General features: G+C 44.1%; 4 protein-coding genes across 6 annotated transcripts; 3 read left to right on the top strand and 1 right to left on the bottom strand.

Annotated features, from left to right (window-relative positions):
• Window positions 1–13,379: 13,379 nt before the first annotated feature.
• Window positions 13,380–52,989, bottom strand: LOC129862567 (thyrotropin-releasing hormone receptor-like). Of its 2 annotated transcripts, none has more exons than XM_055934346.1 (4): window positions 52,794–52,989; window positions 38,986–39,689; window positions 34,571–34,994; window positions 13,380–18,380 (listed from the first exon to the last, which is right to left on the bottom strand). In XM_055934346.1, exons 2-4 carry the CDS (start codon window positions 39,369–39,371, stop codon window positions 17,655–17,657), a joined length of 1,536 nt encoding a protein of 511 aa, XP_055790321.1. In that variant the 5' UTR covers window positions 39,372–39,689; window positions 52,794–52,989; the 3' UTR covers window positions 13,380–17,654. The 2 variants fall into 2 exon arrangements, with proteins under 2 accessions (XP_055790321.1, XP_055790322.1); XM_055934347.1 differs by having other exon boundaries at window positions 52,807–52,989.
• Window positions 52,990–62,549: 9,560 nt separating this feature from the next.
• On the top strand, window positions 62,550–98,299 carry LOC129862566 (zinc finger CCCH domain-containing protein 18-like). Of its 2 annotated transcripts, none has more exons than XM_055934344.1 (19): window positions 62,550–62,721; window positions 71,081–71,991; window positions 72,985–73,069; window positions 73,566–73,717; window positions 73,819–73,914; window positions 74,166–74,323; window positions 74,439–74,468; window positions 74,758–74,875; window positions 75,087–75,373; window positions 83,535–83,723; window positions 83,889–84,014; window positions 84,197–84,292; window positions 84,630–85,682; window positions 93,782–93,892; window positions 95,147–95,346; window positions 95,475–95,704; window positions 96,118–96,214; window positions 96,442–96,541; window positions 97,264–98,299. In XM_055934344.1, the coding sequence occupies exons 2-19, from the start codon at window positions 71,095–71,097 to the stop codon at window positions 97,463–97,465; spliced, it is 4,227 nt and encodes a 1,408-aa protein (XP_055790319.1). In that variant the 5' UTR covers window positions 62,550–62,721; window positions 71,081–71,094; the 3' UTR covers window positions 97,466–98,299. The 2 variants fall into 2 exon arrangements, with proteins under 2 accessions (XP_055790319.1, XP_055790318.1); XM_055934343.1 differs by having other exon boundaries at window positions 96,115–96,214.
• Window positions 98,300–103,181: 4,882 nt separating this feature from the next.
• Window positions 103,182–104,058, top strand: LOC129861785 (interleukin-17C-like). Its single transcript, XM_055932936.1, has 3 exons — window positions 103,182–103,208; window positions 103,356–103,609; window positions 103,809–104,058. Exons 1-3 carry the CDS (start codon window positions 103,182–103,184, stop codon window positions 104,056–104,058), a joined length of 531 nt encoding a protein of 176 aa, XP_055788911.1.
• Window positions 104,059–105,130: 1,072 nt separating this feature from the next.
• Window positions 105,131–142,467, top strand: tango6 (transport and golgi organization 6 homolog (Drosophila)). The gene is made up of 18 exons (XM_055934342.1): window positions 105,131–105,300; window positions 105,560–106,218; window positions 106,399–106,515; window positions 107,496–107,652; window positions 107,828–107,934; window positions 108,052–108,214; window positions 109,842–109,909; window positions 110,001–110,113; window positions 110,317–110,493; window positions 110,746–110,872; window positions 111,033–111,227; window positions 111,909–112,049; window positions 112,190–112,840; window positions 113,526–113,583; window positions 113,854–114,003; window positions 116,237–116,388; window positions 118,539–118,652; window positions 141,771–142,467. The coding sequence occupies exons 1-18, from the start codon at window positions 105,249–105,251 to the stop codon at window positions 141,945–141,947; spliced, it is 3,378 nt and encodes a 1,125-aa protein (XP_055790317.1). The 5' UTR covers window positions 105,131–105,248; the 3' UTR covers window positions 141,948–142,467.
• The last annotated feature ends 1,712 nt before the right edge of the window (window positions 142,468–144,179 follow it).

The following is a 144,179-nucleotide window of genomic DNA, read 5'->3' as shown; positions in this document are numbered from 1 at the left end:
TCGATAATGTCTGTTATTTATGTCCAATTAGCTACTTTGGTTCGCGCCTTCGGTAAACAATTCCAAAGTCAGAAAGCGCCTCCACTATAACGTGACGAAATGTCCAAAAGTTCCGTAACAGTCAGTAGAAATATGTACTGAATCAATCTTTAGAATGTTGTTAACATACATCTTGAATAACGTTCCAACCGAAGAATTAGATTGACTTCAGAAGAGCGATGGAACGGACTTCCTACTCATGTGAAGGCGCATGGTGAATGCGTGATCAGCTCGTGGAAGTGATTACTCATTCCTGTCTCCTTCGGCCCCCTTCACATTAGAGTCATCAGACAAAGTTCTGTTGAATGTTGACATCTAGTGGAAGCCGTAGGATGTGAAAACTCATCTATATCTCGCTGCAATTTCAATTGAGAGCTTGGTTGAAAATCTGACACCTCAGAAACAATTCAAACAGGAAGTGGAACTTCTCAGGTTTTTGCCTGCCATATGAGTTCTGTTATACTCACAGACATAATTCAAACAGTTTTAGAAACTTCAGAGTGTCTTCTATCCAATATGTATAATAATATGCATATATTAGCAACTGGGACTAAGGAGCAGGCCGTTTAATATGGGCACCTCTGTGCACCTTTCATCCAAGCTACTCAATACTGCCCCTGCAGCCATAAGAAGTTAAAGGCACATTTGTGCCTATTGTTAAAGGCACAGCGCAGTCCAAATCGTGATTTCCAGCGTTTTGTATAGGCTGGAACAATACTGTGAAATTGTGAAAATGATGATAATGCCATTTTAGTGTATGAGCTTTTTTATTGGGCACAGGGGAGGGTACTGTTTTCTTCCCCCTGGTTTACATTTGCACTTTTATAAGTTTTACTATATAATTTCTTCCATCCTGTCCACATTTCCTAATCTGCTTGTATGCTTCTCCCCTATTTCAAGGCATACGGGTACTACCCTTCTGCACTACGCCTTTCCACACACTAACTTTTACTCTATCACATGTCAATATAGTCAACCATATAGAAATTTGCATCCTGTAGCACAAACTCCAAAAAGTTCTGTCACACTGTAAAGTCCATGGAGAATAAGAGCACCTCATCCCAGCTGCCCACTGCACTGACGCTAGGAAACACTGTCACCACCGATAAATCCACGATAATTGAGAATTTCAATAAGCATTTTTCTACCGCTGGCCATGCTTTCCACATGGCTATCCCTACCCCGGTCAACAGCCCTGCACCCCCCACAGCAATTTGCCCAAGCCTACCCCATTTCTCCTTCACCCAAATCCGGATAGCTGATGTTCTGAAAGAGCTGCAAAATCTGGACCCCTGCAAATCAGCCGGGCTAGACAATCTGGACCCCCTCTTCCTAAAATTATCCACCGAAATTGTTGCAACCCCTATTACTAGCCGATTCAAACTCTCTTTCGTATCGTCTGAGATCCCCAAAGATTGGAAAGCTGCCGCAGTCAGACTATCCTACCGATCCTCGACCTCGGCGATGTCATTTACAAATTAGCCTCCAACACTCTACTCAGCAAACTGGATGCAGTCTATCACAGTGCCATCCGTTTTTTCACCAAAGCCCCATATACTACCCACCACTGCGACCTGTATTCTTTCGTTGGCTGGTCCTCGGCTTCATATTCGTCGCCAAACCCACTGGCTCCAGGTCATCTATAAGTCTATGATAGGTAAAGCCCCACCTTATCTCAGCTCACTGGTCACCATAGCAACACCCACCCGTAGCACGCGCTCCAGCAGGTATATTTCACTGGTCACCTCCAAAGCCAATTCTTCCTTTGGCTGCCTTTCCTTCCAGTTCTCTGCTGCCTATGACTGGAACGAACTGCAAAAATCACTGAAGCTGGAGACTCATATCTCCCTCACTAACTGTAAGCACCAGCTGTCAGAGCAGCTCACAGGTCACTGCACCTGTACATAGCCCATCCAACAACCTCATCCCCATACATTTATTTATTTTGCTCCTTTGCACCCCAGTATCTCTACTTGCACATTCATCTTCTGCACATCTATCACTCCAGTGTTTAATTGCTATATTGTAATTATTTCGCCACTATGGCCTATTTATTGCCTTACCTCCCTTATCCTTCCTCATTTGCACACACTGTATATAGACTTTTTATATTGTATTATTGACTGTATGTTTGTTTATTCCTTGTGTAACGCTGTGTTGTTGTTTGTGTCGCACTGCTTTGCTTTATCTTGGCCAGGTCGCAGTTGTAAATGAGAATTTGTTCTCAACTAGCCTACCTGGTTAAATAAAGGTGAAATAAATAAAAATATATAGTCTGTCTAGCTGTCCTGCCCTATATCCACCATTCATAGTTATAATACTGGTAGGTGGATCGTTTGTCCAGATCTGCAATAGGCTAGCTAGCAATCATACCATAGATAAAAGCATTGAAAGCTGCATACATTTTCTATATGAATCCACAAGGCCAGGTGCATCATTGCGCATGAAAGAACAGTGAAGACATCAGACATGCAGCTCAAAAAGTTCCCCTATTTATCCTGTTTAGGGACAATACAATGATCCTACCTAAACTAGCCTACAACACCACAATGCAATTAGTAATTCCATTATTGTTTAGAAATGAGTACAACATGATACTCTAGGCTGCATTGAAATTGTGATTTGAACAACGGCGCAAAAGCCCTGTGATTTGAATGTTTCATTCCATTTGGATCAGTTGTGGCTCTACTCTCGACAGTTTATAAGGTTTAGAAAGGCACAGTAGCAGGCCAACCTGGCTGTATTTTTACTTCTGATACTGACATGCACTGTCTGTTGCGGATCATCATTCTCCCAAGTAGTCCTATAATACTGTGGCAACAAACGCTCCTGGCAGGCTCAGTTATTCAGGATAGCTTAATGTGTCTCCAATCCGAGTGGCTATTTCTCGCTTACTGTCCCTAGAATTTAACACTTCAATATAGCCTAAATATTTATAATTTAACTTTTAAAATGTACAGTATTACCCTTTATATGTGGCATAAACACAACCAAATATTTATTTAATAACCATCATATTCAAGTAAACTTGGATTCACGCAATGATATGTTGTGTGGTCCTCCCACACGCAGTTTATTGGGCTACAGATTAAATAAATTATGATGAACTTCACATGGTGGTGAAAGTGCACGGTGATGAGCTTGATGTGCCTTTCAATACATTTCGAGGGTCTCATTCTGGTGACATGATGATCTCCCACTTTTATCCATAATAATCTTATCATGTAGAATATACCCGCACTGTATCTGTGAGAAGGCCTAGAGTGCAAATGCAATGGAAAATCATTTAACTTGTATTTTTATTTTGTACATGGGAATTTAACAACAAAAGTACTTTTTATGTGCACTACGTATTTACGCACAGACTTTTATCCTCAACGAGTCAATTTGATGGAAACACAATGCTCATATTGTTTTTATGCAGATTTTAGAATATTCACATGAAAATCTGTCATGAAAATAGAAAATTGGATGTAAACCTAGATATTGTCACCCGAAAGACTGGCAAGTGCACTAGTCTAGTATCACTTTGATTATGCCTGCACATCATGATTCACCATTAGCCCCAAACATCTAAAGAATAAGCTACAGACCAGACAAAACAAGCCTGTAAGAATTGTACTTAAACTCCACCTTCATACTAATCTGGAGGTCCAGCATTTTAAAACCTGTTGGGGATGGGGGCGCTGTTTAGACTATTTATGCTAATTGGGTAATTTTTGAAACGGCTTCCCACAAAATCCTTGATCGTACAATATGCATATTATTATTATTATTGGATAGAAAACAGTCTATAGTTTCTATAGGAGTTGAAATTTTGTCTCTAAGTGGAACAGAGCCCATTCTACAGCAATTTCCCTGACATGGAGTCAGATTTGAGAAATGTTGGCCACTGTTCTGAAGTCAGTTAAAAGGGCACTGTCATTGCTATGACTATACGGACACTTCTTACGTCTTCCCCTGGATGCCTTTACGTGATGACGATTCCAATGGGGTCGATTGCGCGTTCACAGGCACTACAAATGAAAAAACCCTGAGGCTAGTCATTCTTTTGGAGCTGCGTCATGCGCCTAGAGGACACCGGCCCGCACCTGTTCCAAGCGTTAGTTTAGCCTGTTATATTTCTCCGGTCATCTTTTCACTCGTTATAGGAGTTAAAAACATCATAAGGTAGTTAATTTAAAGCGTTTTATAGCAATTTATATCCGTTTAGTGCGATTTTGGGACATTTATTTTTGAAACGATGTGAAAAGTTGGGCACGCTTTTCAGTTCATCCCGAACGCAGTTGGCATTTCCACATGGCAAGAGGACAGCTTTCCACCAAAAGACGCTTACTCCCAAGAAAGGATCCTTTGCCCAAGATACTGATGGAAGAACAGCTCAAGGTAGGACATTTTTATTATGATAAATCGTGTTTCTGTCGAAACATTTTAGTGGCTTAGGACGCCATGTTTTTTGACGTAGCTTCGCTTGGCGCAAACTGTATTGAAAAGTAAGGATAAATTAAAAAATGTAATTCCGCAATTGTATTAAGAATTAAATTGTCTATCAATCCCTGTCCACCCTATATTTTTTAGTCACGTTTATGAGTATTTATGTATAAGAGTAGATCACTGTCTAAGTGGCGCAAGGACATATTCTGACCAGCTGAGTTACATTTCACATTGTCTAACCATGATTTTGGTGGCTAAATATAAACATTTTCGATCAAACTCTATATGCATTGTGTAATATGATGTTACAGGAGTGTCATCTGAAGAATTCTGAGAAGGTTAGTGAAAAAATTAATATATTTTTGGCGATGTTGACGTTATCGCTCACTTTGGCTAGAATCAATGCTGGGCTGCTATGTGCTATGTGCTATGCTAATATAACGATTTATTGTGTTTTCGATGTAAGACACTTAGAAAATCTGAAATATTGTCTGTATTCACAGGATCTGTGTCTTTCGATTCGTGTATGCTGTGTATTTTTACGAAATGTTTGATGATTAGTAAGTAGGTAAACACGTTGCTCAATGTAGTTTTTCTATTCCATTTGTGACGGTGGGTGCAATTGTAACCTATGCCATCTACCTGAAATATGCACTTTTTTCTAACAAAACCTATCCCATACCATAAATATGTTATCAGACTGTCATCTGATGAGTTTTTTTGTTGGTTAGGGGCTATAAATATCTTAGTTTAGCTGAATTGGTGATGGCTACTGGTGTTGGTGGACAAATAAAAGATGGTGGATTATGCTAATGTGTTTTTAGGTAATAGATGTACATCTTTACATATTGTGTCTTCCCTGTAAAACATTTTAAAAATCGGACATGTTGACTGGATTCACAAGATCTGTGTCTTTCATTAGCTGTATTGGACTTTAATGTGTGAAAGTTAAATATTTAAAAAAAGTTTTTTTTTTGAATTTCGCAGCACTGGTTTTTCAGTGGGGGGGGGGGGGGGTGCCGCTAGCGCCACGCTGATCCTAGACAGGTTCATTTTAAGCAGCTAGCCTGGCTATCTGTTGAAAAAAAGAGTAGTATTAATTAAACTTGGTCTGGTCCATATAATTATCACAGACTCAGCCCCCAGGAACCTATCCAACAATGTTTCATTTGTTAGAGATGTCCACCAGCATAATACCAGAGCCCTAGACTCTAATATTTGTGACCCGTTTCAGGAAACTAAGCGTTTGTCATGGGTCACTACTTCACAGGAGTGCCGTTTGAATGTAAACTTTTTTTTTTAAATCTAAATGCGTTTTTTTTGTTGCATAAATGCCTTTTCGAGCATGGGAACTTTCATGCGCCTTAATAACAAACTTGTATGCCATCTGTAAATACAAATAAAATTGTTAAAATATGAGCCTAGATGGTTAAGCCACAGAAAAAGGAAGCAACCTTCCCGCTAGCCATGATTGGCTGAGATAATGAGTGGGCTGGACATACCGAAAGATGAGTTTGAATTGGTCTACCATATAGCACACTTCTGTCTATTTGAACTGGTCACCATGTCTACGTAATCCTGTCTAACACAGCTTTTATTTTTTATGTATTGCGTAGTATAACTGCATAAGCCTAATGTCAAATTAAAGTATACTATTAGCTAGCTAACGTTAGCTGGCTGGCTCGCTAGCTAACCTTACGTGTATGCTCTCCACTTTCTGGAGGACCGAGTTTTAAAATCAGTGGAATTTGAGTATGATAGCTAAGGAGATTACATTTTCAAACTAAGAGCAACCATGGCATCCGACAGGAGATGCATCCATCCATGATGTATACGGGTAAGATAGTCTAGCTAGCTCCATTTTCAGATATTACACGTTTCTAATTTTGACAGAAAGTGGTTTCATTTCAAGTTAAAGTGTACTGTTAGCTAGCTAACGTTAGCTGTCTGCTAGCTAGTTATAGTCGGTTTGCTAGCTAGTTATAGTCTAATGTTAGCTAGCTAACATTGAACCTGGTTGGTTAGTTACCTGCAGATTCCTGCAGGGTAGTAATGTCATGAGTTGGGATTATGGTTCATTATTTAGCTAGCTAGATACATGTCTTATTAACAAAACACTCCACTATGCAAGAATCCATTTCAATAGAATGTCACTGCAACAACTGTTGATAGAGGTACTAGCTGGTAAATTCACTTTGGCTATCTACTCCAATTTCAGACCACGGGTAAGATAGTCTAGCTAGTTACATTTTCAGATATTACACATTTCTAATTTTGACATAAAGTCTTTTCATTTCAAGTTAAAGTGTACTGTTGTCTAGTAAGCTAATGTTAGCTTGCTACATTTTCAGATATTACACATTTCTAATTTTGACATAAGGTCTTTTCATTTCAAGTTCAAGTGTACTGTTGGCTAGTAAGCTAACGTTAGCTGGCTGGCTCGCTAGCTAACGTTACATGTATGATATTATTATTCGTATCTGAGAGACATTTGCTTGACAAGTTATAGCCTAATGTTAGCTAGCTAACATTGAAACTTGTTGGTTTTGCTACCTGCAGATTCATGCAGGGTAGTAATGTCATGAAATAGGATTATGGTTCATTGTTTACCTAGCTAGCTAGCTACGTGTTTTAACAAAAGACTCTCATCTGAGTGTGCCAGAGCGCAGAATAACTGATGAATTTATGAACGCTCAACACCCATTGAATATGGCTGGTGTCAGTAAACGTCGGCAAAAAAGCTCATTAAATTGTTGCCAGCAGCACAGTTACAGTCACCAACGCTCTGGATAACATGAAAACAGCCTAACCAGCTTTGCCAGGGAGAGTGGGTGGTCAGAGTGGGGTGTTCTCTCATTTGTGTCTGGAAGTAGCTAGCAAGCTAGCCAATGTTAGCCAGTTAGCTTGGGTGCTTGACTGCCATTGTGAAGTTGGAACGTTTGGATCAACCCTACTCATCAGCCAAAGCGTCCAGTGAGTGCTCTGAACGCTCCGAGAGTGAAACACTCTGAATTTATGAACGGACAATCTGACAGCACAGTTGCAGTCACCAACGCTCTGGATAACATAACAGCCTAACCAGCTCTTCTAGGGCGAGTAATGTTCAGTAAGCTGTTCTCTCATTTGTGTCTGGAAGTAGCTAGCAAGTTAGCTTGGGTGCTTGACTACTGTTGTTGGTAGAGAACGCTCAGATCAACCCTTAAAGATGGGTGGGGCTAAAGCTTAAGAGCGTGTTTTCAAGCTATTTTCAAAACTCCAAACCTACAACCTAATTTTGACCAAAACTAACCGGAGAGATTACTGCTTCCAAGGTTTTATTTTTCCAAGCTATACGGAGGGTGCTCTAGCCAACAAACAGCAGAGACCTGAGGACACCATTTCAACCTGAAACTGAGCCAGATACAAATTCAATTAGATCTAAGGTGTGAAGTAAAAGGCCTTTACTAGAAATCTGCCTCCAGAAATAAAAGCTTCTCCCAAGTGGGTGTGACACCTACACCCCTTGCCTGCTGCACTGCTGCATGGATTCCACCTGGTGACCTGTTCACTGTCTGCCCTGGCCTGTCCTCCTGTTTGGTACAGGTACCTCCACCACACTCACCCCTCTCTCCCGAGCTTTCGCTCGCCTCCAGCACACACACACTGTTGGGGCGAGTGACTCAACTTACAATGGCTAGCACGAAGTCGTTATATATATTTTTTTCTTGTGCATTTTGCTATTTTGCTATTTGCCTCATGTCCTGCATACTTTGTTGACTACAAACGTTCTTTACCCAACCGTGGGACAGACTATGTTTGTTCCCACACTTGGGACTCTGACTCTCTACACAGACTTTTGGCCTCCCATCCTATTCTATCCACCTCTCGCCGGCTTTGTATTCATGTTTTCTGATGATATTGCTGTACAATATGATCTTGTTGCTATCTGATGCACATGCACTTTCCCATTGCTTGGAAGGCAGCCATAGATCGTCCTTTATTTAAAGGGGGAGATCAAGCTGATCCTAACTGTTATGGGCCTATTTCTATTTTGCCCTGTTTATAAAAAAGTGTTGGAAAAACTTGTCAATAAGCAACTGACTGGTTTTCTTGATGTCTATAGTATTCTCTCGGGTATGCAATCTGGTTTCCGCTCAGGTTATGGATGTGTCACTGCAACCTTAAAGGTCCTCAATGATGTCACCATTGCCCTTGATTCTAAGCAATATTGTGCTGCTATTTTTATTGACTTGGCCAAAGCTTTTGATAAGGTAGACCATTCCATTCTTGTGGCACGGCTAAGGAGTATTGGTTTCTCTGAGTGGTCTTTGGTCTGGTTTACTAACTACCTCTCTCAAGAAGTGCAGTATATAAAGTCAGAAAATCTGCTGTCTCAGCCACTGCCTGTCACCAAGGGAGTACCCCAAGGCTCGATCCTAGGCGCCACGCTCTTCTCAATTTACATCCCAACATAGCTCAGGCAGTAGGAAGCTCTCCTATCCATTTATATGCAGATGATACAGCTCGCCCATCCCCGGATAATGTGCTAAATGCCCTACAACAAAGCTTTCTTAGTGTCCAACAAGCTTTCTCTACCCTTAACCTTGTTTTATGAGGATGGTGGTGTTAAAAAATGTTGACCTATTTGTTAATCTGGGTTATCTTTCTATATCCTATTTTAATATTTGGTTAAGTCTTTCCCTACCCTTAACCTTGTTCTGAACACCTCCAAAACAAAGGTCATGTGGTTTGGTAAGAAGAGTGCCCCTCCTCTCACAGGTGTCATTTCTACCTCTGAAGGTTTAGAGCTTGATGTAGTCACCTCATACAAGTACTTGGGAGTATGGCTAGATGGTGCACTGTCCTTCTCTCAGCACATATCAAAGCTGCAGGCTAAAGTTAAATCTAGACTTCGTTTCCTCTATCGAAATCGCTCGTCTTTCGCCCCAGCTGCCAAACTAACCCTGATTCAGATGACCATCCTACCCATGCTAGATTACGGATACATAATTTATAGATTGGCAGGTAAGGGTGCTCTCAAGCGGCTAGACATTCTTTACCATTCGGCCATCAGATTTGCCACCAATGCTCCTTATAGGACACATCACTGCACTCTATACTCTGTAAACTGGTCGTCTCTGTATACCCGTCGCAAGACCCACTGGTTGATGCTTATTTTTTAAAACCCTCTTAGGCCTCACTCCCCCATGTCTGAGATATCTACTGCAGCCCTCATCCTCCACATACAACACCCATTCTGTCAGTCACATTCTGTTAAAGGTCCCCAAAACACACACATCCCTGGGTCGCTCCTCTTTTCAGTTCGCTGCAGCTATCGACTGGAACGAGCTGCAAAAAACACTCAAACTGGACAGTTTTATCTCAATCTCATCATTCAAAGACTCAATCATGGACACTCTTACTGACAGTTGTGGCTGCTTTGTGTGATGTACTGTTGTCTCTAACTTCTTGACCTTTGTGCTGTTGACTGTGCCAAATGATGTTTGTACCATATTTTGTGCTGCAACCATGTTGTGTTGCTACCATGTTGTTATGTTGTGTTGCTACCATGCTGTGTTGTTGTCTTAGGTCTCTCTTTATGTAGTGTTGTGTTGTCTCTGTCGTGATGTGATTTTATCCCAGGCCCCCGTCCCCACAGGAGACATTTTGCTTTTTGGTAGGCCGTCATTGTAAATAGGAATTAACTGACTTGCCTAGTTAAACAAAGGTTAAATAAATAAAAATAAAATATACCAGCAATGTTGAGTGGAACAAACTTCCACATAAACTCAAAGCCATACCAACCATAATCATTGTTTTAAAGAATATCAGAAGCTGGCTAATTTGTGAACAGTATAACCTTTTTTTTGTCTGTATCTCTGTAATGTGTATGTATCTATGTAATTGTATATGTATTTATGTATAAAATAGGGACCACAATGGATTTAGGCAGGGCTTTCTGGAGCTGGAGGCAGGGCTTTCTTCTATAGAGCTCAATTTTTATGGAATGGTCTGCCTACCCATGTGAGAGACGCAGACTCGGTCTCAACCTTTAAGTCTTTACTGAAGACTCATCTCTTCAGTAGGTCATATGATTGAGTGCAGTCTGGCCCAGGAGTGTGAAGTTGAACGGAAAGGCTCTGGAGCAACGAACCGCCCTTGCTGTCTCTGCCTGGCCGGTTCCCCTCTCTCCACTGGGATTCTCTGCCTCTAACCCTATTACAGGGGCTGAGTCACTGGCTTTGTCGTGCTCTTCCATGCTGTCCCTAGGAGGGGTGCGTCACTTGAGTGGGTTGAGTCACTGACGTGCTCTTCCTGGCTGGGTTGGCGCTCCCCCTTGGGTTGTGCCGTGGCGGAGATCTTTGTGGGCTATGCTCGGCCTTGTCTCAGGATGGCACGTTGGTGGTTGAAGATATCCCTCTAGTGGTGTGGGGGCTGTGCTTTGGCAAAGTAGGTGGGGTTATATCCTGCCTGTTTGGCCCTGTCTGGGGGTATCATCGGATGGGGCCACAGTGTCTCCTGACCCCTACTGTCTCAGCCTCCAGTATTTTTGCTGCAGTAGTTTATGTGTTGGGGGGCTAGGGTCAGTCTGTTATATCTGGAGTATTTCTCCAGTGTCCTGTGTGAATTTAAGTATACTCTCTCTAATTCTCTTTCTTTCTTTCTTTCTTTCTTTATTTCTCTCTCTCTCTCGGGGGACCTGAGCCCTAGGACCATGCCTCAGGACTACCTGGCATGATGACTCCTTGCTGTTCCCAGTCCACCTGGCCGTGCTGCTGCTCCAGTTTCAACTGTTCTGCCTGCGGCTATGGAACCCTGACCTGTTCACTGGACGTACTACCTGTCCCAGACCTGCTGTTTTCAACTCTCTAGAGACAGCAGGAGCGGTAGAGATACTCTCAATGATCGGCTATGAAAAGCCAACTGACATTTACTCCTGAGGTGCTGACCTGTTGCACCCTCGACAACTACTGTGATTATTATTATAAGACCATGCTGGTCATTTATGAATATTTGAACATCTTGGCCATGTTCTGTTATAATCTCCACCCGGCACAGCCAGAAGAGGACTTGCCACCCCTCATAGCCTGGTTCCTCTCTAGGTTTCATCCTAGGTTTTGGCCTTTATAGGGAGTTTTGCCTAGCCACCGTGCTTCTACACCTGCATTGCTTGCTGTTTGGGGTTTTAGGCTGGGTTTCTGTACAGCACTTTGAGATATCAGCTGATGTAAGAAGGGCTATATAAATACATTTGATTTGATTTGATGATTAAGTCCCCGACTTTATTGTGCAATCCCTGTGTGTATTTTTTTAACTGGCAAATACAATCTATAAAATATTCCAAACTGTGCAGCAGCAATTTGATTAATGGAAAAAGACATATGTTACAAAACACCAAAAAGTTGATTGACATTCGGAGATTGTCAAGCCAAGCCTTCAATACTGGGTAGACCTACAAGGTAGGGAGGGATGTATTTTCTGTTTGTCGAGATTAACATAGTCTATTTATTGTGGTGTTGAAAACACAAACCATGATATTGAAGAGAAAATGGCGCTGACAGAGGGCTGCCGTGCTTCTAGCTCTTAGGAAACTTGAATTCACAAGCATTTCGCTACACCCACAATAACATCTGCTAAACATGTGTATGTGACCGTGTTGAAGCCCAAAAGTCGGTATGCTTTGTTAAATTGGTTGTGTGGTGCATTGGCACAGAAACCTTTTGGTGGAAAATATGTTGCACAGATTTTAAATATACTGAACAAAAATATAAATGCAACATTCAACACTTTCAAAGTTACAGTTCATATAAGGAACTCAGTCAATTAAAATAAATAAATGAGGCCCAAATCTATGGACTTCACATTACTGGGAATATATATATATGCATCTATTGGTGATATTTCTTTTTTTTTAAAGGTAGGGGCGTGGATTAGAAAACCAGTCAAAATCTAAACACGCTGTCGTACACGTCGATCCAGAGCATCCCAAACATGCTCAATGGGGGACATGTCTGATAAGTATACAGGCCATGGAAGAACTGGGACATTTTCAGCTTCCAGGAATTGTGAACAGTTCCTTGCGACATGGGGCCGTGTATTATCATGCAGAAACATGAGGTAATGACAGCGGATAAATGGCACGACAATGGGCCATAGGATCTTGTCACGGTATCACTGTGTCTTCAAATTGCCATCCATAAAATGCAATTGTGTTCGTTGTCTGTACCCTAACCCCGCCGCCAACCACTCTGTTCACAACGTTGACATCAGCAAACTGCTCGCCCACACGACACCATACATTGTGTTGTGTGACAAAACGGAACATTTTAGAGGGGCATTTTATTGTCCCCAGCACAAGGTGCACCTGTGTAATTATCATGCTGTTTAATCAGCTTCTTGATATGCCACACCAAACATATAAACCAAAAAAAAAATGTGTATACAACATTTTAGAGAAATAAGCTTTTTGTGTGTATGGCACATTTTTGGGATCTTTTATTTCAGCTCATGAAACATGGGACCAACACGTTAGATGTTGTGCTTATATTTTTGTCCACTATAATTATAACTATGGCATCAAAATGTTGAAAATCTGATTTCCCCCTAGCTGATAATTGTCTGCAGCCAGCTCTGATCGTGGTGCAGGCCTAATGAAACAGGCAGGGAGAGTGAGCACATCCGTGGTGGTTGGCAAACTCTACCCTCCAGGTTGTAGCCCTGCGTGGCATCGACTTTGCCACAACAGTTAGATTGGACCAGCCCCCCCCAAAAAATCATTTTGACCTGTCCCTAAGAAGCTATTTTTGTTTATTTTGAATTGAAAATAATCACAGTAAGGTACTTAATGTCACCCAGAAAATATTTGATATTGAGATTTTAAAAAACAAATGCATTGGGCCTTTGAGTAAAACAGGTGATAAATCATCTGAAAACATGACTGGAATGCAAGTTTAATTTCAGAACCAGAGCATTGCAAAAGGTACTGGGTTGTACTTTCCAGAATATTTTTCCTTCAAGATGCTTATGGTGAAACAAAGGCATTAAGGAATAATGATATAGCTGACAAACAAAATTCATTTATTACATTTTGGCAAAATTGTAAACACAACACTATACTTACTGCACATGCATATACTGTACACCACACACCAGTACATATCTTATTTATCATTACAATCATGAGTTTAGCATTTCTTTATAGCACTTTCAAATCAAATACAATTCTAAGCTTGAGTTTACAGCGCACCGATGATGCAATATCAAAGTGGCAAGCTTTCTAGCTCCCAATAATAGTAACAAAATCAAATCAGCCCAAAATATACAGCTTTTTAGAGTACAAATAATGCTACAAAATCATATCATCAAATCAATAAACTGAGTAAGCAGTTAGATAAAGAGTGTTTCGTTAAAGCACACACTTGTTTCTTTGGCAGTTATGTTGGAGAATGTTATAATTAGCCATAACAAAGAGAATGATGTTTTACTTTTCAAATCCATGATCAACATTAATTATGTTTTAACAGTTTTTTGGAAAAATGACACAAGTATTCTTGATTTATCTCAATGATGTAGGGAGAATGGATACATGCTTTTCTTTCAAGCTAGAATCCTTAGTTGCTACATACATTTTTGACTTGTTGAAGAATATAATTTATAAATGCCTCATGAACTTAGTTCAACTGTCGTACCCCATCAGAACAAAGTATACCCTTGTTTTACTCCCATGTTTGTAAATAACGTACATGTAAACAAACACGGTATTGATATCAAACTCTACATTTGATATCATGGATGGTCAGTCCTTGCTTCCATAGCTCTGTCTATGTATTTGAGTGTTACCTTTCTCCAGCCCCATCCCTTAACTTTTTAGCAAAACAGGGGAAGGGATAGCACTTAATTTATTATTTGCCTTTCTTTCTTTCTTTTCTTTTTTTGGGGGGGTATATATCCTTTAATATTGCAGATATATTGTAGGTTCTATCAATTTAATTGTTTGTATCATTTCTAATCCCCTCATAAAAAAACATCTCTATACCTTTTCCCCTCTAACCCTACCATCCCTACCCTGATTGGATTAAACTAGCAAACAACAATACTTATACTACTACTTACAGCTATTTTCGCTCACATCTACACTACCTGTAGTTAAATAGTTATACATATATCGCTAATTTCCTCTTTCTTCAAGTGCTAGGTCTTCACCCACAGTGGCTAATCCAGCATTCATTCTGCCCTTAACTACAACCCTCCGATGTCCACAGGGATAACGCTTAGTTATTGTTTCAATTAAGGATTTTAGCTTTAAGGCTTATTTGTCCCCCTAAAAATGAATAGCACATTGTTAGAGCTTTGAAATTAATCACGTGTGTTCCCACATCACCTCCACACAAGTGGTACCTTGAACTGCATTCAACTCCCTCCATTATACTCATTAATTTTGTTTTTTTGTTTTCAGGAGATCCAGGGTTATACAGATGCAGTATCTTAATTTGACCCTGCTTCTCACAGCAGGCAAATAATCCTGCAGCAACAGGAAATGTGAATTATTATGAAGATTATAATAAATTGACATTTTTGTCGGGGTTGATACATTTTTCATTAGGAAAAATCAAGTCTGACATTTTTAAAGTGGAAATTACAAATATTAGAAGCCTTTGTAAACCTTGAATACACTTCACTAAACAGAGTGATACAATTAAGATAGCAGATCTGTACATGCAGACCATTAGGCTTACTTTTACTCTTACAGGTGTTCATATTTGCGTAGTAAAACGTAATAGTCTGATGACCACTGGGATTGGAGAAACACATGTAAGATCACCCGGGACACCTGTGTCTGTCTGACATTAACGTATGATTACATATATTTTTCAGGGTTGAAATCAGCAATGTAACATGTAGCCAGCCAGGGTTTATGAACTGATACACAAAACAATGTTGGAGTTTTTATTTTATTTTTATAATTAAAATTATTATTTAAAATTCTTACAACCAATAGAATGTTATGTTTATGGGGGATACAACCATCCCTACTCTGTAGATTTTGCTGCGAAGAGACAGAATCGTTCGATCACTTGTTTTGGTACTGTCCATATGTAGCTTTTTGTTGGTCGCAGGTTCAGGAATGGCTGAAAAATCACAACATTTACTTGAAGCTATCTTTGCAAATAGCACTGCTGGGTGGTCAGTCAATCAATAATATAATAGTACTTTTAGTAATGCTGGATGGTTTTTAGAGATAGATGGGAGACGTTGATGGTAGCTGAAGGGTAAAAACTGTTTTTATAACTAATGTAAAAGGTACCATGTACCGTGTCCCGTGTCCATAAAATGTTTATAGTATGTATAAGCTGGAAGTAGAAGCCTAAGTATTGTTGTCCATAAGTTTACTCCAATTAGGGGAGGGGAGGTAGGGTTAGGGGAAAATAATAAAGGAAAATATATAAAAAAAATAAGAAATAAATATTTGGGGGATTGGAAATAATGCAAACAACTACATTGATAGAAGCCACAAAATATCTGAAATATTAAAGCTGATCTACCACCTAAAATCATTTACAAACATTCAAATAAAACACCTAGCATGTATTCAGTATTTTACTCCAATTTCCTAAATGTACATTATATTACATTTCTGCTCCTGTTCCCAATCTAGTACAGGAACCGTCTCACAACAGTGACTACAACCATATAGGTCATGTATCTCCATCCTGCGCAACTGCACTACAGGGAGCGATCAGAGTTGGCTGGACTGTCTATAGTAAATACAGACACTCAGGCATTGAGGGAGCCACAGTCAGCCACCTGTAGACATCTGGCAGGAAAAATACAATGGCACAGATCATCCATAACTCTCTGGCACTATAACTATCCGTAGTAAAAAGCTGCAAAGCTTACTCATATTGACAGAGCTTACTCATATCTCGATTGCTACTAGCTAGAAATTATTGAAACTAAAGTGGGATTCTCATTACAGTATTAGTTAATTGCACACATTCCCCTTTTATTCAGGATCTGTAATGTTAAGGAGCAATTTGAAAGAGACTCAGCCTGGGCTGGGACCATGACTCATCATGAGGTGTGGATGTGTAGAAGATGATCCACTCTTTCAATAATGCAACGACTTGAACTAATTTTCGCTGCGTGGTGAACCACTTTGAATCAAAGGCCAGCATCCTAAAATCCCCACTTCTCCAAACATTGTTAATGGATAATTTTATCCGTTAATCCAGATATTAACACAAACGTTAAACATCTATGGGCATTTGTATACTCTGGTTGTTTTTGTTGAATACCATTCAGCCACAAATTAATGGATCACTAACTCCGGTTACCCCACCCATTCCAACTTTCTCACGTGGCCCAGAACATTCAAATTAATCTCTTGGCAAAGTGGAGGTAAAATGATAGCAAAATATCCTATGCTCTGAGCTGGGGCTTTTGTGCAGAACAAATGGTGCTGCTGTACAGTGTTGTCCCTGAGTCAAGGGGTAGAACTTTTTAGCTTTATATTTTTTTTTATATCAAACTTAGAAATGTGTTGTTTTCACATATGTAGACACTGGTATTGTGCTTGGAATAATGAAAATTAGGTTGAAAAGTGGTGAAATTGCCCTTTAAAGGCAGTCAGTGCGCTCTCTCTGAACATCATGTTATTCCTCTTTCCCTCTGAGTGTAACAACCTAATGAGAAGCGTACCTAATGAAATGCACTAACAAGAGCAGAGTAGCCCTGCAGTGATCCTTGGGAGTGACCCATAACACTCTGCAGAGGAGTTTGGTGTTGATTATGGTTTTTACAATCAGCCAAAAACCCAGAATCCTAAATTATAATACTGTTAATTGCCTGAATCTTTTCATTCTGCAATAGGTGATAGTGCTTATTCAATGGTAATGATATGGATAACTTTTCCATTCTAATGCATCCTGCAATACCATAAAGCAGGGTTTTTAAAACTTTTTCAGCTCGAAACCCAAGTCAGAAATTGACCGTCCTCATGTTACTCAAATCATCCTTCACCAACTCAAATTAAAAGAAGAATTACTGTATATACGTAGATGTATAATGCCCAGGACCCACTTTGAGTCCCAACCCATAGTTTAAGAAACCTTGCCCTAAAGGGCTTGATATGTTACCAAAATTTGTTTGGATTGGCGAACGAAGAATACTCACTTCCTCATGTTAAAACAAGCTTGTTTTATCTACAGCACTGTGTGATTAATTCCTGCCTCATTCATCTCAGGTTGCCCAGGTGTGGCTTTGATCTCAGTTTGCCCAGATGTGGAGTTGGTCTCAGATTGCCCAGGTGTGGAGTTAGTCTCAGATTGCCCAGGTGTGGAGTTGGTCTCAGATTGCCCAGGTGTGGAGTTGGTCTCAGATTGCCCAGGTGTGGAGTTGGTCTCAGATTGCCCAGGTGTGGAGTTGGTCTCAGATTGCCCAGGTGTGGAGTTGGTCTCAGATTGCCCAGGTGTGTTGATCTCAACAAAGCTTGTGTCTTTCCTCTCTTCCTTCAGGTGATCCAGATCCTTCCTCTCTTGGGCTGAGGAGGTGTCTTTGCTCTGCCACTCTGTCACTGTGTCAGTGCAGGTCACTCTCCTTGCCCCCTGTTTGGTCTCGTTGCTAGTCTGTTGGGAGGTGCGTGGGTCCCTGGCCATGCTGTACCCGGTTTGGTTCATGGAGAGTGTACAGTGGGCCTCCTGCCTCTGGCACTGGGAGAGCCCGCGGAATGCTGAACGGAACTTCTGAGACATCAGGTTGTACACTACAGGGTTGATGGCACTGTTGGCATACATACAAATCCGACAGAACAGTACAAACCAGGCGTCCAGGTAAGGTGTGTCAACGAAGGAGTTAATAAGGACCAAGGTCCGGTAGGGCATCCACAGTAAGGCGAACAGGATCACCACCACTGACAGCATCTTAGTGACCTGAGGGAGAGACAGGAGAGGTGAGACCAGGGAAGACGTGTTGCAGTATTATTAACACAATTTGGTGTTTATCTGTGTGAGGCTTGGTTTAAGCAAACATACACACTTTGGCCACTCTCAGCCAGAGTGGATTGGGTCTACGAGGCCCCAGAGTGACTTAGGGAGAACAGGCCCCCATCTGAGAGCTAGGCATATCCTCAAAGAAATCAGAGAGAGAGTACTGTAGGATCACTCAGCCCCTGGCTTTGTGACCATGGTGACAGCACACAGGCAGACATTCCAGAACCCCGGTGAGACAGATGGAAAGAACCACCGTAACCACCACTCATTAGCCTTATCACTCCCAAACAATGGCACAGGCTTTCTTTTATCCCCTGCTCACCTTTCTGTCTGTATGAATTTTAAACATAACTGTGTTGTTGAAGCATGGCCACCTTTTTTTAGTCTTCCTACGTTTGATCATGGCAACACAAAAGAGGCAGGTTGACATTTATTGGGATGAGTCTTGTCCTTGAGTCAGAACTGAGCAATTTCCGCTAGATGGGCCAGCTCCAAAGTAAAAATGGGCTATTATTGTAAAAATGTATGGAAATAAAACTGAGCTTTTTGGTCTTAATTTAAGGTTAGGGTTATGCATTTGGGTTAGCAGTGTGGTTAAGGTTAGGTTTAAAATCAGATTTTATGACTTTGCTGCTGTGCCAGCTAGTGACCACACTGCAGAGCTGCCTCCAGAACAAAAACGCTAACCTGCACAAAAAAGGGGCAGTTGATAAACCTATCATACACAACCTATTTAAGCTTAATGCTATTCGAGATAAGGTACGCTTGTTAAACAGCAATCCTGGTTGAAATAAAGAAATTCATGATACAACAAAGTGTTTAATTGAGGGGAGAGAAGCATGGAGGTGGAAGCTTTAATTTTCCAACGGTGAGATAATGACACTTAATGCATCACCAGTAGAGGGATTATCAACATGAAGCCACAAACAAAACAGACAGCTTCAGGTTTGCATTAGGTTGAATACAGAACTCCAGTTTACCTTTGGATACACTATAATGATAATCACTGGTCTAGCTAATAGTGCAGAAAGAGTCACCCTTTGCAGCATCCTTTCTTATTAGGTACATTGGGAGATTGTCGACAAAAATCATATACTTATACTAAGGCCTTGATTAAATCAGATCGAGCGTTAACCTGAGTTAGCCAACAACCGCATGTTTTGGCGCTCTTGGAGGTGTATGAGCTAACAAATCAGTGAGCGGCTGCTGGTGTGTCAAAAACCACTCCCTTCCTATTATCCCTACCACGTTAGAAGTTCAAAAGGGCAATAGAAAGTGTAGGCTCTATTAAGTATAGAAATAATGACAGACTTATGCATGTGTTAGTGTTAATTTCGATGGGGGTATTTATAGCCTATCAGTCTAATCGAGGTGTAGACAATATAACGTGTAATGCGGTTGCATGAACTTACGGGATGGGATTTGAAGGATATAAAGTTGGGTGTAGTTTTGTTGCATCCAATGGCAATGTCCGTCATTTGTGGATTTGACAGCTCTATGTCATGGTTCCACTGTCCACAGAGGGCAGCAGAGACTGTCCTAGAGACATTAATGACACTCAGGTGTGTCCTATTTACTCATTATGATTTCCCTGTTAAAACAAGTGTTTTTTCTGTTATCCTTTGCTGAAGCTTGAATTGTGTGGTATGTGCATTTGTCTCCTGAGTGATTTTGAGACTTAGTGTTTGTTGTTTTCCCAGTGTTACTGTGATCCTTCCGTTACCATTTCTAAGTAAAGTACTATGTTATCCTTAACCATTGATTCGTCAGCTGGTCTCTTCACCTCATCATGTCACAGCAAGCCTACAGCACCTGGCGTTCCCAAGCAGTCTCCCAACCAAGTACTAACCAGGCACAACCCTGCTTAGCTTCCAAAATCACACCAGACAGGGCTTATGGCCATACCAGCCTGAATATGCCAGATCTCGGTATATTCATGCAATTCCAGTCTTATTACATGACTGAAGACATTAGCAGAATAAAAAAAATGTATACCACCATTATTCTGAGCTAATAGTCGGCGGTTCAATTAATAGACCTACTCTATTTAATGACAATAATATAATAATTAAGATAAAATCACCAATGTCTCTAGTAAAGGAATTTTGTAGCCTATGTTTATTTTCTCGTTTTGACGCTGTCGCTGTTTGCAAATAATTACATCTGAGACATCGTATGATCCTAAGCATTGTAACCTACCTTCAAAACTTACCCTTACACCCCAGACAGAGCCCCGACAGGGGGTGGTTCTACTAAGCTGACATATGGAATTGTTTTAAGATGGTCATACCATGGATCATTTAGAATTTTAGGACACCTGTAGGTATCAATAAAAAATATATATACAGTTGAAGTCGGAAGTTTACATACACTTGGGTTGGAGTCATTAAAACTTGTTTTCAACCACTCCACAAATTTCTTGTTAACAAACTATAGTTTTGCCAAGTCGGTTAGGACATCTACTTTGTGCATGACACAAGCAATTTTTCCAACAATTATTTACAGACAGATTATTTCACTTATAATTCACTGTATCACAATTCCAGTGGGTCAGAAGTTTACATACACTAAGTTGACTGTGCCTTTAAACAGCTTGGAAAATTCCAGAAAATTATGTCATGGCTTTAGAAGCTTCTGATAGGCTAATTGACATCATTTGAGTCAATTGGAGGTGTACCTGTGGATGTATTTCAAGGCCTACCTTCAAACTCAGTGCCTCTTTGCTTGACATCATGTGAAAATCAAAATAAATCAGCCAAAAAAATGTGTAGACCTCCACAAGTCTGGTTCATCCTTGGGAGAAATTTCCAAACGCCTGAAGGTACCACGTTCATCTGTACAAACAATAGTACCCAAGTAGAAACACCATGGGAGCCTTCATACCGCTCAGGAAGGAGACACGTTCTGTCTCCTTGAGATGAATGTACTTTGGTGCGAAAAGTGCAAATCAATCCCAGAATAACAGCACAGGACCTTGTGAAGATGCTGGGGGAAACAGGTACAAAAGTATCTATATCCACAGTAAAACTCCAATATTGACATAACCTGAAAGGCAGCTCAGCAAGGAAGAAGCCACTGCTCCAAAACCGCCATAAAAATGCTAGACTACGGTTTGCAACTGCACATGGGGACAAAGATCGTACTTTTTGGAGAAATGTCCTCTGGTCTGATGAAACAAAAATATAACTGTTTGGTGCTTTGCTGCAGGAGGGACTGGTGCACTTCACAAAATAGATGGCAGCATAAGGAAGGGAAATTATGTGGATATATTGAAGCAACATCTCAAGGCATCAGTTAGGAAGTTAAAGCTTGGTCGCAAATGGGTCTTCCAAATGGACAATGACCCCAAGCATACTTCCAAAGTTGTGGCAAAATGGCTTAAGGACAACAAAGCCAAGGTATTGGAGTGGCCATCACAAAGCCCTGACCTCAATCCCATAGAAAATTTGTGGACAGAACTGAAAAAGCGTGTGCGAGCAAGGAGGCCTACAAACCTGACTCAGTTACACCAGCTCTGTCAGGAGAAATGGGCCAAAATTCACACAATTTATTGTGGGAAGCTTGTGGAAGGCTACCCGAAACGTTTGACCCAAGTTAAACAATGTAAAGGCAATGCTACCAAATACTAATTGAGTGAATGTAAACTTCTGACTCACTGGGAATAAATCATTCTCTCTACTATTATTCTGACATTTCACATTCTTGCAATAAAGTGGTGATCCTAACTGACCTAAGACAGGGAATTTTTACTTGGATTAAATGTCAGGAATTGTGAAAAACTGAGTTTAAATGTATTTGGCTAAGGTGTATGTAAACTTCTGACTTCAACTGTATATTGGATGAAACTTTGAATTAAGACTTAATGCTATTAGCCCTGTAACAGTCCTGACCTGTTTTATGTTGTTTTTATGTGTTTATGGTCAGGGCGTTAGTTTTGGGTGGGCAGTCTATGTTATCTGTTTCTATGTTGGTTTTGGGTTACCTGGTATGGCTCTTGATTAGAGGCAGGTGGTTTGCATTTTCCTCTAATTAAGAGTCATATTTAGGTAGGGTATTCTCACTGTTTGTATGTGGGTGATTGTCTCCTGTGATGTCTTCGTTGTGTTCGATGTTATTCACTCTCGGGGCTGTTTGGCTGTTCGTACGTTTCGATGTAACGTTCCTGTTCGTGAGTTTACGTTTGTCGATGTAAGTTTATGTTCAGGTTCCGTTCGTTACGTTTTGTTATTTTGTAAGTTTTGAAAGTGGTTTGTTTTGTTTAGTGGCCGTCGTATTTGTAATAAAGATGGCTTATTTCCCTGACTCCGCATTTTGGTCTGAAGATCCTTCTCTCCTCACCTCATCTGAGGATGAGGAAAGCGACAGCCTTAACAGAATCACCCACCAACAAACAGAGACCAAGCGGTATGGGAATGCTCGACGGAGCAACAAGAACTTCTGGACTTGGGAGGAGATCTTGGACGGTAGAGGACCTTGGGCTCAACCAGGGGAATATCGCCGTCCAAAGGAGGAATTGGAAGCAGCGAAGGCTGAGCGGCGCTGGTATGAGGAGGCAGCGCGACGACGCGGTTGGGAGCCCGTGAGTCAGACCAAAAAAATTCTTGGGGGGGGGGCACACGAGGAGTGTGGCAAAGCCGGGTAAGATACCCGAGCAAACTCCCCGTGCTTACCGTGGAGGTAGAAGGCGTCGTACTGGTAAGAGACCGTGTTATGCGGTAGAGCGCACGGTGTCCCCAGTACGCGTGCTTAGCCCAGTGCGGGCTATTCCACCTTGCCGCACTGGGAGGGCTAGGTTGGGCATCGAGCCGAGTGCCATGAAGCCGGCCCAACGTATCTGGTCTCCAGTACGTCTCCTCGGGCTGGTGTACATGGCACCAGCCTTACAGGTGGTGTCCCCGGTTCGCCTGCATAGCCCAGTGCGGGCTATTCCACCTCGCCGCACTGGCAGGGCTACGGGGTCCATTCAACCTGGTAGGGTTGGGGAGGCTCGGTGCTCAAGAGCACGTGTCCTCCTTCACGGTCCGGTAGACCCGGTGCCACTTCCATGTACCAGTCCTCCGGTGGCAGCCCCCCGTACCAGGCTGTCTCTCCGGGTTCTCTCTCCTGCTGTTTCCTCCTCTCCAGTGCAGCCGGTGCCTAGACCACGCACCAGGCTGTCTCTCCTTCTCCTCCCTACAGAGCTATCCGTCTCCCCAGCGCCATCTGAGCCATCCGTCTTCCCAGCGCCATCTGAGCCATCCGTCTTCCCAGCGCCATCTGAGCCATCCGTCTCCCCAGCGCCATCTGAGCCATCCGTCTCCCCAGCGCCATCTGAGCCATCCGTCTCCCCAGCGCCATCTGAGTCATCCGTCTGTCAGGAGCCTGCAAAGCCGCCCGTCTGCCATGAGCCTGCAAAGCCGCCCGTCTGCCATGAGCCTACAGAGCCATCTGCCAGACAGGAGCCGCTAGAGCCGTCAGCCAGACAGGAGCCGCTAGAGCCGCCCGCCAGACAGGATCTGCCAGAGCCGCCAACCAGACAGGATCTGCCAGAGCCGCCAACCAGACAGGATCTGCCAGAGCCGCCAACCAGACAGGATCTGCCAGAGCCGCCAACCAGACAGGATCTGCCAGAGCCGCCAACCAGACAGGATCTGCCAGAGCCGCCAGCGAGCCATGAGCAGCCAGAGCCGTCAGAGAGCCATGAGCAGCCAGAGCCGTCAGAGAGCCATGAGCAGCCAGAGCCGTCAGAGAGCCATGAGCAGCCAGAGCCGTCAGAGAGCCATGAGCAGCCAGAGCCGTCAGAGAGCCATGAGCGTCGAGAGCCGTCAGCCTGCCATGAGCGTCGAGAGCCGTCAGTCTGCCATGAGCGTCGAGAGCCGTCAGTCTGCCATGAGCGTCGAGAGCCGTCAGCCCGCCATGAGCGTCGAGAGCCGTCAGCCTGCCATGAGCGTAGAGAGCCGTCAGTCTGCCATGAGTGTCGAGAGCCGTTAGCCTGCATGGACCTGCCAGAGCCGTCCAGCCAGGACCTGCCAGAGCCGTCCAAACAGGACCTGCCAGAGTCCTTCAGCCGGGATCTGCCCCTTGTCCCGGTGTTGCCCCTTGTCCCGGTGCTGCCCCTTGTCCCGGTGCTGCCCCTTGTCCCGGTGCTGCCCCTTGTCCCGGTGCTGGTCCTTATCCTGGTGCTGCCCCTTGTCCCGGTGCTGCCCCTTGTCCCGGTGCTGCCCCTTGTCCCGGTGCTGCCCCTTGTCCCGGTGCTACCCCTTGTCCCGGTGCTGCCCCTTGTCCCGGTGCTGGCTGTTTATTTAGGGGAAAGTAGTTTTAGGGTGGTCAGTGGAAGGGGTAGACAGAAGAGGGGAGTGACTATGGTGGTGTGGGGACAGCGTCCTGAGCCGGAACCACCACCGTGGTCAACTGCCCACCCGGACCCTCCCCTGGACTTTGTGCTGGTGCGCCCGGCGTTCGCACCTTGAGGGGGGGGTACTGTAACAGTCCTGACCTGTTTTATGTTGTTTTTATGTGTTTATGGTCAGGGCGTTAGTTTTGGGTGGGCAGTCTATGTTATCTGTTTCTATGTTGGTTTTGGGTTACCTGGTATGGCTCTTGATTAGAGGCAGGTGGTTTGCATTTTCCTCTAATTAAGAGTCATATTTAGGTAGGGCATTCTCACTGTTTGTTTGTGGGTGATTGTCTCCTGTGATGTCTTCGTTGTGTTCGATGTTATTCACTCTCGGGGCTGTTTGGCTGTTCGTACGTTTCGATGTAACGTTCCTGTTCGTGAGTTTACGTTTGTCGATGTAAGTTTATGTTCAGGTTCCGTTCGTTACGTTTTGTTATTTTGTAAGTTTTGAAAGTGGTTTGTTTTGTTTAGTGGCCGTCGTATTTGTAATAAAGATGGCTTATTTCCCTGACTCCGCATTTTGGTCTGAAGATCCTTCTCTCCTCACCTCATCTGAGGATGAGGAAAGCGACAGCCTTAACAAGCCCAGAGAAATTTTTATGTTTTGTACACTCAGTGTATAAGGATATATATTTTACTGTGGATTGACCCGGATACCTTTGACACTGAAATGCTCTATTCACTTCCATTCATGTTTTGGCCCAGTACTCGGTTACCTAAAGACGAGTCTTGCGAGGCTTGAGTCATAGTGCAAAACAACCTACATGTAGGCCTACGTGTTCGTGAGAGTCTCAGCTTTTGAATGGTGGGGTCATATTAGTTGCTATCCCAAAGCATTTGGTTTTTCGGGATGTCTCCTGGTCTGACAAGCACAGATGTAGCTCTGTCACCTTCCACCGCAGTTGCAGAAGCAGGTTGATGTTTATTGTCATGAATCTTGACCTGGAGGCAGAACTGAGCTCCAAACTTGGCTATTATCATAAAAATGTATGAAAACAAATATTTGCTTTTTGGTCTAAATTTAAGGTTAGGGTTAGGCATTAGGGTTATCAGTGTGGTTAAGGTTTGGGTTAAATCAGATTTTATGACTGTTCCAACTAGTGACCACTGCAGAGCTGCCTCCAGTACATGAGTTATGACAATAAATGCCAATATGTGTTGCGGAATGCCGACATGTAACCTTTATTTAACTAGGCAAGTCAGTTAAGAACAAATTCTTATTTACAATGACAGCCTACCCCAGCCAAATCCGGACAATGCTGGGCCAATTGTGCACCGCCCTATGGGACTCCCAATCACAGCTGGATGTGATGCAGCCTGGATTCAAACCAGGGACTGCAGTGACGCCTCTTGCAGTGCCTTAGACCGCTGCGCCACTCGGGAGCCCAGATTGAAATGCTGTGGATTGAGATGCAGCCCATGCAAGAATATAGAAACCTCGATCTTAAACAGAGATTTTGATGGGGATTTTTTATTATTCTCATTAAATTTCCTCGTGGGCGCACACATCGACTCTAGTTAAACACCTTTTTAACAGAAGGTGAATAGCTCAATTGATAGCAACATAGGACTATTACTTCCCAAGCAAAGTCTTTTTTGTTTTTCTCAACTATAGATCTTCGTAGCTCAGCGTCTGAATTTCATAGAGACAAACTAAAGATATGCATCGGAGTCAGTGGAGGCTGCTGAGGGGAGGACGGCTCATAATAATGGTTGGAACGGAACCAATGGAATGGCATCAAAAACATGGAAACCATGTGTTTGATGTATTTGATACAATTCCACTTACTACGCTTCATCCATTACCATCAGCCTGTCCTCACCAATTAAGGTGCCACAAACCTCCTGTGATCGGAGTTGCGTCTTTCTTGTGCATTGTGCAGCTAATTTCTAGCGTAAAGTATTGCGGAGGAAAGCGTCATTATAGATTGCTTTATACAATCAGAATCCGGTTTCGTTACAAAAAAAAAAGTAAGCTAACAGGGGCTGTACTTTTTGCCGTTTTCTTTAACAAAAAGTAGGCTATGGCATACCCTCACATAGGCCTACCCCTTCAATTCAAGCACTGGTTTTAACTTAACACATCAAGCCCTTCATGGACACAGAGGTATTTAAAGAGTGGTGACACTATTGGAGGAATTGGCTGACAAATCTGTGGCCATAATTTAGTCTGTCAAACAGGTAGGCCTACCTCTTGTTGATTGCGCTGCGGCTGCCGCTTCATGTTTCAGCACCTCAAAGCTGTCATGCAGTTACTCTAATCTGGCTTATTGTGAGGTCAATACCGCTGATAAAAAGCCTCATCATGCCTCACCTTTGGAGAGGCAAATATCAACGATGCAACGAATATAAGCCAGGAGCCGACAGCAGCAACCCATGTGGGGACTTTGGCATAGGCTAGTGTATAAGGAAAGTACCAAAATACCTTGATAGGGGAGTCACTTTGTTGCAAGCAAGTTTGCTTTAACACTCAGGTGCATGTAATCTCCCAGTAGCAGCATTTGAAGAAATCCATTAGTAAAGTGTAGTACAGCACTACATTCTGCCTGTTGGTTGCAATTCACCCCCTCTGTATTGTGTGATTGTTGTTTAACCATTGATACATTACATAGCCAAAAGTATGTGGACACCTGCTGGTCGAACATCTCATTCCAAAATCAAGAGCATTAATATGGAGTTGATCCCCCCTTTGCTGCTACAGTATAACATCCTCCACTATTCTGGGAAGTCTTTCCACTAGATGTTGGAAAATTACTTTAGGGACTTGCTTCCATTCAGCCACAAGAGTATTAGTGAGGTCGGACACTGATGTTGGGAGATTAGGCCTGGCTCGCAGTCGGCATTCAAATGAATTCCAAAGGTGTTTGATGTGGTTGAGGTCAGGGCTATGTGCAGGCCAACTGAATGTATGATCTAGGGCCATTTTGAGACCTTAAGGAGCACCAGGTACTGCTGGAATGTCTACCAATGGCATGTCCATCTTTTTGTGAGAAATTACACTGGCCGCTCAAAACATTTATAAAGAATGTATAAAGTATAAATATCCCACACTTTAGATGAGGACACGTAAAATGACTTAACTAATGGTTAGTAAATAAGGACCTGAACATCTTACGAGTGATGTTATGAATCATTATTAAATACTTTAAAAGTTGTTTATAAATGCGTGAATAACTAGATTACTATCGTGATAAATAATTTACTAATTCATTATAAATGCTTTAGCACATGGTGTTATTATAAAGTGCTACTGATGATTATAGTCTCAGTTCTCCAACAGATACTCTTTGGTCTTTTATTCAGTGGAAGTCTGAAGTTCTGATGAAACTCCTGTATACTATAGAATGACAGGGCTAGATTCTATCAGATCCACGCCAGCGGTGTTGGAGGTGGAACTGCGTTAGAGTGTCATGGTTCTACCTGTCACCAGATGGTGGCAGAGAACATCCAAGAGACATTAACGACACTCAGGTGTGTCCTATTTACTCATTATGATTTCCCTGCTAAAAGAGGTGTGTTTTCTGTTGTCCTTTGCAGAAGCTTGAATTGTGTGCCTTGTGCGTTTGTGTCATTATGGGGTATTATGTGTAGATTGTTGAAGGAATTAAAAAAAAATTTTTTTTTAGAATAAGGCTCTAAACTAACAAAATGTAGAAAAAGTCAAGAAGTTAGAATACCTTCCGAAGCCACTGTGTATTGTGGCGTACAGCAGGTCAGCCACCAGGGGGAGACTTGTCGAGGCCTGGTGACAGACGGAGTATGCATCACGAGGCGAACACTCAGGCCCTAATGAGTGGGAGCCGGGCCGGAACCCGACCCCTCCTGGGGAACCACTGGAGGAAGAGCCCAGCCTCCCCCTCCTCGATTTCGAGGGGCCAGTCGAGACACCCCTGGGGGCCAACTGAGGGGACAATTCGGGACGGCCCAGTGGGAGGACCCTAACATGAACGCTGCCGCAGCCCAAGTGATAGCGGTGAATGGACAGCTACTTCCAGGGGTGAGTGAATGGCGATACCCCCATTTCCAAATCAAGAATAACCTTTTGTATCAGGTGTCGCACCAACAGGGGGAACTTTGAGAGGTATTGTTGCTACCCCAACGGTACGTGGGAACTGTTCTTCAGCTGGCCCACACCCACCTGTTGGGGGCGCACCTGGGAATGGAGATGACCCGGGAACAGATCGCCGCCCGGTTCCACTGGCCCGGGATGAGGAAGACTACTGTCGCAGCTTCCCGGAGTGTCAAATGACTGCCCCAAAGGCAAACTTCCAAAACCCACTGATCATCGGGGTGCCCTTTGAACGCATTGCCATGGACATAGTGGGACCCCTGGTAAAAAAAAGAGCACGAGAACACCGGTACATCCTGGTAATCGTAGACTATGCCACCCGGTATCCCGAGGCCATTCCCTTACGGGCAGCGGTGTCCAAGGGAATCGCCCAGGAGCTGTTCCACCTCTTTAGCCAGGTGGGCATCCCGAACGAGATCCTGACAGACCAAGGTACTGAGTTTATGTCCCGCCTAATGAAATATTTGTATGCTCTCCTGCAGATCAAGCCGATTCGGACCTCCGTCTTTCACCCGCAGATGGATGGGCTCGTCAAGCGACACTGTCCCGATGAAAAGTTATTGTGCTGACATTGCTTCCAGAGGCAGTTTGGAACTTGGTAGTGAGTGTTGCAACCGAGGACAGAAAATGTTTATGCACTACACGCTTCAGCACTCGCCTGTCAATTTCTGTGAGCTTGTGTGGCCTACCAATTCACGACTGAGCCGTTGTTGCTCCTAGACTTTTCCACTTCACAATAACAGCACTTACAGTTGACCGGGGAAACTCTAAATCAAATCAAATTGTATTGGTCACATACAGATGTTATTGCAAGTGTAGCAAAATGCTTGTGCTTCTAGTTCAGACAGTGCAGTAATGTCTAACAAGTAATATTTAACAATTCCACAACAAATACCTAATAAAGGAATGGAATAAGAATATATAAATATATGGATGATCAATGACAGAGCGGCATACGCTAAGATGCAATAGATAGTATAGAATACAGTATATACATATGAGATGAGTAATGCAAGATTTGTAAATGTTATTAAAGTGACATTATTAAAGTGGCCAATCATTTCAAGTCTGTATGTAGGCAGCAGTTGTTGTTTCCTACCTTCACCAACTGGGGGGGGCGGCCCATCAGGAAGTTCAAAACCCAATTGCTCAGGGCGGGGTTGAGCATTCTTACATAGGTATTCCTCTTGTCCAGATGGGATAGGGCAGAGTGCAGTGTGATGGCAATTGCATTGTCTGTGAACCTATTGGGGGGTAAGCAACTTGGAGTGGGTCTAGGGTAGCAAGTAGGGTGGAGGAGATATGATCTTTGACTAGTCTCTCAAAGCACTTCATGTCGCAACAAAGCATCCTTCACTCATGCTGCCAAACGTACCCTTGTAAAACTGACTATGATTCTTGACTTCGGCAATGTAATTTACAAAATAGCCTCCAACACTCTACTCAGCAAATTGGATGTAGTCTATCACAGTGCCATCCGTTTTGTCACCATATACTACCGACTAATGCGACCTGTATGCTCTCGTTGGCTGGCCCTCGCTTGATACTTGTCGCCAAACCCACTGGCTCCAGGTCATCTATAAGTCTTTGCAAGTTAAAGCCCCGCCTTATCTTAGCTCACTGGTCACCATAGCAGCACCCACCCGTAGCACACGCTCCAGCAGGTATATTTCACTGGTTATCCCCAAAGCCATCTCCTCCTTTGGCCGCCTTTCCTTACAGTTCTCTGCTGCCAATAACTGGAACGAATTGCTGGAACGAATTGCCAATAACTGGAACGAATTGCAAAAATCACTGAAGCTGGAGCCTTATATTTCCCTCACTGACTTTAAGCATCAGCTGTCAGAGCAGCTTACCGATCATTACACCTGTACACAGCCCATCTGTATATAGCCCACCCAACTACCTCATCCCTATATTGTTGTTTATTTTTTGCTCCTTTGCACCCCAGTATCTCTACTTGCACATTCCTCTTCTATACATCTATCACTCCAGTGTTTAATTGCTAAATTGTAATTATTTGGCCACTATGGCCTATTTATTGCCTTACCTACCCAATCTCACTGCATTTGAACACACTGTATATAGATTTTTCTATTGTGTTATTGACTGTACGTTTGTTTATCCCATGTGTAACTCTGTGTTGTTGTTTGTGTCGCACTGCTTTGCTTTATCTTGGCCAGGTTGCAATTGTAAATGAGAAGTTGTTCTCAACTGGCCTGGCTGGTTAAGTAAGGTGAATTAAAAATAAACAAAAAAATTATGACAGAAGTGAGTGCTACGGGGCGATAGTCACTTAGTTTAGTTACCTTTGCTTTCTTGGGTACAGGAACAATGGTGGACATCTTGAAGCAAGAGGAGACAGCAGACTGGGATAGGGAGAGATTGAAGATGTCTGTGAACATACCAGCCAGCTGGTCTACCCGTGCTCTGAGGACGCAGCTAGGGATTACGTCTGGGCCGGCAGCCTTGCGAGTGTTAACACGGAGAAGGAGAGCCCACAGTCCTTGGTAGCGGGCCATGTCGGTGGCACTGTATTATCCTCAAAGGGGGCAAAGAAGGTGTTTAATTTGTCTGGAACGCAAGACGTCAGTGTCCGTGACGTGGCTGGCTTCCTTTTGTAGTCTGTGATTGTCTCTAGACCCTGCCACATACATCTTGTGTCTGAACTTTTGAATTGCGACTCCACTTTGTCTCTATGCTCACATGTTGCTTGTTTGATTGCCTTGCAGAGGGAATAACTACACTCTTTGTATTCGCCATATTCCCAGTCATCTTTCCATGGTTAAATGTGGTGGTTTTGCGCGAATGCCGCCATCTATCATTGTTTTCTGGTTTATGCAGGTTTTAGTAGTCACAGTGGGTACAACATCTCCTATACACTTCCTTATAAAAACTCACTCAGCGAATCAGCGTATACGTTGATATTATTCTCTGAGGCTACCTGGAATATATCCCAGTCCGCGTGATCAAAACAATCTTGAAGCGTGGATTCCAATTGGTAAGACCAGCGTTGAATAGTCCTTGGCAAGGGTACTTCCTTTTTGAACATCTGTCTGTAGAGCAAAATGGAGTCGTGGTCAGATTTGGCGAAAGGAGGGCGAGAGAGGCCCTTGTATTCATCACGGAAGTTAGAGTAACAGTGGTCCAGTGTTTTTCCAGCGCGAGTGCTACAGTCGATATACTGATAGAATTTAGGTAGCCTTGTTCTCAAATTTGCTTTGTTAAAATCCCCAGCTACAATAAATGGAGCCTCTGGATATATGGTTTCCAGTTTGCATAAAGTCCAGTGAAGTTCCTTGAGGGTCGTTGTGGTATCGGCTTGAAGGGGGATATACACGGCTGTGACTAATCTAAGAGAATTCTCTTGGGTGATATGGTCTGCATTTGATTGTGAGGAATTCTAGGTCAGGTGGACAAAATAACTTGAGTTCCTGTATATTGTTACAATTACACCATGAGTCATTAATCATGAAACATACCATTCTTCTTCCCGGAGAGATGTTTATTCCTGGCGGCGTGACGCACTGAGAATCCAGTGGCTGTATTGACTCTGACAGCATATCCCGAGAGAGCCATGTTTCCGTGAAACAGAGTATGTTACAACCTCTGATATCTCTCTGGAAAGCAACCCTTGCCCCGATTTCGTCGAAATTGTTATCTAGGGACCAGACATTAGCGAGTAATATACTCGGAAGCGGTAGTTGGTGTGCACGACTCCGAAGTCTGACCAGAAGGCCGCTCTGTCTCCCTCTTCTCCAGCGGCATTATTTTGGGTCGGCCTCTGGAATCAGTTGAAATGCCCTCCTGGTCGTAGTGCTGGTAAATTGACGTCGCGCTGATAGCCGACAGTTATTTCCGGCTGTATGTAATAACACTTAAGATTTTCTGGCCTATCAATATAAGAAATAATACATTTAAAAAAACACAAATTAGCTGGAAAACTTTGTTTTGCAGCTAATTTCCAGCAATTCTACGCATTTTGTCATGGGGTGGAGAGAAATCTAGCAGGGCATAAATGTGACAAACTGACTTGTTGGAAAGGTGGCATCCTATGTTGTTGTCACGTTGAAAGTCACTGAGCTCTTCAGTAAGGCCATTCTACTGTCAATGTTTGTCTATGGAGAATGCATGGCTGTGGGCTCGATTTTATACACCTGTCAGCAACGGGTGTGGCTGAAATAGCCAAATCAACAAAATTATGAAGGTGTGTCCACATACTTTTGTATATATAAATACACGTTTTTGACTGCACTGGGCCTTTAACATGAGGCAGTGAGATACCCTGAAGGAGCAGAGCCTAATGCCAAGACTAACATATTGTATGTATTGTAATCTTTTTCTAATGGTTGAATGAATGCGTGGTGTATCCTGTCTGAACCAAGTATATTATATTCCAAAACACCAAAAAATGCATCTGATGATTTTTGCATTGGATGGTGACCACATTGATCATGCCAATTATGAATATCTGGGCATCTGGATTGATGAAAAGCTATCTTTCAAAAAACATATTGATCAGTTAGGCGCACCGTTTGGTGTCACATTATTAGTCAGTATGTGTTACACCTGTGCTGGTTGCCATCTCATTAGTGTTTCACCTTTGCTGGCCCTAATGATATTCAAGAGTGGCTGGCCTAGTGCTCCAGTGGTCTTGAGAGATGTGGAGGGTTAACACCTGTAGTTGGTGCTCCCTATTTTAATCTCTAGACAAACAATCCTTTATTTGATCCTCCCTGTTTTTGGTTTGCTTCCTGTCTTTAAGTTTGGTGTGGGTTTCTTTTTTGTTTGCCTCTTCTTGGGCAAATTTAGTGGCCTCTCATGGTGGGTGTCTTTTAGATTCCAGTTGTTGTTGTTAGTCAACTTTCAGTGGACACCTCCATGAGTGTCTTTTAGAACCCCTCCTAAAACCCCACCTGTTTCGTTTTGCCTGTTGTCAGTGACTCTTTGTTAGTTCCCCCTTCTGTTAGAGTGACAGTATTTGTTTTCTTGCTGGGGAACATAACACGTTTTAAAGCTAAATTCCAGCAATTCTACACATTTTGTCATAACTTATGCCATGTTAATATGATATCTGAGTGAGCGTGACAAAATCAAATGGGGGCCCCCTGGAGGTCAGGGCCCCTGGGCATCTGCCCTGCATGCCCGGTTGGTATTCGGCCATAATTACTACAAGTTTAGATAGCTGGCTAGACTAATTTAGCAACACCATTTAAAAAAAAATATCAATTGATCGAATTCTTGTTCTAGGTCATTGACAAAAACTCTGGTAATCAATATGGAAATGACTATAGACAACTTTTCAGAACCACTACCGGGTGAAGAATCCTTTGTTTTTGAATAATTGAAACACAAAGTGTTTATGATCTACTATTTTGAACAAAATAATGAGAAAGGAGACAGTAGAGGACACTGACACACTACAAATCAAAAAATGGTTGGCTGACATGGCAAATTGAGTGACTGTCAGTGACTTACATAATAGAAACTGCTTTTACTGAAGAATGTGTTTTTCTATGATTGAATTGTGTCTCTCTGTTTTGCTTTTCTTAGTGTGATTTGTATATTCTTTGTAATTACAAGGCTCCTCTGTGGAAGATAATTTGGTCTCAGTAAGCTATGACTCCCTGTCAAAATAAAGGTTACATAAAATAAAGGGTGCTCCATATACGTTGACACACACACCTGTTTCCTGGAGAAGAGCACACTCTTCGGGCGGCCCTGACGACCCCCTTTTCCTTCGTCTGCTGGTTCCTTGCAGCTCCTGCGGAGCGTGGTGGTGCCAGCAGAGACTGTACCCGCATCGGGCCGGTTGGGGAGTTGGTTGAGGTACAGGACGCGGGCGATGAGGCCGTACAGGACTATGGCCAGGAGCAGAGGGATCACGTAGAAGATGGCAAAGTCAATGAGGTAAATGGGGAGGTAGAGGTCACGGGACACCTTGTAGCCACACTGGATGGTGCTGTCCTTCATTACCTGGATGTCCACCAGGAAGAACCACAGCATGCAGTAGACACAGGTTAACACCCACACCCCTGCTATGATCCGCTTGGCCCGGGACAACGTACACACTGTCTGGGCCCTCATTGGGTGGCAGATAGCAATGTACCTGGAAATGGAGAAGAACAAACAATAGACTCTTCGGCATGTTGTTCTACAGAGACGTTTATACAGTAAATTATTCATATATTCTTTTGTATACAGTGCATTAGGAAAGCATTCAGACCCCTTGTCCCTTTTTCCAAATTTTGTTATGTTACGGTCTTATTCTAAAATGTATTAAATAAAAATGTTTCCTCATCAATCTACACACAATACCCAATAATGACAAAGCCAAAATAGGTTTTTATACATTTTTGCAAATGTATAAAAATAAGAAAACAGAAATACCTTATTTACATACAGTTTGGACACACCTACTCATTCAAGGGTTTTTCTTTATTTGTACTATTTTCTACATTGTAGAATAATAGTGAAGACATCAAAACTACGAAATAACACATGGAAACATGTAGTACCAAAAAAAAAAAATAACAAATCAAAATATATTTATATTTGAGATTCATCAAATTAGCCACTCTATGCCTTGATGACAGCTTTACACACTCTTGACATTAACCTGTTAGTGATCCCTTCGCGCGCCAATCCCTTTAGCGGGATCGATTTGACAACATCCAGTGAAATTGCAGAGCGCCAAATTCAAACTACAGAAATATCAATATTCAAGATTCACGAAAATATAAGTGTAATACATCAAAATAAAGCTTAACTTGTTAATCCAGCCGCAGTGTCAGATTTCAAAAAGGCTTTACGGGGAAAGCAGACCATGCGATTATCCGAGGACAGCGCCCCGCATACAAGCACATGAAAATCATTTTCAACCAGGCAGGTGGCGACACAAAAGTCAGAAATAACGATATAATAAATGCCTTACCTTTGAATATCTTCTTCTGTTGGCACTCCAAAATGTACCAGAAACATCACAAATGGTCCTTTTGTTAGATAATGTCCTTCTTTATATCCCCAAAGTGTCAATTTATTTGGCGCATTTGACTCAGAAATACACCGGTTCCAACTTGCCCAACATGACTACAAAGTATCTAATAAGTTACCTGTAAACTTGGTCCAAACATTTCAAACAACGTTCCTAATCCAACCTCAGGTATCCTAAAACGTAAATAATCGATAAAATTTAAGACGGGATAAACTGTTTCCAATACCGGATAAAAACAACGTGAAGCGCGTTCCAGTTCACACGCACCAAACAGTAGAGTCCACATGGAGTGACACTTACAAGTGACACTTGTTATACTCACAGACAGTATTTTAACAGTTTTAGAAACTTTAGAGTGTATTATATCCAAATCTACCAATTATACGCATATCCTAGCTCTGGGCCTGAGTAACAGGCAGTTTACTTTAGGCACAATTTTCATCCGGATGTGAAAATATTGCCCCGCTGGTTGAGACAGACACCTGGAATGCATTTAAATTAACAGGTGTGCCTTGTTAAAAGTTAATTTGTGGAATTTCATTCCTTCTTAATGCGTTTGAGCCAATCAGTTGTGTTGTGACAGGGTAGGGGTGGTATACAGAAGATAGTCCTATTTGGTAAAAGACCAAGTCTTTATATTATGGCAAGAGCAGCTCAATTAAGCAAAGAGAAATGACAGTCCATCATTACTTTAAGACATGAAGATCAGTCAATTAGGAACATTTCAAGAACTTTGAAAGTTTCTTCAAGTGCAGTCGCAAAAACCATAAAGCGATATGATGAAACTGGCTCTCATGAGGACCGCCACAGGAAAGAAAGACCCAGAGTTACCTCTGCTGCAGAGGATACGTTCATTAGAGTTACCAGCCTCAGAAATTGCAGCCGAAATAAATGCTTCACAGAGTTCAATTAACAGACACATCTCAACATCAACTGTTCAGAGGAGAATCAGGCCTTTATGGTCGAATTGCTGCAAAGAATTACTACTAAAGGACACCAATAAGAAGAATAGATTTGCTTGGGCCAAGAAACACGAGCAATAGACATTAGACCAGTGGAAATCTGTCCTTTGGTCTGATGAGTCCGAATATGAGATTTGCGATTATCTGACTTCAAAATATACTCTATGCCTTGGTTTGCACTTAGTGGGACTATCATTTGTTTTTCAACAAGAAACAGGAAAATGCCAACAAGTGCTCAGCATATGTGGGTACTCCTTAAAGACTGTTGGAAAAGCATGTGTGGTTCCCACCATGAAGCATGGAGGAGGAAGTGTGATGGTGTGGGGCTGCTTTTCTGGTGACATTGTCTGTGATTTATTTAGAATTCAAGGCACACTTAACCAGCATGGCTACCACCGTATTCTGCAGCAAGTGCTCAGCATATGTGGGTACTCCTTAAAGACTGTTGGAAAAGCATTCCAGGTAAAGCTGGTGGAGAGAATGCTGAGAGTGTGCAAAGCTGTCATCAAGGCAGAGAGTGGCTACTTGGAATAATCAAAAATCCAAAATATATTTTCATTTGTTTAACACTTTTTGGTTACTACATAATTCCATATGTGTTATTCCATACAATGTAGAAAATAGTAAAAATAAAGAAGAACCCGTGAATGAGTAGGTGTGTCCAAACTTTTGACTGGTACTGCTACAGACCCTTTTACTATGACATTCGAAATTGAGCTCAGGTGTATCCTGTTTCCATTGATCATCCTTGAGATGTTTCTACAATTTGATTGGAGTCCACATGTGGTAAATTCAGTTGATTGGACATGATTTGGAAAGGCACACACCTGTCTATATAAGGTCCCACAGTTGACAGTGCATGTCAGAGCAAACACCAAGCCATGAGGTCAAAATAATTTTATGTAGAGCTCCAAGACAGGATTGTTTTGAGGTACAGGTCTGGGGAAGGGTAACAAAAATGTCTCTAGCATTGAAGGTCCCCAAGAACACAGTGCCCTCCATCATTGTTCAATGGAAGAAGTTTGGAACCACCACTCTTCCTAGAGCTGGCCGCCTGGCTAAATTGAGCAATCGGGGGAGAAGGGCCTTGGTCAGGGAGGTGACCAAGAACCTGATGGTCACTCTGACAGAACTCCAGAGTTCCTCTGTGGAGATGGGAGTACCTTCCAGAAGGACAAACATCTCTGCAGCACTCCACCAATCAGGCCTTTATCATAGAGTGGCCAGACGGAAGCCACTCCTCAGTAAAAGGGACAACAGCCTACTTTGTCAAATGGCACCTAGAAGACTTTTAGACCATGAGAAACAAGATTATCTGTTCTGATGAAACCAAGATTGAAGTATTTAGCCTGAATGCCAAGCGTCACGTCTAGAGGAAACCTGGCACCTTCCCTACGGTGAAGCATGGTGGTGGCAGAATCATGCTGTGGGAATGTTTTTCAGAGGCAGGGACTGAGAGACTAGTCAGGATTGAGGGAAAGATGAACGGCGCTAAATACAAAGAGATCCTTGATGAAAACCTGCTTCAGAGCACTCAGGACCTCAGACTAGGGTGAAGGTTCACCTTCCAACAGGGCAACGACCATAAGCACACAGCCAAGACAATGCAGGAGTGGCTTCGGGACAAGTCTTTGAATGTCCTTGAGTGACCCAGCCAGAGCCCGGACTTGAACCCCGTCGAACATCTCTGGATTGACCTGAAAATAGCGTTGTAGCGACACTCCCCATCCAACTTGACAGAGCTTGAAAGGATCTGCAGAGAAGAATGGGAGAAACTCCACAAATACAGGTGTGCCAAGATTGTAGCATCATACTCAAGAAGACTTGAGGCTGTAATCGCTGCCAAAGGTTCTTCAATAAAGTACTGAGTGAAGGGTCTGAATACTTATGTAAATGTGATATTTCCGTTTTATTTATTTTTTAAATAAATTAGCATACGTTTCTAAAAATCTTTTTTTTTTCATTATGGGTTATTGTGTGTAGACTGATGAGGGGAAAATAACAATTTAATCCATTGTAGAATGAGGCTGTAATGTAACAACAATTGGAAAAAGTCAAGGAGTCTGAATACTTTCTGAATGCACCGTATATGGCTGGTACTTGATGATGTGTAAATGGGGTACGGTAGTTGAGGTGTCACTTACCTCTCCACAGTGAAGGCTGTGATGGAGCAGGAGGACACATTGATGCCAAGATACTGGAGGTAGGTGATACCAAGGCAGCCAGCATGCCCAAACACCCAGGTGCCCATCAGGCTGTCTGACACATTAGGCAGACCAGCGGCCACCAGCACAGTCAGGTCCGCTATGGCCAGGCTGACCAGGTAGCAGTTGGTGGGCGTACGCATGTGTCGCGTGGTGAGGACCACCAGAACCACCATGATATTACCCACAATGCCAAGTCCACAGACCAGCAGAACCAGGAACACTGCCACAGTCTTATACTCCAGAGACTGGGATATGGGGTCCCCTGGGCCCACCAAGGAAATGTTGGTTGGGGTGTCCATCCTTGAGCTTACATTTTCTGTCATGATTGCAGGTAGTGAGTTTGTTTCTATTTGAGTAAGACAGAGCGAGTGAAGGACATATGAACTGATACGCGTGGGAATGTATGAATAAGTGTCGCTGTATGTGTTCTGTACTTGTTGCTAATGATAGTAATCCCTTTTAATGGTTTACTATGTTCCGTCTGTCTTTCAACCTATTGATATATTTTGTTTGTTCCTCCTCTTCAAAGCCTCGAAGTCTTGTAGGGATCTACTCCGACTTCAATAATCAAATTAACATGTTTAGGCTAATTTTCCTCTGCCTTTAGCCCTTTTAAACAAATGAGCATTCCATTGATCTGCCTGAAAATAGAAAAACAATTGTAGTTAATTGGAAGAATACTACTACTACCTTTGGAAAGACATGCATTGCTGGACATGGTAGTGTGCTGTTTGTTTGAATGTCGACATTAGGAGTCAAACAATCGGCTAAACATTTGGTGGTTAAACAACACGTTATAAACCATCTTTATAGAACACCTGCTAGGTGTATATTCTCTGCACTGAACATTACTAACAGGGAAAAATGATTAGCTACCACAGAGAATTATTAAAATGAGACATTTTAGTTCTGCCCAGCATTAGCTAAGCATAAGAAATTCCTAAAAAGCATGCAAGCGTTTTCCAGACACATTCCCAAAAGGATTCATGTCTAAACAACATACTGTATGTTTACTTGAAGACCACATAAAGCATAGCAATATTAAATAGAATATGAATAACCTTAAGCAAAAACAGGTTAAAAGCTTAATGAGTGGGTGAAGTACAATAGAAGCTCATATTCTCATATATTCAACACAATATCAATCCAATTCAACAAAAATATCAATATAATTTACACAAATATCAATCCAATAACCTCATCTCTCATTTCCAGAGAATGAGTGTTTCAAATCTGCTTTAGGCTTAGTCAGAGTGCACATTTAGTGAGTGAAAGCCATCCAGACATGTGTTGCTCTTTTCAGTCTCCTTAACTTGTAATTGAAATCCGTCTTTCTCTCCGGAGGGCTATATATACAATCAGACACCCCCCCCCCACGTCTCACAGTTCTATATTTTCAAATAAAGTCAAATAAAATTGTATTTGTCACATGCGCTGAATACAATGGGTGTGGACTTTACTGTGAAATGCCTTCTTACGAGCCCTTCCAAACGATGCAGAGTTAAAAGGCAGATATGTACATTAAAGCAGGGTAAATTGATGAGGCATAGATAATAATACATGTAAAATAAAGAACAGAGTAGCAGCAGCATATGATGAGTGTAAAAGTGTGTGTGTGTCGGTATGCATGTGCACTCTTAGAAGAAAAAAAGTTAAAAAAAATAGATATTAGGCTGTCCCCACAGGATATCCATTTTTGGTTACAGGTAGATCTCCTTTGGGTTCCATGTAGAACTCTCTGTGGAATGGGTTCTAGATTGAACCCAAACGGGTTCTACCTGGAACCAAAAATGTTTCATCGTAGGGTTCTCCTATGGGGACAGCTAAAGAACCCTTTCAGGTTTTAGATAGCAGCTTTTTTTTTCTAAGAGTGTGTGTGATGTGTGTGTGGGGGGGGTTGTGTGAGTGTATGTGTATATAGTGTGTATATATAGTTTTGTGAGTGTGCATAGAGTCAGTGCAAGATAGGGTCAGTGCAGATAGTGTGGGTAATCATTTAATTAACTATTTAGCAGTCTTATGGCTATTTAGCAGTCTTATGACTTAGGGGGTAGAAGCTGTCTTGGAGCCTGTTGGTCTGAGAGCCGGTCCTCCGGTATCGTTTGCGGGTAGCAGAGTGAGGGTAGCAGAGTGAACAGAATATGGCTTGGGTGAGTTGAGGCTTTAGCAAGACTAGGGGCCTTCCTCTGACACGGCCTGATATAGAGGTACTGGATGGCAGCGAGCTTTGCCCCAATGATGTACTGCGCTGTCCGCATCACCGTCTGTAGCTCTTCGCGGTCAAGGGTGGTGCATTTGCCATACTAAGCGGTGATGCAGCCATTCAAGATGCTCTCGATGGTACAGCTGTAGAACTTTTTAAGGATCCGAGGGCCCATTCCAAATCTTTTCAGCCTCCTGAAGGGGAAGAGGCGCTGTCGTGCCCTCTTCATGACTGTGGAGGTGTGTGTGGACCATGTTAAGTCCTTCGTGATGTGGATGCCAAGGAACTTGAAGCTCTCGACCCGCTACACTACAGCCCCGTCGACGTGGATGGGGGTGTGCTCTCCCTTGTTTCTCCTGTAGACCATAATCAGCTCTTTGGTCTTCCTGACATTGAGGTAGAGGTTGTTGGCCTGGCACCACACTGCTAAGTCCCTGACCTCCTCTCTATAGGCTGTCTTATCACCGTCGGTGATCAGGCCTACCACTGTTGTAACGTCAGCAAACTTAATGATGGTGTTTGAGTCTTGCATGGCCACGCAGTCATGGGTTAACACGGAGTACAGGAGAGGACTAAGCACACACCCCTGAGGGTCCTTCATGTTGTGGGTCAGCGTGGCGGAAGTGTTGTTGTCTACCCTCACTACCTGGGCCCGGCCTGTCAGGAAGTCCTGGATCCAGTTGCAGAGGGAGGTGTTCAGTCCCAGGGTCCCCAGCTTGGTAATGAGCTTGGAGGGGACTATGGTATTGAACGCTGCGCTTTAATCTATGAACACCATTCTCACATAATTATTTCCCCTCTTGTCCAGGTGGGAGTGGGCAGTGTGAAGTGCAATTGGGACAGCGTCATCTGTGGATCTGTTGGGGCTGTATGTGAATTGGAGTGGGTTCAGGTTGTCTGAGATGATGGTGTTGAGGTACAGTGTGAAGACTTACAGAAAACGTTTGACCTCTGTCATTGCCAACAAAGGGTATATAACAAAGTATTGAGATAAACTTTTGTTAATGACCAAATAGTTATTTTACACCATTTGCAAATAAATTCATTAAAAATCCTACAATGTGATTTTCTGGATTTTATTTCTCATTTTGTCTGTCATAGTTGAAGTGTACCTATGATGAAAATTGCAGGCCTCTATCATATTTTAAGTGGGAGAACTTGCACAATTGGTGGCTGACTAAATACTTTTTTGCCCCACTTTATGTCATGACCAGCCTTTCAAAGCACTTAATAATTATAGATATGAGTGCTAGTGATAGTCATTTAGGCAAGTTACCTTGGTTACCTTTAATTATGTTGGGCTCTTTGGCTAAAGCAATTTCATATCATCACTATGCAGAGTGTAGTCCATGAGCCAGAACCCCAAGTTTGGGCTGTCGGGCTCACATGGGCCGACGATGTCTCATAGTGATTTTCTTGAAGGTCTATGTCCCTAGAGTTGGAGCATGTGTCATAGCGGTGAAGCAATGGCAGCTTTATCTGTGTTATCACTCTTTCTTTCATCCCTCCATCCCATTAATTTTTCCCAGTGGTGTAAAATACTTAAAATAAAATACTATACTATACTATAGTATATACTATACTATACTATACTATAAAGTACTACTTAAGTCGTTTTTTGGTGTGTATCTACTTTACTATTTACTTCACTACATTCCGAAAGAAAATGATGTACTTTTTACTCCATACTTTTTCCCTGACAACCAAAAGTTGTCCTTATATTTTGAATGCTTAGCAGGAAAGGGAAATGGTCCAATTCACTCACCTATCAAGAGATCATCCATGGCCATCCCTACTGCGTCTGATCTGGTGGACTCACTAAACACAAATGCTTAGTTTGTAAATTATGTCTGCATGTTGTAGTATGCCCCTGGCTATCCTTAAATAAAAAAACAAGAAAATTGTGCTCTCTGGTATGCTGAATATAAGCAATTTTAAATGATTTATACTTTTACTTTTGATACTTAAGCATATATTTTTGCATTTACTTTGAGACTTGAGTATATTTAAAAACAAATACTTTTAGAATTTTACTCAAGTAGTATTTTACTGGGTGACTTTCACTTGAGTCATTTTCTATGAAGGTATTGTGGTATCCCCGGAATGTCTATCCCAGGAGAGGTTAATAGAGGGGAGGTACATGAGGCGATGTTGGCTCCCTCTGCTGGGCATACGGGAGCTGGGCACCCCGACACGGACAGCTCTAAGTGGAGGTAATTAGAGGAAAGTGCCAACCAGCCGCGGAGGCCAAATAAAAGGAGCACGGTGGCACACCGCGGGAGAGAAGGGGGAGAGACTGACACCAAGCAAAAGTAGAGAAGAAGGACAGAGCGAGGGCCTCCCGGGTGGCGCAGTGGTCTAGGGCACTGCATCGCAGTGCTAACTGCGCCACCAGAGTCTCTGGGTTCGCGCCCAGGCTCTGTCGCAGCCGGCCGCGACCGGGAGGTCCGTGGGGCGACGCACAATTGGCATAGCGTCGTCTGGGGTAGGGAGGGTTTGGCCGGTAGGGATATCCTTGTCTCATCGCGCTCCAGCGACTCCTGTGGCGGGCCGGGCGCAGTGCGCGCCAACCAAGGGGGCCAGGTACACGGTGTTTCCTCCGACACATTGGTGCGGCTGGCTTCCGGGTTGGAGGTGCGCTGTGTTAAGAAGCAGTACGGCTGGTTGGGTTGTGCTTCGGAGGACGCATGGCTTTCGACCTTCGTCTCTCCCGAGCCCGTACGGGAGTTGTAGCGATGAGACAAGGTAGTAATTACTAGCGATTGGATACCACGAAAATTGGGGAGAAAAATGGGGTAAAAAAATAATAATAATAATAAAAAAATAAAAAAGAAGGACAGAGCGAAACCGAAGTGATTTTCTTTGCTATATTTATCTTCTGTCTTAGTAAAGTTGTTTTTGCGGACTAAAGCCTCCCTGTCTCTGTGTCAATCTCTGCACGCTCAACCCAACACCCCACGGTTTACCACATATGGTGGAGACTGCGGGCGTCTCAGTAGCTTTGGGTTCTGTGGGGTCGAGCGTACGGAGATTACCATGGAGGAGCTGGTGTCTCAGTTCATCCTCAGCCAGCAGAAGCAACAGGCTCTCCAGGAGCAAGCGCTGTAGGAGCAGCACCAACAAAACCGCAGACTGGTCGCGGAGGTAGCCCAGTTGAAGGTTAGGAAGGCTCAGGAGTCTGGCCCAAATTAGTTCCTGGTTCAGTTAAGGGAGGAAGATGACGTGGAGCCGTATTTGTTCACCTTCGAGAGGACGGCACAGCACAGCGGGAAGTATGGCCCAGGTGGGCCAGCTTGTTGCCACCCTACCTCTCTGGGAAGGCCCAGAAGGCCTACTTTGATTTGAACACTGACCAGGCTGCGAATTAGGAGGGACTCAAACGGGAGATACTGAGCCGTTATAGTTTCAATCTCGCACGTCGTGCACAACTGGTCCACAACTGGGCCTTTGACCCCAACCTTTCCCCCCGGGCTCAGATGAGCGACCCGGTGCGCCTGACCAAGGGCTGGCTACTGACGGAAGTACCATCCCTCCCGATGCTCGACAAGCTCGTCCTGGATAAATAATTTCGGGCCCTGCCATACGAGATGAAGAAGACGGTGAGCATGCAGAGCCTGGAGGAATTGCTGACCGCGGTGGAAATTAACCAGAACACCCAGGACTTGCTGAGAGGGGCCCGAGCGGAGAGAGGAGACGCGGTGAGGGGGACGAACAACACAGAGGCGAGGAGCTGAAGAGGGCCCGGATGGAACCAGCCGAGGCTGTGAAGCGGGAGGGGGACCCAAACCGGCGCCGGTGGCTGCTGGACCCAGATCAGAGACGCTGCTATGAGTGCGGTGAGCCGTGGCACCTCGCGTGGAGCTATCCCAGCCGGGAGGAGGCCATGCCCTCCGCATCCCCCAGCTCTGGGGTAACCCGGATGGCGAGTTACGTCACCTCCTGTTAGGCGCACACCGAGACGGTCCCTCCGATGGTTCCTGTGCGAATCAATAGCATCGACACCAGTGCTCTGCTGGACTCCGGCAGTATGTTGACCCTGGCCCACCCGCAGTGGCTCACCCGAGAGGGGAAGGAGGAACCGGGGGACGAGGAGGTGACAGTGTACTGGGGACACAGAGGTACCCAACGGTGCCAGTGAGGATAACCACCCCAAGGGGGGAGTGCCAGATGCACGTGGGAGCTGTTCCTAACCTATCCGTGTCCATTCTCCTTGGTCGAAACTGCCCTCTCTTCCAGGCACTGTGGAGGAGGAACCTGGGGAGGCAAGCATGGGAGGTAGGAAGAAAAGAAAAACGGACGGTGGCCTGTGCAACCCAACCCCCGCCACGAGAGGTGTCCGCTGGGCCCGAGTCGGACCCGGAGGAGGGAGACGACCCTGCTCCGGCAAGCGAGCCACCGGGTGAGGAAGACCTCAGGCTCCTCTTTATGGAGGTGGAAGCCCTAGAAGGACCTCCCAACATGGGAATCCTCACAGGTCAGTTTGGGACGGCCCAGTTAGAAGACCCCAATCTCCAGAACGCTAGGGGCCAGGTGATTGCGGTGGATGGCATACTGTTACCTGGGGTAAGTGTTTGGCGCTACCCTCACTTCGCAATCAAGCATCATTTATTGTATCAGGAAGTAAAGCATAATGGGGAGACAAAATACTCGTTACTCATACCCAGCCAGTATGTTAGGACTGTTGCAGCTTGCCCACACCCACCTGCATGGGGCACACCTGGGGACGGAGAAAACCAGGGAGCGGATTGGGAACTGGTTCCACTGGCCCAGAGTCACGGGCGCTGTGGAGGACTACTGCCATAGTTGCCTGGCGTGCCAGATCACAGCTCCGAGGGTGCATTATCGAAACCCTTTTGTTCCCTTGCCCATTATAGGAGTGCCATTCGAGTGGGTGGCAATGGATCTGGTGGGTCCATTGGTGAAGACCGCGAGGGGACACAATACATCCTGGTAATCATGGATTACGTCACCCGGTATCCTGAGGCAATCCCGTTACGCACGGCGGCAGCAAAAAGTATAGCACGGGAGCTCTTCCATTTATTTAGCCAGGTGGGTATTCCGCGGGAAATCCTGACGGACCAGGGCACTGCGTTCATGTCTTGTGTGATGAAAGATGTCTGTAATCTGTTACGAATCAAACAGGTGCGGACCAGTGTGTACCATCCACAAATGGACGGGCTGGTGGAACGCTTCAATAAGACTCTAAAACAGATGCTGAAGAAGGTCATTGAGAGAGACGGGAGGAACTGGGACCAGCTGCTGCCCCACCTGATGTTTTCAGTGCGCGAGGTACCCCAAGAATCCATGGGGTTCTCCCCCTTTGAGCTCATGTATGGCCGTCGGCCCCGCGGGCTGCTGGACCTAGCCAAGGAGGTCTGGGAAGATCAGCCGAACCCCCCCCCCCATCCCTTCGCAGTGTAGTAGAACATGTGGAGAGGATGATTGGCCAGCGGTGAGAGGGCACATGGCCCAGGCGCAACGTGCTCAGGAGCATGTCTACAACCGGGGGGCCCAACCACGAGAGTTCCTACCCCGTGAGAAGGTCTTGGTGCTGATCCCTACAACGGAGAGAAAATTCCTGGCTACATGGCATGGGCCCTACGACATCGTTTTGCAGGTCGGCGACGTCAACTATAAGGGTCCACCAACAGGAGTGGAGAAAACCCCTCCAGCTTTACCATGTTAACTTACTGAAGAAATGGCACGCCCGCGAGGCCGTGTTCTCCGAGGTGCCGGGGCGCACGGATCTCGTGGAACATCAGATCCACACCCGTGCGGGAGAAAAAGTGCGTAAACGGCCATACCGGATACCAGAAGCCCGGAGGGTGGCGGTCCAGTGGGAAGTGACGACAATGCTAGAAATGGGGGTACTGGAGGAGTCACACAGTGAGTGGTCTAGCCCCATAGTGCTGGTACCGAAACCGGACGGAACCGTCCGCTTCTGTAATGACTTCCGGGGCCTGAACGAGGTCAGTAAGTTTGATGCCTACCCCATTCCCCGAAAAGACGAACTGATCGACTGCTTGGGGATGGCGAGGTACGTCAGCACCCTGGACCTGACGAAGGGGTACTGGCAAGTGCCACTGGCAGAGGCCTCCCGGGAGAAGACTGCCTTCTCCACCCCGGGGGGGGGGGGGGGGGGGGGGGGGGCTATACCACTACCGAGTTCTGCTTTTCGGGCTCCACGGTGCACTAGCGACCTTTCAGCGACTCATGGACTGCGTCCTGTGGCCGCATAGTGAGTACGCAGCTGCTTATCTGGATGACAGCTGTGCTGGTCGGGGGCCCAGCACAGCAATGCGGACGCCCTATCCAGGAGGGATGCAAACCTAGCCCATGAGCATGCCTCCCTCCCAGTCAGGGCTAAGGGGGGGTATCTCAGTAGGTCATCCCCGGGGGGTGGTAATAGAGGGGAGGTACGTGAGGTGACATTGGCTCCCTCTGCTGGGAATACGGGAGCTGGGCATGCCGACACGGACAGCTCTAAGTGGAGGTAATTAGAGGAAAGTGCCAACCAGCCGCGGAGGCCAAATAAAAGGAGCACGGTGGCACACCGCGGGAGAGAAGGGGGAGAGACCGACACCAAGCAAAAGTAGAGAAGAAGGACCGAGCGAAACCGAAGTGATTTTCTTTGTTATATTTATTTTCTGTCTTAGTAAAGTTGTTTTTGTGGACTAAAGCCTCCCTGTCTCTGTGTCAATGCACGCTCAACCCAACACCCCACTGTTTACCACAGTATCTTTACTTTTACTCAAGTATGACATTTGGGTACTTTTTCCACCACTGATTTTTCCAATAGGGATTTTACCCTATGACAAACAATGGCTTATTCATCACAAAACCATTTGATGTTGCCTATTTTAATGATGACTTTATTGGCAAAGTGAGCAAACTTAGGCAGGAAATGCCACCAACGAAGAGTGAGCCATCGTACTCATGCATAAAAAAACAATTATGAAAGAAAAGCAATACAAGTTAGAATTTTGTAAAGTTAGTTTGGGAGAGATGGAAAAGGTATTGATTGTTATTGATAATAATGACACACCTCCAGGCATTGACAACTTAGCTGGAAAGCTGCTGAGGATGGTAGCTGATTCTCTACCCACTCCTATCTGTCATATCTTTAATCTTAGCCGAAAGGAAAGTCTTTGTCTTCAGGCCTGGAGGTACGCCAAAGTCATTTCGCTACCCAAGATTAGTAAAGCGGTCTTTACTGGTTCTAACAGCAGACCTTTCAGCTTGCTGCCAGTTCATAGCAAACTGTTGGGAAAAAATGTGTTTGACCAAATACAATGCTACTTCTCTGTAAATAAATTGTTCAGGATGCTTATAGAGAAAGGCACTCAAAATGCACTGCACTGACACAATTGACTGATGATTGGTTGAAATAAATTCATAAGAAGACTGTGGGAGCTATACTGTTAGATTTCGGTGCAGCCTTTAAATATTATTGACCATAACCTGTTGTTGGGAAAACGTATGTGTTATGGCTTTTCAACCTCTGCCCTATCGTGGATTCAGAGCTATCTATCTAATAGGGGTTTCTTTAATGGAAGCTTCTCTAATGTCAAGCATGTAAAGTGTGGTGTACTGTAGGGCAGCTCTCTAGGCCCTCTACTCTTTTCTATTTTTACCAATGACCTGCCACTGGCATTAAACAAAGCATGTGTATCCATGTATGCTAATGAAATCACTGAAACCCTTAAAGAGTTGTAGTCTGTTATGAAATGGGTGGCCAGTAATAAACTACCCCTGAACATCTCTAATACTAAGAGCATTGTATTTGCTACAAATCATGTTCTAGACCTCAGATGAATTTGGTAATGAATGGTGTGGCTGTTGAACAATTTGAGGAGACTAAGTTGGTGTCACCTTAGATTATAAACTGTCATGGTCAATTGTTTGCATAGTCAATTTGCACACAGCACTGACACACACACTTAGCCCACTAGACATGCCATAAGTGATCTTTTCACAGTCCCCAGGTTCAGAACAAATTCAAGGAAACGTAGAGTATTATACCAAGCCATGAGTGCATGGAACTCCCTTCCATCTTATATAGCGCAGGTGAACAGCAAACCTGGTCTAAAAAAACAAATAAAGCAACATCTCATGGCACAACGTCTCTCCCCCATGTGGCCTACTTGTTGTGTGTACTGTATGTACTGACATGTACAGTACCAGTCAAATTACTATTGTTTGTACAGATGAATGTGGTACCTTCAGGCGTTTGGAAATTGCTCCCAAGGATGAACCAGAGGTCTACAATTGTTTTTCTGAGGAGGTCTACAATTGTTTTTCTGAGGTCCTGGCTGATTTATTTTGATTTTCCCATGGTGTCAAGCAAAAAGGCACTAAGTTTGAAGGTAGGCCTTGAAATAGATCCACAGGTACACCTCCAAAACTATAGTTTGTTAACAAGAATTTATGGAGTGGTTGAAAAATGAGTTTTAATGACTCCAACCTCCAACCAAGTGTTTGTAAACTTCCAACTTCAACTGTATATCATTGGAAAGATTCAGAGCTATATATTAGACACATTTTTGGGATGTTCAGGTCAACAGAACCTTGACCATTAAGCTCTAGGATACCATGATCCCTTTAATCTCTAGGGGCGTCAGGTAGCGTGACAGTTGGGCCAGTAAACCAAAGGCCGCTGGTTCAAATTGCCAAGCCGACTACGTGAAAAACATATGTTGATGTGCCCATGAGCAAGGCACTTAAGAGCATCTGCTAAATGACAACAATTGTAAACATGTAAATGATGCTACCAAGATTACGGATAACCCTGAATGAATCGTGAATAATTATGAGTCTGAGAGTTACAGAGTGTCAAAGACCATACCTCCAAGACATGCTAACTTCTCACCATTACCAATAACTGGTAGGTTACTTGTATGAAATATAATTGTAGTATGCCGAATAAAATCTTAACATTTTCATTGTGACGTTCAATACACAACCAAATGAGCCAGGTGTGCCAGATATAAAGATGTTAAATCATTTATAGAGCTGTGGTAAGAATGTGCCCAAAAAGCTGTGTGAATTGCAGATTTCTGAATATGTCATAATTGCAACATTTAATCTTCAAACATATAAAATGTTATCCTGTTAACTCTTTTCATAAAATTCCAATACATTTAACCTAGTATCTTGATAATGAGAGCAGCAAACCATTACACATAGTTTGACTCAATTAAGGTGTATTCTTCCAATGGGGCCATAGCAGATTGGTCTGTTACTAGAATACTAAAAGTAATATAATTGGCCTCAACAGGCCCAACATTGGATTTTTACTTCATTGTAATGGAATGTATGGGGCAGGTTTATAGTCCTCAGTTAAAGGATAACATTGTTTATAATTTTAATCCGCCCAAATCCATGATTATTTACATGTTTAAATCCATTTCACATGTTTGAAGATGAAGTATTGCAATTACGGATTGAAACATATACAGAAATGAGTGATTCGGACAGGTTTTTGGGAACATTCTTACCACAGTTCTGTGAATAATTACATCTTTACATATCTGTCGCACTTGGCTCATTTGGTTGTGTATTTTACATCACTATGAACATTTTAAGATATTATTGGGCATGCTACAATTATGGTCATACAAAATTGAGTTGTTTGGCGGCCATATTGGATACGTGAATCCTTTGATGGCCCTTTTTCTACAAATCTTTTTAAAACCCCGTTCTGGCTGTGTGTGTGAAATGTTGTGCCTCTATCACCAAATTTATAATCCAAAAACATAGCTGCCCAACTACATGGAATTCAAAAGCTAATCTTCCGACATTTTAATGTGAATTGGCTATTTTTAAACAATAGTTGTAGCTGATAGCAAAGTTGATTATATTATATATAATTTGAAAGGTAATTTTATGACATTTCAGAACCACTTCAAATGTATCAGGGTTTTGTTTTTTAAACTATTTATACAGGTAATTATGATATGTACCCTAGAGTTCAAAGGTCAAGGTTCTGTTGACCTGAACATTCCAAAAATGTGTCTGATGGATAGCTGTGAATCTAAGCTCTACAATGATATACTGTGATAAACTGTGAGTAATAACTTGTTCAAAGGAGGCTGGTGGGAGGAGCTATAAGAGGACATGCTAATTGTGATGGCTGGAATGGAATAATGGAGACAAACACATCAAACATATGGAAACCACATGTTTGACTCCAGTCATTACAATGAGCCTGTCCTCGTATAGCTCCTACCACCAGCCTCCTCTGATTTTGTTATATACTGACATTGTTTGTAATAGGGTAAAATTCTTATGGGAAAACTGAATGGGATGGAGGGATGAAAGAAAGTGTGATAACACAGAGAACGCTACCATTGCTTCACTCCATTCACACATTTACCAACTTTAGGGACGTTCAAGAAAATCACTATGAAACATCATCGGCCCAAGTGAGCCCGACCAAAGCCCTTGGCTCATGGACTAGAGATGATTGGAAGAAAAATTATTCTGTATTGTGGTCAGTAGGTCATCATCTACCAGCTGCAGGGTGTACCTTTAACGAACTGTTTAATACACTACTAAGTTTGTCCTTGAAAAAATGGAAGTAAGCCTTGCCTGCGAACAACAGATACCTTGCATTTAAAGGACTTAATTTCATTGTTTCAATATTGCATATTCATCTAATGACATACATCTTTACAGTGTTCTCTGCAGTCTGCTGCCATCGGTTGCTCTGCTCATCCCTGCGAAACACACAATCGTGAGAGTCATCATTGCTCTGGGCTTCAATTGCCTTGCTGTGTCATGACGAATGGCAACTTTAATTCTGATTGTGTTGGAAATGACATGATGATAACTGAAGTCATGTGACGTGAATTAAACTGTTGCAGATTTTGTGTCCCCTGACAGAATGGTCATAAATGGAAGAAGCAATTTGGAACTTGTTTGTCAATCTGTCAGTGTTTTTGTGCCTGAGCTTAATAGCAGTATCTGTGACAACAGCATGAGAATCCATGGAGTCCAGTACAAGTTGTTTAAAATAGGTGGCTCATAGAGGCTTATCACTATCTTTGGGCATCAAGGAGTATTGTCACTTCAAATGTCCAAGTAAATTAACTAAAACAGTACTGTCAAACAGATCTGCATAATTATTGAAATCAATTACATTAACTAATCATCAAACTCATTAATATATACTCAAACTCATAAATAAATATTCATTCGTCAGTATTCAGCATTAACTTTACTGAGAATTAAATGTGATAGGCTTATCAGGTCGTCATGTCTATTTGAGAGACTTATCCACAAAATAATAAACAGCTACAATCTCCCACTACATGTCAGTCTCAAATGCATAGCCTATCATACTGTCACCAAAACCCACAAAGATATTCCACAGAACCCTGCTGTAGCGGCATCTTCCAGAGATTCTAAAAAATGTATGGTGAATTTTGCAGGAAAATTGCAGTAAAGTATTAGGCAAACAATATGAATGAATTATGGCGTTAATAACTTTGATATCTTGCACATCTCTGGCACTAGTCCACCACAACATTTGCGCACCTACCTTATTCACCTACCATTCTTGATGATTGATGTGCATGGACACACTTCCCCAATTTCTTGTTTCTTCAGATTATTTTCAGCTCTGTTATTCACCTTGAATACTGTGTAGCTAATAATTGTTTCTGTTGTCTAAGAGAATTTACAGTCTCGCGGACCAGCAATGAGGCTATGATGCGCCTTCACAGCCTCTTCAACGCTCTAAGTACCGCATGCTTTCATCATGGCTCATGGCTCCCCCTTGCGTTGAACCGCTGCCCAAGTGCTGTCATTCACATAGCCTAGGCTACTACTTTTCTTCCATCTTTCACTTACATTAAACTGGACCCAATTTATGCCATTTTGTTAATCATTAACCCCTGTAATCCTAAAATATGCCGTTCTGCATGCAGGAATACACACTCCTATAGATAATTCAGCCAGTCATCAAGGCCTACAATTATTTTTGACTCAGCTTTGGAGGCTTTCTTACAGGGTTCTGTTATTCTGATGGTAATCACTAGCCTGTAGCCTACAATGTACATTATTCCCTAAAATTAACACAGCAGGTCTAGCCCTCTACTTGCACTTCACCTTCACAAGTCCATCACCTATGGGACAGCACCATCCCACTCAAATCAAATCGTATTTGTCACATGCCCCCAAATACAACAGGTGTAGGTAGACCTTACAGTGAAATGCTTACTTACAAGCCCTTAACCAACAATGCAGTTTTGAAAAAATACATCAAGAAAAATACAAAATAAAAGTAACAAATAATAAAAAAGCAGCAGTAAAATAACAATAGCTATATACAGGGGGTACAATATGTGGGGTCACCGGTTAGTCAAAGTAATTGAAGTAATATACACATGTAGGTAGAGTTATTAAAGTGAATATGCATAGATAATAACAGAGAGTAGCAGCAGCGTAAAAGAGGGAGGGGGAGCAGTGCAAAAAGTCTGGGTAGCTATTTGATTAGATGTTCAGAAATCTTATGCCTTTGTGGTAGAAGCTGTTTAGAAGCCTCTTGGACATAGACTTGCCACTCCGGTACCGCTTGCTATGTGGTAGCAGAGAGAACAGTCAATGACTAGGGTGGCTGGAGTCTTTGACAATTTTTAGGGCCTTGCTCTGACACCGCCTGGTATAGAGGTCCTGGATGGCTTGAAGCTTGGCCCCAGCGATGTACTGGGCCGTACGCACTACCCTCTGTAGTGCCTTGCGGTCGGAGGCCGGGTAGTTGCCATACCAGGCAGTGATGCAACCAGTCAGGATGCTCTCGATGGTGCAGGATCTGAGGACCCATGACAAGTCTTTTCAGTCTCTTGAGGGGGAATAGGTTTTGACGTGCCCTCGTCACAACTGTCTTGGTGCTTGGACCATGTTAGTTTGTTGGTGATGTGGACTCCAAGGAACCTGAAGCTCTTAACCTGCTCCACTACAGCCCCGACGATGAGAATTGGGCATACTCGGTCCTCCTTTTCCTGTAGTCCACAATCATCTCCTGACACCAATGTAGGATTTTATTTATATACAGTTGAAGTCGGAAGTTTACATACACTTAGGTTGGAGTCATTAAAACTTGTTTTTAAACCACTCCGCAAATTTCTTGTTAACAAACTATAGTTTTGGTAAGTCGGTTAGGACATCTACTTTGTGCATGACACAAGTAATCTTTCCAACAATTGTTAACAGACAGATTATTTCACTGTATCACAATTCCAGTGGGTCAGAAGTTTGCGTATACTAAGTTGACTGTGCTTTTTAACAGCTTAGAAAAATGTGTGTCAATTGGAGATGTACCTGTGGATGCATTTCAAGGCCTACCTTCAAACTCAGTGCCTCTTTGCTTGACACCATGGGAAAATCAAAAGAAATCAGCCAAGACCTTAGAAAAAACATTGTAGACCTCCACAAGTCTGGTTCATCCTTGGGAGCAATTTCCAAACGCGTGAAGTTACCACATTAATCTGTACAAACAATAGTATGCACGTATAAACACAATGGGACCACGCAGCAGTCATACCACTCAGGAAGGAGACGCGTTCTGTCTCCTAGAGATGAACGTACTTTGGTGCGAAGAGTGCAAATCAATCCCAGAACAACAGAAACAGACATTGTGAAGATGTTGGAGGAAACCGGTACAAAAGTATATATATCCACAGTAAAACGAGTCCTATATCGACATAACCTGAAAGGCCGCTCAGCAAGGAAGAAGCCACTGCTCAAAAACCTCCATAAAAATGCAAGACTACGGTTTGCAACTTCACATGGGGACAAAGATTGTACTTTTTAGAGATATGTCCTCTGGTCTGATGAAACAAAAATAGAACTGTTTGGCCATAATGACCATCGTTGTGTTTGGAGGAAAAAGGGGGATGCTTGCAAGTCGAATAACACCAGCCCAAATGTGAAGTACGGGGGTGGCAGCATCATGTTGTGGGGGTGCGTTGCTGCAGAAGAGACTGGTGCACTTCACAAAATAGATGGCATCATAAGAAAATAAAATTTGGTGGATATATTGAAGCAACATCTCAAAACATCAGTCAGGAAGTTAAGGCTTGGTCGCAAATGGGTCTTCCAAATGGACAATGACCCCAAGCATACTTCCAAAGTTGCGGCAAAATGGCTTAAGGACAACAAAGTCAAAGTATTGGAGTGGCCATCACAAAGCCCTGACCTTAATCCCATATAAAATTTGTGGGCAGAACTGAAAAAGTGTGTGCGAGCAAGGAGGCCTACAAACTTGACTCAGTTACACCAGCTCTGTCAGGAGGAATGGGCCAAAATGTACCCAACTTATCGTGGGAAGCTTGTGGAAGGCTACCCGAAACGTTTGACCCAAGTTAAACCATTTAAAGGCGATGTTACCAAATACTAAGTGAATGTATGTAAACTTCTGACCGACTGGGAATGTGATGAAAGAAATAAAAAATGAAATAAATCATTCTCTCTACTATTATTCTGACATTTCACATTCTTAAAATAAAGTGGTGATCCTAACTGACCCAAGACAGGGATTTTTTACTAGGATTAAATGTCAGTAATTGTGAAAAACTGAGTTTCAATCTGTTTTTCTAAGGTGTATGTAAACTTCAACTGTAAACTCAGAAAAAAAAGAAACGTCCTCTCACTATCAACTGCGTTTATTTTCAGCAAACTTAACATTTGTAAATATTTCTATGAACATAACAAGATTCAACAACTGAGATGTAAACTGAATAAGTTCCACAGACATGTGACTAACAGAAATGGAAAAATGTGTCCCTGAACAAAGGGGGGGATCGAAATCAAAAGTAACAGTCAGTATCTGGTGTGGCCACCAGATGCATTAAGTACTGTAGTGCATCTCATCCTCATGGACTGCACCAAATTTGCCATTTTGTGCTGTGAGATGTTACCCCACTCTTCCACCAAGGCACCTGCAAGTTCCCGGACATTTCTGGGGGGAATGGCCCTAGCCCTCCCCCTCTGTTCCAACAGGTCAAAGACGTGCTCAATGGAATTAAGATCCAGGCTTTTCGCTGGCCATGGCAGAACACTGACATTCCTGTCTTGCAGGAAATCACGCACGGAACAAGCAGTATGGCTGGTGGCATGGTCATGCTGGAGGGTCATGTCAGGATGAGCCTGCAGGAAGGGTACCACATGAGGGAGGAGGATGTCTTCCTTGTAACGCACAGCATTGAGATTGCCTGCAATGACAACAAGCTCTGTCCGATGATGCTGTGACACACCGCCCCAGACCATGACAGACCCTCCACTTCCAAATCGATCCTGGTCCAGAGTACAGGCCTCGGTGTAACGCTCAGTCCTTCGACGATAAACGAGATTCCGACCATCACCCGACAGGACAAAACCGCGACTCGTCAGTGAAGAGCACTTATTGCCAGTCCTGTCTGGTCCAGCGACAGTGGGTTTGTGCCCATAGGCGACGTTGTTGTCGATGATGTCTGGTAAGGACCTGCCTTAAAACAGGCCTACAAGCCCTCAGTCCAGCCTCTCTCAGCCTATTGCAGACAGACTGAGCACTGATGCATGGATTGTGTGTTCCTGGTGTAACTCGGGCAGTTGTTGTTGCCATCCTGTACCTGTCCCGCAGGTGTGATGTTCAGATGTACCGTTCCTGTGCAGGTGTTGTTACACGTGGTCTGCCACTGCGAGGACGATCAGCTGTCTGTCTTGTCTCCATGTAGCGCTGCCTTAGGCGTCTCACAGTACGGACATTGCAATTTATTGCCCTGGCCACATCTGCAGTCCTCATGCCTCCTTGCAGCATGCCTAAGGCACGTTCACACAGATGAGCAGGGACCCTGGGCATCTTTCTTTTGATGTTATTCAGAGTCAGTAGAAAGGCCTCTTTAGTGTCCTAAGTTTACATAACTGTGACCTTAATTGCCTACCGTCTGTAAGCTGTTCGTGTCTTAACGACCGTCCCACAGGTGCATGTTCATTAATTGTTTATGGGTCATTGAACAAGCTTGGGAAACAGTGTTTAAACCCTTTACAATTAAGATCTGTGAAGTTATTTGGATTTTTACCAACTATCTTTGAAAGATAGGGTCCTGAAAAAGAGATGTTTCTTTTTTAGCTGAGTTTATATATTTTTTACCTTTATCTAACTAGGCAAGTCAGTTAAGAACAAATTCTTATTTACAATGACGTCCTACCAAAAGGCAAAAGGCCTCCTGCGGGGACAGGGGCCTGGGATTAAAAAATAAAAATAAATAAATACAATATAAATAGGACAAACACACATCACAACAAGAGAGACAACCCAACACTACATAAAAACAGACCTAAGACAACAACATAGCAAGGCAGCAACACATGACAATACAGCATGGTAGCAACACAACATAACAACAATATGGTCGCAACACAACATGGTAGCAGCACAAAACATGGTACGAAAATGATTGGGCACAGACAACAGCATAAAGGGCAAGGTAGAGGCAACAATACATCACACAAAGCAGCCACAACTGTCAGTAAGAGTGTCCATGATTGAGTCTTTGAATGAAGATATTGAGATAAAACTGTCCAGTTTGATTGTTTGTTGCAGCTCGTTCCAGTCGCTAGCTCCAGCGAATTGAAAAGAGGAGCGACCCAGGGATGTGTGTGCTTTGGGGACCTTTAACAGAATGTGATTGGCAGAACGGGTGTTGTATGTGGAGGAGGAGGGCTGCAGTAGATATCTCAGACATGGGGGAGTGAGGCCTAAGAGGGTTTTATAAATGACCATCAACCAGTGGGTCTTTCGACGGGTATACAGAGATGACCCGTTTACAGAGGAGTATAGAGTGCAGTGATGTGTCTTATAAGGAGCATTGGTGGCAAATCTGATGGCCGAAAGGTAAAGCACATCTAACCGCTCGAGAGCACCTTTACCTGCCGATCTATAAATTATGTCTCCGTAATCTGCAGGGGGTGGCAGGTACTCTAGTGGTTAGAGCGTTGGACTTGTAACCAGAAGGTTGCGAGATCAAATCCCCAAGGTAAAAATCTGTCTTTCTGCCACTGACCAAGGCAGCTAACCCACTGTTCCGAGGCTGTCATTGAAAATAAGAATTTGTTCTTAACTGACTTGCCTAGTTAAATAAAGGTAAAATAAATCAACATTTTATTTGTCACATTCACATGGTTAGCAGATGTTAATGCGAGTGTAGCGAAATGCTTGTGCTTCTAGTTCCGACAATGCAGTAATAACCAACAAGTAATCTAACCTAACAATTTCACAACAGCTACCTTATACACACACAAGTGTAAAGGGATAAAGAATATGTACATAAAGATATATGAATGAGTGATGGTACAGAACGGCATAGGCAAGATGCAGTCGATGGTATCGAGTACAGTATATACATTTGAGAAGAGTAATGTAGGGTATGTAAACATTATATTAAGTGGATAGTGATACATTTTTTACATGTATGGCAGCAGCCACTCAATGTTAGTGGTGGCTGTTTAATAGTCTGATGGCCTTGAGATAGAAGCTGTTTTTCAGTCTCTCGGTCTTTGCTTTGATGCACCTGTACTGACCTCGCCTTCTGGATGATAGCGGGGTGAACAGGCAGTGGCTCAGGTGGTTGTTGGCTTTGATGATCTTTATGGCCTTCCTGTGACCACGGGTGGTGTAGGAGGGCAGGTAGTTTGCCCCCGGTGATGCGTTGTGCAGACCTCACTACCCTCTGGAGAGCCTTACAGTTGTGGGCAGAGCAGTTGCCGTACCAGGTGGTGATACAGCCCGACAGGATGCTCTCGATTGTGCATTTGTAAAAGTCTGTGAGTGCTTTTGGTGACAAGCCGAATTTCTTCAGCCTCCTGAGGTTGAAGAGGCGCTGCTGCGCCTTCTTCACCACTCTGTCTGTGTGGGTGGACCAATTCAGTTTGTCCGTGATGTGTACACTAAGGAACTTAATACCCTCTCCACTACTGTCCTGTCGATGTGGATAGGGGGGTGCTCCCTCTGCTGTTTCCTGAAGTCCACGATCATCTCCTTTGTTTAGTTGACGTTGAGTGTGAGGTTATTTTCCTGACGCCACACTCCGAGGGCCCTCACCTCCTCCCTGTAGGCCATCTCGTCGTTGTTGGTAATCAAGCCTACCACTGTATTGTCGTCTGCAGACTTGATGATTGAGTTGGAGGCGTGCATGGCCACGCAGTCGTGGGTGAACAGGGAGTACAGGAGAGGGCTCAGAACACACCCTTGTGGGGCCCCAGTGTTGAGAATCAGCGGGTTGGAGATGTTGTTACCGACCCTCACCACCTGGGGGCGGCCCATCAGGAAGTCCAGTACCCAGTTGCACAGGGCGGAGTCGAGACCCAGGGTCTTGAGCTTGATGACGAGTTTGGAGGGTACTGTGGTGTTAAATGCTGAGCTGTAGTCGATGAACAGCATTCTCACATAGGTATTCCTCTTGTCCAGATGGGTTAGGGCAGTGTGCAGTGTGGTTGCGATTGCGTCGTCTGTGGACCAATTGGGTCGGTAAGCAAATTGGAGTGGGTCTAGGGTGTCTGGTAGGGTGGAGGTGATATGGTCCTTGACTAGTCTCTCAAAGCACTTCATGATGACGGAAGTGAGTGCTACAGAGCGGTAGTCGTTTAGCTCAGTTACCTTAGCTTTCTTGGAAACAGGAACATTGGTGGCCGTCTTGAAGCATGTGGGAACAGCAGTCTGGGATAAGGATTGTCCATAAACACACCAGCCAGCTGGTCTGCGCATGCTCTGAGGACGTGGCTGGGGATGCAGTCTGGGCCTGCAGCCTTGCGAGGGTTAACACGTTTTACTCACGTCTGCTGCAGTGAAGGAGAGTCCGCAGGTTTTGGTAGCGGGCCGTGTCAGTGGCACTGTATTGTCCTCAAAGCGAGCAAATAAGTTGTTTCGTCTGTCTGGGAGCAAGACATCCTGGTCCGCGACGGGGCTGGTTTTCTTTTTGTAATCCGTGATTGACTGTAGACCCTGCCACATACCTCTTGTGTTGAATTGCGACTCTACTTTGTCTCTATACTGACGCTTAGCTTGTTTGATTGATTTGCGGAGGGAATAGCTACACTGTTTGTATTCGGTCATGTTTCCAGTCACCTTGCCCTGGTTAAAAGCAGTGGTTCGCGCTTTCAGCTTCGCTGGAATGCTGCCATCAATCCACGGTTTCTGGTTGGGGAATGTTTCAATAGTTGCTATGGGTAAGACATTGCCAATGCACTTGCTAAGGAACTCACTCACCGAATCAGCATCAATGTTGTTGTTTAATGCAATGCAGAACATATCCCAATCCACGTGATCGAAGCAATCTTGAAGCGTGGAATCAGATTGGTCAGACCAGCGTTGAACAGACCTGAGAGCGGGAGCTTCCTGTTTTAGTTTCTGTCTATAGGCTGGAAGCAACAAAATGGAGTCGTGGTCAGCTTTTCCGAAAGGAGGGCGGAGAAGGGCCTTATATGCGTCATGGAAGTTAGAATAACAATGATCCAGGGTTTTACCAGCCATGGTAGCACAATCGATATGCTGATATGCTGACAGTTTACATAGAGTCAAATAAAGTTTGTTCAGGGCCATCGATGGGTCTGCTTGGGGGGGAATATATGCGGCTGTGATTATAATCGAAGAGAATTCTCTTGGTAGATAATGCGGTCGACATTTGTTTGTGAGGAATTCTAAGTCAGGTGAACAGAAGGACTTGAGTTCCTGTATGTTGTTATGATCACACCACGTCTTGTTAATCGTAAGGCATACCCCCCCGCCCGTCTTCTTACCAGAAAGATGTTTGTTTCTGTCGGGGCGATGCGTGAAGAAACAGCTAGCTGTACCAACTCCGATAGCATGTCTCGTGGGTATGGTCATCTGAATCAGGGTTAGTTTGGCAGCTGGGGTGAAAGAAGTGTGATTACAATAGAGGAAACCAAGTCTAGATTTAACTTTAGCCTGCAGCTTTGATATGTGCTGAGAGAAGGACAGTGCACCATCTATCCATACTCCCAAGTACTTGTATGAGGTGACTATATCAAGCTCTAAACCCTAATAGGTAGTAATAACACCTGTCGGAGGAGGGGCATTCCTCTTACCAAACCACATGACCTTTGTTTTGGATGTGTTCAGAACAAGGTTAAGGGTAGGGAAAGGCTAAACAAAATATTAAAATAGGATATAGAAAGATAACCCAGATGAACAAATAGGTCAAAAGTCTTTAACACCACCATCCTCATAAAAAAGGTTAAACCACATGACCTTTGTTTTGGAGTTATTCAGAACAAGGTTAAGGGTAGAGAAAGCTTGTTGGACACTAAGAAAGCTTTCTTGTCGAGCATTTAGCACATTATATGGGGAGGGGCCAGCTGTATCATCTGCATATAAATGGATAAGAGAGCTTCCTACTGCCTGAGCTATGTTGTGATGTAAATTGAGAAGAGAGTGGGGCCTAGGATTGAGCCTTGGGGTACTCACCTGGTGACAGGCGATGTCATTATCAAAATAGCCTCCAACACTCTACTCAGCAAATTGGATGCAGTCTATCACAGTGCCATCCGTTTTGTCACCAAAGCCCCATATACTACCCACCACTGCGACCTCTATGCTCTCGTTGGCTGGCCCTCGCTTCATATTCATCAGCAAACCCACTGGCTCCAGGTCTTCTATAAGTCTTCGCTCGGTAAAGCCCCACCTTATCTCAGCTCACTGGTCACCATAGCAGCACCCACCCGTAGCACGTGCTCCAGCAGATATATATCACTGGTTACCCCCAAAGCCAAATCCTCCTTTGGCCGCCTTTCTTTCCAGTTCTCTGTGGCCAATGGCTGGAACGAACTAGAAAAACCACTGAAGCTGGAGACTAATATCTCCTTCACCAATTTTAAGCGCCAGCTGTCAGAGCAGCTTACAGATCACTGCACCTGTACATAGCCCATCCAACTACCTCATCCCCATACTGTATTTATTTATCTATCTTACATTTATTGCCTTACTTCCCTTATCCTACCTCATTTGCACACACTGTATATAGACGTTTTCTATTTTATTATTGACTGTATGTATGTTTATCCCATGTGTAACTCTGTGTTGTTGTTTGTGTCGCACTGCTTTGCTTTATCTCGGCCAGGTCGCAGTTGTAAATGAGAACTTGATCTCAACTAGCCTTAAATAAAGGTGAAATAAATAAAATTTAAATTAAAATAAATTGTGGAGTGTTTGTTGTAGTCATGTTTAATATTGAGCGCACGGTAGCGCCAAAGCACAATAACGTTGCCCGTTTATGGCTTAAGCTGACAGTGGCGTATTTTGATGACGTCACTGCAATGGCCGCTCTCACTGTATCGTGTAGGTTTTTTTTATTTCCTCCAGCATAGCAGATAAATAACCATACCATTATTTATTGTAGAGCCTCAGACAAAGAGGAAGAGAGACGGGGTTGTTCTTAACGCCGCCTGTCTTCAACGAGGTTCAGGTTGGAAAGGTGACTGAAAATATTTCAAGTTTATCTAGCTAACGTTACTGGTGTTTGTAGGGGGAGGGTTGCATTGTTAATTGAACAGACAAGCATGCTTCGATAGCAGACCAGAAAGTGGTATTTTGCGTGTATAAAGTTGCTTTTCAGTTGTATTGGTTGGTTAAATCCATGTTTAACTCATTGTGGCATCTTCTAAATACAAATCAGACGTTAGCTTCTTGTCTGGTATAGCCCTCGCAGTTTTCGGGCCTGCTTCACCCGGTAACTAGCTAACGTTAGCATTGTTGTTGTAAGCTAACGAGACATCTTTTTGTCCTACTGCGCCTCTTATTTTGCTTATCTATCTAGCTACGTCATTGTTCTACTAAAAACACCGAGTCCCCCAGTTTTAATATGAACATTGTGTTGAAGGCAGCAATGATCACCTGCTCTAGTTGAAACATAACTAGTTAACGTTCGCTAGTTAACTTACCAATAAAATGTGATTTGATTTAAAATATCAAAATGTAATCATCTCTGACAGACTTATTGACCTGCGTGAATTTGACCATTCTCGAGATATGGCGGATGCACTCGCTACATGCATGTAGCTTATTACGAACTTTGTAGCCATATGCAATCAGATAACTAGTTAAAATTCGCGCTTTGACGTCTTCCATCGAGAAATGGATAGACTCCCTATATAATTTCAATGAAGTCACATTTTCTTGGTCACATACAGTACCAGTTAAGTTGACACCTACTAATTTAAAGGGTTTTATTTTTACTACATTGTAGAACAATAGTGGACAAACTATGAAAAAACACATGGAATCATGTCGTAACCAAAAAAAGACAAATCAAAACATATTTTAGATTCTTCAAAGTAGCCACCCTCTGCCCTGACAGCTTTGCACACTCTCCACCATCTTTACCTGGAATGCTTTTCCAACTGTCTATAATGAGTTCCCACATGCTGAGCACTTGTTGGCTACTTTTCCTTCACTCTGCTGTCCAACTCATCCCAAACCATCTCAATTGGGTTGAGGTCAGGTGATTGTGGAGACCAGGTCATCAGATGCATCACTCTCCTCCTTGGTCAAATAGACCTTACACTGCCTGGGTGTGTAAAAAAAAAAAAAAAAAATGATAGTCCCACTAAGCGCAAACCAGATGGGATGATGTATCACTGCAGAATGCTGTGGTAGCCATGCTGGTTTAGTGTGCCTTGAATTCAAAATAAATCACTTACAGTGTCACCAGCAAAGCACCATCCCACCACCTCCATGCTTCACGGTGGGAACCACACATGTGGAGGTCACCCATTCGCCTGCTCTGCGTCTCACAAAGACAGTGGTTGGAACCAAAAATCTGAACTTTGGACTCATCAGACCAAAGGATAGATTTCCACTGGTCTGTTGCTTGTGTTTCTTGGCCCAAGCAAGTCTTCTTAATATTGGTGTCCTTTAGTAGTGGTTCCTTTGCTATAATTTGACCATGAAGGCCTGATTCACACAGTCTCCTGTGAACAGTGGATGTTGAAAAGTGTCTTACTTGAACTTTGTGAATCATTTATTTGGGCTGCAATTCTTGAGGCTGGTAACTCTAATGAACTTACCCTCTGCAGCAGAGGTAACTCTGGGTCTTTCTTTCCTGTGGTGGTCCTCATGAGCCAGTTCCATCATATTTCTTGATGGTTTTTGCGACTGCACTTGAAGAAACTTTAAGTTAAGAAGAAGAAACTTTCAAAGTTCTTAATTTTCGATATTGACTGACCTTCATGTGTTAAAGTAAGTATGGACTGTTGTTTCTCTTTGCTAATTTGAGCTGTTGCCATAATATGGACTTGGTCTTTAACCAAATAGGGCTCTCTTCTGTATAGCACCCCAACTGATTGGCTGAGCTGCATTAAGGAAAGACATACCACAAATTAACTTTTAACAAGGCATACCTGTTAATTGAAATGCATTCCAGGTGACTACCTCATGAAGCTTGTTGAGAGAATGCCAGGAGTGTGCAAAGCTGTCATCAAGGCAAAGGGTGGCTGCTTTGATGAATGTCAAATATAAAATAAATGTTGGTTACTACATGATTCCATATGTGTTTTTTCATAGTTTTGATGTCTTCGATATTATTCTACAATGTAGAAAATAGTTTTTAAAAAATTGAATGAGTAGCTGTGTCAACTTTTGGCTGGTACTGTATACTGAACAAAAATATAAACAAGGATTTTTCTGAGTTCATATAAGGAAATCAGTCAATGTTCTTTTATAATCTCCTCAGCCTGGTTCCTCTCTAGGTTTCTTCCAAGGTTTTGGCCTTTCTAGGGAGTTTTTCCTAGCCACTGTGCTTCTACACCTGCATTGCTTGCTATTTGGGGTTTTAGGCTGGGTTTCTGTACCGCACTTTGAGATATCAGCTGATGTAACAAGGGTTATATAAATTGATTTGAATTGAATGGAACTAAATTCATTAGGCCCTAATCTATGGATTTCACATAACTGCGGGGGCGCAGTCATGGGAGGACATAGGCACACCAACTTGGGATCTAGGCCCCGTCAATCAGATTTACTGACAGACATATGGGCCTAGCTCCAAAGTGGGTGGGCCTATGGCTGCGCCCAGTTTCATCAGCTGTCCGGGTGGTTGGTCTCAGTTGACCCCGCAGGTGAAGAAGCTGGATGTGGAGGTCCTGGGCTGGTGTGGTTACACGTGATCTGCGATTGTGAGGCCGGTTGGACGTACTGCCAAATTCTCTAAAATGATGTTGGAGGTGGCTTATGGTCGAGAAATTAACATTCTATTCTCTGGCAAAAGCTCAGGTGGACATTCCTGCAGTCAACATGACAACTGCAGATTTTATAGCGTCCTTTTATTGTCCCCAGCACAAGGTTTAATCAGCTTTTTGATATGCCACACCTGTCAGGTGGATGGATTATCTTGGAAAAGGAGAAATGCTCACTAGGTAAACACATTTGTGCACAAAATTGGAGTGAAATATGGAACATTTCTCTGATCTTTTATTTCAGCTCATGAAACATGGGAACAACACTTTACATGTTGCATTTATATTTTCTTCTCTGAATGTTTTTCAGATGTTATTGCAGGTGTTTCAAAATGCTTGTGATCCTAGCTCCAAAAGTGCAGTAATATCTAACGATACACACTAATGTAAAATAATGGAATTTAGAAGTATTAGGACGCGCAATGTCGGAGTCAGAAATATGTATATGTACAGTTGAAGTCGGAAGTTTACATACACCTTAGCCAAATACATTTAAACTCAGTTTTTCACAATTCCTGACATTAAAACATTTCCTGTCTTAGGATCACCACTTTATTGTAAGAATGTCAAATGTCAGAATAATAGTAGAGAGAATGATTTATTTCAGCTTTTATATCTTTCATCACATTCCCAGTGGGTCAGAAGTTTACATACACTCAATTAGTACTTGGTAGCATTGCCTTTAAATTGATTAAGTTGGGGGAATTTTGGCCCATTCCTCCTGACAGCTGGTGTAACCAAGTCAGGTTTGTAGGCCTCCTTGCTCGCACATGCTTTTTCAATTCTGCCCTCAAATTTTCTATAGGATTGCGGTCAGGGCTTTGTGATGGCCACTCCAATACCTTGACTTTGTTGTCCGTGAGCCAATTTTCCACAACTTTGGAAGTATGCTTGGGGTCATTGTCCATTTGTAAGACCCATTTTAGACCAAGCTTTAACTTCCTGACTGATGTCTTGAGATGTTGCTTCAATATATCCACATAATTTTCCTTCCTCATGACACCCTCTGTTTTGTGAAGTGCACCAGTCCCTTCTGCAGCAAAGCACCCCCACAACATGATGCTGCCACCCCAGTGCTTCACGGTTGGAATGGTGTTCTTCGGCTTGCAAGCCTCCCCCCTTTTCCTCCAAACATAACGATGGTGATTATGGCCAAACAGTTCTATTTTTGTTTCATCAGACCAGAGGACATTTCTCCAAAAAGTACGATCTTTGTCCCCATGTGCAGTTGCAAACCGTAGTCTGGCTTTTTATGGCGGTTTTGAGCAGTGGCTTCTTCCTTGCTTAGCGACCTTTCAGGTTATGTCGATATAGGACTCGTTTTACTGTGGATATATGTACTTTTGTACCGGTTTCCTCCAGCATCTTCACAAGGTCCTTTGTTGTTGTTCTGGGATTGATTTGCACTTTTCGCACCAAAGTACGTTCATCTCTAGGAGACCGAAAGTGTCTCCTTCCTGAGCGGTATGACGGCTGCGTGGGTCCATGGTGTTTATACTTGCGTACTATTGTTTGTACAGATGAACGTGGTACCTTCAGGCGTTTGGAAATTGCTCCCAAGGATGAACCAGAATTGTGGAAGTCTACAAACGTTTTTTTGGCTGATTTCTTTTGATTTTCCCATGGTGTCAAGCAAAGAGTCACTGAGTTTGAAGGAAGGCCTTGAAATGCATCCACAGGTACACCTCCAATTGACTCAAATGATGTCAATTAGCCTACCTAAAGCCATGACATCCTTTTCTGGGATTTTCCAAGCTGTTTAAAGGCACAGTCAACTTAGTGTATATAAACTTCTGACCCACTGGAATTGTGATACAGTGAATTATAAGTGAAATAATCTGTCTGTAAACAATTGTTGGAAAAATGACTTGTTATACACAAAATAGATATCCTAACAGACTTGCCAAAACTTTGGTTTGTTAACAAGAAATTTGTGGAGTGGTTGAAAAACGAGTTTTAATGACTCCAACATAAGTGTATGTAAACTTCCGACTTCAACTGTATGTGTGGTGGGAAGTATAGACATTATGGAGAGTATATGAATATACTATGTAGTATATCTAAAGAGTGGTATATGTACAGCAGTAGTTATACAGCGCATTCGGAATGAATTCAGACCCCTTCCCTTTTCCACATTTTGATACATTACAACCTTATTCCAAAAAGGATGACATAAATACAAATCCTCATCAATCTACACACAATACCCCACAATGACGAAGCGAAAACAGGTTATTAGAAATGTTTGCTAATTTATTTACATAAGTATTCAGATCCTTTGCTATAAGACTAGAAATTGAGCTCAGGTGCATCCTGTTTCCATTGATAATCCTTGAGATGTTTTTACAACTTGATTGGCGGCCAACTGTGGTGAATTCAATTCATTGAAAAAGAAAAGGACACCCTAGGAGCTCAGATGCAATAATTAAATAACCTAATATCCAATGTTTCGACAGACGAGCTGTTTTCATCAGGGTTTTTCAATTCATTGGACATGATTTGGAAAGGCACATACCTGTCTATATAAAGGTCCCACAGTTGACAGTGCATGTCAGAGCAAAACCAAGCCACAGGTCGAAGGAATTGTCTGTAGAGCTCCGAGACATGATTGTATTGAGGCACAGATCTGGGGAAGGGTACCAAAAAATGTCTGCAGCATTGAATGTCCCCAAGAACACACACACACACACACACAAAAAAAAAACACATTGGACTCCATCATTCTGAGATGGAAGAGGTTTAGATCCACCAAGACTCTTCCTAGAGCTGGCCGCCCACCAGGGGAGAAGGGCCTTGGTCAGGGAGGTGACCAAGAACCCGATGGTCACTCTGACAGAGCTCTAGAGTTCCTCTGTTGAGATGGGAGAACCTCCCAGAAAGACAACCATCTCTGCAGAACTCCACCAATCAGGCTTTTATGGTAGAGTGGCCAGACAGATGCCACTCTTCAGTAAACGTTACATGACAGCCCGCTTGGAGTTTGCCAAAAGGCACCTAAAGGACTCTCAGATCCTCTGGTCTTATGAAACCAAGATTCAACTCTTTAGCCTGAATTCCAAGCATCATATCTGGAGGACACCGTTTACCATCCCTACGGTGAAGCATTGTGGTGGTGGCAGCATCATGATTTGAGGATCTTTTTCAGGGACTGGGAGACTAGTCAGGATCGAGGGAAATATGAATTGAGTGAATTAAAGCTCCAGAGCGCTCAGACTGGGGCGAAGGTTCACCTTTCAACAGGACAACGACCCAAAGCGCACAGCCTAGACAATGCAGGAGTGACTTCGGGGAAAGTCTCTGGGTGGCCCAGACAGAGCCTGGACATGAACCCAATCTAACGTTTCTGAAGAGACCTGAAAATAGCTGTGCAGCAACTCTCCTCATCCAACCTGACAGAGCTTGAGAGGATCTGCAGAGAAGAATGGGAGAAACTCCCCAAATACAGGTGTGCCAAGCTTGTGTCATACCCAAGAAGACTTAATGCTGTAATCGCTGCCACAGGTGCTTCAACAAAGTACTGAGTAAAGAGTCTGAATGCTTATGTAAATGTGATATTTCAGTTTTTTTATTTGTAATAATTTTGCAAAATGTCTAAAACCCCATTTTTGCTTTGTCATTATGGGGTATTGTGTGTAGATTGATAACGGGGAAAATATTTAATCTATTTTAGAATAAGGCTGTAACGTAACAAAATGGAAAAAGTCAAGGGGTCTGAATACTTTCCGAATGCACTGTATAGGATAGGCCTTGACTAGAATACAGTACATATTTATGAAGTGGTTAAAACAGTATGTAAACATTATTAAAGTGACCAGTATTCCATTACTATGTACATAGGGCAGCCTCTAAGGTGCATGTTAGAGTAATTGGGTGCTAGCTGGCTAGTGACAGTGACTAAAGTTCAGGGCAGGGTACTGAGTGGAGGCCGGCTTGTGGTGACTATTTAACAGTCCAATGGCCTTGAGATAGAAGTTGTTTTTCAGCCTCTCGGTCCCAGCTTTGATGCACCTGTACTGGCCTTCTGCATGGTACCGAGGTAAACGGGCTGTGGCTCGGGTGGCTCATCAAGTCCTTGATGATCTTCTTGGACGTCCTGGACGTCCTGTGACACCGGGTGCTGTAGATGTCATGGAGAGCAATGTTCCCCTGGTGATGCGTTGGGCAGACCAGGTGATAAAGCCCGACAGAATGCTCTCAGTGGCGCATCTGTAAAAGTTTGATGGTTTTAGGGGCCATGCTGAATTTATTCAGCCTCCTGAGGTTGAAGAGGCGCTGTTGTTCCTTCTTTACCCTGTCTGTGTGGGTGGACCATTTCAGATTGTCAGTGACGCGTACGTCGAGGAACTTTAAGCTTTTCAATTCATCCACTTCGGCTCATCGATGTGGTTGGGGGCATGCTCCCTCTTCCGTCTCCTGAAATCCATGATCAGCTTTTGTTGACGTTGAGGAAGAGGTTATTTTCGTGGCACCACTCCGCCAGGGCCCTCACCATCTCCCTGTAGGCTGTCTCATCATCGTTGGTAATCAGGCATACCACTATTATTGTCTGCAAACTTGATGATTGAGTTGGAGGCGTGCACGGCCACGCAGTCATGGGTGAACAGGGAGTACAGGAGGGAGCTGAGCATGCACCCTTGTGGGGACCCTGTGGTGAAGATCAGCAGAGTGGAGATGTTGTTGCTTACCTTCACTTGGGGGCGGCCTGTCAGGAAGTACAGGGCCCAGTTGCACAGGGTGGGGTTGAGACCCAGGGCCTCAAGCTTGTTGATGAGTTTGTCAAGGTACTATGTTGTTGAAGGCTGAGCTGTAGTCTATGAACAGCATTCTTACATAGGTATTCCGCTTGTCCAGATGGGATAGGGCAGTGTGCAGTGTGACGATGATTGCGCCCAGTGGGTCTAGGGTGTCGTGAGGTGATATGATCCTTAACTAGCCTCTCAAAGCACGTCATGATTACAGAAGTGAGTGCTACGGGGCGATAGTCGTTTACTTCAGTTACCTTCGCTTTCTTTGGTACAGGAACAATGGTGGACATCTTAAAGCAAGTGTGGACAACAGACTGGGATAGGGATTGAATATGTCCGTAAACACTAGCCAGCTTGTCTGCGCATGCTCTGACGCGGCTATGGATGCCGTCTGAGCCGGCAGCCTTGCGAGGGTTAACACGCGTAAATGTCTTACTAATGTCGGCCACGGAGAACAAGAGCTCACAGTCCACGGGAGCGTTGGTGGCCCGTGTCGGCATCACTGTGTTTTCTTCGAAGCAGGCAAAGATGCTGTTTAGGTTGTCCGGGAGAAAGATGTTGGTGTCCGCGACGTGGCTGGTTCCCCTTCATAATCTGTGATTCTCTGGAGTCCTTGCCACAAATGTCTCGTATCTGAGCCGTTGAATTGCAACTCAACCATACGAAGGGCATGACTGTTTGTACTCAACCATTTTCCCAGTCACCTTGCTTTGGTTAAATGCGGTGGTTCACGCTTTCAGTTTATTTTGGCAGTTATCTGTATATTGCCTAGAGACATTGTCTTTGTGTATTAAACCAAATGTATCTATTTTAATAACAAGACAGTTCTATAAGTAAATACTTACTTCTGTTTTAGTGGATCATTCTCCAATGGACACCCCCGAGAGCCCCACCCAGTCTCCTGAAAGCCCCAACCAATCACCCCAATCCCCAGAGGAAGAGAGGGGCATTTCTGACAGCGAGTTCCTGGCATCCCCCGAGGAGGAGGAGGACAGGCTGCTCTCTGACAGTGAGCTGCTGAATGAAGACAATGGTGGTTTAGATGAAGAGGGTGGTGAAGTTGGGGACTCTGAGCTGGATGATGATGAAGATGGGGGGGTGGTTCAGGAGCGTATCTCTGACCCAGAGGATGATGAGGCTGATGGGGAAGGTGGAAGGGATAGGCATACTATTCTAGAACAGGAGCAGGAGGAGTCAGTGGGGATGGTGATGATGGGACAGGAGCGACAGGAAAGCCAATCAGATGAGGAGGACCGGATCAGCCAAACTCCTAAGTCCCCTGATTCTGAGCCAGAGCAGGAGAGGTCATCCCCCTTAGCTGAGGAGATGTCCAGACATGAGAAGGAAGATGAGAGTGGGGAACCGTCTGTGAAGCTGGCAGTGGAGACAGCAGAAGTAGATGATGAAGAGGAGGAAGAGAGACTGAGGAGGAGGAGGGTGGTGGTGAATCAGATGAAGGAGGAGTTGTCATCTGTGTCCAGGGAGCTTGATGAGCATGAGCTGGACTACGATGAGGAGGTTCCTGAGGAGCCCAATGTTCTACCGCCTGAAGAAGATGACGAGGTGGAGAAAGGACCCAGAGAAGGGGATGAGAAAGAGGACAAGAGCGTCAAAAAGAAAGAGAAGATACCAATCCTTCCTCCATCCCCGAAAGACGGTCCATCTAAGAAGCCTGAAGAGTCCAGGGCTCAGGACAGAGGAAGGAGAGATTCCTTTCGTGACAAAAAGGACGAGGATGATGGAGAGATTGATGAGGGAGAAATAGATGTAAGTAATGTGATTTATATATATTCTTTTCAATCTGCATTATACTTTTAATCAAGAGACTGATTTCTTTGAGTATGCAGGGCAACTCACACTGAGATAAGTGAGGGAAGCAAAACAGGAGAACAGATCAAGTACAGAACTGCAAAGTCAGAACTGGGGCTGTTGCAGTGACCATATTACCGTCACACGAACAGGCATGTGTATTGACCGCAGTCAAATTCACTTAAAAGAGGATTCCAGCTTTCTACTGCAACTAGATTCATTTCTCAGCTGCTAATATTAAGCACATTGCTCCTCTGTAAACCAGAGTAGCGTAACCCGGAACGATGAAAAAAGGAACTGCATGTAAACGCAGCCTCCATTCGCTATTCGAGTGCATAAGGATAACGTCTTTTTTCCCTTGCCCCAGTTCTGCACATTTGATAATGGCCCATTTTAAATCAAAACTAATTCCACATATTATTAAAGACAAGATTATATTGAGAATTATCTGATGGGTGAAAATATGATCACTTGATGAGAGAACAGCGATCGCAGCCTGAGGCAAGGAACAGAGCACAAGCTTTTTTTGTGACTTTCTCAAATCATCAATATACTTGCATCATGCAGCCCTTATATGTTTTGATTTCTAAGACATTCTAAGGTTTGTATTATTCACAGCTAAAGTTGCAAAAAATGATGGACTTTATAAAGGGTAGACTTTCCAAAGGCGCCCATCAACGGCTTGTATGTGTGAAGGCCTGAAGATGCTGAACGTGTTATGTTAAAGGTAAATTACAGTGAGACCAGCAGTCATTTGCATGACAGTTACCATCTGACAAAATTTAACGACCGCCACAGCCCGAGTCAAAACCATGTGACAATACAAATAACCTGCCCTGCAATACAAATTGCACCCTGTCCCACTGACCTAGGGTTCCAGCAGTGTCATAAGGTTACTTCACGGATGCACATGGGTAAGTGGGTTGATATTTAGCTGTTCCATTTGTGCAGGATGATGACCTGGAGGAGGGAGAGGTGAAGGACCCCATGGACAGGAAGGTCAGACCCAGGCCCGTCTGCAGGTTCTTCATGAAAGGTACCTCAACGTACTCTCCTGTGCACCACTCGTGTGTACAACACCTGTCTTTTGACGAAACTACACTGTGCAAACATTGCGTGTGCAACTTGAGCATTCCATTCTACACCAGAGACGTATCATGAAGGTAAAACCGAAGGTAAAAACGTGAACCACTTGATCAGCAACACAAGCCTTGCGTTTTGTTTCTTCGCTGATGTTCTGCTTCTGTGGCCTGGCCTGTGTAGCGTTTCTCTTCAATGTAATGGTCCTTTTGAAGCAGTGATATTGAAGACACTTGTTTCAGACAGCAGGGGGAAGCATTGTACTTCATAACTTAAATGAAGATAATGTGGTAATGGAATATTATTAGGAGCCAAGCCACATACAGCGATGATGGATGTCAATTTACAACCAAACGCAATTTACTTAAGTATTTGAATTCAATGAAAATATGCTTTTTCTAATTCCCATGTATCTGTTTTCAAAATGATACAGCTCTGTTTTTCTTTTCCAGGTAACTGCACATGGAGTATGAATTGTAGGTTCATCCATCCAGGGGTCAACGACAAGGGCAACTACTCTCTCATCTCCAAGCCAGACCCCTTCTCTCCCAACGGGGCACCACCTGGAGCACCCCACCCTCTCATTCCTGGAAGCAACCCCTGGGTATGCACCACCTCTGGCCCGCAGTATGTGGACGTGAAGAGTGTGTGTGTGTTTCTGCATTGGGTAAATGTATTGTGTTTACATCTGTTTCCCTGTCTCAGGGTGGACCTGCTGTTGAGGAGCTCCCTCCACCCCCTCCTCCAGTGGAGCCTCCTGTGGAGAGTGCCTGGGAGAGGGGTCTGAGACATGCCAAAGAGGTATACCACCCTCTCAGCTCTTACAAGCATATATGTACTCCTCTTCTGTACAGGTCATTTTTTCAGCACCAGCTGATTTTGAGTATGTTGACTTTTTAATTGACATGTTTTCTGAGAGGGTTCCCCTGCTACATTTGGCTCGTGAAGCATCTTTATAATGATAAGTGTACATGTGTGTTGGGGTTGTTCAGTCAACAGGTTATGGTGAAATCCCAGACTTTCCTCGTGTAAAAACTGCCCTATTCCTCTAGGTGTTGAAAAAAGCTACCATACGCAAAGAGCAGGAACCAGACTTTGAGGAGAAGCGCTTTAACGTGACCATTGGAGAGGATGAGAGAGACTTTGACAAGGAAAATGATTTCTTTAGGGAACGCAGCTACCGCATCACCAGAGAAATCAGAGACCCAGGGTAAGCTCAGGAGCTATGGTTCAAAAGAAAATATCTTGCCATAGTGGATGTTTTTAAGAACTGTTTTAGACTACGTCTCTGTTTAAACCGTTTTTGGCCTTTTCTTCCCCCGTAGTGACTTGGAGTTCAGAGACCCAGTCTATCCGTAAGTACAATGTAGGGGAGGTAGTAACATCGTCTTTTCATGCATCTCTTATCTCTACGTTTCCCTGCTTGATGATCAGCTCCTGCTCTGCTGTGAGAAAACAGCTGGTCAGTTATAATGATCAGCCCACTCCACTAGGCCTTATGATTCATTTGTCAATACATGTCTAATTATGGGTTTGTTCAAATATACAAATAAAATTAACCCTAAATTATATAGATGGTGTATATAGCTGCACAGCTATTTATCTCTATTGTACGATTTGTCCTTGTTTGTGATGTCATTTCAGTAACGACCCTTATGCTGATCCATATTATGACTATGAGATGGAGGCCTTCTGGAGAGGGGGACAGTATGAGAACTTCAGAGTGCAGTACACAGAGACCCCTCTGCCCTATCACTACAGTGTAAGTAAACTCAGAGAGACATCCACCACCCTAGGACTACACAACTTTAAACACAAATGCACAATCGATATTAACTTTGTCGAATTTGCATTTTACTTGTAAGCCTTTTGGTTAAAGAGATTCTTGAATGCGCCGTTAAAGCGTAAAGCAGGTTGAGCCTTGCTGGAGGTCTATGGCAGTGTGTTTACAAACCCACCTGTATGAATGTTAGGAGCGTGAACGTGAGCGGGACCCGCGAGAGCGCCATCGTGACCGTGAGCGGGACCACCGTGAGCGAGAACGCCGGCAGAGAGAACGTGAAAGGGAAAGAGAGAGGGAGCGAGAGAAGGAGAGAATGCGCAGAAAGGAGGAGTGGGAGCGGGATCGCATGAAGCGTGATGAGAAGGAGAGGCCCGTCAGGGAGCGGCCTCCACGTGAACCTCGGGAGAAGAAGGAGGGGGAGGACAAGCACCCTAAAGGTCCCCCCATGTCCCCCACCGATACTAACATGCCCCCCAAGTGAGTAGCATGTCCTTTATTACCGGTATCATGTCCTCTAGACCAGGGTTTCCCAAACTCTAATTTATCATAACTATTACAGATAACAACTCCTAATTACTGAATTGCCCCATATATGATATACATACATACATACAGTTGAAGTCTGAAGTTTACATTCACTTGGGTTGGAGTCATTAAAACTTGTTTTTCAACCACTCCACACATTTCTTGTTAACAAACTATAGTTTTGGCAAGTCGGTTAGGACATCTACTTTGTGCAGGACACAAGTAATTTTCCCAACAATTGTTTACAGACAGATTATTTAACTTATAATTCACTGTATCACAAATCCAGTGGGTCAGAAGTTTACATACACTAAGTTGACTGTGCCTTTAAACAGCTTGGAAATTTCCAGAAAATTATGCCATGGCTTTAGAAGCTTCTGATAGGCTACTTGACATCATTTGTGTCAATTGGAGGTGTACCTGTGGATGTATTTCAAGGCCTTCCTTCAAACTCAGTGCCTCTTTGCTTGATGTGAAAATCAAATGAAATCAGTCAAGACCTCAAAAAAATGTGTAGACCTCCACAAGTCTGGTTCACCCTTGGGAGCAATTTCCAAACGGCTGAAGGTACCATGTTCATCTGTACAAACAATAGTACACAAGTATAAACACCATGGGACCAAGCAGCCATCATACCGCTCAGGAAGGAGACGCTTTCAGTCTCCTAGAGATAGTGCAAATCAATCCCAGAACAACAGCAAAGTACCTTGTGAAGATGCTGGAGGAAACAGGTACAAAAGTATCTAAATCCACAGTAAAACGAGTCCTATGTCGACATAACCTGAAAGGCCGCTTTGCAAGGAAGAAGCCACTGCTCCAAAACCGCCATAAAAAGCCAGACTACGGTTTGCAACTGCACATGGTGACAAAGATTGTACTTTTTGGAGAAATGTCCTCTGGTCTGATGAAACAAAAATAGAACTGTTTGGCCATAATGACCATCGTTATGTTTGGAGGAAAATGGTGCGGAAGAACACCATCCCAGCTGTGAAGCACTGGGGTGGCAGCATCATGTTGTGGGGGTGCTTTGCTGCAGGAGGGACTGGTGCACTTCACAAAATAGATGGCATCATGAGGGAGGAAAATTGTGTGGATATATTGAATCTCAAGACATCAGTCAGGAAGTTAAAGCTTGGTCTAAAATGGGTCTTACAAATGGACAATGACCCCAAGCATACTTCCAAAGTTGTGGCAAAATTGCTTAAGGACAACAAAGTCAAGGTATTGGAGTGGCCATCACAAAGCCCTGACCTCAATCCCATAGAAAATTTGTAGGCAGAACTCAAAAAGTGTGTGCAAGCAAGGAGGCCTACAAACCTGACTCAGTTACACCAGCTCTGTCAGGAGGAATGGGCCAAAATTCACCCAACTTATTGTGGGAAGCTTGTGGAAGGCTATCCAAAACATTTGACCGAAGTTAAACAATTTAAAAGCAATGCTACCAAATACTAATTGGGTGTATGTAAACTTCTGACCCACTGGGAATGAGATGAAAGAAATAAAAGCTGAAATAAATCATTCTCTGCTATTATTCTGACATTTCACATTCTTAAAATAAAGTGGTGATCCTAACTGACCTAAGATGGAATTTTTACTAGAATTAAATGTCAGGAATTGTGGAAAAACTGAGTTCAAATGTATTTGGCTAAGGTGTATGTAAACTTCCCATTTCAACTGTACATACACTCTACCAGTCAAAAGTTTGGACACCTACTCATTCAAGGGTTTTTCTTTATTTGTAATATTTTCTAGGTTGTAGAATAATTGTGAAGACATCAAGACTATGAAATAACACATATGGAATCATGTAGTAATGAAAAAAGTGTAAACATTTCAAAATATATATATACATACACATACAGTGCCTTTGGAAAGTATTCAGACCCCTTGACTTTCTCCACGTTTTGTTATGTTACAGCCTTATTCTAAAATGGATTAAATATAAAAACAGCCTTATTCTAAAATGGATTAAATATAAAAACACCTCAGCAAACTGCACACAATACCCTGTAATGACACAGCGAAAACTGTTTTTTTAATATGTATATTTGCAAATTTATACAAAAAAAACCCAGATACCTTATTTACACAAGTATTCAGACCCTTTGCTATGAGACTCGAAATTGAGTCAAATCAACTTATATTTGTCACATGCGCCGAATACAACAGGTGTAGACCTTACAGTGAAATGCTTACTTACAAGCCCTTAACCAATAATGCAGTTTTAAGAAAATACCAACAACAAAAAAGTAACAAATAATTATATAACGATGCTATATACACGGGGTACCGGTGCTTGTACACTGGTTTGTCGAGGTAAATGAGGTAATATCTACATGTAGGTAGAGTTATTAAAGTGACTATGCAAAGATAACAGAGTAGTAGCAGCATCGTGGAAGAAGGGGTAGCCATTTGATTAGATGTTCAGGGGTCTTATGGCTTTGGGGTAGAAGATGTTTAGAAGCCTCTTGGACCTAGACGTTCCGGTACCACTTGCCCTGCAGTAGCAGAGAACAGTCTATGACTAGGGTGGCTGGAGTCTTTGACAAAGTCTATATAAGTTTCCACAGTTGACAATGCATGTCAGAACAAAAACCAAGCCATGAGGTCGAAGGAATTGTCCGTAGAGCTCCGAGACAGGATTGTGTCGAGGCACAGATCTGTGGACTCCAGTCTGCTGTTGGTCCCGCCTCTAGGTACCTAGTTGTGCGTGTTGTGTGTGCTATGGTTGCAGTCTAATTTCTATATGGGGGAGAGAGCATGAATTTGCACATCCCATATGTGGTAAGGATGAGTCGAAATCCCCCAGTTACTGACCCGACAGGTCCAGTAACCTTTCAAGGATGTCTCTGTACTTTGCTCTGTTCATCTTTCCCTCGATCCAGTCTTCCCGTCCGTGCCGCTGAAACACATCCCCACAGCATGATGCTGCCACCACCATTCTTGCTGGAAGGCCTCCTCTGAGCATCCCATTGGTTTCATCATCCACACCCACCCCCTCGAGCACCCCCGGGTGGTACGGTCCTCCAGGACATCTACAGCACCCGGTGTCACAGGAACTTTAGGGAAGTTCATCTGAATGCTCGTCGTCCTCACCATGGTCTTGACTTGACTGCAGTTTGGAGTCGTAACCGACATCAGTGGGCAAATGCTCACCTTTGATAGCCACTAGCACGCTGGAGAAGTTTGCTCTTCACGTATGAATCCCGGTTTCCCGGTATGGCATTGTGTGTGCGAGCTGTTTGCTGATGTCAATGTTGTGAACAGAGTGCTCCATGGTTGCGGCGGGGTTATGGTATGGGCAGGTTTAAGCTACGGACAACGAACACAATTTTACCGATGGCAATTTGTAAGCACAGGATACCGAGATGAGATCCCGAGGTCCATTGTTGTGCCATTCATCTACCACCATCACCTTATGTTTCAGCATGATAATGCACTGCCCCATGTCACAAGGATATGTACAGAATCCCTGAAATCTGAAATGTCCCAGTTCATGGCCTGCATACTCACCAAACAAGTCACCCATTGAGCATGCTTGGGATGCTCTGGATCGACAGCGCGTTCCAGTTTATATCCAGAAACATCGCACAGCCATTGAAGAGGAGGGGGACAACATACCACAGGCCACAATCAACAGCCTGTTCAACTCTATGCGAAGGAGATGTCACGCATATATATTTTTTAAGGTGTCTGAACAACAGATGCATATCTGTATTCCCAGTCATGTGAATTTCATATATTAGGGCCTTATTTATTTCAATTGAATAATTTCCTCATATGAGCTGCAACTCAGTAAAATCTTAGAAATTGTTGCACGTCGCCTTTTATATTTTTGTTCAGTGTACATAGTCATTGAACACTGGCCACTTTAATACATTGTACATACCGTTTTACCTACTTCATATGTATATACACTGTATTCTAGTCCAGGCTCATCCTAAATAACTACTGCTGTACACACTTTATCTATTCATATAATTGTCCATACAGTCTATACACACAATCATATACATATATATTTATTTTCCGGACTCAGACATTGCTCGTTCTGATTTTTTGTGGATTTGTGTGTATTGTTTTGTATTGTTTGGTATTAATGCACTGTTGGAGCTAGAAACATAAGCATTTCGCTGTACCTGCGATAACATCTGCAAAATGTGTACGCGACCAATAACATTTTATTTGAAACTGACAAAATAATGGAAACACAAACATAGTGTCTTTAATAGGGCGTTGGGCAACCACGAGCCATAACAAATTCAATGCACCTTGACTTAGATTCTCCAAGTGTCTGGAACTCTATTGGAGGGATGCGAGACCATTCTTCCACGAGAAATTCCATAATTTGGTGTTTTGTTGATGGTGATGGAAACCGCTGTCTTAGGCGCCGCTCCAGAATCTTCAATAAGTGTTCAATTGGGTTGTGATCTGGTGACAGAGACAGCCATGGCATATGGTTTACATTTTATACATGCTCATCAAACTATTCAGTGACCACTCATGCCCTGTGGATGGGAGCATTGTCATCCTATGGGGGCGTAGCCAAAATAATGGCTTGCCCAGCATTTTTCTACATGTCTCTAAGCATGATGGGATGTTAATTGCTTAATTAACTTAGGAACCATGTGTGGAAGCATCGGCTCTCAATATACTTCGTATACCTAATTTACTCAAATGTTTCCATTATTTTAGCAGTTACCTGTATCTTAGTTTGCAAGGTTGGAAGACTTTAGAAAAGCAAGTACTGAATAAGACTCACATTACTTCCAATCTTTTACCCAGATTTTAGCAGAGAAGGATATTTACACCAGTCAGGAGGATACAGACAGTTCACTACTGTATACAACTTAACAAGCAGAGGGGGATTCAAAAGTACAGTCTTCGTCAACCGATATGTATAAATCATTAGGGCCGGGACGATACCAGTATGACAAAAAACATTCAAATCCTGCTGTATGTAAAATATTGTGTGCTTGGAAAATAAATAAACTGGACTCTGGATGACAACAATGATGTTTGTTTCCAACATTAGGGCTGTTTTCCTAAAGAAATTTAAAATCTGTTTTGTTTCTTTGCCACAACACTAACGAGTATCCAGATAAGGGTATCGTCCCGGCCCTATAAATCATGTCAAAACATTTAGAAAAAGCTTTCTCGAAATATCCTAACCTAAAAAAAGACCAATCAAATGTGTGTGTGGAAGTGGGCATGACCAATGGCCAAACATTTTAGAGGCCCCCCTCTTGGCTGCAGACACAACTTTGGTGTTTTAAAGATAATTTTCTTAAATTCTACACTTTTTGCCATGGGACTGAGAGGAAAAAAATCCGTTTTCAAGCTAATTTCCTTTTCTGAAAAGGGCCAATCTGCAGTTCCCACATACATTTTTGGATATATACCCATTAATTGTTGAAGAATATAATTTAGGCTTCTAAATGCCTCATGAGCTTAGTTAAACTTTCAAACCCCATCAGAACCCAAAATATTTGCTTATATTTACGCTAATGTCAGTAAACATTGTAAACAAAAACACGCAATGGCTCTGTTGATGAATTTCAAGAGTGGTTACATTTCTCCAGGCCCATCACTATCCAGCTACCTGCCCGGTTTTCAGCTCTGCACATTGAGACTAATGCCCCTTGTATATATAGTCATTAAATGCTGGTCACCTCATATTCTGTTTATATACTGTTGTTTACTCACTGTGTATGTATACAGTGCATTCGGAAAGTATTCAAACACTGATTTTTCCCCACATTTTGTTAAATTACATCCTTATTCTAAAATGGATTAAATAGTTTACTTTCCTCATCAATCTACACATAATATCCCATAATGACAAAGCAAAAACTGGTTTTTAGAAATGTTTGCAAAATACATTTTACATTTTCATAAGTATTCAGACCCTTACTCAGTACTTTGTTGAAGCACCTTTGGCAGTGATTACAGCCTCGAGTCTTCTTGGGTATGACGCTACAAACTTGCCACACCTGTATTTGGGGAGTTTCTCCCATTCTTCTCTGCAGATCCTCTCAAGCTTGGATGGGCAGCGTCGCTGCACAGCTATTTTTTAGGTCTCTCCAAAAACGTTAGATCGGGTTCATGTCCAGGCTCTGTCTGGGCCACTCAGAGACTTGTCCCGAAGCCACTCTAGGCTGTGTGCTTAGGGTCGTTGTCCTGTTGGAAGGTGAACCTTCGCCCTCAGTCTGAGGTCCTGAGCGCTCTGGAGCAGGTTTTCATCAAGGATCTCTCTGTACTTTGCTCCGTTCATCTTTCCCTTGATCCTGATTTGTCTCCCAGTCCCTGCCATTGAAAAACATCCCCACAGCATGATGCTGCCACCACTATGCTTCACCGTAGGGATGGTGCCAGGTTTTCTCCAGACGTGACGCTTGGCATTCAGGCCAAAGAGTTTGATCTTAGTTTCATCAGACCAGAGAATTTTGTTTCTCATGGTCTGAGTCCTTTAGGTGCCTTTTGGCAAACTCCAAGCGGACTGTCATGTGCTTTTTACTGAGGAATGGTTTCCATCTGGCCACTCTACCATAAAGGCTTGATTGGTGGAGTGCTGCAGAGATGGTTGTCCTTCTGTGCCTTTCCAAATCATGTCCAATTAATTGAATTTACCACAGGTGGACTCCAATCAAGTTGTAGAAACATCTCAAAGATGAAACCTGTTTTCGCTTCGTCATTATAAAAGCCTGTTTTCGCTTTGTCATTATTGTGTTGTAGATTGAGGATTTGTTTTTAATCAATTTTAGAATAATTCTATAATGTAACAAACTGGTAAAAGTCAAGGGGTCTGAATATGTTCCCGAATGAACAGTAAATGTTGAACTGGAATGCAAAAATGCACTGTAAAGTTAGTGGCCCTGTCGAGCCAGTGACTGACAAATGTTAATGTTGAACCATGCACGCAAAATAAAATAAAGGTTGAGAATTGTGCGACCTGCGAAACACGACCCAGCCAAGCCGCACTGCTTCTTGACACAATGCCCGCTTAACCCGGAAGCCAGCCGCACCAATGTGTCGGAGAAACACTGTACACCTGGCAACCATGTCAGCGTGCATGCGCCCAGCCCGCCACAGGAGTCGCTAGAGCGCGATGGGACACGGACATCCCGGCCGGCCAAACTCTCCCCTAACCCGGATGATGCTGGGCCAATTGTGTACCGCCCCATGGGTCTCCCGGTCGAGGCTGGCTGCAACAGAGCCTGGACTCGAACCAGGATCTCTAGTGGCACAGCTAGCACTGCGATGCAGGGCCTTAGACCACTGCACCACTCGAGAGGCCCCCCACACCTATTTTCAAACATTCTGGTTAACAAACCTTATTTACTAGCTTTGTATGAAAGCGCAAATGTTCAGGTTGGGAAACTCCAATACCGGAATCTTCACCACACACAAGAAGCAACAAAGAACTGTTGGCTTTCTATTCAAAAGAGGTTAGGCCTACATTTAGGTTATACCCAGCCATACAAGTACTGGAACTGTGATTATGATGGCCTAGATGAGTGCATAACATGGCATCAGCATATGATGTAGTCTAGGCTGTGTGTTTACACTGCAGCATCAGATTTGGCTCTGGATTTGTTGAGACTTTCTGTTCGAGCATCTGTCCAAATATTTGGCTGAGTAAATGGGAAAGATTCCCAGTGTTGAAACAGCTCTGATCCATACCTTACTCTACAGACTCTACAGAGAGGACAGTGAAACATCGCATCCCTTTAACCTCCAATCAGTCAGTGACTGGACTGGTGCCGTCACTGAACATTCCTTTGCCATCACAGGAACAGTCTTTTGTGCAGAATGTTTTAAATGTGTGAATAATTTTTTGGGGGGTCATCAGATAAGGTCTGTGACAGCTTGTTCTGCGCTCATCTCCTCCAGGAATGTTGCAACATATCATGTTGTGATTTCAGTGTCTTTGTTTCTTTTACCTGGGAATAACTGAAGGGATGTCTTGCCATACTATGTAATGAACAGAAACTGAGGAATGTAAACATTGTATGGAACCTTTTTTATTTTGTATTTCTGTCTCATTCATTTGTGATGCTTTATTGCTAAACGTGTGATTGATTTGATTGCCTCTCTCAACCCCTCTTCCCAGTCGGCCGATGATGGAGCCGCCTCTCAAAACGGAGCTGATATCCATGTCCAAGCGGCCAGATGAGTGGAAGGACCCCTGGCGCCGGTCTAAATCCCCCAGGATACGTCCGGGCATGTCCGGGTCACCACCGCGGGGCCGCCGGCATCACCGGCCCTCTGGATCCTCTGTCTCACTGTCCAACTCCTCTAGGTAGCTTTCAATTCAGCCTTACCTCTAGTCTGGTACTCTGGTAACACCTTAAATCAACACTTCAAAACAATGTTTTTATTCTTCAGTAAGTTATATCTACTTGAGTACTATGGGTTTCTGTGCGTGTGTTACAGAGTGAGGTTAACTGTGGGTTCTGTTTTGCAGGTCTTCGTCCCGCTCTTCCTCCTACACAGGCTCCGGTTCATCTCGGTCTCGCTCTCGCACCTCGTCTTTCAGCTCGTACTCCAGCCACTCCTCCCAGCACAGCTCCTTCAGCGGCAGCCGCTCCAGGTCCATAACACGCACACTGCCTGTCTGTCCACCCCCACAACACTGTGTTGAATAGGACACCCATTCACTGAGAGCATGGTAACCTGTAATCTCAGGTCTCCCATAAGAGAGCTGATATGTATCATGGATCGGAGATGACTTAGGGTTGTATTAAACGTGGCCTCCTGTTTGTCTCACTGCAGGTCCAGATCGTTCTCCTCGTCTCCCTCTCCGACCCCTTCAGCACAGAGAAACGCCAAGAATAAAGCAGCGGCCCCACTGGCCCTAGGGCCCAAAGGGTAAAGCTATGCTCATCCGTCCATAGACATACTGTATATTCATCAGTTGTGCTGTGCACTTCCATACACAACTCACACAGATCATATGTACTTTTCCTTTCATGGCTCAAGTCAATATAGATACTGAGTCAATATTAATACTTCAAAGTCTTACATAATAATAGGGTAGTTTGCATGTAATGCACATGCTGTATTGTTCATCTTAGACATGTAGCTAGCATGCCTCTAGTCTGTTGAATCACTGTCTCTTGAACAAAGCATGTGTTTTTCCCTCATGGATGTGACGTGTGTGAATGCTGCATGCCAAACAACAAACCAATGCCTTATCATCCTTAAGCATCCCGTCGAAACCTGGTGCGCCTTCCCCTCCTGGTAGGGAGAAGGCTCCCCCCAAGAAGGCTCCAAGCCCACCACTGCCAGGCCAGCCTGGGAAACCCCCCAAACCCACCCTAGAGGGGGCTAAGCCTGGCAACTCCCGCGAGCCCCGTGAGGTGGGCCGACCCATGCCACCTCAGGAGGGGGGCCGACCCATGCCACCTCAGGAGGGGGGCCGACCCATGCCCCCTCGGGAGGGGGGCCGACCCATGCCCCCTCGGGAGGGGGGCCGACCCGTGCCCCCTCGGGAGGGTCAGGGGGGCCGACCCATGCCGCCTCGGGAGGGTCAAGGGGGCCGACCCATGCCGCCAAGGGAGGGTCAGGGGGGCCGACCCATGCCGCCAAGGGAGGGTCAGGGGGGCCGACCCATGCCGCCAAGGGAGGGTCAGGGGGGCCGTCCCATGCCGCCTCGGGAGGGTCAGGGGGGCCGACCCATGCCGCCAAGGGATGGGGGCCGACCCATGCCGCCTCGAGAGGGCGGCCGACCCATGCCGCCTCGGGAGGGGGGGCGACCCATGCCACCTCGGGAGGGTCAGGGGGGCCGACCCATGCCGCCTCGGGATGGTCAGGGGGGCCGACCCATGCCGCCTCGGGAGGGGGGCCGACCCATGCAGCCTCGGGAGAGGGGCCGACCCATGCAGCCTCGGGAAGGGGGCCGAGCCATGCCGCCTCGAGAGGGGGGCCGAGCCATGCCGCCTCGGGAGGGGGGCCGACCAGTGCCGCCTCGGGAGGGGGGCCGAGCCATGCCGCCTCGGGAGGGGGGCCGACCAGTGCCGCCTCGGGAGGGGGGCCGACCCGTGCCGCCTCGGGAGGGGGGCCGACCCGTGCCGCCTCGGGAGGGGGGCCGACCCGTGCCGCCTCGGGAGGGGGGCCGACCCGTGCCGCCTCGGGAGGGGGGCCGACCCGTGCCGCCTCGGGAGGGGGGCCGACCCGTGTCACCTCGGGAGGCGGGCAAACCCCTCAACCTGCGGGAGGGCCGACGGAAGGAGCGGCAGCAGCACAACCCACCCAGAAGGTAAGAAAGAAGTACACATTTGGTCAGAGATGGCCATTTGTCTATCACAAGTTTCTTTGTCACATTCAACACAGCCAACCTGAAATCTCAAGGTTATCCAATGATATACGAAGGTGTAACAGGGCTCGACATACAGGGCTGCCCGCTTGCCTAGGGATGTTTTGGACACCCTCCGGGCCTGTCAATCATTCATGTCAGTGGCTCGCTTTGGCCAGTGAAAAAAATATCGTAATAATGGTATTTTCAGTCTAGGCTATAAAATTTATTAAAAAATTACATTAATGCCCCTAAGCTGTTAGTTCATGTACATTACTGTGCAAAAGTATTTACCCCCTTTCTAATTTTCTCTACTTTTGTATATTTTTGATACTGAATGTTAAAAGATCTTCAACCATAACCTAATATTAGATAAACGGGACATGAGTGAACAAATAACACAACAGTTAAATACTTCTTTAATTTATTTTGTAAACAAAGGTATGCAACACCCAATTCCCCTGTGTGAAAAAGTAATTGCCCCCCCCTTACACTCAATAACTGGTTGTGCCACCTTTAGCTGCAATGACTCCAACCAAACACTTCCTGTAGTTGTTGATCAGTCTCTCACGTCGCTGTGGAGGAATTTTGGCCCACTCTTCCATGTAGAACTGTTTTAACTCAGTGACATTTGTGGGTTTTCAAGTATGAACTGCTTGTGTCAAGTCCTGCCACATCTCAATTGGGATTAGGTCTGGACTTTGACTAGGCCACGGCAAAGTTTCAAATGTGTATACTTTTTAGACATTTTCATGTAGACTTGATTGTGTGTTTTGGATCATTGTCTTGCTACATGACCCAGCTGCGCTTCGGCTTCAGCTTACAGATGGGTGGCCTGACATTCTCCTGTAGAATTTTCTGATACAGGCAGAATTCATGGTTCCTTCTATTAAGGCAAGTCGTCCAGGTCCTGAGGCAGCAAAGCATCCCCAAACCATCACACTACCACCACCATGCTTGACCGTTGGTGTAAGGTTCTTACTGTGGAATGTGGTGTTTGGTTTTCACCAGGCATAATGAGCCCCATGTCATCCAAAAGGTTATACTTATGACTCATCTGTCCATAGAACATTCTTCCAAGAGTCTTGATGTTCTTCCAGGTGCTTTTTGTCAAAACTTGATTGAACTTTTTGGATGAGATGGGTCCCATTATGCCTGGCGAAAGCTCAACACTTCATTCCACAGTAAGAACATAGGCCTACCCACTTTGCAGTCAGGCCCAGCCAATCAGAATGAGTTTTTCCCCACAAAAGGGCTTTATTACATACAGAAATACTCCTCAGTTTCATCAGCTGTCCGGGTGTCTGGTCTCTGAAGATCCTGCATGTGAAGAAGCCGGATTTGGAGGTCCCGGGCTGGCGTGGTTACGCGTGGTATGCGGTTGAGGCCGGTTGAATGTAATAACAAATTCTCCAAAACAACGTTGGAGGTGGCTTATGGTAGAGAAATCAACATTAAATTCTCTGGCAACAGCTCTGGTGGACATTCCTGCAGTCAGCAAAATTGTGGCATTGTGTTTTGTGACAACTGCACATTTAAGAGTGGACTTTTATTGTCCCCGGCACACGGTGCACCTGTGTAATGATCATGCGGTTTTATCAGCTTCTTGATATGCCACACCTGTCAGGTGGATGGATTATTTTGTCAAAGGAGAAATGCTCTCTACCAGGGATATAAACAAATTTGTGCATACAATTTGAGAGAAATTTGCTTTTTGTTGCGTATGGACATTTTCGGGGATCTTTTATTTCAGTTTATGAAACATGGGACAAACACTTTACATGTTGCGTTTATATGTGCAGTTTTGTCATGCATCACAATGCCACAGATGTCTCAAGTTTTGAGGGAGCGTGCAGTTGGCATGCTGACTGCAGGAATGTCCACCAGATCTTTTGCCAGAGAATATAATTTTCATTTCTCTTCCATAAGCTGTCTCCAATGTTGTTTTTGAGAATTTGGCAGTACGTCAGACCACCTGTATGGCGTCGTGTGGGTGAACGTTTCGCTGATGTCAACGTTGTGAACAGATTGCCTCATGGTGGCAGTGGGGTTATGGTATGGGCAGCCATAAGCTATGAACACAATTACACTTTATCGATGGCAATTTGAAAGCACAGAGTTCCCGGGACGAGATCCAATGGCCCATTGTCATCAAATCAAATTTTATTGGTCACATACACGTGTTTAGCAGATGTTATTGCGGGTGTAGCGAAATGCTTGTGCTTCTAGTTCCGACAGTGCAGCAATGTCTAACAAGTAATATCTAACAATTTCTTAACATATACCCAATACACACAAATCTAAGTAAAGGAATGAATTAAGAAAATATAAATATATGGACAAGCAATGTCAGAGCGGCATAGACTAAGATACACTAGAATAGAATACAGTATATACATATGAGATGAGTGCAAGATATGTGAACATTATTAAAGTGGCCAATGATTTCAAGTCTGTGTATATAGGCAGCAGCCTCTCTGCAAGTGATGGCTGTTTAACAGTCTGATGGCCTTGAGATAGAAAGTGTTTTTCAGTCTCTCGGTCCCAGCTTTGATGCACCTGTACTGACCTCGCCTTCTGCATGATAGCGGGGTGAACAGGTAGTGGCTTGGGTGGTTGTTGTCCTTGATTTTCTTTTTGGCCTTCCTGTGACATTGGCTGCTGTAGGTGTCTTGGAGGGCAGGTAGTGTTCCCCCAGTGATGTGTTGTGCAGACCGCACCACCCTCTGGAGAGCCCTGTGGTTATGGGTGGTGCAGTTGCCGTACCAGGCGGTGATACAGCCCGACAGGATGCTCTCAATTGTGCATCTGTAAAAGTTTGAGGGTTTTAGGTGACAAGCCACATTTCTTCAGCCTCCTGTTGCACCTTCTTCACCACTGTCTGTGTGGGTGGACCATTTCAGTTTGTCAGTGATGTGTACGCCGAGGAACTTAAAATTTTCCACCTTCTCCACTGCTGCCCCATCGATGTGGATAGGGGGGTGCTCCCTCTGCTGTTTCCTAAAGTGCCATTCATCTGCCGCCATCACCTAATGTTTCAGCATTATAATGCACGGCCCCATTTCTTGAGGATCTGTACACAATTCTTGGAAGGTGAACATGTCCCAATTCTTCCTTGGCCTGCATACTCACCAGACATATCACCCATTGAGCATGTTTGGGGTGCTCTGGATTGACATGTACAACAGCGTGTTCCAGTTCCCGCCAATATCCAGAAACTTAGCACAGCCATTGAAAGAGTGGAACAACATTCCACAGGCCACAATCACCTGCCTAATCAACTCTATGCGAAGGAGATGTGTCACGCTGCATGAGGCAAATGGTGGTCACAACAGATACTGACTGGTTTTGTGGTATCTGTATTCCCATTTGCGAAATCTATTGATTAGGGCCTAATGAATCATTTCCTTATATGAACAGTAAATCAGTGAAGTCTTTGAAATGGTTGAATGTTGCGTTTATATTTTTGTTCAGTACAATAGCTTATTGCAGAGAACTCTGTTGCTACTCCGCTAGCTAGAGACTTCACTGGGTCTCATTTTGATCTTTTACAAATCAAGTTGTTTACCTTATTTTTAGGCTGTATTTCACAGGTAGGCCTAATACCAGGCGTATTTGTGTGGGTGTGTTTTATTTTTATTGAACTTGCATGACCGGTATCCCTCAGCTCACAAAGACACTTTGTATGGTAGCTAGATTAGCATCAGGAGGGGCCTTTTCCGTGAGCATTGCTGTGTGTTGGTGGAAGAGCTATCCTCTGTCTCAGGGTCAGGTGACACTATGGCTGGGCCTTCATCGGAAAGAACCTAGGTCTGGTGCTGTGCTGTAGAAGGGAAGGAAAGGACAGCGTGGGGGCGAGCCACTGGCTGTGGTTTCTCTGCCTGCCCACTATGTGTGTGGCGTGGTGTTCCCTGTGGATGACCTCATGTAAAACTTTTTGTCCAGTGGTCCTGCAGCTCTAAAGACACATTGTCCTCCCATGTAAAATTACTTTACCACACTTTTTATGTTAGTAATTTTGTTCAGCAATGATTCATAGTCAATGGGGTGGCATTTTTCCACTTTTGCTTGACTCCTTCTATTTAGTGGAACATGATCTATTACTTAAATTCATGCATACATTTTGAATAGGCTAGGCTACTGTATGAAGGCTTTTCTTTGATCTCCACTTTTAGTGGTTTATAATATTGAAAGGATGTGAAAAGTAGTACAAATATTTGTGTTTTTATGTTAATTTCATTTACGTAGAGTGCTTTGGAACTGATCACCAACCTCCATGTACAGTAGTGGCCAAAAGTTTTGAGAATGACACAAATATTAATTTCTACAAAGTTTGCTGCTTCAGTGTCTTTATATATTTTTGTCAGATGTTACTATGGAATACTGAAGTGTAATTACAAGCATTTCATAAGTGTCAAAGGCTTTTATTGACAATTACATGAAGTTGATGCAAAGAGTCAATATTTGCGGTGTTGACCCTTCTTTTTCAAGACCTCTGCAATCTGCCGTGGCATGCTGTCAATTAACTTCTGGGCCACATCCTGACTGATGGCAGCCCATTCTTGCATAATCAATGCTTGGAGTTTGTCAGAATTTGTGGGTTTTTATTTGTCCGCCTGCCTCTTGAGGATTGACCACAAGTTCTCAATGAACACATTCTTATTTTCAATGACGGCCTAGGAACGGTGGGTTAGCCTCTCTGGGGTAGGTGGGACGCAATCGTCCCACCTGGCCAATAGCCAGGGAAAATACAGAGCGCCATATTCAAATAAAATTATATAAAAGCAAACTTTCATTAAATCACACATGTAAGATACCAAATTAAAGCTACACTCGTTGTGAATCCAGCCAACATGTCAGATTTCAAAAAGGCTTTTTGGCGAAAGCATAAGATGCTATTATCTGATGATAGCACAACAGTAAACAAAGAGAGTTGCATATTTCAACACTGCAGGCACGACACAAAACGCAGAAATAAAAAATATAATTCATGCCTTTGACGAAATTCTCTTGTTGGCACTCCAATATGTCCCATAAACATCACAAATGGTCCTTTTGTTCGATTAATTCCGTCAATATATATCCAAAATGTCAATTTATTTGGCGCGTTTCATCCAGAAAAACACAGCTTCCAACTTGCGCAACGTCACTACAAAATATATCAAAAGTTACATGTAAACATTTCAAACTACTTTTGTAATACAACGTTGGGTATTTTTAAACGTTAATAATCGATCAATTTGAAGACGGGATGATTTGTGTTCAATACAAAAAGAAAACAAACTGACGTAACTTTTTTGGTAATGTGCCTCTCAAACAATTTACTTCAAGTGACCCTCATTTACGATGGCCGTACTTCTTCATTACACAAAGGAATAACCTCAACCAATTTCCAAAGACTGGTGACATCCAGTGGAAGCGGTAGGAACTGCAATCAAGGCCCTTAGAAATCTGGTGTACCAATGAAAACTCATTGAAAAGACAGTGACCTCAAAAAAATAAAGATTCTGAATGGTTTGTCCTCGGGGTTTTGCCTGCTACATAAGTTCTGTAATACTCACAGACATCATTCAAACAGTTTTAGAAACTTCAGAGTGTTTTCTATCCAAATCCACTAATAATATGCGTATCTTATATTCTGGGGAGGAGTAGCAGGCAGTTGAATTTGGGCATGCTATTTATCCAAAAGTGAAAATGCTGCCCCCTACCCCGAAGAAGTTAACTGCCTTGTTCAGGGGCAGATCGACAGATTTTTACCTTGTCAGCTCAGGGATTCAATCTTGCAACCTTACGGTTAACTAGTCCAACGCTCTAACCACCTGCCTCACTAGGGGCCTGCCTGTTACGCGAATGCAGTAAGAAGCCAAGGTAAGTTGCTAGCTAGCATTAAACTTAATCAATCATAATCACTAGTTATAACTACACATGGTTGACGATATTACTAGTTTATCTAGTGTGTCCTGCGTTGCATATAATCGATGCAGTACGCATTCGCGAAAAAGGTCTGTCGTTGCTCCAAAGTGTACCTAACCATAAACATCAATGCCTTTCTTAAAATCAATACACAGAAGTATATATTTTTAAACCTGCATATTTAGCTAAAAGAAATCCAGGTTAGCAGGCAATATTAACCAGGTGAAATTGTGTCACTTCTCTTGCGTTCATTGCACGCAGAGTCAGGCTATATGCAACAGTTTGGGCCGCCTGGCTCATTGCGAACTAATTTGCCAGGATTTTACGTAATCATGACATAACATTGAAGGTTGTGCAATGTAACAGGAATATTTAGACTGATGGATGCCACCCGTTAGATAAAATAAGGAACGATTCCGTATTTCACTGAAAGAATAAATGTTTTGTTTTCGAGATGATAGTTTTCGGATTTGACCATATTAATGACCAAAGGCTCGTATTTCTGTGTTATTATGTTATAACTAAGTCTATGATTTGATAGAGCAGTCTGACTGAGCGGTGGTGGGCACCAGCAGGCTCATAAGCATTCATTCAAACAGCCCTTTCGTGCGTTTTACCAGCAGCTCTGCTGTTTATGACTTCAAGCCTATCAACTCCCGAGATTAGGCTGGTGTAACCGATGTGAAATGGCTAGCTAGTTAGTGAGGTGCGCGCTAATAGCGTTTCAAACGTCACTCGCTCTGAGACTTGGAGTGGTTGTTTCCCTTGCTCTGCATGGGTAATGCTGCTTCAAGGGTGGCTGTTGTCGTTGTGTTCCTGGTTCGAGCCCAGGGAGGAGCGAGGAGAGAGACGGAAGCTATACTGTTACACTGGCAATACTAAAGTGCCTATAAGAACATTCAATAGTCAAAGGTATATGAAATACAAATGGTATAGAGAGAAATAGTCCTATAATAACTACAACCTAAAACGGCTTACCTGGGAATATTGAAGACTCATGTTGAAAGGAACCACCAGCTTTCATATGTTCTCATGTTCTGAGCAAGGAACTTAAACGTTAGCTTTCTTACATGGCACATATTGCACTTTTACTTTCTTCTCCAACACTTTGTTTTTGCATTATTTAAACCAAATTGAACATGTTTCATTATTTATTTGAGGCTAAATTGATTTTATTGATGTATTATATTAAGTTAAAATAAGTGTTCATTCAGTATTGTTGTAATTGTCATTATTACAAATACATTTTAAAAATCGGCCGATTAATCGGTATCGGGTTGAAAAATCATAATCAGTCGACCTCTGAGTAGAACAGCTTGATAAGATTAGGTTAGCTTGATAAGATGAGTAGGACTTGTTGTAGGCCGTTTCCTGGGTTTTCCTCTCGGGTGAACTTCAGTTTATGTCAGTCAGTTTATGTTAGTGTTTCTCCTATATTTAAAAAAAATCTGCCGGGATGCGCTTTTAAAGGGATATGGTGAGATTTTGCCAATTAAGTCATGAACTCATGGACACCATTTTTCTCTGTGTGCAGTTAGGAGGTTGCTAACGAGCGTCTGCGCTGTTTCTAACTAGCGCACTGACAGGAGGTCTATGGGAATAGCTAGCTATGCTAGACTATGCTAGACTCAAGTCATTGCGCTAACACTAACTTTGAACTGCACGCAGAGCCATGCATCTCACATTATCCCTTTAAGATAAGTTACAATGTATATAAGTAAACAGAGAGAGCAGTGGCGCCGAGAGCACACAGCCACCGCTTGCTCCTCATAATCTCCCTACAGTGCAGAGGCGACCATCAGTTATATTTCAGTTGGTGGCAACATAATTAAATGTTCATGCATTTTGGAGTAGAATGTCCTTTTAAAAAGTCACCAAAAGTGGCCTTCTCACAGTCATTCTACAACAACACTCCTGCTCTGACTAAAATATTCCGTCATATGTGATACCACACTCCATTCCTCCTCTGCAGGGACAATAGTTTATTTCTATTATATGAATATGACCTATAACCCTTGCCAAGTATGCAATGGGACTGATGCGTTGTTACAGTGATGTAAAATCTGCTATTAAAAGTATGCTGATCTTTTCATTAACTCAAATATATAACCTTTTCCCCCCTCTCCTGTTTTTCTATTCCCCTGCTCCAGGCAGACGGTCAGTGGCAGTGTGAGTGGCAGTAGTTACTCTGGCTCCAGCTCTCGCTCAAGATCTCGTTCCTCCTCTGCATCCATCTCACCTTCCGGATCCAAGAAGTCCAGGTAGAAAAAACAGATCCCACTTCCACTGCTGGGTAAATGCAGTGGTGGAAAAGTACCCAATTGTCATACTTGAGTAAAAGTAAAGATACCTTAATAGAAGTAAAAGTGAAAGTCACCCACTAAAATACTACTTGAGTAAAAGTCTAAAAGTAATTGCTAAAATATACTCAAATTCCTTATATTGGGAATGGGGTGGCAGGTAGCCTAGTGGTTAGTGCGTTGGGCCAGGTTGCTGGATCGAATCCCTGAGCTGACAAGGTAAACATCTGTTGTTCTGCCACAGAACAAGGCAGTTAACCCACTGATCCCTGGTAGGCCGTCATTGTAAATAAGAATTTGTTCTTAACTGACTTGCCTAGTTAATATAAAAATGTTTTACCTTTATTTAAGCAAACCACGGATAGCCAGTGGCACACCAACACTTAATCATAATTTACAAACGAAGCAAGTGTGTAAATTAGACCATTTTCCTGTCTTTGCTAATCATTCAAAATGTAACGAGTACTTTTGGATGTCAGGGGAAAATGTCAAAATAACATTTGCTTTAGGAATGTAGTAATGTAAAAGTTGTCATTTAAATAGTCAAGTACAGATACTTTCAAATATTTTTACTTAAGTACTTTACACCTCAGGATAAATGAGCATTGCACTGGTTTACACACAAATACAGAATAAACTACAACGTAACGTCTGAGGAAGTGATGCTGAACGGGTATTCCTTTGAGCAGGTAGTCTTATCCGCCCACAGCTTAATTATTAGGATATTGGTAATCCTCCAAATCGACAAGATGTGGATATGATTGTTACTTGGTTTCTTTTCAAACCACACTGAACAAACTACATATAGAAAGCCAGATATGACTGCTTTAAAAGCTGGCAATAATGGTGTTTAGTAAAGCACTTTGAAACGGACATGTATTGAATCCTTTCTCTCTTCTTGCTATGTATCCACTGGTCAACTTTGTAGAAAATCCAGGTACTACGTCAATTTTATCAGCCTTTTCTTTTCCCTGTACACCTGCTTTTCTTCATTCATCTTAACTGTAAATCATTTGTTTGATATCTTCGCCATGTTGCCCCACGATTCACTCATTTGTTACTCTCTGTACGTGTGTGTTGTAATCATAAATTTTTTCTCATTCTATAATATATATATTTTTACTGTGATGTATGAGTTAAACTACGTGTAAACAATGTGTTTTTGTGGAGCAGCGCTGAGTCTCTTTCCCTGTGTTCTGTGTGGTCTCTGTGCAGGTCTCTGAGTGTGAGCAGTGTGTCTAGCGTGTCCTCGGCCTCCAGCAGCAGCTCTGTGAGGAGCGCTGACTCAGATGACATGTACGCCGACCTGGCCAGCCCTGTGTCGTCAGCCAGCTCCCGCTCCCCAACCCCAGGACACCCCCATGCCCGCAAGGAGAAGGGCCCACCACGGGACAGGGGCCCCAACAAGGACAAAGGTAGTGGTCAGGCTTTTGTTATAGACTCTTGACTCACTCTGTGTTGTGTTTAGGTTGGTGTGACACAGCTATAACAGAATCGCAGCATTTAGTGGTTGTTGGTTATATACGTAGTGCTCTCCACACAGGGAAGCCCACTAAGAAAGATGAGCCCCATCCCCCCAGGGAGGACCGGAGGAAGATGGATCCCTCAGGCCTCCCTCCCAGAAACACTCACGGTCCCATGCCCAGGTCTGGGCCTGGCAGCAGGGGCCATGGTCCTGGTGGCCACCCCATGCACCCGCCGCACGGACCGCCCATGGGTCCCCCTGGAGGTTACGGCCAGCACAAAGACATCAAACTCACGCTCCTCAACAAGGTGACTAGTACTGGATTACTGTTGGAAGTCAACTTCTCTTACCCCAACCCAGGTAGACTACAAGTGATGAGTCTTTGAAGTTCTCTGAAGAATATGTAGATACGAGTTACACTAATATCACACCCTGTGACACTGATGTCATTACGGGGTTTTGACTTTGGGGAAGGACAGTCAGTGTCTGACTTCCTCATACTCTTGTGATGTTATCAGTGAGACTGAATAAGTAAATATATTATTATCAAGCCTCTGTATACAATACTTTTGTTTTCTCTAACATTTACTCTCGGTTAACTGATATACAAACATTATTTGAATACCACCATTGAAGATGTGATTTGATCTTAATTTAATCTACTCCATTTTGCATTTGTTGAATGTCTGACGAACCACGGCTCTCTCTCACTCTGTAGCAGCAGGCAGAGCGGGGTAACAGGAAGCGATACATGCCTTCAGACAAGGACAGGCCGACCTCTCCCCTCAGCAAGAGGATAGCAATGTCTCCTGAGAGAGGTGAGGGCCTCAAACTGTCCAGAAAAGTCAGGGATGAATGTGTTCTTCCCAAGGAAATCACACACACAAACATGCACACACACATACACACACAAATATGTGGTTCAGTTAACCCAAATGTGGAAATCCAACACCAGAGAAACCTCACAATAGGCTGCATTCTCTATGATCTGTCCACACGTCCCTGTGGTATTGTTGGTAATCAACTTCCCCTCAATGTCCTGCAGGTCGTGGTGACAGGAGGATGCCTGGACGGCCCCCACTCTCTCCTAGAATGGACCGGCCCAGAGGCCAGGGCCCTCGTCCCATGCCCGCACTGGGAGAAAGGTAGGTGCCCTCTGTGCTGCTTCTCACCCCAGATCACACACACGACCCCAACCTGCCACCTCTTTGTTGGTGCTGCCCTTCACCACTGCAGTAGTGATGTGATTTTAAGATGTAAGAGCAACCACAAGCCTTTGTTTTGAATTTAGAACAAGTCACGAAAGTGGAATCCCAGAAGTATATGATATTTAAGCAATAAGGCCTGAGGGGGTGTGGTATATGGCAAATATACCACGGCTAAGGGCTATTCTTATGCATGACGCAGCGTGCCTGGACACAGCCCTTAGCCGTGGTATATTGGCCATAAGCCACAAACCCCAGAGGTGCCTTATTGCTATTATAAACTGTTTACCCACGTAATTAGAGCAGTAAGAATTTATATTTTGTCATACAAATGGTCTGATTTGACAAATCAATACTTGTTTTATGTTCAAGTGTGTAAGGAGGGCAACAGTGAACCTGACACAATGCTGTAAAGCCAAAGAGACTTCCTTAGTTGGAAATCTAGTGGCCAATCAGCATTCAGGGCTCAAACCACCCAGTTTATAAACACCAATAATACACAGGGCATGTGACCATGGTGCCACACCATGTAGAAAACTCACACAATGTGAGCCAAATCTACAGGTATCATCTCTACCCTGGTAGATGTATCCCCATGATAACCCTTGTAAATTGTCATAGGCATGTGGCTCTAAACCCAATCTTGTGATTTCCCTTTTTAGAAAACGTCCTTTGTCCCCACCACCCAAGTCGTCTGGGAAAGGTCCAGGGGGGTTGTCATCGGGCTCAGGCAAGCAGCCCCCAGGCGGCCCGGGCTCAGGCAAGCCTAGCAGCACACTGTCCCGCCGTGAGGAGCTGCTGAAACAGCTTAAAGCTGTGGAGGACGCCATCGCCCGCAAGAGGGCCAAGATCCCTGGGAAATAACCCTCACCCTGCTCGCCCGCCTGTCTGCCCAAGTCACGCAGGCAACATCAAGCATCAAGGGACATAAAATCACCAATCCCATTCATGACGCCTAGCGTTCTTTGGAGATTTGTAAAAGGTTTCTGTCCCAAAATGTAAAGGCTATTGTGTAATTGTTCCTCAACAAAATGGCCACCAAAACATTTTTGCTTGTTTGCCCTCAGAGAGGTTGTCTTGATGATTTTACAGTACTGAATAAATTTAGTAGCAGGGTGTCATTGTTGCTCTCTCTTGTCGGTTTAATGAGAAAGGAGAATCTTGACATTGTCTCAATGATAAGGTGAATTTATATACTTTTGATCCACTCTGTCTGCCCCTTTTACTGTCTCATATCTCTCATGTCTTATTTTTATTCCATTTTATGTTATTTTGGGGTTGGAGTTGGTCTTGCCCTGTTCGATTCTAAAAATCCTGGAAACCGCTTCTAGGCTCCCAACTGGTTCTCTGTACAAACATTTAGCATCTGTATTCATTCAGACAGAAACATTGAACACGCTCAAAGGACCTCTTGTTCATGGTGGTCACATCTTAACCAATTACTTTTCCTCTTCTAGGTCTGCATTGTGTTATCGTATTTTACATACTGTTTTCAATCATAGTGAGCATATGACAAGCACCCTTTTTTTCTCTCAAGTATATGATTATAGAGAACAAATTGACAAATTGCTTTTTTTCTCCAGCTCTTCTCAAGTGATAAACTGTTTTATTTGTCCCACATTTTTAGTTGACACAGGAGTGTATGTTTGTGCTTTTGTGACAAAAGGCTTCTAAATAAACTATTTTGATAAAGCACAACCATCTGAGCCTTTTCCTTCTCTCCACACTCTCACTCTGCTACGTTTCCACGATCCTACATGACTTTGATGAATCAATTCTTCAATCGCTTGTTTCATATTGTTTCTCACAAGAGATGGAGCTTCATGTACTGCAGGTTAACATACATTTTACCTAGCAAATATAATTAAGACACCTGGACAATCTCATCATGATTACTGCAGATTGTATGCATGTCAATGGGCAGGACACAATGTGGTGCTTTCAAGGGTGGGGCAAGGACATCACGAATGCATTCTGCTTCGCAATTCACTTTTTTTGCCCCTACTAGCACTGACTCTAATAATGACTGAGATTTGTGGTTGTCCCACCTAGCTATCTTACCCTCCCGTTGTCCTCATATTCTGTATATACCCCGTGTGCTCCAGGTCAAACTGACCCGCCTTGACTAAACCCCCAATGAGCACATGTGTGACAGTATGCATGTGCACAGCCTTTGCAGATATATTTCTTACACCTGCAGCACACAGTATGTGTTTTAGAGTCCTTCTTTGGTGGGCAGATCTGACAGCTCTTACTTGCCCCAGTTGGGGCAGTGGCTGGGGCAGTGTCTAGTGGCTCCTCAGGTTGATCATGAGATCTGGCCCTCTGAACAGCTTTCACAACTGCTGCAGATGCGTCTGTGCGGGGGAGACGCTCCCTTCTTTCAATGAATGGAGTTAGAAGTGCCTTTCCCAGCTGCTCCATGAACACCCTCCTCTTGTTGCGCTTACGAGGCATCCAGCTAGGGTTGATCTCTCTCCATATCACAAAGGCATTGTAGGAGGAAACATCAATGATATTGTGGTAGATGACCAGGGACCAGCGGGCAGTCATCCTTCTGCAGCTGTACGTTCCAATCACCTTATCTAGGTGGTCCACACCTCCATTGTTGTAGTTGTAGTCTAGGATCATGGCTGGCTTCCTGTCCTGGCGATGGCTTATTTCAGCCTCTGTGTGCAGTGTACTCAGAAGTAACATATTCTTGTTTTTCTTTGGGAGGTAGTGAACTAGTGGTGGTGGGTGGGAAGGCAAACCTTGATGAGAAGACCTCTTTGTCCTTTGACGCAATCAGTGCAGGTGGGAGCTCAAGCTTGCTCTTTCGAACTGTGCCAACCATGGTGACGTTCCTCTTCAGGAGCTGCCGTCCGAGTTCATAAGAGGTGAAGAAATTGTCACGTGACATTGTGACCCCTCAGTCCCTCTGTCACATCAAGCACAACCCACATCCCCTGATTCTTCTCTGGGCCTCCACTGGTCGGCTTCCCGGTGTAGACTTGCATCTTCCAAGCATAGCTGGATTTGGCGTCGCAGGCCACCCATGACTTCATGCCATATTTTGCTGGCTTGCCGGAAAGGACAACGTCCTTTGGCAAGAAGAGATTAGCATCGTGGGTAATTATTAGTATCGGTGTCACACAGAAACAGTCACGGATGTATTATATATATATCATTTGATATTTATTTATAAAGCCCTTCTTACATCAGCTGATATCTCAAAGTGATGTACAGAAACCCAGCCTAAAACCCCAAACAGCAATACAGGTGTAGAAGCACGGTGGCTAGGAAAACTCCCTAGAAAGGACAGAACCTAGGAAGAAACCTAGATATACCTAGATAACCTATATACACTACCTCTGAATGGAACCAGTTGCTCATCCACTGTCACGTCAGGCCCTGGGTTGTAGAGGACTTTGTATGTCGCATGTCTTTCGCACGTCTTGCAGGTCTTGACTCACGGTCATCAAATCGTAGCAGTCTTGAGTAAATGTGAAAGTGTTTGAGTGGCATGGTGGCACGGAAAATCGCCCTTCCACTCTCTGCATCCCATAGACTAGCTGCAGCCTCACCTCGGGACCTGTATACACCTGCTAAGATTAGCAGCCCTATGGAGGTATGCAAGCAGTCTCATCCATCCCTTTCCAGCTATCTACATATTTTCGAAACCCCTCCAGATTTGTCATGTCCAGGATGATTTTTTCTATTGCTTGTGTGATGAACAGGTAGAATGTCGAGGCCATGTCGTGGGCATGGGAAACGACATACGTTGTGGGTCCCGGGGTCATCTCCAGGCCCTTATGCTCTGCCACCCTGCCCTGGTTGTGATATGCTACTGAGTACCATTTGATTTAGCCATTTTTTGACAGGAAAGTCTCTCTTAGCTTGAGGGAGTTCTTCCTCTTCTTCTTCTGATGCACCATGCTCTGGGTTGTATTCCTCCCCATCTTCATCTTCTGACACATCCTCCACTTCCTCTTCAGAATCAGAGTAGTCTTGCTGGACATTTGAAAAAATCTATTCTAGAACTTGTTTTAGCAGTGAAACGCACTGTCATGGCTTCAGCACTTGGACAAGACCACATGTCCGGACATGTACGGACATGTACCCATGACAATATTAGTATCTGTTGTTTCCTACAGCTTACACGGATACATAAATAACGGCAACATTTCACTTTTGTACTACTGTGCTCAGTCTAGGACAAGTCATCAAATGTCAAGTTGAATAATATCCTAGAGGGGATTGTTTTCACTGCTCCACATGTCTGGACATGTACGAACATGTACCCATTCACTTTTGTACTACTGTGGTCAGTCTAGAACAAGTCACCAAATTTCAAGTTGCATAATATCATGGAGGTGATTGTTTTCACTGCTGTAGTGTCGGGTCAAAATAACCAGAGGACAGCGGGAGGGTCAACACTGTGTTGGGTCAAAATGACCCGAGGACAACACAGTGTCGGGTTGGGTCAAAATGATCCGAGGACAGCGGGAGAGTTAATCAACATAGTGCCGGGTCACAGTGTCGGGTCAAAATGACCAGAGGACAGCAGGAGGGTTAAGATTAAATGTTTCCATGTAGGTGACATGTCATGATAATTTACTGAAAGTTAGTAAGGTGGAAATGTGAGCCCAGCTGAACTGGTCCATGGTGCAAGTCTTCTGATTTAACATTTGATTATTGGAAAGTGAAACAGACATTGGAAAGTTCAAGGTACCAGCATTGGAAAGTTCCATTGTACAAGTCTATTGATGTAATATGTTTGCTCTTCGGGGCAGGGATTTGATCAATGGAAAGTTCATGGTACTTGCCCTTATTGGGCTAGACTCATCTTTTCACCGAGCCTTTTCAAAGTTGCAGATGTGAATTTGTATCTCTTAGACATGTTATTCAGTGGCAGATTGATAGTCTAGGGTCAGGTCCATCATGACCAGAATGGATTAGAAGAAACAAACTAGTAGTTTATCTGCATGACAGCTCATTAACTTGCAGATGGAGGGAACTTCTACTTTATCACAAAGAAAACGACCTATTTATAATGAAGCATGTTGACTTCTGACAGTTTACTCTACCATGTGGAGTCCTTTCCAGATTTCTCTTTGCCTATGTATTGGCTTGATGGTGAGAATACCTGGCATTTTGACAATCTCACCCGATAGTTTATTACAATGGACTGATAAGGCATTATTGTATGCCTATCTCTCACTGCTGTACAAACACTAAATTCCCAATCTCGCCCTCAAACCATCATGGGCACCTAATAATCCCCAGTTTACAATTGGCTCGTTCATCCCTCTCCTCTCCCCTGTAACTATTCCCCAGGTCGTTGCTGCAAATGAGAACGTGTTCTCAGTCAACTTACCTGGTAAAATAACGGTAAAAAAATAAAATAAAATAAAAAACACGTCATGCTGTTCAAGAACCACCTTTGTTGGAATGAATTCAATCAGGAAAAACACAGATTAAAAATACTTTTGGGAATCTGTGGCATCGACTTGCTCAGTGTGAACTGCATTGTTGGTTAAGGGCTTGTAACTAAGCATGTTACGGTTGTATTCGGCGCATGTGACAAATACAATTTGATTTGATTTGATGGTAGTGAAGGAAAAGGTTCAGATGGGGGTTCAGATGGTTTTGCTTTATCAAAGTAGATTATTTAGAAGCCTTTTGTCACAAAAGCACAAACATACACTCCTGTGTCAACTAAAAATGTGGGACAAATAAAACAGTTTATCACTTGAGAAGAGCTGGAGAAAAAAAGCAATACTTCACATCACTGTCAATTTGTTCTCTATAATCATACACTTGAAAAAAAAAATAACTGTTGAAGTGGCTGTCCTGATGAAAACCATTGATTGCATCAGAGTGGGAAGACCCATGCTGCAGGAGAAAGTTGTGGTCTTGTAGGAAGGCTGATGAGGTTGCCTAGTGAAGCAGCTGTAATGAGAATTTAAGCATCATGCTCTGATGAACAAAGCAAAATCATCAACAAAGCAAAAGCCCATTGGTCTAACAACTAAATTAGCCATAATTTAAACATATATAATTGTATGTTACATTTAATATTAGTAGAAAACTGTGAAAAGGTGTAGTAGGATAAGTCACAATTAGGCTACATTTATAGATGGATGCAGATCGAATCAGTTTTAGCGTTGTATGTGTTAATGAACAGTTTTGTTACATTTCTTCATAATTCCTAGCTTCTGTCTTGACTGAGAACATATCAGTAAGATTACTGTCAGTCATAAATGACTAGGGGATGCAGGTTGTCTGATATTAGATCTGTCGTCAGCGTAAATATAGTAATTACATCAGATAAAAAAATCTATATGTGTATAAGCTATAGTATAAATCACATGAGCTCATATAAATGAATTTAATAACAGGTGATGTAATCTTAATGTAGACACTCACTGTAGGAAAGAGGATGCAGGGAACTCAATATTCCATTTCCTCCTACATGTGGATTTCCCCAAGCAGATTGTAGACTTGCCTATAAATTGTGTAGGAGCATGGGCATGATGGCACAAACCGAGCAAAATCACCTGGGCTCCTCTACTACCAAGATATTTGATATTTTAACATGCCAGGCCAATTCAAGATTATGCAGGTAAGTGAGAGATTGACTGCCCTGATGGAATGAAGTATATACACCTCGATTCATGTTGGGTTGCCTTCTGATCCATCATTATGGATAGGCCTTACTCAAATGGCAATTTCCAAATTTCCATTAATTTATTTCATCATTCCTTTGCAGACTCTAATTTTACTTGGACTTGTTATTGCTAAATGTACATGGACATCAGAGGCACACAAGTTTAAGAGATGCTTCAGTACAGAAAAACTGGAGCATAGAGCTCTCAAGATCCTTCACCGAAACCGGTACCAGACAGATGTTCATATTGATGAAACACAGTATCACAAACTGGGTATGAAGAAGACCTGCCCCACTGTGCTTCGTTCACAGTCAGTAGACTACAACAATCGTTCAGTCTCCCCCTGGCGGTACAGGTAAGGCATCTCTTTCTACTCGAAGTAAATACCTTTTGATAGGTCGAACATTGTTTTAGCCGTGCATCCATAATATTATCAGTCTGACAGTAACATCATTTGAGTAAATGTGAATGCCATATGGTTGGGAATTACATTTTCGAATAGCATTGATTAATAATTGGATATTTGGATAACTGAATTGCCACTTTTCCCTTAGCATCGATAGCGTGGAGGGACGATTCCCTGAAAAGATTGTTGTTGCTGAATGTCTATGCGAGGGATGCCTCATCATTAAAGGGCCCGGACACCACGGGGCCCAACATCATGCATATAACTCTGTGCCTATAGAGCAAACCCAGATGGTTTTGATGAAGACCGTATGCCTGAACAACCCAGAAAAATACTCACTTACATCACACTTTGTCAAAGTGCCCGTTGCCTGCACCTGTGTTAGGAGTAGGATATGATTGCCTCTCATAGAGGACATTTTTTAGACAAACTGTCGTGACATGTTTCACATTTTGTTGTTTGTTTTTAAAATGCACTTACGCTATTGAAAGTATTGCACTTAATATGCTTATGGATAATAAGCTATCGAGAATACATGCATTTCTATATGAGACAAAATTATTTGTGTACAATATTTATGTTGCAAGATTGTATTTATTTAATGATCTATTGACTATTTATTGAACTAGCTATGTTCTAAATGTTCTAAAGCTCTATTTATACATGGTTTTTGGTGACTTTTGTTAATAGGCCTGCCTATTCCTTTCAACATTCATGTGTTCTTCTGTTGCTGTTTCCCAGCTGCGCCGGTCTAAGGCACTGCATTTCAGTGCTTGGGGCATCACTACAGACACCCTAGTTCGAATCCAGGCTGTATCACAACCGGTCAAGATTGGGAGTCTCATAGGGCGGCGCACAATTGGCCCAGCGTTGTCCAGGTTTGGCCAGTGTAGGCGGTTATTGTAATTAAGAATTTGTTTTTAACTGACTTGCCTAGTTAAAAAAAGGTTAAATAAAAATAAAATAATAATATATATATCTAAATATCCATGGATATTGATTGGTAGTGATGCATTTATAGAAATGTAGCATCATTTATGGGATTTTATTGTTGATTCCTTAATAAAGATTCCTAATGAAATATCTGCCCCTCTTGCTTTATTTAGTCCAGCCTACACATTCAAGAATGACAGATTTTCTATACACTTGACCAATAAGCTTGACCACTTGATCAGTAGACAAGGTTAATTCATTTAGGATTAAATATTGATTTAGCTTCATGGTGGTCATAATGTATAATAACGTTATTACATAGGCTAAACAAAAAAACGCGCAATGGAAAGCGCTGCATTATTACATTAATAGCCATACATGTTTTTTTTTTAGATTTGAGAATCAGCGCAGTTGAAGTCCCTGATCTATAGCCAACATCATGGCAGCAATTCCTTCTAGGCATCCGCCATTTCTTTATCCCTATTTTATGCTTTCAAATCTATGAAATTATGACCAATCGGATGCACTCCTGAGCTACCCACAATATTACGTATACTTTCGGCGACAACTGTTTTTAGTAGCATGGCTAAAAATGAGTAGCGGGTCTTGAAAAGAAAACTGCAGGACCTCTGCTGTAGCGAAATAAAACATAAATATGACTTCAGCCATACTGTCTGCACTTAGTGTCCTCACTAAACCTATCGGAGGTAAGTTAACATTCAGTGTGATTTAGCTAAATACGTTCCTCATTAACATATATGTGTACAGTGCTAGCTAGATTAGCCACATATGATACGGGAACCCTGTCTTACGTTTAATTTGATCCGCTATACTGCATTTCATTTTATCCATGTCAGAAGAAAACGCGCTGTTACTAGCTAGCTTGGTAAATCAGCTCAATCAATGGGCTTTGACTAAATTTGTCTGGATTTATGTGTGTCTGCTGACCCTATATGTCCCCTCCAGAGACCACAGTGCATGGTACTCAACACACTGAACAGGAGGCACTGATGGCTGCACTCCAAGCCAACCAGGACCTGCTGGAGGAGCGTCTGCAGGGGGAGAATGGCCTGTACGAGGTGCGCAGCCTGCGGGAGGAGGTGAGGGCAGGGGTGCCCTGGATCTGCACCGATACAGAGGACGTCACATGGAGCTTTGTCCAGGAGTGTCTGTTGCTGTTGCTAAGCCTGGCCCGTAACCTCACTCTCCAGCTAGAGCTCTTCAACCAAGCCCCCAGTCCTGCTATGTCCAGACTGCGGACCCCTGAGATGGCCCCTCCTCTGCCTCCTGACGTGCTGAGCGTGGCCCAACAGAAGACACTTGGTGCAGCTCTTCAATTCGTTGTCTCCCTGGGCCTCTGCCCCTACCTGGCCCTGGGGGTGGGGGTGCCCCTGGGGCGCAGGTCAGCATTTGGGAAGTTGGTGGAGGGGTTGGTGTGTCATGATGTGGCCCCTGTCCCTGAGCGCCGTCTCCTGACCACCACTGCTGTTCTGCTGGAGCTGTGTGTGCTGTCATCACTGGCCACCATGGTCTACACTCGCCACCTGGGAGATGTCATGGCAGCGCTATGCCAGCTAGGATACCGCCCCCACCGCCCAGAGAAAGGCACCACTAAGGAAGAGAAGGTAATTCACTGTTCCGGCCTGACGATGTTGAATATGAATGGTATTATTATAACTTGATATCATGGATTTGGATATCAGTTTGATAGGATTGTCATAACACCCTTTTGCCACTAGATGGTGGAAGTATTAAGCAGAGGAACAAGCAGGCTCACTCTTTTGATCACTCTTTTGATAATGTAGGAGATCAGTAAGGAGGAACGCAAGAACTGCAGGAAGGCTCTTCAAAAACTCTTGGGGAAAGTCTACCAGCCAATCGTTATCAAAGAGCTGCTTATTCTCCAAGGCGGTCCCAAACAGGTAGAGCGCAGTGAAGTATCTGTACACCATTACATATCAGTATGTTTTCCTCTATGTACTTGTATATGGTGCTGTGTCTGTCTACTCTGGTGTAACCGAATGTAGCAGGCCTAAAGAAACACCTGAGTGGCCTTTCTTTCTTTTTGATCATAACAAGAGAGAAAAAACTGTAGAGGGAGATTCTCTAATGTACTATTCATCCAATCCAGTAAATGTGGAGGAGGAGTTAAGATGGAGTATCAACTTGTTAACGTCTGAAAGCGGAAATCTCGCCACAGGCTCTTTCCATTTTTCCTGAAAACTGTAAACATCTGGTTGTTTTTGACCCTGCTGATGGTAACTCTGGTATGATCTTCAAAGAGTATCTTAAAGGTCCAATGCAACTGCTTTATCTCAATATCAAATTATTTCTGGGAAATAATTAAGTACCTTACTGTGTTTTCAATTCAAATGGTAAAAAATAAACACAAATAGCTTCTTAGTGTAAAGGAAGTCACGATGCTTGTTTAGCGAGTACCACTTCCTCCCGAATCGGGCCATACCTGGCGCAAACTCGGGACCCCTGCCTTGCTAGCACACGTGACCACCCTCCTCAAGCATCTTACCAGCTTGCACTGACCTGGCATCTGGCGCCGGTCTTTTTAAACAGTGGGGACACTTCAGGCTGAGGAGTAAGTTTCACACATCCCCATGTGCTACATTAGCAAAGAGCATTTCTCAAGCAGTAATTTTGCTAGGACTGTCTGGGAGTGGTCTGAGTGGGGAGGGGATACTGAAAACTCTCTGTTATTGGCAAAGAGGTTTAGAACTCTTTCTTACTAGTTTATTAACTAAGGTCAACATGCAAGGCAAAATTCCAAACAGCTCTTACACTAAAAGGGCATTACTTACTTAGCTATCTTAAGATGAATGCACAAAGTCGCTCTGGATAAGAGAATCTGCTAAATTACTCAAATGTAAATGTCTCTCTGCCCTTCCAGGCCCCTCCAGGCCCTGGTACTAGTGGTGGCAATAGGAGCCCTCTGAGCCAGGCTCCCCCATGGCTGAGGCGTCTGTGTGGGCAGGTGCTGTCTGAGAGGCTGATGCAGCCCAATGGAGTCCAGTCTGTGGTGAGGGCTATCCTAGAGGGAGGCGCAGGTGAGCTCAGCTGGAGACGTAGGGGGAACATTTAGAAAACCCTGGCCATGAGATGGGCAAGAAACATCTACCAAACACTTAGGTATTATCAGTTGTGATGAGTGACACATAAGTGTCATTCTTACCTGCTTTATAATTATGCAGTTTCACTTTTTGTTCCCTCTCTCTCTAATAGGAGGAGAGTCTGATTGGAGGAAATGTGATGGTGTAGCCAGGATCCTAGCAGCCTGCCCTCAGCAGTCTCTATCTTCAGACAGCTACTACAGTCAGGTTTGCCCCCAGGTAAACCTGTCATGTTTTTAAAGATTTATGGAAATTTAACTTGCTGTACATACCGGCATAAAAGTCATGATCATTTCTAGATTCATTCTGGTAATAATATTCTGTCATAATGGTCAGATTCTGGAGCTTCTGCACTTCAGAGACAAGCTGACAGCTCAGCAGTTCCAGCGTGTGGCCACCAGGGCGGCTCTCACCATGGTGCAGGACTGCCCAATGTTTGCCCTGCAGTACCTGCTCACTCCCCTCTTCAGCTCCCTTCACCGCTGTGGCCGGATGACAGGTCAGTGCAAGCTGTGCAGTATCTCTGAGAGAACAAATGTACTAATTAGTTACCTAAACTATATATGCAAAAGTATGTGGACATCCCTTCAAATTAGTGGATTCAGCTATTTCAGCCACACCCGTTGCTGACAGGTGTATAAAATCAAGCACACAGCCATGCAATCTCTATAGACAAACATTGGCAGTAGAATGGCCCTTACTGAAGAGCTCAGTGATTTTCAATGTGGCACCGTCATAGGATGCCACCTTTCCAACAAGTCAGTTCGTCAAATTTCTGCCGTGCTAGAGCTTCCCCGGTCAACCGTAAGTGCTTTTATTGTGAAGTGGAAACATCTAGGTGCAACAACGGCTCAGCTACATGCTGTAGCGTGAAGGGAAATCTTAAAACTACAGCATACAATGACATTCTAGACAATTCTGTGCTTCCAACTATGGCAATAGTTTGCTCCCGAGCACAAAGAGAGGTCCAAACAGAAATGGTTTGTCGAGATCGATGTAGAAGATCTTGACTAACCTGCACAGAGCACTGACCTCAACCCCATCAAACACCTTTGGGATAAATTGGAACGCCGACTACTGGCCAGTCCTAATCGCCCAATCTCAGTGCCCAACCTCACTAATGCTCTTGTGGCTGAATGGAAGCAAGTCCCTGCAGCAATGTTCCAACATCTAGTGGAAAGCCTTCCCAGAAGAGTGGAGGCTGTTATAACAGCAAAGGGGGGACCAACTCCATATTCATGCTCATGATTTTGGAATGAGATGTTCGAGCAGGTGTTCACATACTTTTGGTCATGTAGTGTATGTTGGTTTGTTAAAAATTACAACTTCTGTTGGCTATATAACTGAAAAATAACCACCACTGTTGTTAGCTTGCAGAGCTGATTGCAGCTGCTCACCGCTTTCTATCAAATGATTTGGTCTGTGCATCAGGGAAATTGACACTGCTGCAGAGATGGACTCCGCTGGCTTTTAATTAGAGTCTGCCGGTCAATGTCCTTACCACTCTGAAAATGACACTTGGTATTTACTTGTGTGTGTGCGTGCCTGCGTCTGAATATGTGCCTGTGTGTGTGCACGTGTGTGTGTTTTGGGTTTGTTTGTGTGTACATGTATGGGTGCCCATGCCTGTGTATGTAAATTGTGGTATTGCTTGAGGAGCACTCCGTAAAGTTGGGCTAATTGAATATGGATGTCCCCCTGCTGTTAACAGGCCTGTGGTCTGGCTGCTGCTCTGACAGATAGGACACAGACACAGCAAATCTGCATCAGCAAAGAACTCCTCATTTATCCACTTAACCAACACAGGACACATCTACCCTATGAGACTCATCCTTAGCCTCTTTCTGTTTTGTGTTTTGAATAGTATCTACGTTTTATTTAAATCCTGCCCCAGTTACTATATTTTTTTAACTTGTATTATGTGTGTGTGAAAACAATTATCCTCTATTCTGTAGGTATTGTCCCTCGCTGAATTCAGCGGGGGTTTTTTAGCTAGCGAAATTCTGGCTCACGATTAAAGATGTCTGCTGGCTGTAAGTGCTTGCTTACGTGATGCTGAACATGAACCTCTAAGTTCAGACACAGCTTGGGTGGCTCCAGGCACTGAGTATGTCTGTATTTGTCAGGGGAGGGTCAAACCCAGGTCACAGTGGAGGAATGGGAGCTGACGCGCTGTGCGGAGGACGTGTTTAAGGTGAGTGGAACACAGACGATTAACTCAACCATGTATAGGCCAAACCTAGAGATTTACTGTATCACTCTCTCCTTCCATCTCTATCTCTCAGATCTGTGTGGTGGGGAACAGCCCGTCTGCTCCTTTGCTGAAGGCTCTGGGAGAAGTGATTCCTGTTCTCTTCGATCTGTACTGCTTCACCAAAAAGAATGCTTCCCACCTACGGTCAGTTCTCTGTTATTGAAATGCTTCAACTGCTGAGTATTTCTCTATCTGGCTATTACTATATAGTCTCAAGAAGCCCTATTTGTGATGGTCACTTCAGCGATATAACAATGGTTTCACCTGTATCTTGTCGTGGATCAGTCTCTGCTTTTTAGGTCGTTTCTAACTTTTCCCTGTGTATGTGTATGCTGTGTGCTCCACAGCGCCCCCTGTCAGGAGATCCTGCTCTGGTACTTTGGCAAATCTGAGCTTCCTGTAGCCCTCTCAACCCTACAGCAGCTGTGTGCCATGGATGGAGGGGCAGGCGGGGTGGCCTCTGGCTTCCACTTCACCCCTGGTAGTGACGGAGGGGCACAGCTTAACCCCTCAGAGACCATCAGGTGACTGGCATTCAACATCACACAATTACTGGTCTCCAATGCTCCCATATGAGAAGAAGATGCTAGTAAAGCCCCTTCATTGGGCGGAGGGGTTGTTATCACTGATCTGATGACTGGGATTGATGGATGTAATGTAGTGGAAACTGCAAGTACACCTATCCAGTCATGTTAGAAAAAAAAATTTAAATATACAATCATGCCCCAAGTCTCTCCCATCATGTGTGTCGGTCTCCTCTACCCTTCATGTCTCAGTGATGAGGATGATGCTCTGTATGAGAAGGTGTCTGGGGAGCAGTGGAGGGTGGAGTGTCTGGCCCAGCTGCTGGCTGAGATGAAGGATAGTGACCTGCCTGGAGACTTCTTCCTGGAGCTGCTGCAGGTAGCTAATGTACCACACACCGAGACACAGACAGACACAGAGACACAGACACAGACACAGACACAGACAGAGAGGCAGCCTATGGCTTTGGCCAGTATTGTCCTGCTGCGTTCCCCAGATGGGGTTGGTGTGTAAATATGGACGCTCTCTTCCCTGGTAGGCGCTGACTTGCTGGGCTGCAGAGGAGGAGGAAGAGGAGCAGGAAGTGGACACGTCAGCCATGACACTACTGCAGCTGGAGCAGCATCTGTTAGGGAAAGTCACGGGGAGGGGTCAGAAGCTGGCCCTACTGCAGGTGCTGGCTGTCATGTGTGAGGGCCTACCACACACTCTACTGCTACGCAAGCCAACCCAGGTAACTACTGGTATACACCCCACAGCTAAACTCAATAACCTTGCTCCTGTTCAAGATTGGATCATGTCAGATGCCAACAGTTGATTGACTTGAGTATTTGTTTTTCACTGCTTAACTATTTATTTCCAGCTCTAAATTTTCATTCTCCCATCATTTATGTTATTATCTCAGTTAATGTTCACCATCTTTCCGCTTATAGTTTTGTGATGAGCTTTTATCAAACTTTAACTTTAAGTCTTTCTGTCTCTCCCTCCGCATCAGGGCTTTACAGAACACTGGTCCTCTGGGCCTCCTTATTAAGGAATGAGGGCATGATGAGTAATACTTTAAGAGCTCTAAGAATAGTGTGGTCTATCTCTGATTAGGTAAAAGACCCAGGGCTAGTGCTGTGCCATTTTGCCAGAGGAAAACCATTCACTCTCAGATTAGGAAACTTCTGTGATAAACTGTCTTCACTTCAGTTGATAAGCAGTATTTTTAGCCATTTTATCTTGAGGGCCCTCAGCCAGGGGTTTTTGCAGAGACATTTTAAAACTTTTTTATGTTTAAATCTGTGGGTGTGAGAATTTAATAGCACTAGTTAATATACACCTCTTGGTAGGAAATGTGTGGTTTGTATACATGCAGCTGTCTGTCCGTCCGTCTTGTAACTGATACGTCTGTCTGTGTGTCCTGTCCTAGGTGGTGGAGTTCATCATGGCCATGCTGCAGAGGACCTGTGTGGGTTTGGACCAGGTCCGGGCTGCTGCAAGTCCAGTTGAGACCCAGACACTCAGCATGGGAATGGGCCTGGTGGCCACTCTGCTGTCAGGACCCTCACCGGTACTGCACACAGCTAGGGAACACACACCATTCTATTCAGGCAACAGGCTTTACCTTTGATACTACTGTAATTGAGTATGGTATCATACTGTATGATATGTGGCATTTTGTTTTGATGTCTCTCTCTCTCCTTGTCGCAGCTGAGTGCTGAGGACTACTCCTCAATGTCCCGGCTCCTCCCACCTCTGAAGGAGATTTCTCAGAGGCACCCTGAGGTGGTCATCCAGGAGCTGGCCTCAGACCTGCGAGCCGCCATTGCCACACACGGTGCCTACCAACCTGACAACGTGACACGAGCCACTCAATATCAAAGTCCCAAAATGGACAATAACGTGCCTACTAAGAAAAACTTCAAGACACAAACAAGTCCCTCGCAAGTCTCCCAAACAAGACTCTACTCACCCACCCTTCATAACAACCCCAGCACACACACTACTCAAACGCCTAACACCCGAGCCCCAATTCAGACCTGTATCCCCAACCTTAGAACACAGAGCAGCTCTGGTGATAGTCTGGCCCAGAAAACTTATCTATCCCAGAGGGTGTCATCTGGGGCTGGCCAGGGTCCTGCAGGGGTGTCTGCTCCTGATGGGGGGCAGTCAGGTGGGAGGGGTGGCAGCAGTAGCAGCAGTGAGCCCTCCAGTGGCACCCCCAGTAGGGCCTTCTCAGACTGCCTGCTCGGGGCATGTGATCCTGAGGTCCCCACCAGAGCAGTGGCCCTGAGAACCTTAACACGGGCCATACAGAACGGAGACAGGGAGGCTCTTCAGAATCAGGAGAAAGTCCTCACGGTGAGTAGAGTGGTAGAGAACCAGTAGATATTGCATGTAGCTAATAGAATATGACTCAGTGGTCTGACTGTGTATCAACCAGGGGACCCATTGCAGTCATGGCAATGGGTCAATAGGTTCCCTCTGATTCAGTGTTATCTATCTTTCTACCTCCATCGCTGACTTCCAGGGTCTCAATCTCCCTTGAGAGGGGTGTTCCTCTAACACCGTAGCCTCACGCAGGCCCTGGAGGCGTGGACAGTAGCAGCAGAACCAGTCTCTGTGGGGGCTACTATCTGTTTGGGTGGAGAGGATGTTTAATAGATGAGGGGAGTTGATCAGAGACCCTGGGGGAATGCAGTGTGGTCTATGGGGACTTGTTAATCTGGTTGAGGGGACTGGATTATCACACTGGGTCTGGATCTCATTTAGTATTCAGTGTAATGAGCACCCCTTCTGTGTGCACCTTCCACGACCCCCCCCCCCCCCCCCTCTCAGCCTAGGGAGTCCAGTACCTGGTGGGGGGTGGGGATCCTCTTTAATCTTCATCCTATTGTACTTCTCTTTGTGTTGGGTTGTTTTGGGACAAATTATAAACACTATGAAGAAAATGATGTAGTGGTGTAATTATAATTTTTATAGGATGTCAGATGGGAACGTTGAGCAGCTTTGGTGTAATGTGTCCTGTAATGGCTTTGTCTTCCAGCTCTTCCTGGAGAACTTGGAACATGAGGACACGTTTGTGTATCTGTCAGCCATTCAAGGTAGGAAATCGATGGTCTCCAGGTGATGCTTAACCTTACATGTGTAAACCTTTGGTCTTTTACTTTAGTTTTGTGGGGTGATATTAACCTTTGGCTTCAGCTAGCTTTCCTTTAGCAAGTATAACTAGGATACAACTGTTGTATCTCGTCTAATTTGCCTTAGAAACTGGAATGACATTAACTTGCAGTGGCATCTTCTTCATGGTATATAGGTTTTGCTGGGCTTAGAGTTTCTCAGTGACCCATTCTGTGTCCCTCTCCTCCCTGCAGGCCTGGCGGTGTTGGCTGACTTCTTCCCTGAGAGGATCCTGCTGCGGCTGCAGGAAGAGTACCAGAATGGTCCATCCTCTCAGAAGGAGAGGTCCCTGGAGACACGGCTGAAGGTTGGAGAGGTGCTGATGAGGGCTAGCAGGGCTATGGGTGAGTGGACTATTATCAACACAACTAACTGACCTACTAAAAACCTGCTCACCACACATCCTGGGAGAGGCTCCAGCAATAGACTCATTAACTCAGTGAGATTATTATCTTTTGGTGTGTAGATTTGACCACACAGAGAAGGAAGCGCCTGCAGCTAGCCTCAATGACACAGTTTACTAGGTTTTGACAGGTTCATAGGCTGTTTTGTGATGTGTAGGAATGATTGTGAATTTGCTTACTCATGTTAGTGTTTCCATTTTAATTATGCATACATGTGTGTTGGTCTATGTTAACGGTGTATGAGGCCCAATTATTATAAAGTCATAAAACGGTCGTAAAACAGACAGTACATGCTTGTTCCACACTGAGGGGACTATATCGAAACCTATCCCTCTCTGTTAGAATTCCTTGTTTGTGGTTTTTCCCTCTCCCTGGTTTTGTCTGCCAGATCTCGATAGTACCATTTTCCCGGGACAAGTGAGGGGTTATTCGGCATTCCCCCTTCCCCTCCCTTATCTTGGATGTGAAAGGCACCCAGACAGACCAGCGACGGTCTCTAATTGGCCCTGCTCCACTAGCCCAACAGAACATCATCTCAGCTGGTTTGTCACCCCATTAGATACCCACAGGAATCTTTTGTCACTCCTCTGGATCATTCTCCCCTTTCTTATGCATCTGGGAAAATACCCCCGTCCGCCAAACCCTATATTCTGAATCGAACCATATTAGCACCCCATCTTATTTTTGTAGCACCCCATCTTATTTTTGTGTCCCCCCACGTACTACAGATGGGCATTTGAAATTACTTGACTATTCAAGTAATATCATTATATTTTTCTGGGATAGTCAGAATGCAAAATCATAATACAGAAATTGCTCTACAATGCAAAATGATGGCAGAGGTCACCAGCGGACCTTTTCTCAGGTAGTTTTGGCTAACAGCAACAGTGAAAGAGAAGTCTGATTTTCGCCATGATAGAACTGATTATAATACAAAAAGGTTTTCTGGTGAGTATTTTGTATTGATCTGTGCCAGGTCCTGTGGAAACTCTGTTAGGTGTGCACCTGTAATTGCTATTTGAAGTGCGGAACATAGCATACCAATGCTATGGAGGGATAAAAACAAAGTTTACATTTAAAATACAAAAATGTAAGAATTTATAATGTTATGCTCTATCCTTGCAGGTAAAGCTTTTTCATTGTTAAAATAGGCCTAAAAATAATTTAACACTCACTCATGTAAGCAAATACTAACATCTGTTAGGATATTCGATTAACCGTGCCCATCCCTACCACGTACTGTGTCCCCAGTGCACAAAAGGCCTCTTTTCCTTTGCTTTTTCAGTGTATTGCACATTAATCCATTTCCATCAAAGGAATTCTTGAGATTCTTAGGCCCAGGTCAGATCTTGGTCTGAGAGTGATGTAAATGTACAGTTACAGTTTTGACTGACTGGACAAAGGAGCTAGAATGAGTCAGGAACAGATAGAAGTACATGGGCAAGGGAAGCATGAGAGTAGCAACTGGACGAATACAGGCCTGCTGACCTAGATAAAACACACAATCATTCACAAACCGACACCTGTTTTCTCTTTTATTAAGGCAGTTAATAAAAGACCATCCTTTGAAACATGGCTCTGACTGAGGAGTGGCCAGCTGAACTGGTGTGTATGGGTATCTGGAAGGTGGAGGCCAGGGCAGGCAGAATGGTACCTCTCATGGTGGGTCTGTCTGACTGGGCCAGCAGACTCAGCTGCAGGGACCACGGCCCAGTCCACCCATCTGGGTCTTACTTGGACAACCAGTCACCTGGCCAACTCCATGGCTCCACTCCCACTGCTTTATGTTGTGGAATAGAGCAAGTTTTGCACTGTCAGTGGGGGGCTGCCTTAGTAAGACAGATACACAAACACGCACACACACTTACACTGAAAGGAGAAAAGCGTCTTCTCTATTTTAGTTTCTTTGCAGATTTAGCAACCCCCTTTTGTAAAAACAAAAAAACAATGAGTCAGCTCGTTGTATAGATTAAAAAAACTTCACCAGCTGGACCAAGAGGCAGGTAGTGTGATGCCATGTCCTCCTGTGGTGCATTGAAGGACAGACCAGACGTGGGGAAGTTTCCTCAGCCCTGTCAGTAGCCAGTAGTCAGTTTTGCTGGCAGCCAATAGTACAGTATTGATAATCGTTAATAAGAATACAAACCTTATCATCTTCCTTCCTGTGTTTCAGGTGACCTGGCACCCCACCATGGCCGGCCCCTGATCGGGGTCTTCCTGAGGGGGACGAGGGACGAGGACCGCAGTGTCCGCGCTAGCTGCCTGTCCAACCTGGGAGAGCTCTGCCAGAGACTCAACTATGCCCTGGGGCCTTGGGCTCAGGAGGTGAGGACCACTAGTAAACCATGTCATATGGTTAAACAACTAATGTCTGTCTGTTTATTTGCCGATAGTTTCTAAGTACAGTACCAGTCAAAAGTTTGGACACACTGACTCATTCCAGGGTTTTTCTTTATTTTTGCTATTTTTTACATTGTAGAATAATAGTGAAGACATCAAAACTATGAAATAACACATATGGAATCATGTAGTAACCAAACAAGAACGTTGAAAGTTTCTTCAAATGCAGTCGCAAAAAACATCTAATGCTCTGATGAAACTGTCTCTCATGAGGACCGCCACAGGAAAGGAAGACCCAGAGTTACCTCTACTGCAGAGGATAAGTTTATTAGAGTTACCAGCGTCAGAAATTGCAGCCCAAATAAATGCTTCACAGAGTTCTAGTAACAGACACATCTCAACATCAACTGTTCAGAGGAGACTGCGTGAATCAGGCCTTCTTGGTCGAATTGCTGCAAAGAAACCACTACTAAAAGACACCAATAAGAAGAGAGACTTGCTTGGGCCAAGAAATATGAGCAATGGACATGAGACCGGTGGAAATCTGTCCTTTGGTCTGATGAGTCCCAATTTGAGATTTCTGGTTCCAACCGCTGTGTCTTTGTGAGACGGATGATCTCCCCATGTGTGGTTCCCACCGTGAAGCATGGAGGTGGAAGTTTGATGGTGTGGGGGTGCTTTGCTGGTGACACTGTCAGTGATTTATTTAGAATTCAAGGCACACAACCAGCATGGCTACCACAGCATTCTGCAGCGATACGCCATCCCGAAAGCATTCCACTGATGCTGGACCATGTTGACTCCAGTGCTTCCCACAGTTGTGTCAAGTTGGCTGCATGTCCTTTTGGTGGTGGACCATTCTTGATACACACAGGAAACTGTTGAGTGTTAAAACCCCAGCAGTGTTGCAGTTCTTGACACAAACTGGTGCACCATGCACCTACTACCATACCCTGTTCAAAAGCACTTTTGTCTTGCCCATTCACCCTCTGAATGGCACTCGTACACAATCCATGTCTCAAGGGTTAACAATCCTTCTTTGACCTGTCTCCTCACCTTCATCTACACTGATTGAAGTGGATTTAACAAGTGACATTAATATGGGATCATGGCTTTCACCTGGATTCACATGGTCAGTCAATGTCATAATGTTTTGTACACGTAGTGTATTATTATTTGTATTGTTTCATTCACTTCTGTTGTACCTGCACTATTGGAGCTCAGAGCGTAAGAATTTCACTGTACCCTGCAAATGCATCTGTGACCCTGTGCATGTGACTAATAAAATAATCTGTCAATGAATCATCCTGAATTTTCCAATCACGCATTATATACTGACTTAACTACTCCCTCTATTAAATCTGTCAATGAGTCCAGATGTCCCCTGTCTTGGCGTACTGTTGTCTACACTTATAGCCATAGGATGGTTGGGGTCAGGGTGGGATTCAGCTAGGGGTCCCGCGTCAGGGAACAACAGGTATTGCCCAAGGTTAAAGGTCACGGTTCACTTTCTTCAGAGGGAGAGAACTGTGACTGTCTTGTCCTACTGCCCCTCTCTCAGCCTGTGCCTCTGCCCATGACACATTTTTCCCAGCTCAGCAGTATTGTGTGTTGGAGTGTCCTCTCCTAAAGAGCCCCTCCCTCAGTGCTGAGATCAGGCTTTTCACTGGTGGGGAAAGCATGAGGGGGAGGGGCCGAAATCACTTCACTCAAACGCTCGTCTGCTCTAGTCAATGTTTGAGTTGACAGAAATGTGTGTGTGTCAGGGCAGCTTGTGGAAGGCCTGTCTGCCTGCTGCAGTGGTCAGGGCCCTAAGTAAAGCTGCTTTGACGGCCAGGGGTCTGTCAGCGAGGTCTGTGCACTGCAGACTCTGCTTCATGAATACGCATCTCTGTCAGGCTGAGTAACAGGGATGCCTATTCATGAGAGCCATGGCCCTCTGCTCTCTGCTACAGCCTAATCCCTCTCAGTCCATCGCAGCCTGTTATCGGTGTGTGTGTCTATCCTACCAATATGTTAATCAACCCAGTGCACTAGCGGTAACCACAGCACTGTGGACCTTGGCATGGTCACTGCTCCTTTATAGATCCTCTGAGAGTGTGTATTTATCTGTGTATGTGTTTGTTCTTCCTTAGTTGAGCACCTGTTTGACGGCACTGATAAAGACAGAGAAGGAGGCCGAGGTGCGGCGAGCTGCTGTCCACGTCATTTCCCTGCTGCTCAGGGGCCTGAGCGACAAAGCCACCGAGGTACAGTACTAGACCAGTTGTCTGTACCCATACAGGTACAAGAACCACATGGATACACACATGTGTTGAGCACTCCTACACACATGTGTTGAGCACTCCTACACACATGTGTTGAGCACTCCTACACACGTGTTGAGCACTCCTACACACATGTGTTGAGCACTCCTACACACATGTGTTGAGCACTCCTACACACATGTGTTGAGCACTCCTACACACATGTGTTGAGCACTCCTACACACATGTGTTGAGCACTCCTACACACATTTGTTGAGCACTCCTACACACATGTGTTGAGCACTCCTACACACATTTGTTGAGCACTCCTACACACATGTGTTGAGCACTCCTACACGCATGTGTTGAGCACTCCTACACACATTTGTTGAGCACTCCTACACACATTTGTTGAGCACTCCTACACACATGTGTTGAGCACTCCTACACACATGTGTTGAGCACTCCTACACACATTTGTTGAGCACTCCTACACACATTTGTTGAGCACTCCTACACACGTGTTGAGCACTCCTACACACGTGTTGAGCACTCCTACACACATGTGTTGAGCACTCCTACACACATGTGTTGAGCACTCCTACACACATTTGTTGAGCACTCCTACACACATGTGTTGAGCACTCCTACACACATTTGTTGAGCACTCCTACACACATGTGTTGAGCACTCCTACACACATGTGTTGAGCACTCCTACACACATTTGTTGAGCACTCCTACACACATTTGTTGAGCACTCCTACACACATTTGTTGAGCACTCCTACACACATGTGTTGAGCACTCCTACACACATTTGTTGAGCACTCCTACACACATTTGTTGAGCACTCCTACACACGTGTTGAGCACTCCTACACACGTGTTGAGCACTCCTACACACATTTGTTGAGCACTCCTACACACATTTGTGGAACAGTAATAAGAAGTAAAACATTGTCATTGGTATGGCCTCTTACAAAATGTAATCTAATATAGTTGACATATTAGTGAGTGGAGATGTGTGTTGGAGGGCGGCGGGTTGCAACAGAGATCGTTGTGGTCATCATACTGCGGGCAGAAGCGGATGCTCAGACAACTTTGGAGGGTTTTTTGTCCTGCAGAATATTTTGAAACAGTTGTCATTCTGCTTTGTGTGCATTAACTTTGGACTACCTATTGTATTAAATGTAGGGGTAAAAGTGTATTTTATTTCTTACCGGTACAGGTCAAACACATTTTTGTTTAATAGGCTAGGTGTAATCATAGAATTACATAGGCCTATAGAATCCCTAATCATTTCATATATGATCTCTGTGGTCTTAGTAGCCTAGGCCTAGTAAAAAAAAGTATTACCTTTTTAATGTGGCATAAACACAACCAGTCATGATGATTTCATCTGATTGTCAAACAATCACTTCAAAAAGGTAGGCTACCTGTGCATGTTCGTCCACTCACTAAATAATTCCAGCATCCAAACCCCAACAGTGCACTGTGCATCCGCAATTTAATGAATGAAAAGAGACATCTGTTACAAAACCCCTATGTGTTTTGTAATGACATTCTGCGGTTGTCATTATGCCTACACTTGTAGCCTGAATTGATACGTCCACTACCTATGCATAGGCAGAGAATCACATTGCAGTTATCTTTCCAAGGAAATTAACTTAAATATGATTACACTATAGTTTACTACAGTGTCTGTAAATAAATATTGATAATGGAAACAAGTGGAGGGCACTTAACCAACGTGAGTCGAGGTACAGTCAAAAAATGTTATTATCATTAAAAAGGAAAAGATGCAATGCGCATACCATGGTAAGCAAACGCTGCGCCTTTTCAATAAACATTGTTTGCCCATTTATCTGTCTCTACCTGCAATGTTTGCCCATTTATCTGTCTCTACCTGCAATGTTTGCCCATTTATCTGTCTCTACCTGCAATGTTTGCCCATTTATCTGTCTCTACCTGCAATGTTTGCCCATTTATTTGTCTCTATCTGCAAATCGTTCTAAAAGGAAGGGTAAGCATACCTATTAACCCTGTCGGGCTGGGGCGGAAGGGTGGCTAGTGGTTAGAGCGTTGGACTGGTAACCGAAAGGTTTCAAGTTCAAATCCCCGAGCTGACAAGGTACAAATCTGTCGTTCTGCCCCTGACCAGGCAGTAAACCCACTGTTCCTAGGCCGTCATTGAAAATAAGAATTTGTTCTTAACTGACTTGCCTAGTAAAATAAATAAAAATTAAACCCACTTTCCCATTAAGCCCACTTCCATCTTTGGATGCAATTTTTTTTTATAAAATAAAAAAACTTTTCTGCTGTTTAACGTTTCAACTAATTCATTTGGTTGTTACACCCAACTTTTTTATTCTAAGCCAATCAGTTGTTTTATTATTAAGGTATTGACTGTTATGTGTAAGTTCCCACTAATGGCTCATTTCAAAGCTGCAAAAGAACTTGTGTTGAGGCTTCCCTCAGATGAACAACATCTTCAGGTATTTTAGAATGTGTTGATATATGATAGTGTTATTTGAGAATTCATTGCTATTTCTTGCCAATTGAAATATGGGTTTTTCATACTAGCAGTCATACATGCATGTCACAGTTACACAGTAGCAACAAATTGGTGAACTACAGCAAGATAATAGATTCCAGGCATTCTCAGCTTACATTTTTTGTCAAAGCATTTTGTCTAATTTTACTGTTAAATCAACCGTGCATTGTTATACATAGATGCCATTGATATTTAGTTGGGCTTAAAGGGTACAAAAAGCACTCCCTCTATACAGAGTGTAAATGACAAAGAAATATTGTTCAATATGATCAATACTAACTTTGCATAATATTGTAGTCTATAGTGTATATTTATAGCCCAGACCATTGGTTTCCAAATATTTTATGAGTAGACTTTGCTCTTCTGTCTTTTTCACATAAATCACAATTAAGACCAGTAATCTCCTTTTAGGCCCAGTATGCTCCTATTAGGCCCAGTATGCTCATATTAAGCCTGATTTGTATTGAAACACATGGGGATAGTGTGTTGATATCCCTAATATGCAATTAACAAAAAACTGTTTTTTTTCTCAGATTTGTTGGTTAAAACACACAAAAACTACAGGTATGCATATTATGCATCTAGCTATGGTGCCTTTACCAAGATAGAAACCTCTGTACTCTCTCCAAGACTTTTGGAGTGGACAGGTAGTCCTTGATGCAGAGAGAGAAGAATAAGATCAGGGTTGAGGGATAGAAGACCTACAAGAGGTGACAAAAACGCAAACAAATGAGGGACAAGAAGATGACAATTTGAAGACTGCTCATGCACTTTTGGGTGGGGGAATTGTCATATTGTTGTCTTTCATTCATCCAAGTGATTCTGTTTTTTGTTCCACCACCTGTACGTTTTTTAATACACAGTAGTAAGGAAGATTTGAAACTGTCAGCAGATAGGCTTTAGCAAGACAAGTTGAACTAATTAACAAGAATAGCAGTACAACAAATGTGAATCAGCTTTCAGATAATTTATTGAAAGTTGGGTGGGTTATGGTCTTTGTTGCATGGCTTCTTATCCAGAGGGCCATTGTGGGTTCAGGTTTGTGTTCTAACCAATCAGTAACACACCTGATTCAACTAATTGAAGTCAATGATTAGTTGAATCAGGTGTGTACTGGTTTGCAAGAACAAAAGTCCACATTGATCTCTGTGGACTTTCAGGATGAATAGCGATGATCAGTTTATTCTAATAACTTTAGGGGAGATACGTTTTATATTAGAAGGATTTCCACGTCTCCCTCTTTTGGTTCTCAGTCCAGGAAAGTAGAGTTGGTTTTGTTCTTTCTTTGATAATACCTGTAAATGTGATATTTTAGTTAATACATTCTGGGGTATTGTGTGTAGACTGATGAGAAAAACAACAACAATTTTAATCAATTTTAGAGTAAGGCTGTAACGTAACAAAGTGGGAAAAGGTCAAGGGGTCTGAATACTTTCGAATGCACCATATGTTAAAAATGTGTAAACTTAGATTTTGGTGGACTTAATATGATTAGGCTATAGTTTACTACGTTGCCTAAAAATAAATATTGCTCACTCATATTTGTCTGTCTGAAAATCATCCCACTCCTAAAAGGTAGGCTATATGCAAATTGTAGCTCAAGAGAAAGTCCAACTCTGATCTCTTCAAACTATGTCTAGCCTACTGGCTGATATAGCCATAGCCGCAGGAAGATGTTTGCCCTCTCTACAGATGACTATATCGGTCTGCTAATACAGGACTAGTAAAGGCCCAGTGCACTACTTTTGTGAGAGAAAAAAGTCTCAACATATGTTTTTCTATTAATATACAGTGGGGAGAACAAGTATTTGATACACTGCCGATTTTGCAGGTTTTCCTACTCACAAAGCATGTAGAGGTCTGTAATTTTTTATCATAGGTAGACTTCAACTGTGAGAGACGGAATCTAAAACAAAAATCCAGAAAATCACATTGTATGATTTTTAAGTAATTAATTTGCATTTTATTGCATGACATAAGTATTTGATACATCAGAAAAGCAGAACTTAATATTTGGTACAGAAGGTGTTTGTTTGCAATTACAGAGATCATATGATTCCTGTAGTTCTTGACCAGGTTAACACACACTGCAGCAGGGATTTTGGCCCACTCCTCCATACAGACCTTCTCCAGATCCTTCAGGTTTCGGGGCTGTCGCTGGGTAATACGGACTTTCAGCTCCCTCCAAAGATGTTCTATTGGGTTCAGGTCTGGAGACTGGCTAGGCCACTCCAGGACCTTGAGATGCTTCTTACGGAGCCACTCCTTAGTTGCCCTAGCTGTGTGTTTCGGGTCGTTGTCATGCTGGAAGACCCAGCCACGACCCATCTTCAATGCTCTTACTGAGGGAAGGAGGTTGTTGGCCAAGATCTCGCGATACATGGCCCCATCCATCCTCCCCTCAATACGGTGCAGTCGTCCTGTCCCCTTTGCAGAAAAGCATCCCCAAAGAATGATGTTTCCACCTCCACGCTTCCCGGTTGGGACGGTGTTCTTGGGGTTGTACTCATCCTTCTTCTTCCTCCAAACACGGCGAGTGGAGTTTAGACCAAAAAGCTCTATTTTTGTCTCATCAGACCACATGGTCTTCTCCCATTCCTCCTCTGGATCATCCAGATGGTCATTGGCAAACTTCAGGTGGGCCTGGACATGCGCTGGCTTGAGCAGGGGGACCTTGCGTGCGCTGCAGGATTTTAATCCATGACGGCGTAGTGTGTTACTAATGGTTTTCTTTGAGACTGTGGTCCCAGCTCTCTTCAGGTCATTGACCAGGTCCTGCAGTGTAGTTCTGGGCTGATCCCTCACCTTCCTCATGATCATTGATGCCCCAAGGTGAGATCTTACATGGAGCCCCAGACCGAGGGTGATTGACCGTCATCTTGAACTTCTTCCATTTTCTAATAATTGCGCCAACAGTTGTTGCCTTCTCACCAAGCTGCTTGCCTATTGTCCTGTAGCCCATCCCAGCCTTGTGCAGGTCTACAATTTTATCCCTGATGTCCTTACACAGCTCTCTGGTCTTGGCCATTGTGAAGAGGTTGGAGTCTGTTTGATTGAGTGTGTGTACAGGTGTCTTTTATACAGGTAACGAGTTCAAACAGGTGCAACTAATACAGGTAATTAGTGGAGAACAGGAGGGCTTCTTAAAGAAAAACAAACAGGTCTGTGAGAGCCGGAATTCTTACTGGTTGGTAGGTGATCAAATACTTATGTCATGCAATAAAATGCAAATTAATTACTTAACAATCATACAATGTGATTTTCTGGATTTTTGTTTTAGATTCCGTCTCTCACAGTTGAAGTGTACCTATGATAAAAATTACAGACCTTTACATGCTTTGTAAGTAGGAAAACCTGCAAAATCGGCAGTGTATCAAATACTTGTTCTCCCCACTGTATATTTGATTAATTCAGATTTTTCAAAGGGTGCTGCAGCACCCTCAGCACCCCTGCTTCCCATTGCTGTAGATATAGCCCTATAATGGGCCATGTGAGAATCTCTGGTAATGTAACCAGTGGAGGCTCCTCAGAGGAGGAATTTCATATAAATAGAGGATCATTAAAAAATGTACCCTTTTTTGATAAAACTATAGTAAATATGTCACCAAATAATTGATTAAAACGCACTGTTTTGCAATGATGGTCTACAGTAGCCTCAACAGCACTCTGTAGGGTAGCACCATGGTGTAGCCGGAGGATAGCTAGTTTCCGTCCTCCTCTGTGTACATTGACTTCAATATAAAAACCTAGGAGGCTCGTTGTTCTCATCCTCTTCCATAGACTTACACAGTAATTATGAGATTGTCCTCCAACCGATAAGAGCTCTTGCAGCAGGAACTGACATGTTGTCTACCCAATCAAAGGATCAGAGAAATAATCTAGTACTGAAAGCATAAGCTACAGATAGCTAGCACTGCAGTGCATAACATGTGGTGAGTAGATGACTCAAAGAGAGAGAAAGACAATAGTTGAACAGTTTTGAACGAATTCATCTCTTCAAAATGAAGGAGAAGCGAGAGGGATTGCCAGCTAGCTAACATAGCATCCCTCTGTTTGAGCGGGGTATTTACTTTCACTTACTTAGCTAGTGAATGCAGCTAGCTAGTTTAGCCTACTCAAACACCTGGCTTAAACAGAGAGGGATGTTAGCTAGCTGGCTATGGCGATCCAACACTGGAACTCGTCAAGGTAAGCTTTTGGTTTAATAAATGTATTGCCACAGGGGCCCGCTGGTGTAACTGCTAAACTGTTTGCTGCTGACTGTACTGCATGATTGTAGCTGGTTTACGAACACTGTTAGTTCTATTAGCTATGTTGACAATGACATTAATATGGTGACAATGTAAGCTGTGTGTAGCGGTTAGCAGAAGGTTTGGCTTGAAAAGGTGTTTTCGCCTGGTCAGACAGCTGATGTGTGAAGTCCACAAGCGAAGTGAAAAGGTGAGAGGAGAAGAACGCATTATACGAATTATACAATGATCAAATGAATCATGCTGTTTGTATTTGGCTGCTATGAAAGTGAACTGTGTTTGTGTGTATTCATTCCGCTGATTCTGTTGAAAAACTTTTCTTTAACGGAAGCAAAGGGAACAGGGATAACATACCTGAATTTGTCCAATAGTAACTCTCGTTTCAAACTGTTGGACTAATGATTACACACTAGATCAGCTAGATGCAGGCAAGAGTGTGCAGGCGGTATTTGTCAATGTCTGTCACCTTGTATACTCAAATTTCTTTCAACCTGTCCACCGACGTTGTAAACTTTCATTCATAGGCTAGGTTGTAGTAACCTCATGATGGGTGTAGGGATTTTTTTTTATCATGTAGTAGCCTAAACCTATCGACGCAACATTGAATTGGGTGAATGGAATATGAATGGCAAATCAAATGTTATTGGTCATATGCGCCGAATACAACAGGTGTAGACCAATCATGGTCCAAACGTGTGTTTGGACCATGATTGTTGTTGATGTGGACACCAAGGAACTTGAAACTCTCGGCCCGCTCCACTACAGCCCCGTCGATGTTAATGGGGGCCTGTTCAGCACTCCTTTTCCTGTAGTCCACGATCAGTTCCTTTGTCATCCAATACGCTGTAATAGAAATAAGGCCATGCTCATTAAAAAAATTATTGTTCTCCCTCATCTTAAACTGCACCGATTGCCACTGACTGTAACCTATTCCTTCGGTTATTTTTTAGCATTTTGATATTGCCTATATGGCACAAAATTATTGGGACCATGGCTGGCAAGCAAGCTGCAACACATACACCTAAATAACATTGCAGTACTAGTTCTTGCAGGAGCGGGTGGGAGTTGGACAGAAAGCCAGCGAGAGCAGGCAGGAGCGGTATGAAAAGCTGTGGGTGGGAGCTGGATGAAGAAATCAGTCCCGCGCTGACCCCTGTGTGTCTTGGTGAACATCACTGTGTTTAGGCTACATGTAGCTGGAATGGAGAAACAAGTATCCCAGTCATCGGTGATTTTAGCAAATTCCCCACCAAAATTGTTGATGCATGCCAGCAAAGCCACAACACAACACTTAACAATACATGAATTGCACTATAACAGTGACAAACGGTGCCCACAAACTGTTAAGGCCTATATAAACCTGTCCCAACAGCAGAGCTTTTCTTTTCAGCACCATGGAGTGAATCCTTACCACTGCTACACCTGGCTATCTGTCTGGCAGCGAAACAGTTCATTCAGCCTCATTTACTGCCTTTTAAAAGAAACAGCTGATATGGCTGACTTACTTAAACAAATGTGGTTTCTACTGACAATTGAGATGTACAAACTATGGCATAAGGGGACGATGAGCGAAGAGGCAATTCATAATTTAGATTAAAACATTAATGAGCGAGCTAGGATGGACGTAGTCAATATAACTATTTGTTCAGCACTTTTGAAACATACAGTGACAGAATTCAGAATATGGGCCATTACAGTATTCTGCCTGTACACAAGTCAAAACCATAGGATAAATAAAGGGGGCATATAATCAGAAAATGAAAGCTCTTACAATATTCAATGATTACATTTCTCTAAAACAGGCTACATGTGCACCACCAAGTCTGAACAGTAGGTTAAGTTATGAGTGGGAAAGGGACCAAATTATTAGTGTGAGGCACACGGGCTACTAACATTACTACACAACTAACATTTAGTTTTACTTTCTTAGCTACAGTATACATATCTCCCTGGCATATTACATAATTTATGCAGCAGCATACAATACATTTTTGGACTAACCTTGTTGTGCTGTGCTCACTTGAGCAGGAAGGTGGTGTGGTGGTCCTTGAGGGCAAATTTGATTAATGATGACTGCTTGCTATCTAAGATTTTGAAAGTATGATGTTAACATGATCAGTCCAATCAGCAGGCTAATGCAATTGAAGGCTTGTATCAAATTGTTGCTTACTGAAACTCCCAAAGCATTTCAATAACCTACCCGCTTCAAATCAAATTTTATTGGTCACATACACGTGATTAGCAGATGTTATTGCGGGTGTAGCAATGCTTGTGCTTCTAGCTCCGACAGTGCAGTAATACCAAACAAATTACACAACATATACCCAATACACAAATCTAAGTAGGAATTAATTAAGACTATATACTGTGAGCGGACCAAGTAATTGGGCGTCACTCTAAAGCGGAAAGGTGGAACAAACGAGTCAGGAGTAGGTTTTCTTGATTGAACACAGTTCTCTATTGAGGGCATTTGGTCACCACAAACACTCCAACATAATCAATGAAAATCTCCCAAGGAAAAAACATACATCTTCTTCTCCAGATCAAACAGGAACACAATACGATTATCTTTAAACTACAACAAAAGTCACGGGATTGTCACCGTCTTAGTGGTTCTTCATGGATAGCTCCTCTGTCTCGGTGGCCATCTTCCACAGATAGTATTTTCCCCTTCTCTGCTGGTTCCATACTCTCTCTTATAGGGGAAGGAGAATATCTCATTAGTACCGTCAGCTGTGCTTGATTGCCTCTGGTTACCTTGTCTCCCATGCCTTGTTGGGCTACTATCCGTGAGCCCAACCTGCCCTCTGGTGGTCCTTCCACATACCTTCCCCCTCAGGACCGAACCGGAGGGTCGGGCGCCAGACGCACCGTCTTGGTCGCGTCGGGATAGCGCGTCTGCATTCCCGTTCCTCGATCCGGCCCTGTGGATGACATGGAAAGAGAACGGTTGTAAAGACAAAACCCATCTGGCTATTCTGTTGTTATTGTTTCTCTTACCAGCCATCCACGTGAGTGGCGCATGGTCAGTAACTAATGCAAACCTCCGACCCAGTAGGTAGTACCAGAGATAATCGAGGGCCCACTTAATGGCTAAGGCCTCTTTCTCTACGGTAGCATATCTCTGTTCCCGATCGCTGAGCTTCCTACTTATGAAGAGAATCGGCTTCTCTGCTTCGCTTTTACCCTGAGTTAGTACGGCCCCGAGCCCCGTATCCGAGGCGTCGACCTGCACAATGAACTCTTGTGAGAAGTCCGGAGCCTGTAGGACGGGATCCGAACACAGGCCATCTTTTAGCAATTGAAAGGCCTCTTACGTCTTGTCTTTCCACTCTACCTGGTTTGGCAAGTTTTTCTTGATGATGTTTGTGAGGGGATTGGCAATGGTTGCATATCCCGGGTTAAAACGGAGATAATATCCCGTTATCCCTAAGAAGGCCCGAACATCCCGCTTGGTCCGGGGTCGAGGCCAGTCCCGAATTGCCCTGGTCTTCTCTGCCTGTGGGCGTATTTTCCCATTCCCCACGGTGTACCCCAGGTATTCCGCTTCGGACAGGCCCAGGCAGCATTTATTTGGATTGGCCGTCAACCCTGTGGCTTCCAAACTCACGAGCACCACCCGTAATCGCAGGAGGTGACTATCCCAATCCTCGCTGTGGATGACCACATCGTCTATGTACACTGCTGCATTCTCTTGATGGGGCCGTAGAATGGCATCCATGAGGCGTTGGAAAGTTGCAGCCGCACCATGCAGTCCGAAGGGCATCCTCACATACTGGTAAAGCCCTTCTGGTGTGGCGAAGGCAGTCTTTGGGCGATCCTCCGGAGCCACCGGCACTTGCCAATATCCCTTCGTCAAATCCAGGGTGGTGATGAACTTGGCCTTTCCTTAGCGCTCCAAGAGTTCATCCACGCGGGGCATGGGATACGCATTGAATGTAGAGATGGCATTCACGGCCCTAAAGTCATTGCAGAGTCTCATACTACCATCGGATTTGGGGACCAGGACTATGGAACTGGACCACTCACTCGTCGATGGCTCGATCACACCCATCCTCAACATCTCCCTTACCTCGTTCTTAGCGATGACTCGGCGAGCCTCAGGAATCCTGTAAGGGCGGATATGCACCTTCTTGCCGGGTTCAGTGTGGATATGGTGGAACAGGACATCTGTTTGTCCAGGGAATGGAGAGAATATTAGACCGAAGTTCATAATCAGCTTGTCTAGCTGTCTTGAGTGCTCTGGCAGGAGAGTTTGGCCACGGCACACTTGTGGTAGAGCCTCCTCTTTTCCTTTGCCCTCCAGGGCCATCAAAGCCACCTCCTCCTCTCTTCCATGGTACGTCTACAACAGGTTTATGAGATAGAGTTGGACCTTCTTCCTCCTGTCAGGTTGCTTGATGAGGTAATTGACCGGTGAGACCCTTTTCATTACCTCGTAGGGCCCCCTCCACTGTGCCAGCAAGCGATGTTTGGCCGTGGGCACGAGCACCATCACTTTCTCTCCCACGGTGAACTCACGGGGGGGTCACGGACTTATCATAGGCCCGGCCTTGGGTCCTTTGTGCCTTCTCCATATGCTCCTTGACTATGGGCCACACTGCTGACAGGCGGTCTCTCATCAGGGTAATATGTTCTATTGTGGATCGAAAGGGGCATGGTTGGGTCTCCCAGGTCTCCTTGGCTAAGTCGAGGATCCCTCGACAGAATCTGCCATAGAGCAATTCAAACGGAGAGAATCCAGTGGATGCCTGGGGTACTTCTCACAGGGCAAACATTAAGTGTGGGAGAAGCATGTCCCAGTTTTTCCCGTCTCGGGACACCACTCTTCTCAACATGCTTTTAATCGTTTTGTTCAAGCGTTCACACAACCCGTCTGTTTGAGGGTGGGATATGCTTGTATGTATCTGTTGAACCTGATATAACCGACACAAGTCCTTCATCAACCGGGACATGAACGGGGTTCCCTGATCGGTTAAGATCGTCTTGGGGAGGCCCACCCGAGAGAACATCATGAATAATTCCTTGGCAATTCCCTTTGACGTCATGTTACGCAGGGGTATGGCCTCCGGGAACTTGGTAGCGTAATCTATGACCACTAGGATGTACTCGTGTCCTCTGGCGGATTTTGGGAGGGGTCCTACGAGGTCCATAGCTATGCGTTCAAAGGGAGTCTCTATGATGGGGAGAGGAATCAAAGGGTTACGTAGGTGTGGCCGTGGAGCTGTACGTTGACATTGATCACACGTCCTTCAATACCTGGCCACATCCCGGGTGACCCGGGGCCAATAGAATCTCTGCATGATTCTGTCAATAGTCTTGTCTCGTGCCAGGTGTCCTCCTAGGACGTGGGAATGGGCTAACTGTAGAACTGTATCCCTGTATGTTCTAGGCACCATTAGTAATTCCTGGTTTTTCCCCCTTCGTCGTACGACCCAGTATAAGAGACCCCACCCCGCCTGATTGCATAGTAAGGAAGAGGGGGCTCACCTGATCCGTCGACGTTCCGCCCATCGATCACCTTCACCTTCCTCATGGCCTCCCTTAGGTCTGGGTCTCTATGCTGTGAGGTGCCGAACTGTCCCTTTAATTCCTGGGGCAGGTCGACCTCGGTAGAGGGATGTGGAGGTTGTTCCCCATCCCCATCAGGGGTGACCGAGGAGAATCCCTTCCAGGTTCCCTCCTCGGATGGAGCTTCAAATATATCCCTTAGCGCCTGGGACTCCGTGACCACGGGCTCGTCCTTGCTAGGACATTGTGGAGCATAATGGTCGGGAGACTGACATTTATAACACCGACCCTGCTGTGTGGGGGCTGACTTCTCCCACCTCCAGAGGGGGTTTGAACGTTTCGGTGGTGGACGCGCCGGGGTGAGTCGTGGTATGGGATTGGAAGAATCCTTCCGTTCCTCCTTGTCACTTTTTAACAACTCCCCTGTAGACCGATATGTTTCCACCGCTTGGGCTAAGTCGTCGGCTGACAACGGGTTGGCTTGCCCCACAACCCTTTTTAAGTCACTGGGTAATTCCCTCAATATCTTGTCCACTACAATATCTTGTCCCTCTCTATCACATGTCCTACTCCCTTTCCAGGTTCTAGCCACTTTCGTCAGTCGTCTTAATGCGAAGATCTGGGCACGGACGGGTTGGTCAGCTGTATAAGTCCATTGATGGAACTTTACAGCCCTGTCTCTGGCAGTCAGCTGGTACCGGGACAGGATCTCGGTTTTTAGTCGCCCATAGTCCGCAGCTTTGCGGGAATCCAGGTCAAAATAGGCTTCCTGAGCCACCCCGGTCAAAAGAGGGGCTAATGCGCTCGCCCATTCTGTGGGCAGCCACTCTTCCAAGGTGGCCGTCCTTTCGAAGGTCATGAGGAAGGCCTCAATATCATCCTCCTTGGAGAGACGAGGTAAGATGGCGTGAGCAGCCGCTCTTGGCTTAACTCTAGGTTCTTCTCGCCGGCTCAGCTGTTGTTGCAGGAGTTCTATGGTTGTCTGCTGTGCCGTGATCAATTGTTGTAGTAGGGCGTTATCCATCGTTCTTGAATGGTTCCTCCGGGTCTACTGGAAGAATCTTGATTTAGTCACTTATCTTTGTGTCACTCGTCCACCTAATGCCCACATTCTCCACCAATGTGAGCGGACCAAGTAATTGGGCGTCACTCTAAGGTGGAACAAACGAGTCAGGAGTAGGTTTTCTTGATTGAACACAGTTCTTTATTGAGGGCATTTGGTCACCACAAACACTCCAACATAATCAATGAAAATCTCCCAAGGAAAAAACATACATCTTCTTCTCCAGATCAAACAGGAACACAATACGATTATCTTTAAACTACAACAAAAGTCACGGGATTGTCACCATCTTAGTGGTTCTTCATGGATAGCTCCTCTGTCTTGGTGGCCATCTTCCAGAGATAGTATTTTCCCCTTCTCTGCAGGTTCCATACTCTCTCTTATAGGGGAAGGAGAATATCTCATTAGTACCGTCAGCTGTGCTTGATTGCCTCTGGTTACCTTGTCTCCCATGCCTTGTTGGGCTACTATCCGTGAGCCCAGCCTGCCCTCTGGTGGTCCTTCCACAATACATATGAACGATAGACGTCAAAGCGGAATGGACTAAGATGCAGTAGAATAAAATAGAAAAACAGTATATACATATGAGATGAGTAATGCAAGATATGTAAGCATTGTTAAGTGAATGAGATACCGTAGAATAGTATATAATACAGTATATACATATGAGATGAGTAATTCCAGATATGTAAACATTATTCCCATAGATTGGAAAGCTGCCACGGTCATCCCCCTCTTCAAAGAGGTAGACACTCTAGACCCAAACTGCTACAGACCTATATCTATCCTACCCTGCCTTTCTAAGTTCTTTGAAAGCCAAGTTAACAAACAGATTACCGACCATTTAGAATCCCACCCTACCTTCTCCGCTATGCAATCTGGTTTCAGAGCTGGTCATGGGTGCACCTCAGCCACGCTCAAGGTCCTAAACGATATCATAACCGCCATCGATAAGAGACATTACTGTGCAGCCGTATTCATCGATCTGGCCAAGGCTTTCAACTCTGTCAATCACCACATTCTTATCGGCAGACTCAAAAGCCTTGGTTTCTCAAATGATTGCCTCGCCTGGTTCACCAACTACTTCTCTGATAGAGTTCAGTGTGTCAAATCGGAGGGCCTGTTGTCCGGACCTCTGGCAGTCTCTATGGGGGTGCCACAGGGTTCAATTCTCGGGCCGACTCTTCTCTGTAGACATCAATGATGTCGCTCCTGCTGCTGGTAATTCTCTGATCCACCTCTACGCAGACGCCACCATTCTGTATACCTCTGGCCCTTCTTTGGACACTGTGCTAACTAACCTCCAGACAAGCTTCAATGCCATACAACTCTCCTTCCGTGGCCTCCAACTGCTCTTAAATGCAAGTAAAACTAAATGCATGCTCTTCAACCGATTGCTGCCCGCACATGCCCTGACTTAGAATATGTGGACAACTACAAATACTTAGGTGTCTGGTTAGACTGTAAACTCTCCTTCCAGACTCACATTAAGCATGTCCAATCCTAAATTAAATCTAGAATCGGCTTCCTATTTCGCAACAAAGCATCCTTCACTTATGCTGCCAAACATACCCTCGTAAAACTGACCATCCTACCGATCCTCGACTTCGGCGATGTAATTTACAAAATAGCCTCCAACACTCTACTCAATATATTGGATGCAGTCTATCACAGTGCCATCCGTTTTGTCACCAAAGCCCCATATACTACCCACCACTGCGACCTGTACGCTCTTGTTGGCTGGCCCTCGCTTCATACTCGTCGCTAAACCCACTGGCTCCAGGTCATCTATAAGTCTCTGCTAGGTAAAGCCCCACCTTATCTCAGCACACTGGTCACTATAGCAGCACCCACTCGTAGCACACGCTCCAGCAGGTATATATCACTGGTTACCCCCAAAGCCAATTCTTTCGTTGGCTGCCTTTCCTTCCAATTCTCTGCTGCCAATGACTGGAATGAACTGCAAAAATCGCTGAAGCTGGAGACTCATATCTCCCTCACTAGCTTTAAGCACCAGCTGTCAGAGCAGCTCACAGATCACTGCACCTCTACATAGCCCATCTGTAAATAGCCCATCCAACTACCTCATCCCCGTACTGTATTTATTTATTTATCTTGCTCCTTTGCACCCCAGTATCTCTACTTGCACATTCATCTTCTGCACATCTACCGTTCCAGTGTTTAATTGCTATATTGTAATTACTTCGACACCATGGCCTATTTATTGCCTTACCTCCCTTATCCTACCTCATTTACACATGCTGTATATAAACTTTTTCTACAGTATTATTGACTGTATGTTCGTTTTTTCCATGTGTAACTCTGTGTTGTTGTATGTGTCGAACTGCTTTGCTTTATCTTGGCCAGGTCGCAGTTGCAAATGAGAACTTGTTCTCAACTAGCCTACCTGGTTAAATAAAGGTGAAATAAATAAAAATATTAAAATGACTAGTGCTTCATTCCTTAAAGTGGCCAGTGATTCGTAGTCTATGCCTATAGGCAGCAGCCTCTAATGTGCTAGTGATGGCTTTTTAAAAGTCTGATGGCCTTGAGATAGAAACTGTGTTTCAGTCTCTCGGTCCCATCTTTGATGCACCTGCACTGACCTCGCCTTCTGGATGATAGCAGGATGAACAGACAGTGGCTTAAATTTAACTAGGCAAGACAGTTGAGAACAAATTCTTATTTACAATGACGGCCTACTGGGGAACAGTGGGTTAACTGCCTTGTTCAGGGGCAGAACGACCTATTTTTACCTTGTCAGCTCGGGGATTCGATCCAGCAACCTTTCGGTTATTCGCTCAACACTCTAACCACTAGGCTACCTGCCTTGATGACCTTTTTGGCCTTCCTGTGACATCGGGTGCTGTAGATGTCCTGGAGGGTGGGTAGTTTGCCCCCGGTAATGTGTTGGGCAGACCGCACCACCCTCTGAGAGCCTTGCGGTTGCGGCCGGTGCAGTTGCCGTACCAGGCGGTGATACAGCCCGACAGGAAGCTTTCCATTATGCATCTGTAAAAATTTGTGAGTGTTTTAGGTGGCAAGTCTAATTTCTTTAGCCTCCTGAGTTGAAGAGGCTCTGTTGCGCTTTCTTCACCACACTGTCTGTGTGGGTGGTCCATTTCAGTTTGTCAGTGATGTGTACGCCAAGGAGCTTGAAGCTTTCCGCCTCCACTGCGGTCCCGTCGATGTAGATAGGGGGGTGCACCCTCTGCTGTTTCCTGAAGTCCACGATCATCTCCTTTGTTTTGTTGATGTTGAGTGAGAGGTTGTTTTCCAGGCACCACACTCCCAGGGTCCTCACCTCCTCCCTGTATGCTGTCTCGTCATCATTGGTAATCAAGCCTACTACTGTTGTGTCGTCTGCAAACCTGATGATTGAGTTGGAGGCATGCTTGGCCACGCAGTCATGGGTGAACACGGAGTACAGGAGGGGGCTGAGCACACACCCTTGTGGGGCCCCAGTGTTGAGGATCAATGGAGTGGAGGTGATGTTTCCTACCTTCACCACCTGGGCGCGGCCCGTCAGGAAGTTCAGGACACAGTTGCACAGGGCGGGTTTCAGACCCAGGGCCTCGAGCTTAATGATGAGCTTGGAGGGTACTATGGTGTTGAAAGCTGAGCTTTAGTCAATCAATAGCATTCTTACGTAGGTATTCCTCTTGTCAAGATAAGATTGTGCAGAGTGATGGCGATTGCATCGTATGTGGATCTATTGGGGCGGTATGCAAATTGAAGTGGGTCTAGAGTGTCAGGTAAGGTTGAGGTGATATGATCCTTGACTAGTCTCTCAATGCACTTCATGATGATAGAGGTGAGTGCTATGGGACAATAGTCATTAAGTGCAGTTACCTTTGCTTTCTTGGGCACAGGAACAATGGTGGCCAGTGTGTGGGGACAGCATACTGGGATAGGGAGAGATTGGATATGCCCGTAAACATGCTTGTGGTCAACTAAACAACAATTTCATCACCTGTAAGGGGTGCGAATTGGCGGCAGAGAAGTCGGACGCAGGAGAGAAATAACTGTGTTTCCAACGACGCAGTTTATTAACAAAACTCACCGGAAAACAGAATAATAAAATAAATAGGTACATAACCCAACGCACACCAGGACAGACGTGCACAAGCACTTACAATCACCGACAAGGACATGAGGGGGAACAGAGGGTTAAATACACATGTAATTGATGGGATTGGAACCAGGTGTGATGGAAGACAAGACAAACCCAAAGGAAAATGAAAAGAGGATCAGCAATGACTTCGAACGCCGCCCGAACAAGGAGAGGGACCAACTTCGGCAGAAGTCATTACAGGCGGAGGAACCTCCCGCACCTCAAACTCCTGGAGCGGGCCAGCCACCACCAGCCTGAGGAGAGACACATGGAACGAGGGGTTAATACGGTTATCGGGTGGAAGCTGTAACCTATAACAAACCTTGTTCACTCTCCTCAGGACTTTAAATGGCCCCACAAACCGCGGACCCAGCTTCCGGCAGGGCAGGCGGAGAGGCAGGTTTCGGGTCGAGCGCCAGACCCGGTCCCCCGGTGCGAACACCGGGGTCTCACTGCAGTTGCAATCTGCATTCCTCTTTTGGCATTCCTCTTTTGGCGCGTCACGGCCTGCTGAAGGTGGACACGGACGGCTTCCCATGTCTCCTCCGTGCGCCTGAACCAGTCGTCCATCGCAGGAACCTCGGTCTGTCCCTGATGCCAATGCGCCAATGTACCTAGGCGGGTACCTAGGTACGCACTGGAAGGGAGAGAGGTTAGTGGCGGAGCGAGTTCTGTGCCTTCTCGGCCCAGGGCACGAACGCCGCCCACTCCCCCGGCCGGTCCTGGCAATAGGACCACAGAAACCTGCCCACATCCTGGTTAACTCTCGCCACCTGCCCATTAGTCTCGGGGTGAAACCCTGAAGTAAGGCTGATCGAGACCCCCAGACGTTCCATGAACGCCTTCCAGACCCTAGACGTTAACTGGGGACCCCGATCAGACACTATATCCTCAGGCACCACGTAGTGCAGGAAGACGTGTGTAAACAAGGCCTCCGCAGTCTGTAGGGCCGTTGGGATACCGAGCAGAGGGAGGAGACGACAAGACTTAGAGAAACGATCCACAACGACCAGGATCGCAGTGTTACCTTGTGAGAGTGGAAGATCAGTCATAAAATCCACCGACAGGTGCGACCAAGGTTGCTGCGGAACGGGTAATGGGTGTAGCTTACCTCTGGGCAGGTGCCTAGGAGCCTTACACTGGGCGCACACCGAGCAGGAGGAAACATAAACCCTCACGTTCTTAGCCAAGGTAGGCCACCAGTACCTCCCGCTCAAACAGCGCACTGTCCGACCGATCCCAGGATGACCAGATGTGGGTGACATGTGGGCCCAATAGATCAACCGGTCACGAACAGCAGACGGGATGTACAGACGCCCAGCGGGACACTGGACGGGAGCGGGGTCTGCACGTAACGCCTGCTCAATGTCCGTGTCCAGCTCCCACACTACCGGCGCCACTATGCAGGAGGCAGGAAGTATGGGAGTGGGATCCATGGGCCGCTCCTCTGTGTCATACAGCTGGGACAATGCATCTGCCTTCACGTTCTGGGAGCCTGGTCTGTAAGAAAGGGTAAACACAAAACGGGTGAAAAACATGGCCCACCTTCCTGACGAGGGTTCAGTCTCCTCGCTGCCCGGATGTACTCTAGATTGCGGTGGTCAGTCCATATAAGAAAAGGGTGTTTAGCCCCCTCAAGCCAATGTCTCCACACCTTCAAGGCCTTGACGACAGCCAACAGCTCCCGGTCCCCCACTTCATAGTTTCGCTCCGCCGGGCTGAGCTTCTTCGAGAAGAAGGCACAGGGGCGGAGCTTCGGTGGCGTACCCGAGCGCTGAGAGAGCACAGCTCCTATCCCAGCCTCGGACGCGTCCACCTCCACTATGAACGCCAAAGAAAGATCCGGATGGGCCAGCACGTTACACAATACATATATGTTTTGTTCGAAAATGTGCATGTTTAGCGGTACAAATCGTGGTTTTACAATGTGAATACGTAGCCAAACTGCACAAAATTATCCGGATATATTTCTGACACTCACCTAATCTAATCAAAGAACTCATCATAAACTTTACTAAAAAATACATGTTGTACAGCAAATGAAAGATACACTAGTTCTTAATGCAATCGCCGTGTTAGAATTCTAAAAAATAACTTTAGTACGAAAGAAGTTAATCAGGAAAACAGGTTTCAGCTGTGCTAACATAATTGCAAAAGGGTTTTCTAATGATCAATTAGACTTTTAAAATTATAATCTTGGATTAGCTAACACAACGTGCCATTGGAACACAGGAGTGATAGTTATTGATAATGGGCCTCTGTACGCCTATGTAGATATTCCATAAAAAAAATGCCGTTTCCAGCTACAATAGTCATTTACAACATTAATAATGTCTACACCGTATTTCTGATCAATTTGAGGATATTTTAATGGACAAAAAAAATGCTTTTCTTTCAAAAACAAGGACATTTCTAAGTGACCCCAAACTTTTGAATGGTAGTGTATATTCTAAATGGATTTATTGAAATAGACACCCTTCCACATCTGCACACCACTACTACCACTCATCCCCGGCATGCACACGAGAGGTATAAAAAGTGTATGCAGGCAAGAATGTGATAAAAGTAGGCCTGTTTTAAGGGGGAGAAAGAAACATGACCCTTTTTTTTACAGGCAAAATACCGTAACTCCTATGTGAAAGCAGTTAAAGAAAACAGTGGATCTGTCATTTCCTCTTCCCTTATTTGGAACACCAGTCTGAAAGCCACCTTTTATAGTTTATCCCTGAATACCTTTCTGTAGACATCATAATTCTCTCACTCACACAACCTTCAATACACACACCACCGTTTACAGCAAGTACCAGTGTTCAACAGTACAGCTCCCTGAATTCAACTGTTATTATGTCATGCACGGTTATAAATATGGAGTTACTGCCCAGACAGGATATTTTTAGTTATAGTGGAATAATGGTTTTACATCAGAAGTATTTTGGTGTGTGCTGCACTCTGTGACCCTAGAGCATGTGAATCAGGTGTAGTAGGTTTGCTTCCACACTAACTGATTTCATTGCACTGTGGCCATCCTGGTTCCACACTCAGGAGGTATATGTTTGATGTGGTAGGTAGGTAGGTATGTTACCTTGGTGCCAGCCTGTGTCACTGTGACTCACATTGGTTTCCATTGGTAGATGCCCCTCCACCCCCCCAAACCTGATTGTTTAAACTGAGTTAACAGTCTGCTTATGGAGAACAGAGCCCGACCGATATGGGAATTTTGGGCTGATTCCGATGTTTTTTGGGGGGGGGGAAATTTACAGATACCGATATCTGCTGATATACTGTTTTACAGCGGGAAAATGAAGAAGTAATATTTTTCCACACAGGCTTCTCAAATTTGCCATCCAAAAGAGCAATTATTAAAGAAATATGCTTCAAATGTTGATTTCTTACATTGTGACAATATTGACACATTATGAGAATGGCCACAAGTGTTCAGATAAGCATGAGATTCCCTTTTTTCCATCATATCTATTGAATTTGGTTATTGGTGGAAATATCATCCGAGATCGTTAACAAGCCAATATTGTTTGATAATATCAGCGAACCGATATATTGGTCAGGCTCTAATGGAGAGGCCACACTAATACAAAACTGATAGTTGGTAATAGCCAGGGATTTTCCACAATGTGTGATGGGACTGGCCACTGTTGATGAGTTGCCTGGGAAAGTCTTCAAATTGTGCGTTAATGCTGTAACACTGTCTGTATTTTGAGAGTTCTATATCTTAAATTGATTGAAGGAGGGACTGTACACAAAAAAGTTGGGCAAAAGACTCAAGGGGTTACAGGCAGTACTGGTTCTTTTGATCTCTCAATAGTTGGTTCTCTGCTAACCGTGTGTGAAAAAGTTAGTGTGTACGCTTAGTTTCATTGTATCAGTAGAACCAAACGGCCAAAAGTTCAGATGTCATGTAGACAACATCCCTGTGTAGCCAGGGCCTCAGAATGTGTATACCAAATATGGGCATTCCTGAAAACAATATAGGCTAGTGGAGGAAGAAAACAATGTCCATATTATCACCTCTGGTGCTCTACACTGGCCGGCACACTGAACACACTAGTAGAAGTGTGAAAACATTAGGTGTGTTCAACAGTAGAATCTCTTCAGAGCCTGTTCTTTGAAACAATTCGTCCTGTAATCTTGTGTCACCATGCTCCACAGTGTGATTACAGACTGTTGGCAGATTCTCACCAAGAACAGGAAGGAGACTTTTAGTAAAAGCATCCTGTTTTGGACTTGCACTGTAACAAACATGTTATCTGGGGAAAGTCCATGCTCATCTTGTATTTTTATTTCTTTATTTCACCTTTATTTAACCAGGTAGGCAAGTTGAGAACAAGTTCTCATTTCCAATTGCGACCTGGCCAAGATAAAGCAAAGCAGTTCGACACATACAACAACACAGAGTTACACATGGAGTAAAACAAACATACAGTAGAAAAATAAGTCTATATACAATGTGAGCAAATGAGGTGAGATAAGGGAGGTAAAGGCAAAAAAAGGCCATGGTGGCGTAGTAAATACAATATAGCAAATAAAACACTGGAATGGTAGATTTGGAGTGGAAGAATGTACAAAGTAGAAATTAGAAATAATGGGGTGCAAAGGAGCAAAATAAATAGATACAGTAGGGGAAGTGGTAGTTGTTTGGGCTAAATTATAGATGGGCTATGGACAGGTGCAGCTCTGACAGCTGGTGCTTAAAGCTAGTGAGGGAGCTAAGTGTTTGACATACTCTCTGTCCAACCAGAGAGTCAAACGCTGAATACAAAGAACAGCTAACTCCTGTGACAGTCTAGGACCAGGACTGGACACTGACGTGTTGCTATGGGTCAGTACAGTCTGGACAAAGAACCTGTTAACTTTACCCTCTTGTTTTATAGGGTTATTCACTCTCCATTCTATCTAGGCTGCTTGTCTGACGTTTGCATTACTGACCATTTGATTCCTTCGTAAAGGCCAATATCTAGTCCCGCGTAGCATAGCTCCAAACCACGTTGTCCGCTCCTTTGGAAGTCTGAAGAATTTTGTATTAGCCGAAACAGCTAGAATGGTCCAGTCGCTACATTTTGACTGAATGTTAAATGTCAAGGACCCTCCCCCCACTGATTTTACACCGGGTTTCCAACCCATTGGAGCTACTTTCTGCCATTGACTTCACCAGGCTTACCGATTTAGAGATGCCTGGTTCTCGACTAGGCTAGCCAATATCTAGTTAGCTGTCTTTTGGTCGTAGAACTTTTCAAATCTGTAACTGGTCTTCACAACACACCTTTCCCTTGGTTAAGTTTCTCAGGCCTTTCTCAGTCCTGTCATTTGGTTAATTGCTGTAGCTGTGTGTGCAGCTGTTGTGGTGGCAATAACACTGAGTCCATGTGAAAATATCAGTTAGGTAGACCAGACATGACCTTAAACCTGATGACTCAAACCTGGTGTTTGAGAAGAAACAGCTGATGGCTGAAGACCTGTGTCTACCTTGTGCTCCCAGGAACACTGATCACCTACCTACACCACACTCATTATGGCTCTGTGAGATCACTCTCTTATTCAGTTCTGTATACATCCCTCTAATCTCTCTCCCTCCATTTTTTTCTCTCACCTTTTCTCGTCTCTCTTAATCTCCCAGGTCCTGAGTGATGTTCTGCTGGACCTGTACCGGGCATTGAAGTGGGTGGTGCGCTCAGACACTGATGATGTCACAGTGCTCCATGCTCAGCTGGCTCTGGAGGACCTTGACGATGTCATGAGGAGGTTCATCTTCCCTGCTCAGAAGCTGGAGAAGAAGATAGTGGTTTTGCCATGAGATTTTAGGAACATGAGCCCACAGAACAGCACACCAACTAACCAGTGTTACGAGAACTTTTTAGGAGTATCCAGGAGTAGGAACTTCAGACTCGGCACAACATGCCACCTTTTTGTCCAAGTTCCCGCTGAAGGTGAAAGGGCAGGCATTGAATGATAGCTGAACTGTGTGTAAAACATGACTCTCTCAACAAACACTGAATTACCTCTCTTGGTCATTTTCTCATTGTTTGTAGTACATGGGGTTCCCCCAAGCCAGTCTGTGTCATGCTATCATTGTGACCATAGGGAATGAAGGGTATTTTATCACAATGACAGATCTAGGCCTTCTGCAGAGGCACCAAACTTACCCTCTCTGGAAACCACACCTGTATGTGCCTATGAATCTTATAAACAGAGGTTAGAGGTCAAATTAGAGGTGATGATGAGCAGCTGATAATGTGTGTGTGCCTCTGAATAAAATCCCATTACAGTGAAATAAAATAAAGGGATATGAGTTTCCTTTTGTATGAACAAGTGCATGTTCTTTTGTTTGAGCGTTGTTCTTTACAGTGACCTCAGGCTGTTGTAGTTTGTGTTCTAGGCAGATGGCCCAGTGGAGCTGAAAGTAGCTCAGGAGCAGGGACTCCGAGCCACTAGGGACTAACCATGAATTCACCAGCAAAGCACTTTTAGCTTCCAGCAATGAGCTTACCCTGCTTGCACTGTAGTCCCGTATTCATAACCATAAACAAGGTCAATTCTTGTAAGCAGTTGGCTAGTTATGTGATCCTTGCCATTATAAGTGTATTGAATTGAGGACTGTACTGAAAATACTATCGATCTAAACATGCCATGACAATATGTTTTATATCTTTATTTAGATCAAATTTCATGTATACAGTTATGGTTATGTGCCTGTGCCATTAAACCCCTACAACTCATCCAGAACGCCGCAGCCCGACTGGTGTTCAACCTTCCCAAGTTCTCTCACGTCACCCCGCTCCTCCGCTCTCTCCACTGGCTTCCAGTTGAAGCTCGCTTCCGCTACAAGACCATGGTGCTTGCCTACGGAGCTGTGAGGGGAACGGCACCTCCGTACCTTCAGGCTCTGATCAGGCCCTACACCCAAACAAGGGCACCCTACCTCTGAGGAAGTACAGTTCCCGCTCAGCCCAGTCAAAACTGTTCGCTGCTCTGGCACCCCAATGGTGGAACAAACTCCCTCACGACGCCAGGTCAGCGGAGTCAATCACCACCTTCCGGAGACACCTGAAACCCCACCTCTTTAAGGAATACCTAGGATAGGATAAAGTAATCCTTCTAACCCCCCCTTAAAAGATTTAGAGGCACTATTGTAAAGTGGTTGTTCCACTGGATATCATAAGGTGAATGCACCAATTTGTAAGTCGCTCTGCATAAGAGCGTCTGCTAAATGACTTAAATGTAAATGTAAAATGTCATGAGGCACTTAATCAAACAGCGTATCATTCTCTATGGAGAGAGGGATGTTACATTAATACTGTAAGGAATTTGCCTAACAGTAGATATAAACTCAGCAAAAATGAAACGTCCTCTCACTGTCAACTGCCTTTATTTTCAGCAAATTTGTGTAAATATTTGTATGAACATAAGATTCAACAACTGAGACATAAACTGAACAAGTTCCACAGACACGTGACTAACAAATGGAATAATCTGTCCCTGAACAGGGGGGGGGGGGTCAAAATCAAAAGTAACAGTCAGTATCTGGTGTGGCCACCAGCTGCATTAAGTACAGCAGTGCATCTCCTCAAGAACTGCACCAGATTTGCAAATTCTTGCTGTGGGATTTTACCCCACTCTTCCACCAAGGCACCTGCAAGTTCCCTGACATTTCTGGGGGAAATGGCCCTAGCCCTCACCCTCCGATCCAGAGGTGCTCAATGGAATTGAGATCCGGGCTCTTCGCTGGCCATGGCAGAACACTGACATTCCTGTCTTGCAGGAAATCACGCACAGGACGAGCAGTTTGGCTGGTGGCATTGTCATGCTGGAGGGTCATGTCAGGATGAGCCTGCAGGAAACGCACAGCGTTGAGATTGCCTGCAATGACAACAAGCTCAGTCCAATGATGCTGTGACACACCTCCCCAGACGGACCCTCCACCTCCAAATCGATCCCGCACCAGAGAACAGGCCTCGGTGTAACGCTCATTCTTTCGCCGATAAACGCGAATCCGACCATCACCCCTGGTGAGACAAAAACGCGACTC

This window comes from Salvelinus fontinalis, chromosome 9 (genome assembly GCF_029448725.1).
Source record: "Salvelinus fontinalis isolate EN_2023a chromosome 9, ASM2944872v1, whole genome shotgun sequence".
Taxonomy (NCBI): domain Eukaryota; kingdom Metazoa; phylum Chordata; class Actinopteri; order Salmoniformes; family Salmonidae; genus Salvelinus; species Salvelinus fontinalis.
This window is presented reverse-complemented; position numbering and strand designations above follow the sequence as displayed.

What these genes read in the sequence shown, in the direction of transcription:
- LOC129862567 (XM_055934346.1), bottom strand. Translation starts at nt 39,371, where the DNA reads ATGACAGAAAATGTAAGCTCAAGGATGGACACCCCAACCAACATTTCC. An exon ending in ACAGCCTTCACTGTGGAGAG is followed by an intron (nt 34,995 to 38,985) that starts GTAAGTGACACC and finishes CTCCATTTCCAG; the next exon opens with GTACATTGCTATCTGCCACC. An exon ending in TGCTCTTCTCCAGGAAACAG is followed by an intron (nt 18,381 to 34,570) that starts GTGTGTGTGTCA and finishes TCTCTCCCTCAG; the next exon opens with GTCACTAAGATGCTGTCAGT.
- LOC129862566 (XM_055934343.1), top strand. Translation starts at nt 71,095, where the DNA reads ATGGACACCCCCGAGAGCCCCACCCAGTCTCCTGAAAGCCCCAACCAA. An exon ending in TTCCTGGAAGCAACCCCTGG is followed by an intron (nt 73,718 to 73,818) that starts GTATGCACCACC and finishes TCCCTGTCTCAG; the next exon opens with GGTGGACCTGCTGTTGAGGA. An exon ending in TCACTGTCCAACTCCTCTAG is followed by an intron (nt 83,724 to 83,888) that starts GTAGCTTTCAAT and finishes TCTGTTTTGCAG; the next exon opens with GTCTTCGTCCCGCTCTTCCT.
- LOC129861785 (XM_055932936.1), top strand. Translation starts at nt 103,182, where the DNA reads ATGCCAGGCCAATTCAAGATTATGCAG. An exon ending in GCCAATTCAAGATTATGCAG is followed by an intron (nt 103,209 to 103,355) that starts GTAAGTGAGAGA and finishes ATTCCTTTGCAG; the next exon opens with ACTCTAATTTTACTTGGACT. An exon ending in GTCTCCCCCTGGCGGTACAG is followed by an intron (nt 103,610 to 103,808) that starts GTAAGGCATCTC and finishes CTTTTCCCTTAG; the next exon opens with CATCGATAGCGTGGAGGGAC.
- tango6 (XM_055934342.1), top strand. Translation starts at nt 105,249, where the DNA reads ATGACTTCAGCCATACTGTCTGCACTTAGTGTCCTCACTAAACCTATC. An exon ending in TGCTACGCAAGCCAACCCAG is followed by an intron (nt 111,228 to 111,908) that starts GTAACTACTGGT and finishes GTCCTGTCCTAG; the next exon opens with GTGGTGGAGTTCATCATGGC. An exon ending in ATCAGGAGAAAGTCCTCACG is followed by an intron (nt 112,841 to 113,525) that starts GTGAGTAGAGTG and finishes TTTGTCTTCCAG; the next exon opens with CTCTTCCTGGAGAACTTGGA.